At 40.6% G+C, this 114,283-nt stretch overlaps 6 protein-coding genes, 1 long non-coding RNA gene and 1 pseudogene across 11 annotated transcripts; 5 read left to right on the top strand and 3 right to left on the bottom strand.

The window, feature by feature from the left end:
* The first annotated feature begins 19,283 nt into the window (after window positions 1-19,283).
* On the top strand, window positions 19,284-24,662 carry LOC147851148 (E3 ubiquitin-protein ligase SIS3-like). 4 transcript variants are annotated; one of them, XM_087335711.1, is made up of 10 exons: window positions 19,284-19,452; window positions 19,535-19,573; window positions 20,277-20,338; window positions 20,443-20,516; window positions 21,269-21,413; window positions 21,513-21,602; window positions 21,969-22,031; window positions 22,116-22,241; window positions 23,291-23,404; window positions 24,142-24,662. In XM_087335711.1, the coding sequence occupies exons 3-10, from the start codon at window positions 20,321-20,323 to the stop codon at window positions 24,331-24,333; spliced, it is 822 nt and encodes a 273-aa protein (XP_087191837.1). In that variant the 5' UTR covers window positions 19,284-19,452; window positions 19,535-19,573; window positions 20,277-20,320; the 3' UTR covers window positions 24,334-24,662. The 4 variants fall into 4 exon arrangements, with proteins under 4 accessions (XP_087191837.1, XP_087191836.1, XP_087191840.1 ...); XM_087335710.1 differs by having other exon boundaries at window positions 20,272-20,338; XM_087335714.1 differs by lacking the exon at window positions 19,535-19,573.
* An 11,840-nt stretch (window positions 24,663-36,502) lies between these two features.
* On the top strand, window positions 36,503-40,106 carry LOC147851147 (aldehyde dehydrogenase family 3 member H1-like). Its single transcript, XM_087335895.1, has 10 exons — window positions 36,503-36,708; window positions 36,875-36,943; window positions 37,211-37,307; window positions 37,691-37,897; window positions 38,071-38,186; window positions 38,369-38,473; window positions 38,634-38,806; window positions 38,920-39,010; window positions 39,186-39,335; window positions 39,543-40,106. Exons 1-10 carry the CDS (start codon window positions 36,529-36,531, stop codon window positions 39,780-39,782), a joined length of 1,428 nt encoding a protein of 475 aa, XP_087192021.1. The 5' UTR covers window positions 36,503-36,528; the 3' UTR covers window positions 39,783-40,106.
* Window positions 40,107-56,601: 16,495 nt separating this feature from the next.
* Window positions 56,602-62,538, top strand: ENA (DnaJ/Hsp40 cysteine-rich domain superfamily protein). The gene is made up of 4 exons (XM_087335705.1): window positions 56,602-56,850; window positions 57,919-58,015; window positions 61,263-61,317; window positions 62,118-62,538. Exons 1-4 carry the CDS (start codon window positions 56,704-56,706, stop codon window positions 62,248-62,250), a joined length of 432 nt encoding a protein of 143 aa, XP_087191831.1. The 5' UTR covers window positions 56,602-56,703; the 3' UTR covers window positions 62,251-62,538.
* Window positions 62,539-62,869: 331 nt separating this feature from the next.
* FIB4 (Plastid-lipid associated protein PAP / fibrillin family protein) lies at window positions 62,870-65,400 on the bottom strand. The gene is made up of 4 exons (XM_087335704.1): window positions 64,966-65,400; window positions 64,594-64,854; window positions 63,352-63,478; window positions 62,870-63,267 (listed from the first exon to the last, which is right to left on the bottom strand). The coding sequence occupies exons 1-4, from the start codon at window positions 65,341-65,343 to the stop codon at window positions 63,044-63,046; spliced, it is 990 nt and encodes a 329-aa protein (XP_087191830.1). The 5' UTR covers window positions 65,344-65,400; the 3' UTR covers window positions 62,870-63,043.
* A 1,256-nt stretch (window positions 65,401-66,656) lies between these two features.
* Window positions 66,657-74,917, top strand: LOC147851143 (uncharacterized). Of its 2 annotated transcripts, none has more exons than XM_087335847.1 (7): window positions 66,657-66,737; window positions 66,844-67,012; window positions 72,134-72,314; window positions 73,297-73,367; window positions 73,499-73,822; window positions 74,467-74,617; window positions 74,739-74,917. In XM_087335847.1, the coding sequence occupies exons 1-7, from the start codon at window positions 66,667-66,669 to the stop codon at window positions 74,876-74,878; spliced, it is 1,107 nt and encodes a 368-aa protein (XP_087191973.1). In that variant the 5' UTR covers window positions 66,657-66,666; the 3' UTR covers window positions 74,879-74,917. The 2 variants fall into 2 exon arrangements, with proteins under 2 accessions (XP_087191973.1, XP_087191972.1); XM_087335846.1 differs by having other exon boundaries at window positions 72,134-72,317.
* Window positions 69,130-72,055, top strand: LOC147851144 (uncharacterized). Its single transcript, XR_015531620.1, has 2 exons — window positions 69,130-71,534; window positions 71,627-72,055. It is a non-coding gene; the product is annotated as an uncharacterized LOC147851144 (long non-coding RNA).
* A 1,918-nt stretch (window positions 74,918-76,835) lies between the features above and the next one.
* Window positions 76,836-77,851, bottom strand: LOC147851142 (aspartyl protease family protein 2 pseudogene; annotated as a pseudogene).
* A 26,667-nt stretch (window positions 77,852-104,518) lies between these two features.
* On the bottom strand, window positions 104,519-106,112 carry LOC147851141 (aspartyl protease family protein 2-like). Its single transcript, XM_087335564.1, has 3 exons — window positions 105,669-106,112; window positions 105,421-105,562; window positions 104,519-105,045 (listed from the first exon to the last, which is right to left on the bottom strand). Exons 1-3 carry the CDS (start codon window positions 106,110-106,112, stop codon window positions 104,519-104,521), a joined length of 1,113 nt encoding a protein of 370 aa, XP_087191690.1.
* Between the last annotated feature and the right edge of the window lie 8,171 nt (window positions 106,113-114,283).

Here is a 114,283-nt window from a genome sequence, read left to right as displayed (position 1 = left end):
CATGGATACGATGCCACCATGAGCTCGTTCTTACGAGAGGCATTCGTAATGACGTGACCATGTGATGGCCCACGTGAGCCTACTACGAAACGAGGGCTCATTTGGCTTGACCATTAGGTTGCACTTTGGCGTATGCCATTGTAATTACGAGACTTGAGGTTAGGTAACGTACCAACATAGTTTTGGTAAATGAGGGCGAAATAAGGACCCTTGACATATATGTTCTTTTAAAAAAAACATATATGATCAATTGCCTCGCATATCTCTTATACGCATCAAAATTAAGCATTCGAGAAGAGCAACTTACTTGGTTGGCTCAAGTGTTTAATGTATTTGTTCTCGAGGTCTCGAGTTCAAATATGACCAAGACCATACAACATCCTTGATACATATGACTATAACACATGTTTAGACTTAAGGTCTAAGTGCACCTCAGGGTCCTCGTAATAGGACTTAAAGAGCCGAAACCACATATGTGGGCACCAAAACATAGTTTATTGTTAACATTTTTTTCGTGTATAAACTATTCATGACGCGAACATACATGGTTGAGCCTCGGGGAGCCACCATGAAAAAATCGATATAGAGATCAGGGAAAGACATTTATTTGTCACCCCCATGGTTTTTAAAACACCTTTGTGTTACCATAGTAACCTGATCTTGAACCTCATCTCATACGTCTAGAGGGGTATTGACGTGAGATCATGATATCGATTAATGTTTGCCCATGATATGTTTACATCACGACATGATGTTATGACTATCTCTCTGACCTTATCCTATTTCTTTTCTAGAAATAATCTTTAATGGCTCAAATTAACGACCCGATGTCATCCGCTCAAGCGGAAGGAACTCAAGGGAATCCTCCTGGACAAATGTCCACTGAGATGTATTTGGCACAAATAACCCAATACCTTAGTTTCACCGCTCAATAGATGACCGAACTTCGGTAGTCTCAAAGTGCTCTCGAGGCACGTGTCATTAGTCTACAACGTGAGACTAATAGACCTGATGAGCGACAAGGTGAACCATCATTTGTCGTTAAGCCATTTACGGGAGACAAAAAGGAAAGAACTGAAGAAGCAATCTGCACATGGCTGGGACGATGGGAGTCTCATTTTGAGCTCTATCCCACGCCAGATAGTACGAAGATTGCATATGTCGGCCGAGAACTCGGGGGTAAGGCCGCCGCCTAGTGGCGTGGGCTCCGTACTATGGGGAAATTGCCCGATACTTGGACAAATTTTGTCACGGTTTTTAAGGGCCAATTTCTGCAACCTCCCTCTCGAACCGAGGCAGCACAAGCTTTAATGAACCTCTCTAGCAGGAAATTTTCCTCGCTAGAAGACTATGTTCACCATGCTAGAACCCAAATCCAAAAATCGGGTCTAGAAGGGGACAATTGGTTGATAGCTTGTTTTGTCAATGACATCCCCAATTCGGACTATCACTGGATAGTGCACGATAAGGATCCAAAATCCTTCGAAGAGGCTGTTGAAATAGTTCTTCGCTATCAACGCACTTCGAAGAAGGACCATAACAAACCCAACGAAGCGCCCGAGACTAAGCAGTCGCAATTTGTTGGGAAACGCAAGACACCCAACGAATTCCTGGATCGCGATTGTAAGCAACAACATCCTTTTTGTGTATTCTGCAAAAAGAAGGGTCATACAAAAGATCAATGTAGAAAGCTCCAACGGAAAGAGCACGACAACAAAGCTAAAGCTGTAGACCATAAAGGTCAGATTCCTAATGTCCTTCAGGTCTATACACATCATTTAAGTAATTGTCAATGTTCTTTCCCTCACTATGTATTGGGTCCCAATGATTTACTACGTGCAAACGGGTATATCAATGGATCTCCCGTACAATTTTTATTTGATTCGGGAAGCTCACACAATTTTGTGAATGATCATTTGGTTCAGATATGGGGAATCCAAACCACCGTAAGTGATCACACCTACATGGTGCACTTGGCTGATGGAAGAGTACAATACATCAACGGGGCGATTCATTCATTAGGAATTTCTATTGATACTTATATAGAGGAAGTAGACTTCCATGTAATGAATCTTTGTACCACCGATGTAATACTGGGTTATCCCTGGTTTAATAATAAAAACTCTTCTTTATTTATTGATTGGGTTCGTCATTCCATTTATTTTGTACTGAACGATTGTACGCATTTTATTCAATGTGTAAAAAAACAATCCCTCTCGATTGTTTCCTCGTGTCCATCAATATCCGAGTTGTCTTGTTCTACATTATTTTATTGTGTACTTGATCCGGACATTCACATTTACAATATCGATAATGTCCCGGTTCAATTAACATATTTTGAACAACAACAACTTGATGAAATCTTAAATGATTTTCATGATGTTTTTCCAAGTGAACTACCTGATGGGTTACCTCCTAAACGTAATATAGACCATCGTATAGATATTGTACCTCGTGTTGCACCAATAAGTATACCTCCGTATCGTTTAAGTCGATCCGAAGAAGATGAGGTATCTAAGCAACTCAAGGACTATTTACGAATGGGTTATATACGTTATAGTAAATCTCCATGGGGTGCACCAGTTCTCTTGGTTAAAAAGAAAGAGGGCACATGGCGTATGTGTATTAATTACCGACGCTTGAATAAAGTGACGATCAAGAATTCGTACCCATTGCCCCGGGCTGATGATCTAATTGATCGCTGTCGTGAAGAATTTCGGCCAGAGGCGGAAACTGGGAAACATTGGCTACATTGGCTACATTGGCGGGGTGCAGCGTGTGTACGCACCTATGTACATTTAGGGTGAATAACGAGGGCGCCTTTATGGCGCCGAAGAGTAGTCAAGTCGGGACAGACGATCCCATGTAAGTCGGAATTTTTCCCACATTGTAACGCATCCCTCTCCTTGTTTTATAAAAGGAAGGGAATGCCCTTTGTGAAAAGGGTTGCCCATTTTGCATTAGAGGGTATACCGTTAGGTTTAGAGTTAGTTTCTTCTTCTTCCTCTCCCCCTTCGTGTTCGCTTAGGGTTTGCTTCAGCTCATCTCCTACGCAAGACCCCGCTCGGCGTGACGAGCCCGTGAGCTCCCCGACCGGAGGCTTGGCAGCTGACGACTACTGTAACCTACCTCGGTTCGGCTCGAAGCCGGGAATGTATTCTTCTGTTTATATATATACATTAGCGTCTGTCTGTGTATATTCGCGTCTCTGTTGGTGTCGGATGCTTCCCCTTTCCTGCGTTTCCTGTACATGAGGGCGTGAGTCGGGTCGGCATGTGTGTGTGTGTGCGTGAGTCGGTGTTAAGCGCGCGCTTCCTCCCTCCTTCTCTCGCTCTCCCTCTCTCCCTTTAGTCGGTTTCGGTGTTCTTCTAGGATCCCCGGAAACGGTGAAGCACGACTTCCTACGCTCCGTCACTCCCTAGTCCAAGACCCCCGTGGTCCCGCCTTTCTCCACGCACGCGCGTAATAACGCAACATATTTGGTGAACCCGACGTGAAAGGCGGCAAGGGAGGATGGAGTCGGAAGACGGCGACCTTGCGGAGATGGTCGCCGAAGTGGTGATGAGGCGAGAAGCAGCGCAACAAGCGGTTGAGCGAGTGGTCGAAAGAGTCGGCCGTTTCAACGGGGACAAAGTCCCATCTTACTTGGAAGCCTACAACGCGGAAATGGAGGAGCGTGGCATAGACGAGGTGTTGAGGCTGGAGTTATTCTGTCGGGTCGTGGCTGTCCGGATGCATGCGAAAATAAAGGAGCTCCGCGAGGCTCATAGTTCGTGGGAGGCCTTCAAAGAGGCGCTCCTGAAGGTATACGGAGGACGGCGGAAGAGCCGGGGACGACACGACTTCGACCAGTGGGTAGCATCGGCAAAGACCCACCGGGGCGCGGTCAAGACGTTTCGAGAGTTCGAGCGGTGGCTTGCTCGGCTCCCGGAGCGAGAACAAGGTTTGGTGGGGGCGGACAAGGTCCTATTGTTCGTCAGGTCGATCGACCGAGCGGAACGGGAGGCCATCGGGATTGAGCTCGAAGACGATGATGGAACGAATGGGCTTACGGAGGACTGGTCGAAGGTCGGAAGGGTGTGCCAACGGCTAGACAACGAGCGAGCCGAGAAGGCTAAGAGGAAGGTATGCGACGGCATGCCATCACAACGGGAAGAGGCCGAACGGCAAAGAAAGTCGGCAAGGGTCGGCGTTGGGGCCAGGATTGCGGAGGCGTACGCAGCTCTCGAGGCGATGCTCGAGGAAGAGGAAAGACGGAGGCCGCAAGCCGAGACTAAGGAGACGGGCTTGCCCCACGCGACGACGGAAGATCGGTACAACGGTACCACGGGAGAGGGTGCGGAACAAAACGCCCTCTCGACTTGTGGAGATAGAACGGCCAAGGACGAGGCCGAGATACATATTGCGGAACCGGAACGTTGGGACCAGCGGTTTCGGGCGTGTCAGCCCGAGATCCCGGTCATTGGGGAAGCAAGCCCAGACGGGGCTTGCGCGATCGGTAAGAAGACGACCGCTGACCACGAAGAGTCGGTGGCTACAGACAAGGGCGTAAAATGGACGGGCGATTCTTTGTGTCTTCCCACACTTGCTCCCGAGACAATGGCGGTCGGGCCCGAGTGCCCACGTGAGTCCCAAGCGGAGGAAGGTGGCGGAAGGCCAAGAATCATCGGCGAGATGATACGGGGAAGGAGCGGACGAAAGCCCACAGACCCGATTCCGGAGAACTCGGCATTCGGGCCCGTATGCCCATGTAAGACCGAGGAGATGGATGGCGGTACCGAGGAGTCCTGGCACGATGTGAGCGAAGACGGATGGGAAACGACCTGCGAGGAGGCCGAGGACAGAAGCGGCACGAGAAGATCGGCATTCCGATTCGTATGGAGCAGAATCCGGTCGTGGATCGTTCGATCGGGGCCGGATTCGGCATGAAGGTGCCGATACGGGAGAGGGTGCGGGACGAGCCGCCCTCTTTTACATGGGGAGAAAGACCGACCGGGCGAAGGTCGAGAGTTGGAAGGAGAATGAAAACCGGTCCTATGGAGTTCCTTTCACCGATCTGGCTGCTGACCCGAGTGTCGGCGTGAGTCCTATAAGAGAGATCGGTGGCGACAGGAGAACGGGACTCGGCAATCCGGAGAATGCCAAACGGACCCGAGCGAGAACCGGGCGGAGCGGACTCCCGGATGACCATTCCGGGAGGGAGGAAGAGAGTAGGCCTACGAAGAGGCCGAGGACACGGTACGTCGGTACCACGGGAGAGGGTGCGGAGTAAACCGCCCTCTCGGCATGCGGAAAAGGACGACCCGGGACAGGGTCAGGAAGACAAATCGGCGGTCTACGGAGGATCCTTCACACCGGTTCTAGAGACTTCGGCAGTCAACAACGCGGTCGACGTAAGACCAAGATACTAACGGTGGCGGCGAGGTGACGAAGGCAAGGGCTACGGATGGGCGGTCTACGGAGGATCCTTCACATCGGTTCTAGAGACTTCGGCAGTCGGCAACACGGTCGACGTAAGACCAAGATACTGACGGTGGCGGCGAGGTGACGAAGGCAAAGGGAGTCCGGTCCTATGGGACCCTCACACCGATCCGGAGACCCTGGCAGTTCGGCCAACGTGGCAACGTGAGACCTAGGGAGAAGGACGGTGGCGGCAGGGAACGGAACCCGACGACACGAGGTTTCCGAAGGAGCCGGTAGCGGCAAACACGGGGAGGTGTGTCAGGCCGAAAAGGCACACCTTGGACAGAACAAGAGTCTCGCAAGTGGCCATCGTGGGCCGGATCGAAGCGTGACTACGGGACAATGATCGAAGCGGTGCCGAACAAAGGAAGCGGAAGACGGCACAAGAGAGGTGCCGAGAACGAGGTGACAAGTGCCTAGTGGACTGCACAGGGTCGGAGTCAAGGGATGGCAAGAGAGGCCGGAGGAGGATCCTCCACACTCGCTTCGTAGATACCGGTAGCTCCGTCGAAGTAGCGAAGACTGACACGGCAAGCCCGGGGTGACAAGCTGGTGGGGGAGAGGGGACGACGACAAGCGGAAGACTCAGGACCTATTGCAGCAGCACGAAGACGGGAAGGGCCAAGCGGGCTACTACGGGGTGCTCCTCGGATGCAAAGGACACCGGTATGCGGGTGAGCGGTGATGCACGATCTGGTCGAAAAGGGGGCCGACAAGGCGTGCAATGAACCGGAGTGCGACATAGGCAGTGCCAAACAATGGACGAGGGTATGTGGCACACGGAGGTGCCAGAGCGGAAAGGCGAGCGCGGAGATAGGTTGCGCGGTTCAGAGGTAGCGCGGAGAAGGCCGAAAAGGGATCCTCCACACTATTCCGGAGAGCACGGCAGTTCGGCCAACGTGAGACCTAGGGAGAAGGAAGGTGGCGGCGAAAGGACGAAGGCAACGCGAAACAACATGGGACGACCATCGGGACATCACGATTGGACAACGGAGGCCAAGCGGGCCACTACGGGCATGCCTCAAGCGGAGGACATCGGGCATACGGCGGGAAGCGGGGCGTTCATACGGCCGAACAAGGGCCAACGGAAGTACGCGTACTACGGAGATCGCGGCAGAGGACCCATCGACGGGTCGAACAAACCTACGGGGAGGTAAGCGTGAAGGAAGAATCGAAGCCGACGGATCAAACCGGCAGCGAGCCGGGATGGGGATCACGGAAGACCGGTTTCTCGCCGGCCGAAATCTCTCACCCTTCAACCAGATTTGGCACGTACCGGTGGACATGCAGTTAGGTGGGGGCGGATGTCGTGAAGAATTTCGGCCAGAGACGGAAACTGAGAAACATTGGCTACATTGGCGGGGTGCAGCGTGTGTACGCACCCATGTAGATTTAGGGTGAATAACGAGGGCGCCTTTATGGCGCCGAAGAGTAGTCAAGTCAGGACAGACGATCCCATGTAAGTCGAGATTTATCCCACATTGTAACGCATCCCTCTCCTTGTTCTATAAAAGGAAGGGAACGCCCTTTGTGAAAAGGGTTGCCCATTTTGCATTAGAGGGTATACCGTTAGGTTTAGAGTTAGTTTCTTCTTCTTCCTCTCCCCCTTCGTGTTCGCTTAGGGTTTGCTTCAGCTCATCTCCTGCGCAAGACCCCGCTCGGGGCGACGAGCCCGTGAGCTCCCCGACCGGCGGCTTGGCAGCTGACGACTACTGTAACCTACCTCGGTCTGGCTCGAAGCCCGGAATGTATTCTTCTGTTTATATATATACATTAGCGTCTGTCTGTGTATATTCGCGTCTCTGTTGGTGTCGGATGCTTCCCCTTTCCTGCGTTTCCTGTACATGAGGGCGTGAGTCGGGTCGGCATGTGTGTGCGTGTGCGTGTGCGTGAGTCGGTGTTAAGCGCGCGCTCCCTCCCTCCTTCTCTCGCTCTCCCTCTCTCCCTTCGGTCGCTTCCGGTGTTCTTCTGGGATCCCCGGAAACGGTGAAGCACGACTTCCTATGCTCCGTCACTCCCTAGTCCAAGACCCCCGTGGTCCCGCCTTTCTCCACGCACGCGTGTTGTCGTGAAGAATGTGCTTCACGATATAAAAATGAGCTTAAATTTTGTATTTAATAATATTTGAGAGACTTGAACCCACATCCTTAAATACGATGTACAATGTACATACCACTAAGCTAGGCTATTTATTTGTAAAAGTGTGTAATAAATGTGCTTCATGATATAAGAATGAAGCTATATATTGTATTAAGTAAAATTGAGGGACTTGAACCCTCAACCTGGTATACCAACACCAAGCATACACCACTAAGCTAGGTTAGTTATTTTAGAATGCATTTTCATCATTATAATTATCTCATATCTATTTTCATACATAGCCATCATTCATCACATGCAATGCATGTGCGCCAAATGGCGATCATGCATTACATGTAACTCATGCATTGCATGCATGCCATGCTCCCATACATTACCATATGCATGGCAACACTTATATAAAGAGGGGAAAGGGAAAACAAGGAGGGGAATCAAGAGAAAGTTAGAGAAATAAGATAATCAAAAAAACAAACAAGTTAGCTTGTTGGTGAAGAGGCTCGTGTTTCCAAGTTGGAGTCAAGAGTTCGAATCAAGGGTCGGTAGAGAAAGGGTTCATCTTGCTACCAAACATTGTAAAGTTGGTAAAATCTTGTATTCGTAATACACATCTTGTTCATATCATATACTTTTTTGTCTTAAATCATACTTTGTCTCTATCTTGCGTCTTGAATCATACATTGCCTCTATCTTTTATCTATACTAGTCTCTCTCTCACACATATTACTTTAAACTATTATTCTTCATATCCTTTATCTTCCTAACATTTGAGCGCAAGCCTTATAAAAGTTCCTTCAACTCCCCTTAACCTTAGTCCCTGCGACTTCGCCGCACAAACCACAACTACCCCGACACATTTGGTGAACCCGACGTGAAGGCGGTGACAAGGAGAAATGGAGGAGCAAATGAGGCTTATGTGTACGATGATGGAACGAGTGATACGGGAACAAGGGATGATGGCAAGCATCGACAAAGCCGTCGACAATATTCTCGCACGAGTAGGAATCTTCGAAGGTATAAATTTAACAAGGTTTCTGAAGATTTATAATGAAGAAATGCTTAAACGCGGTGTCGACGAAGCTACAAAAATTAATAGCTTTAGTCCAGTCGCTGCGATTGGGCTACAAGAGAGGATCCAAGAGCTCCAAAGGGAGAATCAGACATGGACAAAATTCGAAAGGGCATTACTCAATGAATACAACCTCAACGATATGTCAAGGATGACAAGGCGAGCTTTCATGGATTGGGTAGAGTCTAATAAACATTTAAGTGTTTTGGAAGTATTAAAAGAGTTTTCTGAAAGATTTGAGCAACTAAATGTTAGAGATAGAAATATAATAGTGCTAGATAAAGTAATATTGTTTCTACAAGCTACTAATATTAAAGACAGGAAGGACTTGGGAATGCTTTTAGAAGATCAGAATAGTCCAAGTGGACTTACCGAAGATTGGGAGGAGGTGAAAAGGGCGTGCGCCCATTTCTGCAAAAGAAAGTTATGGTTTATGGAGTTGCCCGACAGAAATGATGAAGAAACGGGGAACGAGTCGGGAGAAAAGAAAGTAGAAGAATCACTCTTACACGAATTAGTGAAAGGCATGAAAGACTTGTCGATCAAAGTGACGAAGCTAGAATCGGGACAAAGCTCGACTTCATCAAGGCAGGGAGGTGGAATGGTCCGAAGGTGTATGTGGTGTGATAGTATCGACCACCAGAAGAAAGATTGTTAAGAGCATAGGGATGCTCTTAATCATAATAAAATCTACTATCAAGATGGCAAGATTCACTCAACTGAGACTCGACAACCACTTCAACTCAACTTCGGGCGAGGAGGAATGAAAAGGCTAATGGAAGATGCTGAGAGAGAAACGACTCAAGCGATACAATCCGTGGCAACCTTAGGATTGCACATAGAAGACTCATATGGTGGATCTGGCTTTTGGCAAGATGTGATGGATTATGCAAGAAAAGGGAAGGTTCAAGTGGATGAATTAAAAAGAGCGGGCGATGAAATACGAAACTTCACTGGATGGAATGATCCAGTAGACGCGCTATCAGCATTCGCCCAAGTGAATGCACGAGATGTGCTAGTGGAAGAGAAGCGGAAGAGAGCTGAGGAAGCTGATCCGACAAAGAGACATGAGACACGAGAACAGAAGAGAAGGGAGATGGAAAAGGGTGCTACTGAGCCGAAGGAAGCTGATAAAGTAAAAGGAAAGATAGGCCCATCTTTCAAGCTTGCCTCAGACATAGAAAAAATGACGGATATAAAAAAGGTACTAGAAACAAGAATATTAAATAGTAAGGTAGAATTTACTTTAAGAGAAGTGTTGGGTATAGCAAAGAAAGAATTTCATGAAGTTATCATAGATATTATTAGAAGGAAGAGACAGGTGACGGAGGAAATTACGGGAGGGTGTGCAACAACACTCCAAGATTTGTATGCTGGCACCATCAATGCTGCAAGTGTAAAAAACCAGAATGATGTTGGCGTCCATGAAGGGGATAGGAGTCACTATACAAGGGACCATTGGGCTCGAGCAACAACGGAGGCACCTGCAAAAATTGGGGAGCAGCAAATTCCATGTATTGCTTTGATCGATCATGGATCAGAGATTAACATGATGTCCTCGGAATTTTACGCTCGAGAACGATGGCCGATCGACAAGAATCATGGGTGGAAAATAAGAGCTGCCACAGAAACTACGGAGGATCTATTCGGAGCATGTCCTAGTGTGAAGGTAACAATTGGTGATGTCTCGGTGAATCAAAATTTCTTTGTGCAGGATCGATCAACCTACCCCGTCATCCTTGGCCAGCCCTACATCACCGCAGTGAGGATGGAAACAAAGGTTATTGATGATGGTTCGGCTTTCGCGAGAATCAAGAGTCAAGATGGAAGAAAGACTGTCCAATTCTTAACCGTGAGGCCCAACCATGAAAGAAACAAAGAATGCTTGAGGGAACATCCAATTCAAGAGATGGATGAAGAGTTTTCCCAGGATTTTTAGATAGGGCTTTTACAGGTAGGGGCTGTGATAGCCCGAGCATAAAAGAAAACCCCATAAATAATAATGTAAATAAAGATATTCCTTGTACAATCTCATCTAATGGTGCTACTTTTATACTAAAAGTAAATAATAATAAAATACAAAATGCTTTTGAGTACTTTAAGTGTTCTGGATTAATAGATGATGATGAAGAAATTCAGGATATGTTTGAAGAATTAAGTTTTGAAGATACAATAACTCATTTGGAAGCAATGGAAGAGGACAACGAAATCCAAGTTCCTGTCCATTCAATCAAGATGTATGAGGTCATTGAAGAAGTTGCTCGAAAGGATCATGAAGCACATGTACTAACAAAGTACAAGACAGTGGAGAAGAAGGTTCGTCCTATTGCTGCTCCACTTCCAGGGGATAGTGAAAAGGCAATCAAAGAAGCAGCCACAGAGCCAATGATCAGAGACCCACGAAAGGTAGGACATGTGTTTACTCCGGAAACAATACAAGGGATGAAAATAGGAGGGGGTGACTTCCTATTACCTGCTGAAGAAAAGCAGTTCAGGGAGATGTTAAAAAGGCATGGAAAGGCGTTCGCATTCCAACCGGAGGAAATAGGGTGTGTGGATCCAGAAATTGTGGAGCCCATGGTTATATTCACTATCCCTCATATTCCATGGAACTTTAAGCCAATACCCATGCCTAGGGCTAGAATCCCTCAACTATTAGAACTTTTGAAAGAAAAGATAAGGATGGGTATCTTGGAACCATCGAACGCTCCTTACTCGAGTCGATGGTTCACTGTGTTAAAGAAAGATGGGCGACTCCGATTTATCCAAGATATGCAACCCGTGAATAAGGTAACAATCCGAAACTCGGGAGTAGGGCCAATTGTGGATGAGTTTGCTGAGATGTTTGCAGGAAGACCTATATATTCAATGGGAGACCTTTATTCCGGGTATGATCAATTTCAACTTGCTATCAAAAGTCGAGATATAACTTCAATCAAGACACCTATAGGGTTAGTACGGATGTGCACCTTGCCGCAAGGAGCGACCAACTCAGTGGCGCATATGATGAATGGAATGAACAAGGTACTTCGTGATTTTATTCCTCATATTACAATGCCTTTTCTAGATGATGTTCCAATTAAGGGATGCAAGGAGGAAGAGAAGAACGAGGAATTGGACGAAAGTGGTTGCCGTCAATTCGTTGCTGATCATATCAAGGATTGTGAGAAGGTGCTATCAAGGATGGAAGAAGTGCATTTGACCTTATCATGGGCGAAGTCAATATTTGGGGCAAAAGAGATATTAATAGTTGGTCATATGTGTGGCCCGTATGGGAGAAAGCCATCCCCAACCAAGGTCAATGCAATTCAAAATATGCAAGAGGAATGTACATCCATCTCAGAAGTACGAAGGTTTCTGGGGGTATGTGTTTTTTACTGTAAATGGATTCCGCATTATGCCCATTTATCTGAACCTTTATATAGACTCCTAAGAAAAGGAGAGACATTTGAATGGAGTGAAGAGCATTCAGAGGCAATGAAGAAATTGAAGTACTACTTGGCACAAGCTCCACCATTAAAGCAACCAGACTACACCCGGCCCATATATCTCACAGTAGACTCTAGTCCCATTGGAATTGGATGGGTGATAAGCCAACAAGATAGGGAAGAAAGGTATCCAGTCTGATTCGGGGCAAAGGTTCTTAGTGGTCGACAAAGAAAATATGCACAGGTGAAAAGAGAGCTATGGGGGATAGTAACAGCTGTAAAGACAGACAGAGATTACTTAATTGGTGCTGAAGTAATAATAGAAACTGATTGTTTGCCTATTCTGGGTATCATAGCTAATTGTGATATTCCAGATCAAGCCATGTTAAGATGGTGTATCTATATTAGATCAATCAACCCTGAAGTTCGACATATCTCTGGGAATAGAAATGCAGTAGCAGATATGTTATCAAGAGCAAGGTATGAGGAAGAGGAGATTCCAGACTCGGACAATGAGGACAAAGAACAAACAGTCCTTACCACAAGCATTACTTGGGAAGGAGGAATGCAGTTTCTAGAAGAAGAGTATGAAGAAGAATTCAAGGAAATAGGGAAATACCTACAAACCCCTGACAAGTACAAAGGTCGATCTGGAAAAGAGTTCGCACAGTTTCGCAAGAAAGCCCATAAGTTCTTCCTGCATGAAGGATATCTATGGCGACATCCGAAAACCAAGACTGGAAATCCACAAAGAGTAATAGGTTCTAAAGGGCAAAGAAAGGAGATAATCAGAGAGCTGCATGACAAAGAATGGGTTGGTCATCGAGGAGAGTGGGCCACTTTCAGTAAGATTAAAGAACGATTTTGGTGGCCTCGATACTATGAGCAAATAAAAAAGTATGTGGAAACTTGTCCCACTTGTCAATATTATTCAAATGTAAAATTTTGTGATGAATTACACCCAACATACTCACCAGGGGTGCATTACAAGTGGATGATAGATTTGGTAACAATGCCACTTGGAGTAGGACAAAAGAGATACTTGGTTCTTGCTAGAGAAGATCTAACAAATCAAGTGGAAGGTCGTTCATTGAGAACAAAAGGGACATTAGGAGTATGTCAATTCATCTTGGAGGACATTGTTTGTAGATATGGATGTATCGGGAAGATAGTGGCAGATAGGGGAGAACTCAATTCTGCGGAAGCTCAAGATTTTTTCGACAAAATAGGAATTCGGCTTTCTTTGACAACGGTGTACAATCCAAAAGCTAATGGAAAGGTAGAAAGGGGACATGGGCCAATAGTCAAAGCTTTGGCAAAGGCATGTAGAGGACGGGTTAGTGATTGGCCAAAAACCTTACCCTATGCACTATGGGCTGATAGGACAACTCACAACACTGTTACTGGATATATGCCTGCAGAATTAATCACAGGACAGAAGCAAATAATGCCAATTGAAGAAAAGATAACTACATGGGTTGTGTTGCCTTGGGAATCGGAAATGAGTAGGGAAGATTTACTTGCGGTTCGAATACGACAACTTCAATCAAGGATAGAAGACATAGAAAAAGCAGCTACTAGATTGAAAGAGGCAAGAATCAAGAATAAGGACAGATTTGACAAGATGAAAAGAATACGACCAAGAAAGGTGCAAGAGGGAGATTGGGTATTAGTATATGATAATAGCCTAGATAATCAATACAGTACTATTCGGAAGTTTGCAAAAAGATGGTTTGGACCTTATGAAGTTAGGAAAATAACAGATAAAGCCACATATTTCCTCAATGAATTAGATGGGACAGAAATTCGTATCCCAATTGCAGGAAGAAGGATTAAAATATTTAAAAGGAGGGAGTCATTAGAGCCTGAATTTTATGAAGAAGTAGAAGAACTAAAAGAATCGGGAGAAGTGTTGGATGAACTCTGCACAACCAATGTGCAAGTTCAGAGGGGGTGGGTGTCGTGAAGAATGTGCTTCACGATATAAAAATGAGCTTAAATGTTGTATTTACTAATATTTGAGAGACTTGAACCCACATCCTTATATACGATGTACAATGTACATACCACTAGGCTAGGCTATTTATTTGTAAAAGTGTGTAATAAATGTGCTTCATGATATAAGAGTGAAGCTATATATTGTATTAAGTAAAATTGAGGGACTTGAACCCTCAACCTTGTATACCAAGCACCAAGCATACACCACTAAGCTAGGTTAGTTATTTTGAATGCATTTTCATCATTATAATTATCTCATATCTATTTTCATACATAGCCATCATTCATCACATGCAATGCATGTGTGCCAAATGGCGATCATGCATTACATGTAACTCATGCATTGCATGCATGCCATGCTCCCATACATTACCATATGCATGGCAACACTTATATAAAGAGGGGAAAGGGAAAACAAGGAGGGGAATCAAGAGAAAGTGAGAAAATAATACAATCAAGTAAAGAAGACTAGCTCATTGGGTGGAGAACCTCTCGTTTCGAAGTTGAGGTCGTGGGTTCAAATCAAGGGTCGATAGAGAATGTGTTCAGTTTGCGATCAAGGATTGTAAAGTTGGTATAAAATTGTCTTTTTAATATACATTGAATGTTTATATCAAATACTCTTGCTTCTTGATTCATACTTTGTCTCAATCTTCCTTATGAAATCATATTTTGTCTCTATCTTGCTTCTTGAATCATATATTGTCTCTATCTTCTATCTATTCTCATCTCTCTCTCTCACACACACATTACTCGTAACTCTTCTTCTTACTATCCTTAACCATTCTATCATCACCATACAAGCCTTATTAAAAGTTAAGTTCCTTCAACTCCCCTTAACCTTAGTCCCCGCGACTTCGCCGCAAGAACCACAACTACCCCGACAACGCCCATAGGGCCTATCTCCCTCTATGTACAACATCTTGCTGTCGGCATGTGTGCTCGTCGACGTACCCGCGTGGTTCTCCTCTATGAGGAGCATCGACTATAGGTCGAAAAATGACGGCGTATTCTCCCTTGTACACATAGCAGTTCGGAATGCTCCGAACTTTGACGCCAAACCTCCGAGACAGATTTGCACCATATCGGCTTCTTCGATATTCACATCGATGGAGGCCAGAGAGTTGCAAATGTCCTTGATTTTGGAGGTGTAGTCTACCACCGACAAGTCGCGTTGTCGTAGGTTGCTCAGCTCCTGTCGGAGTTGAAGCTTCCTGGTTGTAGTGCTTGCGGCGAAAATCTTCTTCAGATTTGCCCAAGCATCTTTTGGCGTTTTTGCATCCCGAATGTAGCTTAGTAGTTGTTCGCCCACACAAGACGCGAAGCAGTACAATACTCTGCTCTGCGACTGTTCCCACACCGGGAAATCTCTGTGTGTCGATTTGGGTGCTGTGTCATTTGCTCCGTCAACATAGCTCCAGTAACTGTGCCCAAGTAGGTATTGGTGCATCTTGTAGGACCAAGATGCGTAGTTGTTTCTGTCGAGCTTCTCCGTCACAAGCGAGCTATCCATACCTCTATCCATCGGTTTTTACTTGTTCTTCTTGGTTGGTTTTCTTTTCAAGCTATGTTGGATGTAGATGTTCTCAACCCTCACGCTCTGATACCACGTAAAAGAATACGTTGTGCAGAAGCAATAGAAAACCGAAGACAGAAACACAGGTTTAATGAAGAGCTTAGAATATACACAGTAAGCGGGAGAGACAGAGAGTGAGAGAGCACACAGAAACTCTATTAAAAAATAATACTCAATCTGTACATCGTATGTGTTCAGTGAACACTTTTATACAAGTTCATACAGACTGATAGAAGTACAGTGTACTTCAATGCTCACACAAGTGTCTAACACTAACTATGAGACATTAACTTCCTAGTAGTCTAGGTTGCTACTAGGCTTTCGGTTACTGATGGATCTGGCTAACCGGTTCCCCAGCTCACCGGCTCACTTGCTCATCGGCTCAGGCTTATTTAGTTGATCCGGATCTGGTTGAGCTTGCCGCTCAACACCAATGATAGCGTAGTGTTGCGAATTTTCGACTCGGACTGAGTCAGAATGTCGGGCCGAATATTGCCGAAATTGGGATCTATGAGGGGTCACATATTATTAAGTGCCCGAATCTAGGAGCTAACTGCTTGACTCTTTCGTCGTAAGTAGAACTTCTGATTCGATTGAGTGTTTGATGAACAAAATGTTCGGGTCGTTTGTCAATATTTCAGCTAATGAGCCGACGTAGTTGACCTCCTCTTGTCGGCCACCCTTTTGATAAACTCTCTGAGCCTGTTCGTTTCTAGCTTTGAGGGCACGATAGTCGGCCTTGATATGTCTTGGTTTCTTGCAATAATTGTAGGTTTGATTGTCTGAGACTTGCTCCGACTTCACTGATTTGTCGGTGGGCAGGAAGAACTTCTTCCTTGACTGTTCGGTCGGTCGATCGAACTTTGTACTACATAGGCCTCACTGGCTAAATTGTTTGCAAATGATTTCCTTTGAGATGCTTCAGTCAGGATTGCCCTTGTGACTTCGGAGTATTTTACTACTGTAGTTGACGCATTGCACATAGTTGTGAGCTTAGACTTTCGTACTCGTTCATGTATGCATGGACCGAGTTAGATTCTTTCATCCGAAGGTTGTAGAGGTGCCGTATCAAATATATCTTTGTGGTGGTGACCTTCTTTTTGTAAGTGTTTGAGAGTGTCTTATGTAGTTGAAAGGCGGTCAAATATGATTGCACTGAGAAGTACACTGACTCCAACAAGTGCATCTGAATTGTGGCATGGATGATTCTGTCCAGCTTTTGTCACTCATTTAGCTTGTATCCTTTTGGAGCATCTTCAGTCTCGATTCGGTCAATCTAGCCCTTGATTATTAGATAGTTCTGCATCTGCTCCTTCCAAAAGTTGAAGTTCGATCCTTCAAACTTCCTTAGACTCATCACTGATGAGCCGGATGTTGATGCCATCTGTGTCAGCTTACTAGACTTTGTCTAGAGTCAACTACGAACAGTGGTAGGGTGTTGCCGATTGGCTTACCCAATATCGTTCTAGTCAGATTTGAACACGAGTCAAATCGACTTCAACTATTGGAGTAGTTGGGTGCTAAACTTTATCGGAGTGGCTATGGTGAATAGAGGGACATAGCCGACTGGTCTTCCCGAATGTCGCCTAGTGGGATTGAGCACAATTAACTGTTGATTCGATTCCAATTGCATTTCAAGAGGTCGATCATAGATTATGTGCCTTTGTGCCGTTTTCTAGGCCGATCTTGCTTTGGGTGACTAAAACAGCAAGAGGGATAGATTTGACTAGTCTTCCTGAATGTTGTGTAACTGAATGAAGCACGGAAGGCGGTTGCTCCTAAGGCTGGATCTGCTTTGAGTGCTTGTGACAAACAAGTAGATAGTGTCTAACCTAGTAAAGCACGATCAAGGCCGATTTGATAGAGATTCCACTTTGAGTGGTTGCAATCACACATGCAAGGTAGAATTGATTGGTTTACCTTAAGAGTGATCTAGCTCAGTAGAGTGCAAATCTTCAATTGTCTTTGTGTTCTCCAGATGAGATCTTGAACTAAGGTTCTTCAAGAAGACAGGGGCAAGAATGCTATTGAAAATAGATGATGGTTGGCAGCAGGTTGAACAACCTCCAACTCTGATACTGGATGTTGGAGTCTGAGACTGTTAGTGTGGAAACATGAACAACACCTTGCTAAGAAGGTCACCAAGTTAGCATGGTAGACCAAGTTCAAAGCGATAGAGTGAGAGTGAGAGAGATACAGAATGGCACACAATATGTTGTTGTATTATTCGAAAAATCATAGTTACAACAAGATGGAATCAACAACCACCTAATGAGCTAGGTTACAAAGTCACTTATATACCAATTGAGCTAGGGCAATTGCCCTTTGATATATTTACAGAATTGACCTAAACCTAGTTTGTCCAAGAGATAGTGTGAATACGACACCAGTATTCAACACTCACGTCATTTTGCATCCAACCGGGGTGCACCCGTGGCCTCCATTCGCTTCCCTCCTAGCAATTTCAAGCACGTTTTAACTCTCTTTTCAAAGTTCTTTTCATCTTTCACTGAAAGGGAAAACCCCGTTTATGCATCAAAGATTACAATTTACAATATGGTTGTATAATTTTACAATTTACAAGTATCAAGGTCCCTGCATAATTAAACTAGTTCATTCCTCGAGAACTAAGCTTAGTTTATAGGGTTGCCTCTAGCTCAACAACTATAATAACACCTAAAAGAATAATTATTCCTGAATCCAAAATTGAGGTTTATAAAGTGATGTTTTCAGAGTCAATTGTGTGAATTATATGCAATATGGAAATTCACATGGTCACCCAACCAAAAGGCGGAAAAGAACTCAAAATTTACATGGTGCGAACCCCCAAATGTCCAAAGCTCTTGTGGTTCATGAGGGTGTTACTACAAGGCACACTTTCCTTGCTTGTTTGTCCAAAGCTCTTGTGGTTCATTAGAGTGTTCCTACAAGGCACACTTTCCTTGCTTTTTTTGTCCAAAGCTCTTGTGGTTCATTAGAGTGTTCCTACAAGGCACACTTTCCTTGCTTTTTTTGTCCAAAGCTCTTGTGGTTCATTAGAGTGTTCATACAAGGCACACTTTCCTTGCTTTTTTTGTTCAACCTCAATATGCCATAGCAGTGGAGAAGGAGGTGTCTAGACCTTTTTTCTTGTGACCAATGACTTTGTGCAACATAAACATACAAATCTATTCTATGTGTGTTCATTTTTCTTGTGACCAATGACTTTATGCCACAGTAACACACACACACTCACACACACACGGACGTGCACTCATCTATTCAAGGCACTTTCGTTTCAAAGCAAGTCTTAGGGAATCATAAAGCTAATGATTTGAATTCAACATTGATAAACAGTCGTGCGTGCGACATTGAAGGAATGCATTCCCATTTGTGGGGTGGGGTGGGTTTGGGATTCGCCATTGATCACTGATTCCGCAACACAACAAAATTTACACCGCCATCTCGTGCATGTAGTAGAATGTCGATGGACAAATCGATAAGAGTATTGTGAGGTATATTTTGAAACTAAAACCCAACACGATCTCCTCTAGGCTCTAATGATTCGTCCACACTCAGGTCCGCAATGTTTGTCCCACCTTGTAGTGTGAAAGCAAACCTAACAGAGCTATATGTATATATATATATATATATATATGCGTATATATCTGTACTCTGTCCTGAAGAGATTGTGGAAGCTTTAATTGTTCTGCAGTTTGATTCGAATTTTCCATAGCACCTGAGAACCTGAGCCATACCCTAAAATTAGAAACCCTGAAAACAGGTTTGGCGTATGGATTTGTTTTCACACTGGAGAGGATGACTGGGCTCAACATTCAATGGTGGGCTATTTTCTATAATTAGTTCTCTTAGTTTCTTTGCAATTTTTGACCTTTATCTGTTTATTCATGTATTATTATTCAGGTATGATGCCCTGTTTCTGCTGATGCTTGCTATCAGTGCGTATCCTTTATGTTTACATATTCTAATGCTTCAAATTAATTGCTAAAGTTAAATTACATGTTAAGTGTCGAGTAATTTAAAGATTTAACTTCTACCTTATGGTTTAAATAAGAGGTTTGCCTAGAAACGTAACTTACATTTGTGCAAATATACATCTAAGATAGTTTATAAGCTTATTGCCGTAATAAATCTACACATAATCTCTTTGTAGTTTATGTGATACTTTGTAAAGAGATGTAATGTACTCATGGTTTATTCCACCTAAATCTCAATTCTCTGTAGTTTTTATGACATCATTTGAAAGAAGTATGACATGGGCACATGTTGTTCGTACTTAAATAACAATACTTTGTAATGTAATGTGATCATGAAAAATGCATTGTAGCTTAATGGGCTTATGGAAAATGATTTGTAGTGTAATGTCTCATGAATATGCTTTGTAGTTGAACATGATCATAGAAATTCCTTGGAAATATAATAACATAACTTTTGGAAGTGGTAAAATGAAGTAAAAAAATACTTAAAATTTTCCTAGATGAAGAACTCATTGATTCTATGTAGAAGTGGAATTTCATCAATTCTATATGATTCACATAAATCCCTTATTTGGAATTTTGTTCGTCATTCAGAATGTGATCACATTGCAATGCATAGTGTCATACTTATTGGAAAAAGTTCTTAATTCTCTCTTGGTGTAGAGTAGCTATTTCTATAAAATGGGACAAGTATCAGAATTGCTCGTACCCCATGCAAATCTGGATTTTGGTGAGTGTATATCTGGTCAGCATTTCTACTGTTTCGTAAACAACAATTTTGTTTTATTTAAATATTGTCATTCATCAAATGTATTTTTATAATATGTTGTGCAGGTGGATTATGCTACAATTTTCATTTTCCACATTCTCACAGTTGCCAATCATGGCCTTTCTGAGAGTCCATCATTGTAAGTGGAAATATCCCATCCCTCATTATTGTGGAATATAGAGGAATAGAAAACAAAGAACCCAGAAAGAAACTTTTCGCTGCAAAGTTACGAGCCATTTATAAAAGAAATTATAGTTTTTGTTTTTCTATCATAAAGGTCATTTGCATAAAAGCAAATAGAGTAATAAAATTGGTTTATCCTATTTTGCTTATGGAGTGATCTGTTAAGTTTTTGCTTTTTCAGTCTTGTCTTCACTTACAATATGAAAAATGAGGTGCTTTTCTCAAAGTGGCGTATTTGATTATTGAAAATCTGTGGATATGCTCTCTGCTAATGTTTTCAAAATGAAACACTTTGATGGAGTACTTTATGAAACTGGCATGTATGAAAAGCAAAGAAAGCCTCATTCCGTAGTTTCAGACAGATGATATGATACCAAATGAGACATACAAAGAGAAAAAGATGGAAGTCGTTAGCTACATATTCTGTGAAAGTGACAGTTGATTTGATATGGGTACAATGGGTGGGCCTTCAAATAAGGGCATGAAAAGATTGTAGAGAAAATATTTCCTATGCCTATATTGCTGAATATTTATCTTGCTTTCTTTCTCACCTGAGAGTTATATTGTAATATTTTAAGGTACATGAATTATTCTTTCATTTCATGTTCCATATGGAAGCTATGCCATGAAGGAGTTGCAACCTTGTCACAACATTATTCACAGTATTAATGAAATATGTGCTATTTTTCGATTGGCGATTTTCTTCAGGCATAATCACAATGATAATTTACAAATGGTATTGAGGTTGAAAGGCAGGGTTATAGTCTTGGTTTGTTTGGCATTTTTTCTCTATCCTTTCCTTTGGGCTTGGACAATCGTTGGATGTCTATGGCTCTCCAGCACAAGAAACTGTGTAAGCAATGCTTTTGAAGAGTCAATATTCAGTCAAGCATGTGAATCTTTTTCTGTTTCAGAAGTTCTGGTTTCAAAATAAGTTCCTTTTTAATGGTAGATACCTGGAGGACCAAGATTGGGTTTGGTTATTTGGCTGTCCTTCAGCTATTTTGGGCTGCTATGGATCCTCTATTTACTCATCAGAAAAGTGAGTTCCTCAAACATGTGTATATTTTCTACTGTTTCTATGGTTCATTTAAAAAGGTTTCTAAATGGTAATCCATCACATTAGCATGCAAGAGGCAGGATGTTGCACTGTGCTTTTGCATTTATACATCTTATTTTAAAGGGTGTTGATAATGTTTCTGTTGAAATGAATGATTAATTCTTTAGGTGGAAAAGTTTAGATGAAAGTAGGAATATCATTTTGCCTATTGGTTAATATTTAATGCTTTGGATAAAAAATTTGAAATAGAAAAAAAATCTTCACATGTCTATTGGTTAGTATTGAATGTTTTTGACAGAAACTTTGAAGTGAAATAATAATATCCTTATGCCTACTGATTTATGCTAGTGGTTGGTAAGGCGACACACACTACTACAATCTTCTCCGGGTATGGTTGTGTCTGAGCTCCAGGTAGCAACCAAAAAATGTATAAAGAGGAATGCTTACCAGCAATATTCAGACCAAGTCTTCATTAATTATGGTATGTTTTGGTAGGTCTTAATGGATTTGATACGAGTGCCCGATCATCAGGCTTTCCAAGTAATGGATACTGAGCAAGAAATGAGAATGGGCCTTGAGGCAGCTACTTATCATCCCGGCTTGTTCTTAACCCAACCTCAGGTCTTACAAAAAACTATTTGCTCTACATGGTGACTGATTTCATTGCTTTTGCAAAATTTACCCAAATACCCCTTCACAACATTCCTGAAACACCCCTTGTAGAGTATTAATATGCTTGAAAACAACTGTGGCCTGCTTATACCAGCAAGTAATATGCATGTTGAAAGACAAATGAAGGTTATGTTACACAGTTGGCATATTCTTAAGTTATGACTGGAAAAGCTTTTAGATATGGCATGTACTTTCTGTGGACATGGTGGTCTAGAAGTCAATGTGACTAAGACCAAAGTCATGGTAGTAAGCACTGTCAAATGTGAAATTCAGGACAGCAGTCATTAGTGCAGTAGTTCACAGTTTCAAATACCCTCAGATATGGCATACCTATACAACTCACGTGGAATGCGTGTCTGTCTAACTAGGAGAATGGAAACCTGCTTAACCCGACATGAAGAATTTGAGAACTCACCACGACCCAAAGATGGTAGAATAGATCTTAGTAATTGATGCATGCATGCTGCCAACTCTGGTCTATGGAATTGATGTTTGTGGAAGCAGTATTTCAACAAGCTCTTGGAATGAAATAGAGAAAATGCAGAAGAAATTTATATGCCGACATCCAGCAGCTAAAAGCACAATCCATTACTCCATAATGCTTCTGGAAAGTGGAAGAAGGCTAATAGAGTTGTACGTCCTCATATTGCAAGTAAGAAGAATGCCTGAAATTTCCTCCCCAAGACTGCATATTGGATTCTTCTCACAGAAAAACCACAAAGCAAATTTCTTTCATCTGGCTGAGTTCAAGACATCTGGAAATATTTTGCAAGATGGTATGTTAAAAGAAATCTAGGTGTTCAAGTAGAGGAAAAGAAAAGGACAGGAGAATATGAGCTCATGGTTCAATCAGCAACATTGAGAGCCATCCACATGAAATCGACTTGTGTAACCACATCATAAACTAAAGAAATTATTTCCTGCTACTTTGCATGGATTTTTTTTCTTGCATGCACAATCATAGTTTTTCTAAAGATTATTCTGATAACTTTGTGTAGAGAGATGCAATACAAGGTCTTATTCAACAACTTCCAAAATTCCACTTAAAGACAGTACCAACCGAATGTAGTGAATGCCCTATTTGTTTGGAAGAATTCCATGCTGGAAACGAGGTATAGATCATTCTTGGTTCTTCCCATGTAATTTTTATTTTACTTTTTACCTTTTATTTCACAAATTTCTTATTAAGGGGCTTTATTGCCAATTGAGGTAGGGCTGGGAGTTTATGTATAGCTCATAGGAAGAAACACTGAAGCACTACCGTAAAGAAAGAAAGAAAGAATAGAACTCTAAAATACACTTATTTGTTGCGCATTACCAGTGCTCCTCTGGTAATGTGCAACAAATCTATCACTACGAGGTGCTCCTCTGGTAGTTTTGAAAATGAAGGGTTATGGAAGGGTATTCTGGTGTTTTCCCCAATAAACAAATTTGATTGTTTTGTAATTTATATGCACTGTTTCTTGTGGAAACCTGTTGGCTTCAATTCTGATTTGGCAATCAAGGAAACAGAAACAGATTCTTCATATATTAGGGAAATTTATTTAATAAAATTCCCAAGAGGAGCCCCTGTTTTCCAGCGAAGTTTACTGGTACTTTGTTTTTTAATGCAACTGTGTTTCTTGTTTACACACGCAAACATTGGCTTCTGAAAGATAGAAAAATAAACAGTTATCTTGATATAACATGTAGACTTCCATGACTTAGTTGTTGTTCAGTGGTGAGGAATCAGGATGATGGTCGAACTCACCATTTGTGGCTTACAAGCTGTGTTAAACTATTGTACCAGTCCTAAGATTTTTCTAGTACTTTTTATATGTGCATATATATGTATTGTGTTTCTCTTCAGGTACGAGGGTTACCATGTGCGCATAATTTTCACGTTGGATGTATTGATGAGTGGTTGAGGCTCAACATCAAATGTCCTCGATGCCGATGCTCCGTTTTTCCTAATTTGGACCTCTCTGCTCTCGGAGGTGGTAATACCCGGCGTCTTCATGGAGTTTCAAGTATGTACTTTGGTGGTGATGTGCCTTCCTAAGCATTGGCATCAAGCTTCTTGAGTGAATCCACAAAAGATATCCCATCATGTATAAAAATTTACTCTTTTTCTGGAGGTGTTTGAAACCATGAAAATGTATTGAAATAGGGATGAAATTAAGTGGAACGCAATTGTTCCAAAAATGTTTGGACAATATCATGAGATCACAAGTGTATCTCACGAGATCACAATGACTCTTTTGTAACGAGGTCTTGATCAAAAGAGGGAGTCCATATTAAACAACCGTGCCAGATTACTTTAATTCTTATTGTTATGAAATAATGAATAATTTCTATTTCCAAAATATTATGAAATTTCTTTAACTATGGTCACATAAACTATTATATTGCCAATAGATATATAGTGCGCCCAACCATCTTACTCAATACTATATCCCTCTCTTAGAAGTCTGCACATATACCCAAGGACCAAGGACAATGATATTAGTGTAAATGGATACATCATACAACATATTAACAATATTTAAGGGGGCCATTAGTTTAACCCACATTAAGTGTGATCAAGCTTATCAAAATAGTACTCTCATAGGTGATGACTTGTAGTGTGAAACTATATATCATTTCTCTCTTTGTCCTTAAGGGTGTTATAATAGTGTCTTGTGTTACACAATCTTGGATATGATGTAATAGCACATCTGATAAGCATAGGTTTTATCATGATGTGAAGTGAAAGTTAGTCAATGACCAAATAATGGATTTCTCTTCCTTTAACAATTGGTCATGTTGCAAATATTTTCTTAGAAGGGCATCCTTCCAACTTTATTTATGAAGATGGTGTGTGAGCAAAGATCTCCAATTTACATACTATTCATATACCCTCTTGCATGCCTCTCCTAAATGTCTCTCTCTAATTCATCATTTCTCTTTCTCACTTGCCCTTACATAGATTCTCCATGTGCTAACTCAGATGTTGATTGTGGTAATTGTCCAATTAGAACTCTTTACTAATCATAATGGTTCATGTGCCCTCCGCACATCATGTGCATAGTTCTCAAGTCATGCAGTTTTAGCCAATCATTGACTTTTCCCTATTTGAGATTTCATACATTGATTCTCATGCATCCTTATCCTTTATCTTGCAAGAACGTTTATGATGATAAGAACGAGGAGAAGGGAATTCGAGTTCATCCCTCCTAAATTCTCGTATTCTAGCGCTCAATATTTTGGTTTAAAAGTCAATTTATGGTCATCTAAGCAAACAAAAGGAACCCATGGCAATCATTTTTTTGAATCAATGTTATAGCAAGTTGCAACATTGGCATTGGCTTGCAAAAAGTGGTTAAGAGTTTTTAACTTTACTTTAAGTCTCTATAACTTGTTTTCTTCCTTTTGTATTTCCAAAACCTTCCGATGCATTCTTCATATTACACCCAAAATGAAGAACAAATTTAAAACTCGTCTTGAAGTGCATTTTCGTTTTACTAAATGAGAAAAGTTTAGACAAAAAGAAGAATGTACAAAGTTGTGTCAAAAATCAATCCAATTAGAAAATTAGAGAATTGAGGTAGTGCACGAGATACAGTCATCCACAAACAATAAAAACGATCGTGGGAACAAAGTGATCCACAAATAATCAATGGAATCACATGATGGTGTATGCTCATTTGAGATAGCCAAGAAAGAGGTGACTTTTGCAATCATATTTTAATAGGACCTAAGTTTTTCAAAAGTGGGTAAAGCATGTCCATATTCTCATGAAGGGCAAATGTTTGAAACCTTTGCCTTTGATTATTTGACTCTTCATGATATTTAGGTTATTGTTGTCAACTTTTAGTCTTCCTCCTCCGATGGTTCCGTATCACGAACGTTATGCTAGTCAAATTTTTCTCGAGTTCTTTTTGTGTGTGTTGGTAAATATTGATGACGAAATGAAGAATGAGTAATGGTTAGAGAGAGAGAGAGAGAGTGTGTGTGTGTGTGTGTGTGCGTGCGCGTGTATGATCAAATTGAAATAAAGAGAATTTGTTTCATGTGTGCATTAAGGGAGAGAACCATTGGTAGTAATTAAATTTATTTCAAAAACCTTATCTAAGGAAAAAACAAATAGAGGGAGTGAGTGTGAGAGAGCTAATATCTCATTGTGAAAATGTTAATACTTCGTTAAATTGCTAATGCAAATGTTTGTACTTAGTCAAGTCAAAACTTCATATGGTACAATTTTTCTTACACACAACCTGGTACACATAGAGATACTCTTTGGATTCTATGGAAACAACGATGTAGGCGAGTCTTCTCCAACCAAACCGCACATCCAACAAGGTTACTGCAAGAGATATGGAGTGAAATTGTAACCACTTTGAAGAGCCAATATGATGGCCTTAAGGGCCGGCTCTGAGGGAGTTGAAAGACAACGAATAGCCTTCATCCAACAGTGGTCGTCCTCTCCCTTTCTTGAGTCAGTGGGCATCCACATAAGATGGAACTATCGCATCCCTTCAGGGATTTGCACATAATCGTCTCATTTGTAAAATTTTATAACTAATGGAAGGAGTTTTTTTTTTTGGAAAAAAAAGAAAAAGAAAAAGAAGAATGATATATATATATATATATTTCGAAATGTTCAAGGTTATCATGTGCACTTGCTTCTTATTATAATCAGCCACAACATGAGGGTGGCTCCTAAATACATGTTAACATCTCAATAATGTCATCTAAGAGAGAGACACAATCATCTACTATATAGAGATAGTTTTTATTATTCCCATTGGAAGTAAAATATGACATATGGAATCAAAAGGGAAGAGTTTTCATGTAGTAGTTTTGAAGTTGAGGTACTCTCGATGCTCAAGAGCTAATGAGAGAGAGAGAGTTGTGATGCATGATACAAAACAACATGACAATACAAAAAAACCTTGCTATCAAAACTACTTCAAAGTAGCGATGTGGCAAGGGCAACCTTCTAAGGCGTTGCAATACAAAACAACACAAATGTAACTCATATGGGGACAAAGTTCCCATACAACATAACTGTGAAAACTGCTAAATCAATTTTCCTCTTATCCTACATATTTGTCATGTTGTTTTAATATAAACATACATTTACGAAAAAAGAAAAAAAGAAAAAGATGTGATGCATGATAATTCCGGTTTACCAACATCAATTATTATGATATTTATGAATTGTGGGTTCTTTAGACCACTTCCCTATTTGTTTGGAGGTTTGCAATCATTCAAATGACATTAATAAGTCCTTACTTGACAAGTTCCATGACACTTTAACTTGTCTTTTGCTTTAGTATTACTTCAATTTCTCATGAAGCAAAATTTGGGGAGCTTTTCACAAATAGATAGCAAGGGAGTACAATCATGGGATACAACTTTGTGAGACATTAGATCATTCATAGTATGTATGGGATAACTAATGCCCGATGATGATGGGGTCTTCTTCAATAGTTCTTAGAAGTTCTTTTTATGTGTAACAATTCATACACCAATGTTGGATGAGGAGGTTTTGGATATCCAAAATCAATTGCAAGTAATTATTTCTCAATTGCAATGTCAAAGTTATCGTTGTGTTAAGATGTGACAACTTAAGGATGAGTTTATTAATAAGCAATGTCAATCTCATTTGTTTTTTAAAGTTCTCCGTAGTTATGTTAAGATGTGACAACTTAAGGATGAGTTTATTGATAATCAATGCCAATCTCTTTTTTTTTTCTAAAGTTCTCTATTGTTAGAGTCTAACTAATTAATTGAGAAAAACAAAAGGAATTATAAACCAAAGAAAGGAAAGACGGTTGACAAACCATCTAACAACCCCCTAGCAATGACATGAGATGGACCCAAACCTCCTCGATGTCCCATAACATCAAGGGTTGATGTGATTTGTACCTTAGGTCCTGCAAAGATCGCACATGCTTAGCTAACAAGAGCCATAGCCACATCGTCATAGTCTCAAGTTTCAACAGAAGTCAAGCCTCCGTAAAAAAGAAGGTAGCTAGCCTTCTTATATAGGCAGAAACCCTAGGCATATAGTGTGTTCACACGTGACTACGTAATGTGAATTGGTCAAGTTATAACACATTTAATAGTTATCCTACACCATAGAATTGAATATTCCATCTATCCTGCTTACACTCAATCTAATGCAAGGGCATGAATTTATAGTGTTCTTGACGACAATAACTACAATATATGTTGATTATTTTAAGAAGTTGCTTGGCTTGCAATTATTTATGACAAATGAGGTGATTAAAGCACGTAGCGAATATTGTGATGTTGTTTGATTTATTGTGTACAACCCCCTTAATCATGAGTTTGATGCAAATTTCATAGAGGAGGGTTGCACAATTTTAAGGAAACTTCCTAATGCTAGGAGCCCTGGTTGGGATGGCTTGACTAACAAGTGATATAAAGGCAAAGATTCCACGATGTTTCCTCAAGATTCCTATACACCTATATTAGCTTTGCCATGCTATCACATATGTTAGTGAAGTGCCACAATTTAACAAAGTTCAACATGTCAAACAGAAAGTCATCATATAGACACACAAACCACAACCTGTCAATTGGGCGACAACGCTCTACACCAAACAAATTCCATCAGTGGTGTGATCCCCCACAACCACATTAGAACTTTATATGGGTTTTAACGTTGTCGTGAATATTCACGCTTGCAGGTCGGATTGGGCGGGACCATGGGGTCATGCACTAGGGAGTCAGAGGGTGATTCGACGGCTTTCGACCGCGTTAGCATTCAATTCATTGACAATGTTAGGGTTTGATGTGATTAGCACTCGATTTGCGAACCATATGCGAGATTAAGACAAAATCGTAAGGAAAGAATATACACGATTTATGATACAAAAATTAGGGCTTTTAACAACAATCGGCTTAGCACCACAATTCAGTGGTTTTTACAAGAATCCGCTCAGACTAAGTGATTAAGCACAAATGGCAATGACTACAAGAATTGGCTAGCGATTAAGCACAAACGATTATGACTACAAGAAAAACCCAAACCCACAAGAAGAGGAAACCCTAATCGAATAGGAAGAGGAAGACCTTAAACCAAAACCCTAATGGTGCCCTCCAACATAGGATGAGGGACCACAAGCCCTTGAAAGGAAGAAGACTGAGAAGAGAAATAAACCCTAATGTTCTACCTCAAAACAACAAAATGTTGACTCCAAAATAAGCCCTCTTCTCCCCCTTTTATGGAGGAAAATGAGAGACCTATATTCGACATTTCATGAATTTAATATTACCTTGGCCCAAAAGAAAAGGGAATAAAAAGTTATTATTTTTAATGCATTGGCAGAGACTTGAACTTTGGACCTCTTTGAACCCACTTAATGGCCACTTTTTCTCACCATGGACACGCTACATCACGATAACATCATACATGTGCATTAAGTTCTAGATTAATTTGCCAACTCTGCCTTATGACCATTGCCAAGCATGCATTGTCAACATACCATTGTTAATATTGCCAAGCATGCAAAGAGAGCAACAAGGAAACACATTGTTAATATTTACATCCCTAAGAGCAATTCATTCATTCGTTACATGCAGGCCATTGTAATCAACCTCCATACCTGTCACACACATGGTACAAAAGGAGGGATGATATAATTGAGAGAGAGTTTTAGGAAGTTGAGGTGCCGATCTTCGTGTTGAGAGAATGGGTGAACTCATTGATCTCGGGTTGAAATTCCTATGGCCCCAACAACAAACCTCCTATCGTGTTTGGTTTTCGTATTGGGTCTCCCATGTTTGGCCAGTTTGGATTACCATATCTTGACTTCTTTGTTTATAGCTCTTAGCTCCACAATGACCTCCAAGAGATCCCATTCTAAAGCTACTTGTTCTATGCCTAAGTTGTCTTCCCATTGGACATATTTGATTTGCGTGGGTATAAAAGCAAGGAGATGTCTTAGATTATAAGTTTAAATCTTGAATCTTGGTGTCTAGGATCTAGAGCTTCAAGGTTTGAAGCTTTGTGTTTTGAAGCTTCGAGATTTCAAGCCTCGTGGTTTGAAGCTTTGAGATTTTGAAGCTTCAAGGTTTGAAGCCTCAAGATTTGGAGCTTTGAGCTTTTGAAGTATTGAGCTTTTAAACTCAAATCGAGCTTTGTAGCTTCATATGACATCAACAACTTAAAAAGGCAATTTATTAATGTTATAATATGACGTTGTAATTTTAAGGAATCTTTCATTCCTTAAATCTTTGTACTTAAGGAGTTAACTTGAAATGACAGACAACTTAATATATTGATAATGATAAAAACAAGAGCCAAATTTTGAGTCAAATTTCTAAATATAAGGTAAAATAGCAAAAATGGCACACAATAGTTAACTTCGAAAATTAAATGAAAATAAATCACACAATAAATAATCAGAACCTAACTAGTAAAATTAATCACACACAAATTCCCAATGTTTAACCAATTATTAGCAAACTAATCATCAACTGATAATAACGAGTGATCATTTTACCTCACAATCACTCGTGGCTTCCCTTATCTTGAACTTCCTCGGGATCTCACGAAAGAGTCATTGAAGAGCTCAAGCATCGAACTTGACTCCTCGGTAGCGGCACTAAAATAGACGTGTCAATGCTAAGTGATTTGCACCGACGACACGCCTATGTGTTATGCGAAGGGTTCTCTCGCTTCATTAGAATTTCGAATCGTTGCCAAAAGGTCTAGAGGTGTGTCTACCCTAGAGGCAGCAAACCATGAGAGGACAATTTTCAATCATCCTTGAGCCACTAGTATCGTGCACCCTTACTTGGTGAACTCCCATCAACCTCATCTTAATAGGAGGTTAACTAAGATTTGATATAAGTTTTAACATTAACTAGATTAAGACAAGCATGCAACACACATAACATCCTGTTATAAAATACACCTCGATCATTAAGTAATCACCACTTAACACATACTTGGGGAAAGAGTGATTAGTGTGGAGCTTAGAAGCTCATGTACTAATAATTGGTTAATATGAAAAGAGAGTAAGAGGGGATGAGAAAGCTCTAGCTCAAGTTACAAAAGGGAGCTCAAGCTTTCATATTTAACAAGTTTTTTCACGTTGTCATTTGATGCCAAGACATGGGTGTTTCCATAGTTTATAAGAGATGAGAGATGAAGAATGTTTCTCTCTTTTTGAGATATTGGAGATTGCGTTATAATTGGGATATGCACAATGTGTGTGTGTGTGTGTGTGTGTGTGTGTGTGTGTGTGTGGGAGAGAGAGAGAGAGAGCGAGCTCCGTTGGTAAGGTTTCCCAATGGAGACTAGGTGGTCATGGGTTCAACCCCTACATTCCAGAGTGGCATCTAGTGAATTAAGAGATATATATGAAGTATATAATAGAGAGAAGTGAGAAAATTGGGTTTCGAACTCAAGACGTAGTGCTTGTAGTGTTAACAACTTACCACTAGGGTAAGCTAATTACGAAGAGAGAGAGAGAGAGAGAGAGGCTCGCTCGCTAGCTACACACCCAATTTTGGTGAAGATACATGAGTTGGCAACATGTGGAGAAATAGTTGGACTAGATCTACCATCATGGAAACAATTGCTAGCGCAAGCATTGGCCAATGATTCGTTTTTATTTCTGAAAGCGAAACTTGATAATATAGCAAAACCCATGGAGGTATGGAATGTGTTCACATTGGCGTCAAGATTACATATAAATATGTGGAAGTCATGCTCATTAGATGTACTATGAGTAATTTGGTTGATCTTGGATGGTGTGGCCAAATATTGGATCAAGGGAATGTGTGTCAGCACTTAGGTTGCCCTATTGGTGTTGACATCTCATTGTCTCAAAGTTTGAACTGGATATCGAGGACCATTTTAGACAAATTTATGTATTGGGAGTCTCAAGCATGGTCGTTTAGTACTCGTCTCAAAGTGGTACAAGCTATTATGATTCCAATAATTTCTTATTTTTTGCCATTGTTACCCTGGACAAAGAAATCACTTGATCAATTAGCTCATTCACTTAAATATACATTGTGGAAGAAAGAATCAAAACTTGGTATGAGTTGGGTATCATGGAACAATATTTGTATCCCAAAACGGTTAGAAAATTCAATCTGTTGAAAGGTATGTGCATAGGTACCCAACCTTGGGTAGAAATAAGTTATTTTGTGGAAAAGGTTGGTATATAACATGGGAAAACCAAAATTACAGCATCGTGGTGGCGTGTTATTAATATTACCCGGGCATTTAAATGCTCAAAATCTATCATGGTTCAACAATTAATGCTTTCTTGGCAATGATGTTTGAAATTGTTTAATTGGAAGCCCCATGAGTGTAGTAATGATATTAATTCCTTGGTAGTAGAGGTGTTGGCAACTTCAAGGATATTACATTGGGATGGAAAAGAAAGTCTAAATACACAATTCAATCGAATGGCAAGGTTGGGTTTGGTAACTATGGAAGATGGCATCTTAGAGTCACGTAGGAAAATGATGGCCTTTCGGACAATTAGAAATAAGTTTCATATACCACATGGATATGGGTATATTTGGCAATCAATATAATTTAGCATTGCCTAGATTAGTTTTCCTGATTCTAGAGATGGTGGTCGAGGACCCGTGGAAAGATTGGTCATTTGGTATTGGACAATCGATTTTTTGTGGTGCACACTAGTAATATATACCATAAGTTGGTTGAAGATAGAGCTTGGTTAGCAAATAAGGTTTTGGATACATGTTACATTATTCGACATGTAAAGTGGTGGCATAGAGTCTTCAATGCAAGATGGCAGTCTCATCTTCCATTCCTTGCAAAGATGTTTCTTTGTCGTGTGGTAGTTGATGGGTTGCCTTTGGCGATGGCCTTAACGTGAAGACATATTTCGAATGTGACATGTTTTTTTTTCACGGTGGATGATGAAGATGTCAAACATAGGTTCATTACATGTTCTTTTGCTAAAGCCATTTGGGTGGTTATATCACAAATTTGGGCATCGATAACATGAAATGTTTTATCACCTTTTAAGTGGGTTTTTATTGTTGACGATAAAGACATGTCCACACCATCATATAAGGTCGTGTTTGATTACCTTAGGTATTGGGGGATGTGGTTTAATTGGATCATGAAAAATGAGTTCTTGTTTGATTGAATTCATGGGGTAAAACAACTCCTCTGCAGGATAAGGAAGTTGATTTGGCAATTTTCACAACTATGTTGTATGGGGACGTTGTCCCAAGAGGAGATAGAGGTATGTCATCTAGTTTTGCAACAGTTGAGAGGGTTTCCCTTGCACTATGACTATCTATGAAGTAATGAAAATAGCAAGGGTTGTATTATCATTTTGTTTTAATAATAAACATTGATTTACGAATAGAGAGAGAGAGAGATTTAAAATATGTATCATGCAATAAAGAGGTATGAAATACAAGCCTCGAACCAAAGGCATGTGATTAACCGGTTAACAACTAACCATTAAAATAAGTTAATTATGATAAATCAAAATTAAATTGAATTTAATGAGCATTGACCAAAATTTAGTAAAGTGATTTGTTGAAGTGTCTCTCAATTGTTGGAAGGTTTTAAAACTCTATATGCAATTCCTCTACATGCAAAGGACTTTAAAGTCAAGTTTTCGTTTCAAAAAAAGGTATAGCACATGTAAAAGTGTATATTGATGTTTCCAAAAGACAAAACATGGCATTACAACCCAAAATATTGTCTTGAATTCTTATAAAAAATAGAATATCTAGAGAAACAACTAAAAGATAGAGAATCTAGAGAGAGATTTGCGACCTAAGAGAGAAAATGTAAAAGAATTAAAATAATAATAATTAAAAGATAGTGAATCTAGAGAGAGAGATACGTAGACATATAATGTCTTTAAAAACTTCACCTTTGAATATAATGTAGTGTGACAACTTACAACTAAGGGAAGGAAATATAATTGTGTGTGTTTTCACCAAGAGAGGTAGATGATTAGAGAGCCAATACGTACATTACAAAGTGGAAGGCATACTTATGTGGCAACTCTAGATTTTCACAAAAATAAAGACAATGAGAAAACACGCTTGTTCCTCTTGTGGGAATTTCATTGTTGGAATGGTGGGAGGATCTATCACATGAAAAGCAACAATTATGTAAGGTGACAAGTCATCATATTCATCATGTGGATATGTCTATAGATAAGTAGCTCGGTAGTGTGAGTTAATTAATAATGGTAGGATTCTAAGACAAAATCCAATGTTCTTTATGAGTTAATATTGGTGGTGTTGATCCATTCCGAGGGGATTGGAAGTCAATCGCAAGTTAAGTCACGATGAGAGAGACAAAGATGAGATGAGAAAGGTATTCATATGGAGAATCATGATTAGTGGGCTCCCATTAGGTTTGACCTTAAAGAAATGAGGATTAGGATTAGGTACGTGCTTCTTTTGCACCGTTTTTATTGGAGGACAGTACTATGGCCAAATTAGGCCCCTACCGCCACAGTATACATAGGCTCATTAAATGTCCTATTGCATGTATAATTTGGAAGTACTTATTGAACATTTGGCAAGCCATTGTTATTTGAGGCCTCAACAATGGGTTTTTTCTTAATATGTTCAAAATGGTCTAAATGACAAGCTGGAGATATTGTTCAAATTTTTACGATATTGGGGACTACAACACAATTGGAATATATGTAATGCTTTCATGTTTGATAGTAGACATGGGGTGAAAGCCTATGAAGAAGTTGAAAGGCATTCTTATTTGGAATTTTTGGATGTTAGAGTATGTGGGGATACTTTCTCAAGTGCATATTCAAGTTTTATATTAGCTTTACAAGACATCCCTCTCTCTACATAGGTAGAAGACTACAAAGTTGTAACAAGTGGATTTTACATACAATTAATATAATTGTGTGCTTCTACCAATTTACCAAATAATGATAAAGAAGAGATGAGAGAGATAAGACTTTTTGCTTTTTGTTAGATCCATATAGAGCCCAATATTAACCCAAGGGGCCTAAGTACACAAAATTTATCGATGCGTTTATCCTACCTAGCGAGAGATAGATATATATCTTTTTCATGTCCACCACGAGAGACCGATAATGATCTATGAGACAAGGCCTAGTCCTTGGTGAGGAGTGAACTTGAGTTCTCTCAAAATTATGACTTTGATGCTATACTAGAGAAACTACCAAGGAGAGAGAGAGAGAGAGAGAGATTCTCTTGCCTATTAGTGATTCAACATGCCCTACTACCCCAGTTGCAATGACACCACTCAATTGTGATAACCATTGTAGTGTTTTCGAAACACAATTATTAATATAATTGTGGTGTAAGTAATACGTAAAGTGGCAGCAATGACGATACATGAACCTTCAAGAGGGACCCATGGAAAGGAAAAGGGATGGGGGGGGGGGGGGGGCATGGCATGGAGGAAAGCAATGAGACGTCTCGAAAGGAGAGAGCGAGAGAAACGAAGTGGGGTTGTTTTTTGTTCTTGAAATGGATAGAAAGAAACGACAAGTCTACCCATTTGATATGTATTATACATGTATGTATACATATGTATAGGAGAAACGAAGAGGCGAGGAAGTTGGGTTTTCGAACCCGAGACTATTTGCCCTTAGTCTTAACAAGTTTATGATTAGGGTAAAAAATTAAATTTGGAAGGGAAATAGAGTTTTAAGAAGAGCTTTACCCAATTATTTGTCAAGAGACCCGAGTTCGAATCCGAGAAAAGGAGGCTCCGCTCTAAATAAGACCCACGTGTCATTTCGCTGGTTCCTTCTGTCTTTTCTACACTTTTATTCTCAGTCGCTGTCGGAACAGAGGAGGGCTAGAGAGAGAGAGAGTACGTAATATACTCGAACATTCTTTTTCATACGCATTCAAACGAATGCGTATGTTATCAAAAACATTCTTACGTTTAAAAATAATAATACTTTTTACCTTTTAACATTCTTACCTCGAAAAAAAAATAACGAATACAAAAGTTACCTTATAAATTATAATAAATAATGAATACAAACGTATGGTATTTACCATACTTGGAGGGAGTATGATAAATAACATACGCGTATGGTTCATACTATGATCGGAACAGAGGAGGGTTAGAGAGAGAGAGAGAGAGAGAGAGAGAGAGTAACAGAAGGAGCAGGAGCAGGTTTCTTTTTCTTCTTCTTTTCTATTTTTTGTTTTGTCAAGAGCAGGAGGAGTGCGGTTCTGCAAAATCCCTTGATTTGGTGACGAAGAAGAATCCATGGAGGCCTTGAATTCGGAGCTTCGGAACGCATTCAAACAGGGCATCACACGCCCCATTGAATGGAGGCTCTCTCAATTGGAAGCCCTGATTTCTCTCCTTAATGAACGCAAAGGAGAAATCGAGCAAGCCCTTCTGATCGATCTTGGAAAATCCTCCTTTGAATCCTTCTGCACCGAAGTAAATTTCATCTATGTGATTTTAGGGTTTTCCTCCCTCCCCCCCCCCCCCTCCCTCCTTATTTGTTTTTAGGTTTTCTTATTCTATTCTCTTCGTGCATAATTATATATTGTGTTGCCTTTAATTAGTTCCTCAATTTTATTCATTCTTCTTGGATTGTTTGTAGATCGCGATGATTTTGAACGCATGTGATTTGATAAAGAAAAATCTCAAGAAATGGATGAAGCCTGAGAAGGTAAGAGTCTTAATCAATCCGGGAGACTAATTTCCTTCGCAGACGAATTTTAAAATATGTGGTCATGTTTTGTGAATGGCGCGCAGTTCGCGACCACCACTAATTTGTAAAGAAAAAAGGAAGAAAATTCAATGATAAAACCAGTGACAAGATATGAAATTAGCATAGATGATTTTGCACATGGTAATAATCCACATGTTATATGTAAGCATTCAGACACAGTACTGCTAAGTCCTTAAAATCGTGTAAGAATGATGGGTTTTGCAGGTGACAATGCCTCTCATATTACAACCTTCACATGGTGCGATCGTTGCAGAGCCTCTCGGTGTTGTACTCATCTTTTCAACCTGGAACTATCCAATAGGTAAGAAATTGGTTTCTTTTAATCTATCTTCCTACTGGAGACAGAGGCGCAGTTTACACGATCTTTGGACAAAATTCATACCGTAGATGTATTCTGAGAATAACCAACCCTATAGAGCTTGTTGCATGATTTTTTTTCTCATAGCTGTATTCCGAGAATAACCCGGCCTAGAGAGCTTTTTGCATGATTTCTCTTGTCAAGGTGCATCTAAGAGATATACCTTTTGTGAAGATTCTCGGCATTATTGCTAGTTTTTGAACGTTTAATCCTCAGTCAATGCTTGTTTAGTTAATCTCATATGCACATTCATCATCCATGATTAGTTATGTTATTATATGGAGTGTACTTATTGCTCCTGGCACATATCGGGGTTACGCGAGAAGCACTCGCATTGAATCCCCTTTTAGGTGCCATCGCGGCTGGTAATGCAGCGGTGTTGAAATGTTCGGAAAATGCACCTTCAGTTTCGGCAGTACTCGCCAAAATAGTTCCACTATATTTGGATAGCCGTGCAATCCGAGTTGTGGAGGGCGGCGTTCCAGAAACCACGGAATTGTTGGACCAACAATGGGACAAAATTTTCTTCACAGGTGTTATTCCATGTCTTGGCGTTTGATTTTTTAAAAAAAGGATCTAAAGATATGTGAATATAGATCTAAAATCCTTTATTATGGCTTTGGATTTTGACAACTTGAATCAGATCTTTTAAACAGATCTGTAATTCTTTCGAAAGTCTTTACTGAAAGAAAGGTGCTCCTTGTAGGTAGTGCCCATGTTGGCAAAATAGTGCTGGCAGCTGCGGTTAAGCATCTTACACCCGTTACGTTGGAACTCGGAGGAAAATCGCCCACTATTTTCGATTCCGGAATCGATCTCAAGGTGATTGGTCATAAATGTTTAATTAATTGTACACACATGATAGGATTACTTGTATATATTGTATGAAGATGGAACTGGTATATTTTTCATTTCTCCTTTGAATTATGCAATCATTCATCTAAGAAAGATTTGACTCGATTATTGTTGAAAAAGTATCGGAATGCTGTGAAACTAATTGATAGACAGCAGCGAGGAGATTTGTTGGCGGGAAGTGGGGAATCAACGCTGGCCAAACGTGTGTCGCTCCCGATTATGTTCTTGTCAAAGAAGAAAATGCCCAGACTCTGGTGAGCTATTTGATTCATCTATGGATTCCAATGCTAGGGGTGCACTAGCAAATATCCAAAAGCTGATATTGTATCATACATACATATATTTATCTATTTATATATATATATATATATATGTACATATTTATATATATTAAATTCGTTAAATTCATTGCAGGTAGAAGAACTCGTTGCAACATTGAAAGAGTTTTTCGGCAACGATCTGGAGAAATGCCCTGATCTTATGAGAGTTGTGAATCGGCGACATTTTTCTCGTCTTACATCTTATTTGACGGATAAACATACAGCGAAAAGCATTGTTCATGGTGGAAAATATAATGATGAGACATTGTACGGTAACTCTTTTTTTTGCGGGGGATAACTTTTCCGATTCCGATCTATGAATTATATAGACATCATGAAATGCCCTAGTAATCCATTCCTTTGTTTAAATTCTTAACTAGGTTTATTGAGCCGACAATTTTATTGGATCCTCCATTGAATTCAACAATTATGAACGAGGAGATCTTTGGACCAATTCTTCCTATTATTACGGTCTCTTCCTCACTCTCTCTTTCTCACCTTGTGATGGAATGATGTGCTTTATTGATTCTTTCTCGAATTGTGTCTCTACTGAATTCTCCAATTGCTTTTATTTTTGAACCTAGACTCAATCTCAAATTGTGTCTGTATTAATTGACCCCTCCAATTGTTTTATTTTTTAACCTAGATTCAATCAATGAACGATGCGATTGATTTCGTGAACTCAAGGGGCAAACCATTATCGTTGTACCTTTTCACAAATGACAAGGAATTGAAGAAGAGAGTTGTCAATGAAACATCGGCAGGAAGTGTTGTTATAAATGATGCGGTCATACATGTGAGCCATTACACACCCATCCACATAAAACAAAGAAAAGAAAAAGATAATGACTAAAAGAATTTAAAAAAAAACAAACAAACAATATATCAAATCATTTTTGTTGATAAGACATAATTCCGAAATCAATCCAATGAATGTGGATTGGAATGTTATATACACATATATTAGGGCATATTATGGATCAGACATTGATACATTGTGTAGGTGGGCCTCGATACAATACCCTTTGGAGGGGTAGGAGAAAGTGGAATGGGATCATATCATGGGAAGTATAGTTTTGACACTTTTAGCCACATGAAGCCAGTGGTATACCGAACTTTGTGGGGAGATGCTATGGTCCGATACCCCCCTTACAATACACCGAAAGCGCAAAATATCATCCGGCACATTACACGTTTCGACTATATTGGATTGTTGTTGGTTTTATTGGGATTCAAAAGATAGGCACGACGAATCTTATGACTGCACTATGTTCCTTGGATCCAAAAACATCCTTTCAAAACCTTCATACTCTTTTCTTTGTATAGCCGTTGTCACTTGTAAACATTTCTTCATTTCTTAGCTCTTTGGCTATGAGAGAGAGAAACAATACCTTGCAAGATGTTTTCTCTACGGAAGTTGCATGATATTTGGGAGTCTTGTCATTCATTGTCTATGAATTATTGCTATCTATCGTATGAACTTCTAAGTGTTATTCCATTACTTTTGCAATCAAGAGATTATATGATGGAGAAAAATAATTTCATGTCAAATGCTTTCTTTTTTAAAGTTGCATGATATTTATAATTTGCCATCATTTATGAATGCTTTCCTTTCTCTTATGATTTCTTAATCATTGCTATCTCTAAAGTCAAGAGGCCATGGCCCATGACTGAATAACCTTGCATACTTTGGACATAATGTCTTATTTTGTAATTGAATCTTCAGGACACAAATTTCCCCAAAATAAAATTGAAAATAGTTATTTGTGTTTCTTGTACAATTGTGGTAAAATGTTTTTTCTCCACTTACTATACTCTACCATTTGAAATTCACGATATTATCAATTTAAAAGTAATGTTTTCATAGTAAGAATTTGTTGATAGTAAAAACAAAAAACAGTATTGTAGTTTTCAAAATGTTAAGAACATATTCCATATTTTCATGTATCTGACACAACCTTGGGCTCCTCAAAAGGATTAATAGTTTCAACTTTCCACAAACATGTGCCAAAAGAATGTTATCAAATTACATCAATTGAGTCTCATTATAGTTGTGGGGCTTTATTACAATGGTTCGACATTCCAACGAGGTTATTATACCTCAGTATGTTTCCGTATTTCTTCAATCACATGATATAATTACATTATTACTATATCTTGGTATTTTTTTTGTTGTGGTCTCTAGAGCATTCCTTTTCCTAAAAGGTGTTTTTGTTTTTTCTTTGGTAATGATGGGATATTTGCCATCTTTGGCCACAATCAAGTGTGGGAACAAACGTCAAGAATTGAATTGCAAACCAATGAGTCTTGAATTCTCATAACTTCATAAGTTTACATTCTGTAATTTTAGGAAAACTAGCATATACCATATATATTTAATTTCTATTTCTATCTTGTAGGTTTTATGTGGGATGTTTATGTTGCAACCTTTGAGATTGGATTTTTGTTATATGTTAACCTCAATATGCCCCCTTCGTACTTTGGGAAGTTGCATATATCATGTATAGCTCTAGTATATTATTACGTGTCGATCACCTTTTCATATCTTCTATTGTGAAGTGGTCTTGCAAAATTTTGTATCTTGTCATGACATTGAAATAAAATGTTTCTTGTTTTTAAATATATGATTGTGATCTCTATCATCTATTTTCAATCCACAATGTTATACCTTATACCTTTTGTGTTGACCAGTTTTAAGTATTTGGAATGTGCTATTGGTTGAAATGCACCTTTCTTGCTTATCTTTTGAATTAAATGCTTCTATTCAACATATAATCTTGTCCTAAATTTGTTTTTTGTTTTTAGCAAAATCAATCATGCTCGGACAAAAAACAACTTACAGAAAAAAAAGGAAGCTCTGACAAGAAATAAAACCTGATATGTTCATGGTTAACATATCCCATAAAGAGATAGGTAACTACTTCATTATCATGCACATATAATGGCAATTATTTGATTATTTTTAGTGGATTGAGTTTGTTATTTGCAATGGGAAAAAATTTGTGCCTTTGTATACATGTAACCCAATGAAAGTTTGGGAATATAAAGCTTACGGGAATGTAAAACTTACTAGGGAGGAGAAATTGGTGGTTTAAGAGAAAAGTAAAAAAATAGAGCGAAGTGACTTTGATCATGCATAGTATGAACCATACGTACCATAATTTCAATCATTCGAGTATGGTAAACACCCTCGAAGAATGGTAAATACCATACCTTTGGATTAGCTATTTATTATGAGGTAAATAAACCTAAAAAAAACAAAAAAAAACTTTAAAAAAGGAGAAAAAAACAAAAAAAAAAACACAAAAATGTTTGAATAACATTCGCATTCGTTTTCCAACGTAGGAAAACGAATGTTATACTAGACGAACACAAATTTTACGTACTACGCAAGTTTGATGTTGAAGAATAGGGGGAAACAATGATTGTAGTTGTCATTAGCTCAATCTCCATCAATGTTTGTGTCGTACTCCCTTATGGTTTGTGTTGTGACTCATTATTCGCATTCATCAAGTTAATTAATTTCCCACTATAGTTACCATGGTATGTGTCATTGACAGTAGTGGTTTCATATAGAAATATATTTCATGAAAATTGATACAACTATCATAAATCAAATCACTCAAGATTACCAAGAATGAAATGAAAATTGTTGGTTGATCATCATGATTCACCACTAATGTTGATAATAAGTTACACATGCATCGAATAATATATCATGATGCTAGCTTTCCATTGGCAAACATATTAAATGTTCACATGTATAACCAAGATATTTCTAAACATTGATTACGCTAATATTGTTGTGTGTTTTTGACAAACTAATGGTTGTTAGTTATTGGGTTTGTGATGAGATCTTTAAAAAAACATTGATCCAACATTAGTGATGATAAACAATGTAGTCGCAACATAAGAGAGAGAACCTCGAAGGATCAGTTTAACCAATTAGGGGTTTTGGATCCAACCAATCATTTACTTCAATCATTCACCTAATGAAGGGGTAAGGTTTTCCATTCACTTCCTTTACACAATGATTGGGGATTTTGGATCCATCAATCGTTTACCTCAATCACCCACCTAATAAATTTTGATAATGAGCTAGGATTTAGGAACACAATATTCAATTTATGGGGAGAGAGAGAGATGTGGTTGATAATGAATCTCAAAGGTTGTCGAATTTTGAAGATGCCAAGAGATGGTTATGTATTCCCCCAAATTATGGATTTATTTGGGAGAAATTACAAGATATACCATTGTTGCAAGGATCTTTGCCATTTGAAAATAAATTTTGCACCTTGGGTAGATTGGCAGTTACAAGATGGTACACGCTTGTTACATGTCACTCCAAATATATTGTATCATCATGCGATGGCATCATTATCTTGGCTATCTCCTAAAGCAACGAAGTTGTGGAATGTATATAAGTCAGATGCAAGGTGGTGGAAAATATTACACCGTGGTTGGCATTCCCATCTATCATTTCGTGCAAAGGAATTCATATGGAGAGTCATGATTGGTGGGCTCCCATTAGGTTCGGCCTTAAAGAGACGAGGACTAGGGTCTAGCACTTGTTTCTTTTGCACCGTTCCATTGGAAGATAGTACACATAGGTTCATTAAATGTCCTATAGCATGTACCATTTGGAAGTACTTATTGGACATTTGGCAAGTTTTATCCTGTTGTTGTTTGAGACCTCAACAATGGGTTTTTTCTCAATATGTTCAAAATGGATCAAATGATGAGATGGAGATATTGTTCCAATTTTTACATTATTGGGGTCTACAACACAATTGGAATATGCGTAATGATTTCATGTTTGATAATAGACATGGGGTGAAAGCCTCTATAAAGAAGCTTAAAGGTATTCTCATGTGCAATTTTTGGATGTTAGAGCATGTGGGGATCATTTCCTAAAATGCATAGTCAGGTTTTTTAATAGCATTACAGAACGCCCCTCTCCCTACATAGGCATATGATAGGTAGATGAGTCTATGAAGTGTTGTAACTAAATGGATTTTACATAAAATTAATATAATTGTGTGCTTTTACCGAGAGAGAGAGAGAGAGAGAGAGAGAGAGAGAGAGAGAGAGTCACAAATGGTGAATATGATGATATGTGACCTTGCAGAGTTTTCTCTCTTCATGCTGGAGATTTTGTGACTTCTCTAGCATTGTCAATTGAACCATAGCATCCAATACCTCGAGAACTCAAAATTAATTTGGAAAGGAGGCATTGGTTCATTGTTCTCCAGATGTGCAGTTGGGCTAGGTGTGCAAAAACCCAACTGAAGGAAGATAGGCTTAGTACTCTAGTTAGAGACATCCACACTAAATTGATACACCTCCAAACCATCCTAGCCATCGGGCATGAAAGAAACCAATGCCTACTATATTCCAATTCTACCGAACAAAAGAAACACGTTCCTCTAGCAATGTTTCTTTTTGTTAATATGTCCCCCAATGGTAAAGCTCCAACCATAACTCTCCACATGAATACCTTAGGTTTCCAACCGAGAACACCAACCTACCTTGATCATGTGATGAAACCACCAAGTAACGGGCTTACAAAAACCCCATATCTTTATAACCCTTTCTTCCATCCACTTCTGTTTGTCAATCAACTTGTGATAAGCATCGTTTGTTGAGATCGTTTGTCCAATCAAGCTCTTGAGATCCTCCATCTAAATTAGGAATTGGCTCATATGTAGATAGTAATTCTTGCAACTTATCCCAAATAAAGGTATAACATTTTGGAATACGAAATGTTGATCTTGTCGTTCGAAAGGCCATTAATCTTCTTTGTGACACCAACAATGCATCCTTGATTGTTACCACTCTTAGGTACCTCTAAGGCATGGTTGTGAAAATGTAAAAAAGAAGAGAAAACAAAACACAAAAACAATTAGCATTAGGGTCTCTCTCTCTCTCTCTCTCTCTCTCTCTCTCTCTCTAGGCGTGCCGAGATAGCATGTATCTACCATGAGAGCTTAGATAATTCTATCAAAGTATGCAAATATGATGACTATAAGAGATACATATGTATAGAGGTTAATTTGGGGAAAGAGAAGTTGTATATAGTTGCATGTTACATTCCTCACAAAGACTCAAACTACTATAGTAGGTTTGGGTTAGATTGTGAGGATCCTTTTACATAATTATGCTATGATATACTTTCATTTGAGAAGCTTGGTAAAGTTGTAATTATATAATAGGAGACTTCAATGCAAGAGTTGGACATTTCCAAAACGTGGAAACATTTGAAGAAAATGTAGTAGAACATTGTCTATTGCGTGACTCAAAGGATTGTGTCATGTTTGATTATGGAAAACTTTTGATACATATTTTAAATTGCAAAAACTTGATTATCCTAAATGGTATAAAGGCATTCCCATCGACAAATGTGCTCACATGTTTACCATCCTCGGGTGGAGGAAGTGTGGTTGATTACGCATTAATGTTGGCATGTGATCTATCATTGGTGAATGTGTTTAAAGTTGGTTCTCTATCTCTAGACTCAGACCACAAGCCATTGTACCTAGAGTTTGCAATTCCACATTTCACTAATAGATGCCATGGAGTGAAGGATGAAAAAAGATGTATCATCCGACCTTGCTACGAAAAAGCTAAGATGTATGCAAATGAAGTGGAGAACCATTTGTTAAATTTTTCTCTAAGCAACGATGTTAAAGAAAATTGGCAACATTTGAAGGATATCATCCTTAAGGCTGGGTATTAATACTTTAAGGGGCATGTGGGTGGGCATAAGACGTTTAGTTTTCCATTTAATTCTTGGTTCGACGATGAATGTAAGATATATCTCAAATGGTTTAAGTCCATAGAGGGGGAAAATGAAAATATTGTTGCATGGCACCTATATAAGAAAGTCGTGAGGAGAAAGAAAAGAAGATATTTCCAAATGCAAGAGATGAAAAAGAAAAACTTGTTTAACCTCAAACCGAAATTAGCATGGGGACAACTCATGGGTAAGAAAGAATATGTGAAAGGTCACTTTACAAATGAAGAGATGTTAGACTATGTACAAAGGCTATATATGCATGAAGGTGTGGCTCCAAGTGGCTCCAATGGCTTGTACAATAATGGTGAGCTCAACTATTGCTAAATTATATAGCATGATTATGGAGCAAAAGATAAGCACATGGGCTAAAAGTACAAGCAAAAGAGCACTTGGGCAAGTAGGATTTAGACCAAAACACTCCACTATGGATCATTTGGTTACATTGAGAGTAATCATGGAAGAGAGTCGACTACAAGGAAAAACACTTTATTGTAACTGTTTTGTTGATTTTAAGAAAGCTTTTGATACCGTACCACGAAGTGAGCTCTGGAATAGAATGGTAGAGATTGACATGCCATTAGAGTACCGAGTTGTTGTTGCATGCCTATATGAACAAGCAAAATACCAACTAAAAATGGATAGTGGATTCTCAAAGCACTTTTTAAGTAACATGGGGGTCAAGCAAGGATACCCACTATCACCCACACTTTTTGGTTTATGTATTGATAAATTAGAAGAAGTGGTAAATCAGGTTGCAAGACAAGAAAGATTGAATGATCCCAAATTGATGCAACATGTTATCTTATTGCTTCTATATGCTGATGATGTGGTACTCTTCTCATATGATGTTGATAGTATGCAAAATTTACTTGGGGTTTTAGAAGAATTTTGCCATAGTAGTGGACTAACAGTGAATGTGGAGAAAACAAAAATGATGGTAGTGCAAAGTTCAAACCATCCAACCTCATCATTACCCTATGCTCACATATAGAGGTAAACATATACAATTTGTTCAAAGCTTTAAATATCTTGGTATTGATGTACCTGCCACAAATAAATGGAGTGCATGCTTTGATTCTAGGCTCCAAGCCAGTTGGAAATCGTATTGCCTTTTGGAGAACCAATGCAACCAAAGTGATACTTGTGGATGGGAAGTAAAACTAATGTTGTTCAATGCCATGGTAACTCAAGTGTTGCTTTATGGAGTAGAAGTATGGGGTGGCACCATCTCTCTTAATGCATGGAATGAGATTGAGAAAACTCAAAATATGTTTTTAAGGAGGCAATTAGGAGTTAAATGCACTACCTCTTACCAGGTTATGCTCTTGGAAACAGGTGTTCGACCCATAGAATTATTGGCACTCCAAAAAGTATATAAATACATTACAAAAGTCAAGAATATGTCGAATCATCGATTACCACATCTTGCTTGGAATGTTGGATGTAAGCTACAAAAGAATCATAAAAGTAAGATTCTCTCATTTGGTTGGGTTGTTGACTAAGGAAATGGTTTAGATGATGGGGTTTGGATGATCTTTTAGAGCTTTTGGGCAATTTTATGCAGTATGTAATGATTGAGGAAAGGTTGGTGGAATCATTAAGGATGAAGTGGGAAGATGCTAAGAGGACAAAGCTAGAATACTACATTGCAAATGTCAACCCTCAATGTTGGTCTCAATATAAATCAAGAATGCCTATTGATCGTATCCAACCTTATCCCATTACCAATATGAGTAGTAATGCTCATAGATCCCTTACACTACTTCGCACTCAATCTCACTAGGTATTGAAGTTGCATCATGGTATCAAAATGTAACTAATTTGAAGACATGCAAAGTATGCAACGAAGGCATGGTAGAGGATGAATGTCACTTGCTCTTCACATGCTCGACATATAGTGCAATTCGTTCAAGATATGTTGACATACTAAGAGGGAGTGATAACTTGAGTGCCATACTTAAGACACCACCGAGAAGGTTGAGCTCATATGTGTATGCTTTATTCACACATAGAGACTTTGTGCTTCAATGTATGAATACCCCTTCTTAGGAAGGAGACACATATCAAGAACACATGTATACTCTGGTCCCATAGGTCAAAATTGGCCTCTTTATGGACAATACAAATTCTAATTCTAATTCTAATTCTTTTCGTGAAAACACACAATTATATTAATAAATGTGTGTAAAAAACATTACTTACAATGGGTGTGACAATGGAATATGGTTACCCACTAACTACACTACATGGGTAGTGGCGCATGTTGAATTGCCGATAGGCAAGACGAACACTCCACTAAGGAAAGAATTTCCACTTGCCCCAATAAAGAAAATTGCCACATTAGTACTCCCTTCAACTTTCGTAGATATGCTTTCACTCCATTTCTACCATCGAATACAAAAGCATTGCACATGTTCCAATTATGGTGCAATCCCCAATATCTCATAAGTAGAAAAATGATCTCCATCTACCTATGTAATTGTGCAAACACCCACTGTCTAGGTGTCAAATAACATCGTGATAAAACTTGTCAAATTTGAGAAATGTAACTCCAAATCTGACAAGCAATCAAACATTGTATAAATCGATGAGTACTATCTTCCGTTTGAACAATGCAAAAGAAGCATTTACCCGTTGCTAGTCCACGACACTTTAGAGCTAATCCCAAAGGCAATCCTCCAATCAAAACTCTCCAAAGGAAGACCTTTGCTACAAGTGGCAATTTAGAATGCCAACTACGTTGTAAGATCTGCCACCACCCATGATTAGATTTGTGTATTTTCCATTCTTCTTTAGCCTTAGATAATAACCATCCAAGAGACTCAACAAAGAAATGATACAAAAGGTTAGTAGTCACTTGTAACAACAACCTTTGACCCCGTAAACACCAATCAATCCACGATTGTTCTCTTGTTTGTAGAGGTTAGGGACCTTGCGTCAATGCAATATTTTGTAGTTGTTGCCAATAAACCCATAATTTGGCGAGATGCGTAATAATTGTCGCGCTTCAACAAACTCCAAAATTCTTTGAGATGGAGCATCAACTATATCTCCCACTTCTTTGACCCCCAAACGAAACAAATGATTAAATTGAGAGCGCAATCTCTCCTTTCCTGGCCAACATAATAACCAAGAAGACACAAGTAACTCTTTTTGCAAAGAATTACAATGCTCTCTACTAGATTATGGTTTCCATACACATAACAACCATCTCTCTCTCTCTCTCTCTCTCTCTCTCTCTCTCTCTCTCTCTCTGTATATTACAACCATGTCTTAGAGGTTCCTAGTGTTGATGATAAGCTTGGCCACTCTGTTAAAGCTATCTCTTGGGCTTGTTCATGTGCCATGTTGATTCAATTACTTTCTTGCCACACCTATGAATCCACAATCTTCAAGATCGAAGAGGTATCAAAAATTTATGTAGAGAGACTAATTTAAGGTTTAATTAAGGCTTTTTTATGTGATTAATTGTTGAATGGAAGTGATTAATTGTTAAATACTAGGTATAATGTGAGTAACTAGATACAAGATATGTGTATAGCATGTTGGTGTAGAATCTTGTATCGTGGTCTAGGTTCCTATTGGATTATTGGCCAATTCAATGATGTTTCTTTTGTACTAGAGCTTTTGGATGCATTCATGCATGTTGATTCAATTACTTTCTTGCCCCTCCTATGAATCCATAATCTTCAAGATCGATCAAAAATTTATGTAGAGAGACTGATTTAATGTTCAATTAAGGGTTTTTTAAGTGATTAATTGTTGAATACAAGTGATTAATTGTTAAATACTATGTATAATGTGAGTAACTAGATACAAGCTATGTGTATAGCATGTTGGTGTAGAATTTTGTATCGTGGTCTAGGTTCCTATAAGATTATTGGCCAATTCAATGATGTTTCTTTTTTACTAGAGATGCATTCATTCATTCATTGTTATAAATGGCCTCAAATTAGATAAACAACTTAAAACTTAATATCAAGATGGAGCTCATTCTTTCTTTGTCAAAAATTTGTATCAATCCATGGTAGATGATGTTTCTCCTTCATGGATTTTGTATAAATTCTTAAATAAATTTATGTCTATTTCTTTGAATAGTTAATGCAAATGATTGATGGTCAACCATCAATATAAATTGGAAACAAGGAAAGAGTTACATTATATAGAGATGAAAGAAGGTAAGTTGCTAAATTATGTCATATAACATAAATGAAACAATTTAGGTTGGGAACTTTAATCATGTATGCCTTGTCTACCCAAAGAACATTAGTGAGAAATATTGAGAATCGATTAGATAGGTATATAGAGTTACCATTACAAAGATGGATATATGAAAACAAAACTTCTATTACATATAAGAGTAGCTCACAACGGTAGTTTACCCATGCGCTCACACCTTAGAGCTTAGATAGGATATGGACCAGCTCACTACAAAATTAGTGGGGACTGATGATCAATCTAACCATTGTGTAAGAAAGTGGATTATATTCTATGTTTGGTTTGAGTATAACATTAAATGTGCAAGTCAGTTGATAGTAGTGGAGATATTCCTTTTTTGTCAACTGACTTGTCATTTAATATGATCCAATTCCCTAGATATAGGCAAGTGCTAGATAGTACTTATCTTGAAGTCAATGGCACATACTTCAAGACTAAGTACATTGTAATTGCCCACAAAATATTCTAGTTGACTTGATTAGCCAATCCTATTACCTATTTCGCTCTTTCCTAAATACATTGTGTCCTACACATCTACGGTTTACTAGATTAACACCTTATCAACCCATATGGTCGAGTTGCACACTAGCCACTCCTCATTTGGAGCACTATCACAAAATGTGCACTCTAAGAGCACATATGGGGATAGATTTACAACTTCAGGCTGATCATTGATTATATCTAACAACTTGGCTCTTGTATAAGATATCGCAATCAACTGTTCCACTAACATATCATACCACTTGCTTAACACAATCCATATGAGTGTTAGGGGGTTATGCATGAATTGGCTAAAGAGACCGGTCAAGTAGTTGAGGTCTATCCAGGTGATCTTCAAGTAGATACGACTCTCTATTATCATTCTACCTAAAATTTACTATAAGCTTATTTTGTCGAATTGATTGATAAAGTTTTTCATTGGCCACCTTTAGGGCCTTCTTTACTCCTAGTGTCCTCATTATATGCACACCACACCCTTGTTGACCAACTAGAGTGATTGTTGCCAATTCGAATAGTGAAGGTTTATGATATTGAGGGTTGTTTCTAGAGCACCTTCAATATAACTCTAATAACCAATGACCATGCCCGACTAGTATTGATGCATCATGTACTCCCAAGATACGTAATTGTGCTTTCCCAACTTCAATCGCATAGCTCTATGAAGGATCTCCAACCCTCACGTTATGATACCATGTAAAGAATGCTAACTCTTGTAGAGTCAAGGTTTGTCGAAGTGTTGTGCATGTGTGAGCATTGTATATAGGATGAGAGCTTATGCACATAAGAGAAAACTATATACATCAATTGAAAAGCATAAACATAACACAATGGGCCAAGTGGGCTTTATATTAAGTATGGTTGGTGGAGTATAGTTAGAGACATCACTTGAGTACGATTCTATAATATAAGAATATATAATATTCTTTGATACATTTGCACTTTACAACTAACTAGATGTCACAATCTAGTTCTTCATGTAACTAGATCATTCACGCGAATTATAGTAAAGTGTGTTTGCACACACCTTTTCATACATCGTGCCTTTCTCTATAAGCAAGTGTCCACATGAGTTGATCTTGATTCTCGACAATTAATTTATACTCATCCTTTGTGATATTTGGCATTTATGAATGGACTAATTTGTATTCCACTTGTTAATCTTATTATATATGTTGATAAATCCTATAATAGGTTCAACCCTATGATAATATGATTTATTTTATTTTATTTAACAAAACTACACCACAATTTCCATTGCCAATAAGCATATACAAAGCATATAATGATACAATCTAGTGGAGGGTAAGATAACATAGAAAAGGTATATCCCCCACTGTGTCATAATTGAAACCAAACTCCACTATGATAATATGATTTTAGACATGGATGATGAGATTTGCAATCTGGATGTTATTAATACTATAGATTATCTTTTCTTTATTGTGTACTTATGTTTGTTTAAATGTGTCATACTGAGTGACATTACAATATGTTTTTTCTCCTTTTATATTTGTAGAATGTGTTGGTATTTCAAGCATGCTTGGAGATGTCTAGTGTTCTATTATGAAAGTGAGAGAAATTAGACATCAAATGTTATAAGAGGTTGTGGGAGAACCCTTACCATGTCATATAGAGAGAAGTTATCAATGTGATGTAAACATGTGATTGAGTATAAAATTATAAATATAGACATATATTACTGGTTTTTGTACAAATATATTAGCTCTCACTCTATATATACTTAAATTTATAAACTCATGACCATACCATGAAGGTGACCAATGTTGCAAGTTTAATTAATGATAACGTTGTAGTGCCAACAATGAAGGGCACTAGTTTATAGTTATAGGTACCTACGTACATTAAGTAGTCAGTTTGAAAGGATATGTACGTAATCTCATATTCTTGAACTCGGTCGAAGAGTAATTCCCACTGCCCAGATTTATATATAAGCCACATTGTATAGTCTTTCTGTAATAATATCTCCTAACTAATGGGAAAGTGGCCTCTTTTTGGAAAAAAAAATGATGATGTAGTATTGTACACCTCATGCCCATCACCTCGATCAATAAAGTTCTTTAATAGTACATGACAAACACTAGTTATGGCATTGTTGATTAGATTAAGGCATGTGCCTACTCATTGTTTTTCTCTCATAGTTTGTAAGTCCTCGCCAATTTCTTTTGCTTTGGCAATATGTATAAACACTAATTTTTTGTTTTGATATTAAGTACACATTTTTAGTTATGAGGTATCTGAATTTTGGTCTTATAAAAACAAATTGTGCATTTCCCAAGGGTATGTTGTCTATGGATTTCACAAAGTGGGTCAAGGTATGTGGTTTAAATGGATTTCTGGAGCAAATAACACTTTCATCCTTTTGCATTGAGGGTTGGATGGATCATACATTTATTCATTATGTACTTTTTGTAACATCGCTAAAAAAAACTATCTAAATGCTAATTTAGCTTGATCTTACATTGTTGAATGGTCAACCTACCAATAGGTGAATGACTAGACCAACATTGATCTAAAAGGCTATCTTCTTTCCTCTGCTAAAGAATCAAGATAATGCATGTATGGGTCCTGCCATCACCTGGGATGGGTGATGAATGATGTATTCATGGACAGTCATTGTATTGGAGTTTGAGTTTGAAATCATTGTATGTGAAGCAAAAGATCACTTAGTGAGAAATCATTTTGTTTCATGATGAGTAGTGATTAGGATGAGGCATTGATATCAAGGCATTAGATGTCACTATATTCATGGTACATTTAAATCCAGTGGCCAATATCGAACATTATTCAAGCACTAACCAAAGGGTGTTGTTACCTTCGAAAAACTATAAAAAATTATTACTACTAGATCATGTATACAATGTTGTTAACCTTTTATTGTGATACTAGGACACATATATAAGTGGGGCAAAGACCATATCTTACTACGATACATACTAGATCAAGATGCTATCTCATGCTTTAATGGTGGGTTTGCCATGAAATTTGTCACGAAAGATCCTCATATTTTAAAACAGGTTTAGTGAACAAATAGCATTTCGCCATATTACATGGCAATGTGTAATAAACAATGGATGCATATCGATCAACAAACATTGATATGTGTGTGTGTGTGTGTGTGTGTGTGTGTGTGTGTATACACACACATTTAAAAAGAACTAAAATTAAAAGTTTCAATTGAAAATGTTATGTGCATAATTTATTAAAAAGATAAGAAACAATTCATTTTTAAAAATAACTTTTTTCCTTTTTTGGCACTTCACTTCGCAATGTTGATGCAATGCCCATTTTGCGTTGCTATTGTGTTGCATAGCAACATATTTTCACATCGCTATATATTGCTAACACAAGAGTGAGAAATAACAAACAAGGAACTGAAGTTTTCATTTATATATCTCTTTATGTGCAATTACATGGCTATGCTAAATATTGTTTTTATGTACGATGTTTAAGATTGTCAAAACATTTTGTTGAATGTCACATATGTAAAACATGATGTTTAGTGTCGCATTCTAAAACATGATGTTAATTATCACATGTTTGTAATGCTAAATGATGCTTAACACAACATTTCGCAAGACACAAAAGTGACGTTGGGCATAACATTTTGCTTATGATGTCATGGACATGGTAGTTCCACTAAATGAAGAATGTAAACAAGAGGATAATGATAAGGGTGAAGACAATGTAGTCCGCACTTCTAACTTGTAATGAGATAGATTAATCAATGTTTGATCTAGATGATATTAAGGACACAGAATCCTTACTCAAATTATGAAGTTGGAACGATAAGAGTTAAATAAGGACAATGAAGAGATCAACATCTTCATGAACATCTTTGAAAGAAATACCCTATGTATGATCACTAAGGAGGCTACTAAACAAGTTTAGTAAGGTAATTTGCATGTGTATTTTCAATTCCATACTTTCTATTATAATATTTGGATATGAAATATATTAACGTTTGATGGGTGGGAAGGGAGGTCTCAATTGGGTGAAAGAAAGAACATATTGCTTCTAGGGGTTCGATTCCCCTAAGACTCATTTATATATTGATAATGAAATGGTATATTATTAATAAACTAACTAACTCTACGGAAAAAAACTTATAATAAGAGACAAAGAGAGCATGGATTGTACCTCACATGATCTTGCTTGTGTTGTAAGAGAGCTAAGTTGTCTTTTAGACTGTCTTCATTTGTCACTTGATCCCAAACTCTCTTTGTAGATGACAAACTTTGTGTGTCTCATCATGATCCCCATTTAATTGAATGAGGACGTAGTAATTGTAGCATAATATTGTAGCCATTGCAAAGTGGAGTCTGTCGAGTAATTCTGTGACGAGGCTTTGTTGCTTCATTTATACATGATGTTTTCTTGTAGCCATTGCAAAGTGGCTTGTAACATATGAGTTATATACTATCCTATGTACATTTTCTTAACTAATGGAAGTAGACTTTTTTTTGGAAATAAATAAAATAACTAAATAAATTTGTAGCATAATATTGTAACATTAATAACATATTGATAAGTTTTGAAAGTGTAACTTACAATGGATCTCCATTGAGGAAGAGATGACTCCATGATGTTGTTTAACATTTTTTTGACCATCACTCCACCTCCCAGACAAATCATGTTAAGTTCTCATTAATATCAAATTGGATTTTGAGATAATGTGTTCATGTAGAAGTTGACAATGTGTCATTTTGAGGTTGACCTTGGTCCTTGTCCATTGATCCACATGGAAGGTTTGAGCTTGTGCCAAAAGTCAATCAACTATGGACTTTTGGGACGTCTCAACCTACCCTCATCTCATGGAGTCAATCTGTGTCACCAACTTGAGCCCTTTTTCATTAAACATGTAAATAAAGAACTAGCATGACATTAAGAACCCATGTAAGTAGCATTCACACGTGTATGAATGTATTCTTGCATGTATGTATGTGTTTGTGTATGTAAATGTGAATGATTGTATGAATGTGTGTATGAGTGTGCATAAATGAGTGGATGTATGAATGCATGAATAAATGATTGAATGAATGTGTGTATATGTACTATGAATGTATATGTTCACATGAATAAATGTACGTATATGCATATGAATAAATGTTTGTATAAATTTGTGTGTATATGAAGCAATGTACATATAAATGTGTATGTAAGTATGAACCTATGTATGTATATGAATGGATGGATGTGTCTGTAGTGTATATGAATGAATGAATCTATTTATCTGTATGAATGATTGAATGTGTGTGTGGTGTATGAATCAATGAATGTGTAAACCCTAAACCCTACTACCTATGTGTAGGTCAAATTGATGTGGAAAGGGGACAAGGAGAGCTCATGCAATGGTCACGCTTGATAGGTTGATCAATGGTGGGTTGTAGTAGTGATTTCTGTTGTAGGAATCGCCCAACACAAACAAAGTTGTTTGAAGGTTTTCAACAATCGAGTTTCAATTCAAGATCCTAGACATACGAGAGGTGCTCTGCCTACCTACATAATGCGTTAATTTCCATCCTCATTAACCTATCAAAGAGTGGTGCTATTCGGAATTCCATGACACATGTTCTGCAATCCATTGAATAATCATTGAAGTGGTAGCTTGGAATAACTCGTGGCGAGTGAACCAATGGTTTGTAACTTTGTTGTTTTGGCCAAGCACCCCATACCCCATACCAAGGGAATGGGTGGCTTTATTCTACTTTCGAGTTTGTGATTGGTGTCATAAACCGCGCACCCATTGCCAAATTGTCTACTGGTTGACTTGATTCCTGTGCACCAAGTTCCAAATCAGCCTACTTTCGCAATCGTTCCACGAATGCATTGAGTAGTTCGTCACCTGACTTTGGTTGATTATGTGACCCTCCCCTCCCCCCCAAAACCAACATCCCCTTAGACACCCTTTTTCCTTCACATATGGGAAATGCATTGCCCAAAGTCATTCCGAATCCAATGATTGAGAAGATTTAACTTCTAGCTTGATCCTATTACGACATGATAGTCCGAGTCCAATGTTTGCGAAGATTTATCTTCTAGCTTGATCCTATTACGACATGATAGTCCGAGTCCAATGTTTGCGAAGATTTATCTTCTAGCTTGATCCTATTACGACATGATAGTCCGAGTCCAATGTTTGCGAAGATTTATCTTCTAGCTTGATCCTATTACGACATGATAGTCCGAGTCCGATGTTTGAGAAGATTTGTCTTCTAGCTCGATCCGATTACAACATGATAATCTGAATACGATATTTGAGAAGATTTATCTGCTACCGTGGGATCGGGCCTTCCTTTCACTCGAGAAAAAGAGCCTTTCTCCCATAGGAGAAACATGAGTAAATCAGGAGTGTAAAGTAACCCACACACTCCAGTGAAGCAAGACTCAATTATGTGGAAAATAGCAAGAGCCCAAGTGATAAGGAAATACCAGGAAAATAGCAAGAGCCACAAATTTGATCAGCAAAAGTCTAGAAGAGTTATTTCTCAGCCCACATAAGGAGCAAAATATCATAAGAACTTTAGTAAGAAAAAGAATTTACAGTCTTTCCAAAGGGATGGATAGAGAGAAATTATATTTTTCTCGAACATAAACAACACAATTCTCTGCAGAAAAACCCATCAAGTAAATGGCAGCGATTCTCAGCAAATTGTTAGTAATTGGAGGCTTCCAAAGCAACAAACCTAATGAGGATTTCTCATCAAGCGATTCTTACATCAATCTGATGCTTAGCCCTTGGAGGGACTTAAGAAGCTCGTGGATAGTGCAATCAGAGGTCAATATAAAGAGCCCTTTTTTTAAATTATTTATTTTTTCACTTAAGATTTTCTTTTCCATTTTTAATTGCTTTACTTCTGTTAAATCATGTGTACAATATTTGTTTAGTAGAAGGATTTTTTCATGCCCATTTCTGTGTATGTTTGAGCTGTTCCAATGCTAATGTCCGTCTATTTTTGCTCTTTTTTATACCTATTTCTATATATATTTAGGTATTCTTTATGACTATTTTTGTATATATTTAGGTTTTCTTTATGCTATTATGTGTCTGTTTTCGGATGTTTCCGTATGCCATTGTCCATGTGTTCGTTGTTTTCTTTTTCCCATTTCTGTGCGTATTCAGGTTTCTTCTTATGCCATTTTCTGTTTCTTCTTCTTATTTCTCGCACCCATTCCTGCATATATATTTCGTATGTCAATATATGTGTATATTTGGGTGCTTTCAATGTATATTTGAATTTTGTTATATCCCATTATCATATTTCCATGTTCAATATCTATGTAAATTGGGCCACTTTTATCTTTTAAAAATGATAACTTTAGCGTTTATTTTCTATTTCTTTTAGCCATATCTGTTCATTCATGGTATTCTTTTATGCCAATATCGATCTTAATTTAGTTTTATGGGGGCCTTTTTTAATGTCAGTATCTGTATATATTTGGGTTTTTTATATTCCATTATCTGTATATTCTTGGTATGTCCTATACAAGTATCTGTGTGTATTTGGGTTTCAAGTTTCTTCTATGGTATTTTGTATGAATTCATGGTATTCTTTATGTCCATATCTATGTGTTCTTGTCATTATGCCTTTATGTATGAATTCATGGTATTCGTTATGTCCATATTTATGTATTCTCGTCTTTTTCCAATGTCCATGTCAATGTATTATTATCCCTAATGTGTCCATTTAGATGTATCTGACGTCTTTTACATCCACATGAAGTATTCTTGGGATTTTCTTTTCTTTTTATAACCGTAACTTTGTTTGCTAGTTTAATATTGATGTATTGTTGGGCTATGTTGCTGAACTTGGTCTCTATTATTTTTTGTTTCATCTTCTCACAGTCAAATGTTCATCGAGAGAGGAGAAAAGTACCAGATTTACCATGTACAATTTGCAAAGGGAGTGGTCGGATTAAATGCAGATGTTGTAAGGGCAGAGGTCTCTCTCTATTTCTCTATCTATATATCTATATCTATTGTGTTTATATATACCGCAATGGGTTTACTCTAATGGTAAGCTATTAGGCTTTCAACACATCATCTTTATTACAACAGATATCACTTCTCTGAAACTACATGCCACATCAGTGTAGCGAACTAATAAGCTCGCAGTGATGTCCTGACAATCTCTAAACAGTTGACTTGGCCATTTCAACTATGGCCTGGTTGGCACCTCTCTTTTGTTCTGAGTGCCATTGGAGTGAGGCAAGAAGGATGTCCAACAATCACCCATGCTATTTGATATTATCCATAGACGAGGTTTCAATTACATCAAAGGATTGGGTGGAGCTAGATTAGTGGAAGTATTGCTCTATGCTGATGACATTAATTGGCTAGAAAGTTTAAGAACTACTTCATCTTTAGAGGAGCGCTTATGAAATATGTTCAACAGTATGTCTACTTGTGGCCCACAGTTGAAGGGCCACAATTCTCTCAGCAGGAGACACAGAAGCTTAGTTGACACATGCAATTTCAAGAGCCAGAAACTAAGGTATGCATTTTGACACTGTTGTTGCACTCAATTTGAATATGGATCAGAAAATTGTAGTTCAGGACGCTATTAAGCATGTAAACAACTATTCTTAGAAGAAAACAATCCAAGCAAAAAATATTATGATTAATAGGAGCACACAAAACTGATCACCATGCTGTTATCATGTGTGATACAAAGACTATCACCCATGGCAGTTGAAGCTCTATTCCAAGCAAAAACCACCAGATAAAGATTGTGGAACCTTCTATAGTGTGATAGGGCAGCTCAGGACCTCTTCTTATCAGTTAGAGATTGAGACAGCCAGCTATACATACAAGTCTATCAAAGACTAGATCTGCCATTGTGTGTCATTGTATTGCGTTTATGAAATAAGGGAGAGGTATCAAGAGATGTAGTGAAAAGTTGTTGGAAACCACCACAAAGCTCATCAACAAGGGACCAATGCAACTTTCTTTCGCTTTACCCTTCTTCATGCTACAAATGCATCAAGGGTGACACAAATAGAGTTTCAGCCTTGAAATGGGTTACAGAGGATCAGGCAATAGCAAATTATCATACATTTAGGCCACATCTATCTACATGATGGCCCTATCACCGTTGTTATCAACAAATAAAGGCCATCATCACATGGATGGCATCAAAGGTGCTTCCCTTTCCATTGCTTCATAGGCCAATTTGGCCACCGAAATAAGTTAATATATCGTTCTTTCTTTGCAACTATAGATACTCGCAGCCTTCTCTCACTTCTTCGAAGCGATTGGGAGCAGCTGTACATATTCAATATTGGTATGCCCAAATGAGTTCTTGGTTAGGCTTGCATAGTATGTGTATAGACAAACTACCCCATTTGACTACAGTTTGTACTGACCCACCTTAAGGCTTAACTGGTTGAAAGTGAATCAGATGATAAGAGCAATCAATCGAGGTTGAACACTAAGATGACATGCTTAACCCACCAATTCTCGATGGTATGAGGATGACACATTACTATACTCATTTTCTTCAGATATTCCATGATGCTTTCATCATCCTCATTAGATACATGGATACACAACTTACGCATGGCCTACATACAGCCATCAAGCAAATACACACATCTTCACATCAGTTCAGAATAGACTGGTAGATGGGAGAAAGTGAGCTGATAGCAAGCTATGTCGGTCATAGGCACAGTAATGTATTGTATACTCTGATATTCAAGGCCAATACCACTGTCTATTCTAGGAAGGGTTTGAATCATTGCATCATGTCATGCAATTCGACCTTAACTTGCCTCCCCTACATACCACATGCCCAACAACTCATGTAAGCCCAAATAGGCTACATGAGATACCTAAAGGGATTACCATAGAGAGTGCTGAAGAACATGGAGCTAGGAGACACCTCATACCAACTTGGAGAAGAATGAGACACTCTCCCCATAATCAAGTACTAGCCATCATTGGGAAGCATTGGAGACTTGAGTCAAGACTACTAAAGGAGAATAATTCAGTTGAGATGAGGCATCTCATGGAGCTATAGGATAGCTCAACATGACCACTTAGGCCTTTTTATCTCAATTTAGTGTTTGTTAATTTTCATTTCTCAAACAATTGCACAATCTATACAGTATTGTTTTTGTCTCATAACCTGCATTGGCCTCTTTAGATACGTTAATAGACTATTTTTCCTTGTTATCTGAAGACTTTGTATCATAGCTCACTACATTCTGTAATTCTCTTACGTCATTTTGGCCTTTCAAAGACATTAATGAAACATATATGTAATTTAACCTATGTTATATTGCTATAGCTATCTAGAAACTTAGTATGATGTCTCACTAAGATGTAATTCTTTATTCTCATAGCTCATTTTGTTAATTTTGTTCTTTTGAAGACAGGAATATCACATATAGGTCATTTTGGCCTATGTCACATTCAACTTATATTGCCTTCCCTGCTATCTACAAACTTTGTATCATATCTTACTAAATTGCAATATCTTTGGTCTCATAGCTCATTTTGCTCTTTCGAATGCATTAACATAATGTATAGGGAGTTTTAGTGTAAGTATATTAGAATACACTGGTTGCTTTCCACGCTATATATAGACCTTGTATCCTATCGCACTAAGGTGTAATTCGTTTTCAGTCATTAAACTGAAATTAAGGAGGAAAAGGTCAAGTTTAATCCTCAAAAAATTGGAGTGCAGTATGCCCTTGCGTGTATTAGAATTACACTGCTTCACTTACATTGGTATATTAAAAATGCATTAACGAGATTGTGGATATTATTTATTAGTGGCATAACTAAATTGTTATTCTGGATATTATATATTATTGGCACAACTCTCTTATTTGCACCTAATACAATGGTTTTCTGACAACTGTATGTTGAGAATAGGTTATGGAGAAACAAATGACTGGCATAGCTATTCTATATGGACCTAATACAATGATTCATATACATTGGTATACTAAGAATAGGCAATGGAGATATGGATGATCAGAATAACTATATTTTTATACAATGAATCTCTTACTTTGGTAATAACTATATGTTGTAATATAGCATAGGATTAGCCTAACTACCTTGTTTGATCTATGTATACCTTATTCTGATATAACTTATAACATATATTGGTTTTGAACTATAAGCACGAAGATGAATAAAAAAGAGCCACACTTAACAAAAGCACTGATGCTTGCTTTCAGGGCGGACAAATTTCATGGAGTTTGCTATGCTGCCAAAAGGAGAGTGGCCTGTTTGGTAAGGAAATATTATATTTGAAAGTATCAAATTTTAAATATAAACACAACGTTTTCTAGAAAAGAAGGGTGGCCAAATAATGTAAAAAGTTATACATTGTCCGAATCGTGATGCTATTATATATCCTAGCTTTCTTTTATTTGCATATGGAATCACTCTTTTTCAATCTCTATTGTTGAAAGCTTAAGGGGTGTAGTATCTGTGTCTGGATAAGTATTGTAAACAAGTTGGGGTTATTTGGGTTGAATGCCATGAGTAAGGTAGGGGTAATTGAAAAAATATCATGAACAAGGTAGAAGTATATTGGTGTTCCCCTTGTGTTCATTTTGCCTTTAGTATGGTAAAGCTTGTTGCGGTTACTTCTGGTGTGTGGGTTTGATCATTTTGGTTTATATATATACAAAGAATGCATACCTTTGTCAATTTATGTGTTGCTGTTCTTTTAACTGAAATAAATGAGCATTTAACCACATCATTTTGGGTTATATTATATATACAAATGCATACCTTTGTCAATTTATGTGTTGGTGTTCTTTTAACTGAAAATAAATGAGCATTTAACCACATCATTTTGGGTTATATTATATATTCAAATGCATACCTTTGTCAATTTATGTGTTGGTGTTCTTTTAACTGAAAATAAATGAGCATTTAACCACATCATTTTGGGTTATATTATATATACAAATGCATACCTTTGTCAATTTATGTGTTGGTGTTCTTTTAACTGAAAATAAATGAGCATTTAACCACATATTAATTAAAAATAAATTAAAACATACATTTGGGTTTTGGAATAGGTGTGGAGATTGCAAAGGCAGTGGGTTGGATTTTTGTGATCGTTGCCTTGGAACAGGAGAGAGAAGGGGTACACTCGGTTTCCATATAAACCAAGAAGAGAGGATCAATGGTACACAATCTGAAATGCAATAGTCGTGGACTTGTGCGAAAAACCCCCAAAACAATTATTGTTGTTTCTTGGCCTACCAAACATATATCAATACCTCTTCTAAAGATGTTTGCGAAAGGTTTTGTTGCATTTGAAAACTTCCCGACTCAAGAGGATTTGATAGACTCTACACTGATCCCAAGTTGTGCCATCTTGTGTAAAATCAATGCTACTGGTCCAAACCAAAAGCTGTGTAGACAAAGGCCAACTGTCTCTCATATGTTATTTTGACCTTTTCTAGACATTAATGTTACATGTATTCATTTCATTTCCTCCCCTCACAGGTATAGCACCGGATTTATCTAAACATCATTGTCTTCAATGCATTACCATCAACCAGCATCAGACAGGTTTTTTTGTTTCATCTATTCCTTTCATTTCATCCCCTCCCCTCCACTCTCAGGCATGTCACTGTTGTTATCTAAACGCCATCATTTTCCTCAGTGCATTACCATCAACCAACATTGGACAGGTTTTATTGATTGCGTTTTTGTGATTGAACCTTTTATTGGTAAGGATGATTTGGGAAAAAACAATTGAAAAGTATGTCATGCTCTTTCTTGATTTAAAACTATTATCCTCCACCAAAACGATCTTCTGTGCTTATAAGAACTAGAACTGTTATGTTAGAAAATAGTTTGCCATGATATGATAAATAAATATGTAGCTTGTCAGCATTTTATACATGTACATTTGGATTTCTCCTCATATGTACATCATCTATACTTCATAAAGAATATTTGTTGTGTACATTTTTGGTGGATGTTGCAATAACATTTATACCAATACAAAAACTCTGAGCTCTCCACGATCCCCTCGTGTAATCCGCATGTTTTCATCTAAGAGAGTTATTTGGAAAGTTCCGCGTCGCAAAGTCGGGAATGGTCTTAAAAAATCAGGTGGTAATTGTGGGAGTTCAATAGGGGGCACTTCGCTAATCAAGTTCGCTCCTTCAAATTTCAATGACGTCTTTTCAAAAATGATTTGAATACTGTTATCACCTATGTGCATAAATAAGTATAATTTTAGTCAAAACATGTGATAAAAAACTTTGTACATAGTTGAAATGTTACTTTGATGCTTACCCTCTACTTTGTACGAATGTGCTAATGTTGCAACCACTTGAAGAGGTGGTAGAGGCCATGGGCTTGCTACATTCAAGTAAACGATGTTATCAAGCTCCTTTGCAAGCACATCGATTCTTTGGTAGACCTATCAAAACATGTCAATCTCATGAATTTGTAAAGCTAGGTCTATCTCTATTACACAAATGTAAAATTGAAAGGCATTAGTATATTTTATAAGGGAGGGAGTTTCTAATTTACAAATAATATAGTTCACCTTCCAAAAAATAGGATTTTGATTGAAGGCAAGTTGTATAAAGAGAAAGGTCTCATCAATTTAATCAACAGAACTATAATTTGTGTATAAATTCATGACCTTGCCAACTTACCTTGTTAAAGGGTTAAATTCAAGTATTACTATTGTGATCAAATTTATAGATAGGAATAGGCAACCTTTTGGTTTGAGCCGAATCAAATCATGAAACCATGACTTAAGAGCTTAACCAATTCGCTTGGGTTCAGTTCTAGTTTAGAAATTCGTAAGTTTCAATGTTAGAATGGATTATAATAAAATGTAATTATGTTAGAAGTCATGCTAGATGGGACTAAGATTGAATGTCTACAAGAATCTAGCGTTGTACAAGAATGGATTAGGACTTAGAGGCCCGTTACGACAAAACCGGTGCTAGAGTGCACTGTCCCTGAATTCCTCTCATTTGGAATCGGTGTTGGAGTGGACTATGTTTAAACCCATCTAAGTCACAATCGGTGCTAGAGAGCATAGTGATTGAACTCCTCTTGAATCACTCCTCTAAATCAGAATAGGTGCTAGAGTGAATTGTCCTTGAATTCCTCTCATTTGGGAATCAAGGTTAGTGTGCACTTTGTTTAAACCCATGCAAGTCACAATCACTGATAGAGTGATTGAACTCATCTAAATCAGAATAGGTGCTTAAGTGCCCATTATGACTCAACTACTCTTAAGTCAGAAATCCATCTCCAGGTGGATTATGATGGAACTCCTGTAAGTATGTACTAGTCAACACTCGGCAAATGTGCTTCGGGTCACAATCCGTGCGCCAATATCGTCCAACTAAATCAAACATGCACATGGATCCATTACAACTTGTAAAACTTGGAAGTGAGAAATCGATGGAACTCTCTAGTATTCTGTAAGTCAAGAATCCATGCTAGAATGCCCTTCCCCACTGGAATGTCCATCTCAACATGACATTTGGAGGCATTGGAAGAGCTAGCTAGTACCTGTCCAAGCTTGAAAAGAGGGGGCACCACAGCTGCCGGCGGCCCAGGGCGCCTCCCACCGAGGCTACCAGTTGATGCGAATCCGCTACTGTACACGAGCCGCCACCGGCCCTGGAGCCGATCCTCCAAATTTGTGTCGAAACCACCTTCCGATTTGTCTTCAGCAAATGCTGCCTCTAGTTCTGCCGCTGCATTCTCGACCGCCTCAGTTTCCAAGCTGCTTGCGGCTGCCAAGCCTCGATCGAGCCCTGCAACCAATGCCTAGACATAAAATTAAGCATATCAAAAACGTTATCTAGTCATAAAATCTTCAATTTCATTATTAGTTTAATGGGGTTTCTCTATGTTTATCAGTTTTTTTTTTCTTTTTACCAAGAGCTTGAGCTTGAGGGAAGACAGTTTTGACTTGTGATTGCTCGGAGAAGGAGCAACAACATTATCTGATGAAGACTCACTACTATAACCTAATGGTGATGATTCGATGGGAGGAATGATGGTAGAGTCATCCACATTATCTGCAGTATACTCTGCACCCAGAGAGGCAGACACCGGCGGCCGCTGAAATGTATGGAGGCGGTATTGGCAGCCAATCCTGTGAGGAATCTTGCTAGGTTTGATGATATGGCCATCATGAAGTGGCATGACTGAAGATCTAATCATCACAAGGGATGTTGTTAGCCTCTCAGAATTAACGCCAAATGTAATATGTGATGGGATTACATGTAGAGCTCCACCATTGATATTGGCCATGGATCCTCTCTGTCTCTCTGTCTCTGTCTGTCTGTCTGTCACTGTTGCCTGTGTGTATTATGGTCTAAATCTCTCTCTCTCTCTCTCTCTCTCTAGGTTGTGGCTCCTCCTAAGTCCATACCTCATTGTGTGGACACAAGTCAATGGGCCCGGTTTGGGCTCAAACTGAACCGAACCGTTAAGCCATAGTTGAAAGGTTTATAAGTTCCAAAATAATTAAATGGTTTGTTTGGTTTTAATTATTATAAACGGTTCGGTTTGGTTCTGAAACTGGTGTTTATCGGTTTATCGGTTTATAGGTTTAAGTAGTTTGGTTTAAAGGCTTATAGGTTTTTGGGTTAACTTTTTTTATCCTTTTAAATGTTTTCCATAAAAAATATCCTCCATTTGTATTAAAAATTAAAATTATAGTGGACAGAGACAATATACCAAATAGTCCACTATTTTTACATGATCCTGCTTGCTACTTTTAATTATATGGTTTTGCATTTTCACCATCAAAATTTGGTAACAAATTTAGTGTTCAAAATTCTGCTTGAATACATGATATTTGGTAACAGATTCAATATTCAAGTTGTTGCTTGAGTATATGGTCTTGCATTTTTAACCTTCGCAATTTGGTAGTAAGTAGGATTCAATATTCAAGTTGTTGCTTGAGTATATGGTCTTGCAATTTGGTAGAAAAATTCAATGTCAAATTGCTGTGTAAGTATATGGTCTTGCATCTTTCACTGTAGCAATGTGGTAAGGATTCAGTATTCAAATCACACACATTGCATTGCATCAAATTTCTTTTCTGGGGCAATGTTTCTCTCATTTTCATACCCTTCCCTGTCAAGTGCTTTAGTTTTCAGACATTGTGAGCCCATCGTAATTGTAGTTAATTCACTTAACTTAAATGTTTATTTAATTTAGTGTATTTTTACTTATTTAATTTTTTAATTAGTTTGACTTAAATATGTTTAGGTTTAAATTTTTTATTAAATGACTCAGTTTGGTTTCAACTTTTCCCTAAACGGTTTTGGTTTAAATAGTCTGGTTTACTTTTTCTTAAATGGTTTGATTTAATGGCTTGAAAGTTCATAAACGGTTTGGTTCAGTTGTGTTTTATATAAATGGTTTGGTTCAGTTAGGTTTGGTTTCAAGGCAAAGAAACCGAACCGGACCCATTGCTAAGATTCACACAAGTGTGGAGCATATTTTTTTGTTCTTATATAAGTTTTAACACCACTTATTCTTTTATAAGGGGTATTTGGGGAAATGCGTAAAATACGCGAGGGGTATTTTGGTAATTTTTGGTACCCCAGAGAGCAGACAGTAGCGATGGCAGACGAAGAAGATGCAGAGCCCACTCTCAAAAAGCTTCTGCAGAATCAACTCTCCACTTCTACGAGGTAAAACAGAAAATCAAAGGAAAAAAATCACAACAGCCTGTATGTTTCTTCTTTTCTTATGAATATGGTGGGATTCTTCATCTCTCGCTCTCTCTCCGTTTATCAGGTTTGAACAGGTAGATTTCCAGGAAGCAACTGAGAGATTGCAACCTGTAGGCTATGGATCCTCTGGATTGCTTAGTTTATCTCAGTTTTTACAAAAGCAATCTGATCAGAAACAGCTAAAGGAAACAATGCATCTTCATGGAATGTTGCGTTATAGCCAAGGAGCTGAGGTAGATTGAATTCGTCTCTTTCTTGATACATGCGCGATCTTTTAAACGTAGTTATCTTATTCTCTTATGATTCTTGCTTGATGCATATCTATAGGTTTGATTGATCATTAACATAGTGTTATTATTCTCTTTGTATGTATCATGGTGCTTTCCACCAAAGGAAATTTGGAAATTGAAGTAGATTAATCCTTCTTGAAAGACAAATCCATGAATTTTCTTGATGATTTGATATTGTTATATTATCTTTACATCATGTTGCATTATAGTAAGGCATTGCAGAAACGGATATAGAATGAAATATGGATATTTTTTGAAACATTTTCTTGAATTTTCCTGATGATTAACGTTAACATAAACTTATATTCTCTTAGTATAATTTCTACAAAAGGAATAATCTTAAATAGAGAATTCTTTTGGAAACTGGAGTAGAGTGAATATGATTCATTCTTCAGCATTACGAAGATTAACTTACCATTTGTTCTTTTTACATCATATTGCTTTATAGAAACGATATTTTTCAGAAACTGAAGTAGAGTGAGTACAATCCATTCTTGTGAAATAATATCTATAGACTTGTTTGATCATTAACATGGTTAAATGGTTTTCCTTGCATAATATTTCATGGCAAAGAAATTTTGGAAACAGAAGTAGAGTGACTAGGGCTGCTTGTAACTTTTCCATGTATACATGCTTGATCCTCAAACCAAGAAATTTCGTCTTTAAGGTTTTTATCTAGCTTAAAAAAGTTCAGGAACTTCTTTAAAAAGGTTTCCATGTAGCATGTTAAAACAATTTATTTGAAAGAGAGATGATGTGATGGCATGGTTAGATCCAAAACACCCTATCTTCCATCTGAGAGATTTGGGAAGAAATTGAAAATGAAAAGTGCGAGTTGACACATTGCAATCAGAACTACACCAGTCAGATCAGCTGTCCTCCTCCAACCGTTCTTTTAAGGATTTGATTGATCTGTTCTATTTGCCCATCACGTTGAGGATAAAATGCCGATGATGGTTTGGTTGAGATCTTGAGGAGCTGAAACAGTCATTTCCAAGAATGGGAGATGGCATGTGGCAGATGATTTGAAATTGTCATCCGGACATCTGCATAGTTGAACCATATTCACCAGTATAAGCGTTATTATTTCTGTCCCTGAGATGACTAGAGTAGTATTTTTGTTCCGATGATTAGCGCAGAATCATACCCCCTTAACTGAGGGGAGGTCCATGATGAAGTCTGCCGAAATTGTGGCCCAAGGTTGCATGGGATTTGGCAAAGGCTGTAGATGACCATAAGGTTGATGACGGGGGGCTTTGGAGTGGACATGTGTATCATGCGTCCTGATCCTTAACTAGCTTCCACTATTGGGGCCATCATTAATTTCATGATACTAGCTCGAGGATCTTCGTGATACCAACGTGCCTTGCCACACGTTGTCATGAGATTCTGACAAGATTTTGATCCAACTAGGGCTGTCTGAATGTAGATTGGGTTGTTCCGAAGAAGGAGCCCATCCTTGAATGTGAATGAGCCCATATCATTGCATGACATTTCTTTAGTAGGAACTGCCAGATTTCCTTGCATTTCCTTGGCCAACAATCTGATCTTATTGTTGTGGTGGTGTCTTGCAAACTTGTTGCTTTGGAGAGTGTAGGGTGCAAAAAGCTTGACTTGGTCTGGCTTTAGAAAGCACGGAGCTTGAGAAAGGGCATCTTCTTTCCCATGTTGGGTGTTCGTTTGGTATGTATTTAAAAATAATAGTCAGTGAGGAAGTTAGCCCAGAGAGCTCATCGACGATTCAAGCTACAGGTGGTGGTGAAGTAGACAAGGTTTTTTGTGATCAATGATTACCTAAATCTGGCGATGGGTCCTAGCCAAATGGCAATGTAATTCTTCAAACACAGAGATGATAGCACTCAACTCCTTATCATATATTAAAATAGCTGATTTCTGGAGGTGTGAATTTCCGAGAATAATATGGGGCAAGGTGTAGGAGACCTTGGTTTTCCAGTTGGGACAGGATAGCATTGATGGCAAGGTTAAATGCATTGACTTTGACAATGAAGGGTCAGGTTAGGGTGGACAAAGATAGCAGCCATTGTGGTGCCATGTTTGGGGTTTAAAGGAAAGGTTGATTTTTGCATGCAAGGGCTTTGAGTGGTTGCATGAGTGTTGAAAAGTTCTGGATAAATCAACGGTAGAAGTTAGCAAAAACGAGGAAGGATTAAACATCCTTAAAGCAAGTTACAGCCAACCTAGGTACGATCAAAGTCACACTTGTCGAATTCAGCATAAAGCTCATGTTTGTGGTGCTTGGAGAGAACGAAACTCTCCTCTGTGGTGCGATCAAACTCACACTTCTTGAATTTAGCATAGATCCCATGTTTGTGGAGCGTGGAGAGAACCAAGTGAACATGTTGGGTGTGCTCAGGTAGATCCTTTGAAAAGATCAAAATGTCTTCTAGGTACACCATGACAAAATGATCCATATACTCTCAGAAGACATTGTTCATAATATGCTGAAAAAAGGCAGAGGGATTAATAAGTCCAAAGGCCATTATGGTATATTTCAAATGTCCATAGCGTGTTCAAAACAGCATTTTCCACTCATTGCTGGGCCTGATATAATCTATCTCTGAGAAGATTCTCTATGTTGTAGGCAGTTATGAATGTCACTGGTCAAAGGTAAGGGATACCAGGTCCTGATGGTCCAGCCCCCATTAATCAGCACAAAGCTACTAAGAACCATCTTTCTTCTTGAAGAGTAAAATGGGTGTCCAAGCAGGAGACTTGGAGCCACAATGAAGCCTTACTTTGAAACAGCAGGTGAAGCCTTTTCCCAGATTCTCATTGATGTAAATGCAAAGGGCCTCAAGGTTAGGCTCAGTGAATTGTAGGTCAGGCTGAACAGAGGTGAAGTGCCTTCTCAGAGATCAATGGGACAGTCATAAGGCCGATGTTCTGGTAGATGATCAACATTCTTCTTTCCGAATCTTTTTGAAGGTGTTGGTGAAATCGCAATATTTCAAGGGGAGTGAGGTTGGCATGGTGGTGTCTTTAGAGTGGTGGGGCATGAGTCGACGCCGTAGAATTGTGAAGGTTGGAGGTGCCTCAGGTCAGTCAATTAGTAGGAGCTGGAATGATAGATGTGTTGGGTGGGAGAGGTTTCGATTAGGTAGGAAAGAAGAGAGAAGCGGCCCAAGTAGGGCCTGCCAAAACTGGCGCATCGGTCCAAAACGTGCTTGAAGAAAACAGAAATGGAATCAGAGAGAGTTTCCTGTGTAGTGACAGGAGGGGGTCTCGAAATGAAACTGGAGACTCGAAGTGGACTCATAAAGATAGGTGTGGGTTGGAGGTGATTTAGGTCAGTCAATTAGCAGGAACTGGAATGATAGACAACGCTGTGTTGGAGAGGTTTCAATGAGGTAGGAAAGAAGAGAGAAGCCGCCCAGGTAGGGCCTGCTAAAACTGGCGCATTAGCCCAATACGGGCTTGGAAAAAACAGAAGTGGAGGCAAAGAGAGTTTTCTGTGTAGTGACAGGAGGGGACTTAAAAGGAAATTGGAGACTCAAAGTGGACTTGTAAAGATAGGTGTCTAGGGTTGGCAATGCTCTTGACAAACTGATGGAGCGAGCCCACCAATCCACACTTGGATTATGGGATTAGAGCCATGGTAAACAAAGGATGATGGAATGTCAAGTGGATGAAATGAGAGGTTGAGGATGATTTCCTCTTAGTAAGAGCCGACAAGGAGAATAACAGGGATTGTCTCATGTGTGATGGTGCTCAAGAAGAGTGAACGAATGTCAATTACCTCAATTGGGATGGGGACAGTATTTTTACAACTGGAATGCTTTATTGGTTAGCGGAGATGATGTTGATGAACACAATATCCCCCGGGTCAATTAGACCCACAGTTTGGGGGTCTCTAGAGCCGTTATCCACATGTACACGGATGGTGAAGCATGTGGATGCTGATTGGAGTAGGACTGGATGCTGAACTGGAACCTCCAGAATGATTTTGATGCATGATTGCCAGATCCAGGACTCCTACTGCAGCCACATACTGTCATTTCTTGACTGATCACTGACATTCACCAGAGCCACCTGCTGATGGTCTCCTATACCCCCTTCATGGGCAATAAATAGACCATGTGTGCCATTAAAGAGACAAAGATTTTTCGCTTGACAGTATTGCCTCTCTATTCTGGAAGGGTTTGAAATGCATCTGATCCACCTCCATCAGGTCATCAGGTATTCAAGTGGGATGGAGGGGGTTGAAGATGCCACCCAAAGTTACTATGACCAGGTAACATGCCATTCATGGTGGAATTCAAACAGTCAGTTATCACATCGAACCAATGCGGTGATTGCCTCGTGGCTGGCCGGTTCATTGAGGTTAAGCAATAGATCTTTTGCATCTCACTGGAGGTCATGATGGAATTGGTTGACACGAGCTTGTTTGTCCCAGTTGACGTCACATGCAAGTTGTCAGACTCTGATGCCTGTATCGAAGCTGCCTGTAAGCTTTGTTGTAAATTATGAAGTTTGGTGATTTAGTTGTGATGCTAGTCAAACTCACTGAACGTAGCTCAAACTCCATGACGAAAGCAGGGATCTTTTCAAGGACAGGAAAAGATGTCTCCACAAATAGAGTTAACTATTTTTGCACCGGACTCATTTGAAATCATCAGAATATTGCCAAAGTTGAAGCCAAATGATGAGATAAATGTGGTTGATGAAGCTGTGAATTGGCCTGCATGCCATCAAACTTCTCCAGTAAACTTATGTGTTGTTCCAATGTGTGACATGCAGTGGGCTTGTAACTTGGTGCCAGAGGTGTGGTGAACCACATCTCATCCAGAGATTCATGATGTGGGGTGTTTTTGAGTTGGAGTTGTAGCGGAGCCCTGATTTGGCTAATAGCGGTGGCAGGTTCTAAACGTGTAATTGTATGTGCAAATGTATGTGTCATCAGTGTGCTATAGAGGAACTCTAAACTTCCACATTTGGCAACCATTTATCGATTGGATGAATCATAATGATGGTATGAGGTGATGAGGATGTCAAATCTAAAGTTTTTTTCGTATTACTCAAAAATAAGTTTACTTATATTACTAGGTTACGAAAAGAAAGAGATATGGAGCTGATCCCTTGTTCATTTCAAATGCTGAAGCAAACGAGGCTATATCAGAAGATCATGATGCAAATGAAACAAGATTGGGGCTGAATCCTAAAAATACTGAAGGCTATGTTCTTAGAAGCAGAAATAAGCAACCAATTGGTCATACATCGAAAGGAGGTTGTAAGCCTTCTGTAATACCTTGTTCCTTGGCTATCCATATTTTCTTTCCTTTGTCTTTTTCTGTCTGTAACTGTATGAAAAATGCCTCTTCTTTTCTTTTTATCTTGAAGAAAAAATTGATTCATTATATGGGGTAACATTTGAGCTTCTTTGCTTTCAGCAAATCATAGCATGACATCACAGAAATATAGAACTTAACAGACCAATTGATTATCAACTGATAGAGATAGTTTGTAAATATCCCGCATGTAAGTCAGTTTACTCACACAAAATATGTCTGATTAATAATTGTATATTTAAAACATTATGATACAAAAGAGTGCCAGTGCCAAACTACAAAGGACAGAATATAAATGGAAACACTCCAAAAGGCCCAGTTTTTCCCAAATAAATCATGGGCATTTCAAAGTTGCCAAGTGACCCAAACTATCCTCCCCGTAAAAACTTTGGGAGGGGCGCCCTAATAAACATTCACTCAGCAGGTGTTCCAGGTTTCATATTGAGGGAGCAGTGAAAACCCCTTTTGAGTGCAGTCGTCCAGTCCTCCATTCATTTCAATTCTACAAACCATTTGATTTTGCAGCCATGGGATACAATTCCATTGACAATCTTTAAGAGAGATGTGTTGTGCTGTAAATTATATGAATGAGGAGAAGAGTCATCACATCCTTGTTTAGGAAAACACTGATCTAGCTCCAAACCTGTTCCCTTGGTGTGGTTTTACATCAGATTCTAGTAACCTTGAATATTTTTTTACATACAGAATCTTTTTCTGGTTTTCTCTATGTAAATGAATAGCTAATGTTCTCCATCAATTGTGCATCTATATATGTATATAGTGTGGACTACATTATAATGACCAGACTTGTTTCAGGTTGTCCTCAGAATTTTCAGATGCTAACTATGTGTTACTTCAAATTTTCCTTTGTTTTGCCAACGTTATGCTACCAAGACATGATACATGGTGTATGTTTTTTAGGCCCTGCTTCTCGCAAGGCACTGACCGGGTTGACATGTGAAATTAATGGTCTTATTGGCTTGACACCAGAGGTATATATAAGATTATAGAAAAAAATGTTTATTCTTCCTTGCATACTTTGAATTTATAAGATAATTAGATATCAATGATGGCATCAGCTTTTATTTTTTACATACAAACTATTCAATATGTATGATTACAGGATCGTGCTAGAGCAAGTATGGAGAAACACGACGCAAGACCTGCACAAGAGGTGTTCTCAGAGCGGGCACCACAGGTTCTTGACTTGCATTCTTACCTATTGAATCAAAGACCTAAGGCAGTTTCTCCTACTCATACCATGATAGATGTTACTGGATGTGAGTCCAGATCCTCTGTTTCTGACGTACAAGTACAAACCGTGTGCCCAAACCCATTAGAGGAGATCCCAGAAGAAGAAATCCTTCGACATCGATTATCGGCAGATGAGATCCGACATCTTCCTTCCGGCAAATTTTCAAAGTACATGCCGGGAAATCCTTCACAGGTACTTATTTATGTTCTGTATCACGTTTATGCTAAACGGCCTTATGTCTTGAAGTCTTATAGTTGAATTAACTGCTAGCAAATATGATGTACAAGAATAGAATTTTCATGTGAAGCATGAAATGTGGGCATTGTGAATTGATATAGGATCGGAACATTGAAGAGGTGAACAACTAGCAGTATCTGATGCATAGAAGTACTGTATAACATAACTGTTAGCAGATAGGTTGTAAGGATATCGAATTGAACTTACTGTTTATGAAATACGATGTTTAAGCATAGTGTGGACATAGTGAACCCATAGGCGAAAGGTGTGAATAATTTGTTGAAAAAGCAGAGCGTCACTATTAAACTATTATAAATAGTGTTTGCAAGAGAACAATATCCAAGTGATATCTAATACATAGAAGTATTAGTTTGTATAAAACGCTGCAATCTCTATCTTACTCATTAGAGAGGGTTCATTGAGTTGGAGAAGTGTGGAAGTAGTAGTTGGAGTGAGAGGATAAGAAAGAGATTAATTAAAATAGGTTAGAATGAAATGAATTACTTCTGGGAGGGAAAGTGGTTTTTGGAAGAAAGTCTTTTTACTCTGCTCTTCTCACTCAATTGTCGACTTTGATTATCAACATGGTGTATTGGTAGGTTATTTACATCAAGAACCTTTCAAAAGATGTTACGGAGGAAGATCTTGTTGCATTGTTTGCGAGGTACCAGAAATTGCAAAAACAGCCACTTCTTTTTCGGCTTATGAAACGGGGTCGCATGAAAGGACAAGCATTTATTACCTTCTCTGGTGGGGATTGTGTCAATGTCTTGTCTCATTATTGATTCTGGATTTGAATATTACATTTGTGCCATAGAAGAAAGTTGTCTTTTTTCGCCACTTTTTAATATGATATCTTGCAAATCTACAGATACGGAAACGTCATCAAAAGCTCTTCAGTTGTTAAATGGCTACATGCTCAAAGGAAAACCAATGGTAATTGAATTTGGGCATCATAGTTCATCTAGTAGTCTAAGGCTTTCGGAGTCAGAGGTGATTGATAAAATATGAGGGAAGAAAATTTGTAAGGTTCAATTGAACTTGAGACATTATATCCACATCTGAAATGTAAATATCATTTATTCACAAGTGAATCAATCTTTTGTGTACTAGTATGATTTCTAGACTTCCTTGTTCATGTTAAAAGATAATTGTAGGACATTCGTTAGTTTTGATCCAAAGTAAAGAAAAACTAAACTAGCTAATTCAATATCCAAACAATACTTTGGGCCCAATTATCATGAACATTATGCTAACTGTCGGCTATGCTAAAAACAGAGTAAAATGGGATGAACTATTGTCTATTTAACTTGCTTTATTGCTTTGAACCTAGGACATAGTATGCACACATGTAGATCTCCTATGCACACCTTTTAGTGGGTACAAAGAAAAATACTGACTAACATGAGTTCGAGGATAATGAAAGGATAGGCTGAACGCTTGTGTTTGGAAGGATAGTTTGAACACATAAGATTAGAAGATAAAGATGGCTACAAGGAACCCACAAAGAGAGAAAAAACTTAGTGTGAGTTGCAATGCCTTAGGTTTTAGGTCATAAAGAACAAAACTATGAACATGGTTGAAGTATTATGATGTGGCAATAGGTAACTTCTAGGTACATATCAAAGTAATAGTATGTGGCAATAGGTAACTTCGAGATATAGATAAAAAAATTGAGTAAGGTCAAAGTACTCCATCCCTCTTTATTGAGCTATGGAAACTTAGCACTTCCAATGTTAGTTATAAAGCATTAATCAAAATGTGAAAGCCAATCAAAGTTGTAGTAACTTAATTATGTCGAAACTATTGAGGGCCAGACATGCTTATTAACTTAAGACATCCATGGTAAAACCCTAAGAGAATCTATAAGACTAAGAATGATTCAATAAAGAAAATATTAATAAGCCTATATCAACACATATTCATGTACAAAAGTTGAGAAAAAATATTTTATGTTACATACCCAATGTTCTGGTAGGCTATGCATGAAACAACACTAGTTTGTGTAAAGCATAAAGCATATTGCCAACAATGTAATAACTAGATGCTCATTTACAAATGTGAGCAAATGAAATGGATGCCCATTTCTCTTATGTTCAATATGCAAAAAAAGGCTTCTCTCCTTCTAAGTGATGTAACTATCACAATTTCTATAATGACTGTTGCAATAGGACTCCAAATCACAAATATACACACGGAAAGGTATTTCATGTATTGAAAAATGTGTGCATGCAACTATTGTTGAATAAGGGGGAAAATAACTAGTTTAATCAATGCAAGGCTTTAAAAAAGTTACTTACAACACTCACACTGACTTATGGGATGACAAAATGTACAAGTGAATTTAGGATGTAAAAACCATCATTTGAATCTTCAAGGAAGCCAATCCTCAACATGAAAACAAAGCATGATTTGAGACATGCAAACAAAGTCCATGTATGTAGTTGTAAGTGTCACTTATAGAAAAGGCGCATTGTTTACAACAAAACACAGAGCAACAATCTCAAAGCCATAGAGACTCATGTTATAATGTTGTTTGTTCATAAGAAACACATCCATGATATTTCAAATAAGAAACCTCTTCATCCATCAAGTGTTGTGCTATATGTTCAAAGGCGAGTTTCTAGTTTCTATGGGCATTGATTTGGTACAATCGAAGACACACATAATGATAAAACCAATGAAATGAACAATCAAACTAAAGTTGGCATTGTGATTACAATTGCGAGAACCTCATAGAAGAGATTCAAGCAAATATTTATTTTAAAAAAACCCAATGAAAATAATTAATAAACGATATTTTGTAGTGTTTTAAAATGGGGGGGGGGGGGGGGGGGTTCACATGGACAACCATGGGGTGTGTGTGTAATAAGGGGTTTTGTGTGTGTGTGTGTGTGTTGCAATAAGGGGTTGTTCACATGGAGCCAACCAACCAATACAAGAAAGAAATGTATGGGGCGGAAACACCTCAACAACCTTGAGGTCGGAAACCGATGCGAGAATTATCGAGGTCATACAACACCTCAAAGTTCTGGTGCAACATGTTACCCACGATCTGAAGGCCTCCGGAATTGGTCGGAATCATCGCCAAGCAAAAGGTCCCTTGGCTGTCCACGGGAATGAAGTAATTGGGCACCGGCACCCCGATGTCCACCCCTTGCAAATGCAATGTGAGGGGCGGCACGGAGGCCCCCGAGGCCGACGTGTAGCAAGCCGGGAAGACAGGGTGCCCCGTGTACGGGCTCAACCGGATGGCCGAATCGAATGCTTGCTTGATGACCGAGAACGCGTCCTTTGGGATGTATGTGTATGTAGTCCCGGAGTCTAAGATCATGCCTCCAGCTCCTTGTTGGTTTATGTCGAAGATCCCAGCCGGGAGGCTCAGCCGTTGGTTGGCCACGCTGAAGCCCACCACGTTGATGTAGTAGAGGGATGCGACAATGTACGGGTTGGCGATCATCGGGGTGAAGCTCATCCCGGCCGAGGACGATTGGCCTGCCGGACCTCCGATGACCAATCGGGTGGAGGCGGTGGACGGCTGCGCTAGGAGGCAGTAGGAGAATTTCCGGCCCCCAATGCTCAGTCCGAGCTGGGAAGGTAAGGATAGGGAGCTTTGGCCCATGCCCACGAGGCCGGCCGCGCCTCCGTAGTCTCCTTGGTTGGAGTACCCGCACCCGAAGGCTATGTCCACCGCAGATGCGGCACCGCCATTGGAGGAGGCATCGGAGAATGTGAGGCGATCGGTCCCAAGTGTGCCTTGGGTAGTGGCCTGGCTGGCATAGCTGTATGTGTACATGCATTCGGCCGAGGCGGTTGCTCCGCATTTCCCCGAGAGGCTCTGGCAGTAGGTGGTGGAGCAGGGGAGAGTACGGTAGCTGGAGGAGGCGGAGGGCGTGAACAAGGCGGCCTTCTGGGCCACACAGGAGGTGCAAGGCGCACACTGCGTCCACACGAGCTGGCTCCCGGTGTCCATTATCATGGGCAGCTTCAATGAAGGGGTGCCCAGGGATATCTATATGTCCAGCAGAAAAAAACCATAATTTGAGTTCTTTCTTTCTTTCTTTCTTTCTAACAGCAGAAAACCTATGGAAAAGAAGCATGTACATATATATATGTATATGTATGTATGTATACCTCCATTAGGAAGAGACCGAGGCCTGCGTTTACCACGAAGCTCGCCCCGCCCGCGAACACCGACTTGTTCCCGGCCTCCCGCACCACGATCGCGTTGTTGATCTTCGTGTTGAGGTCCCCGATCCTCATGGCATCGTGCTTGGCCAATGCGGCCAGCCGCTCGGGGCCCGTGGCATCGGGCAACACGATGTCCGGGCGCGGCCGGATCTCGGCCTCGATCGGACTAATGCCGGCCGGAGTAGTGCTGAAGCGAGGAATAGATGGCGTGCCTATGGGCCCGGGCGAGGGGTCGTGGCAATCCTCGGCCGTACTACGGGACTGCATTTCCGATGGGCCGTGACGCCGGTGAAGGGCCATGTTATTGTATCGGCCCGCCATTATGCCGTCCATAGCCATAGCCATATGGGATGACGAGAAGATCATGGTTACAATGCAGTATGTGGCGACAAGTGCAACAGCTCCACAGCGGCCGAGGGCGAAGCCGGCCATTTTTGGGATTTTATCTAACTTTCTCCTTCTGCTGCTGCTGCTCCTTGAATAATCGAATGAAGAAAGTGGGGCCTCTCATTTCTTATATAAATATATATACATACACAAACACGCAAACTTATTTCATTTTTCACTTATTTGTCTACTTCCCACTAAATGAGGCGGATTAATATGTGTTAATATTCTAAGTTCTAACTATGTATTTTATTATTATTAGGTTCCAATTGATATACCACGTCACGTGTCAGCCATCGGATGGGCGAACACTCCACAGATCTAATCTCAACCCCACGATCATTTTAATTTCTCTCCATTACGCTTTTAACGTATGTGTGTGTATAGAGGCCATATTATGTTGGGCCAATCCACTCAAGTGGAGCCCACAACATGGAATCGGTTGAGTGCCGAAGGGTCGATTTAGAGTCGGTTGAGCATACAGTCGATTGGGAGTCGGCTTAGGGCCAAACGAAAAAGGAAAAAAATTATAAAGTTTATAATTATATATATATATATATATATATATATGTATGTATGTATGTACATGCCCTTTTCTTTGTATGTTGTTTTTTCTTGGTGTGTGTCTTTTGTGTGTGTGTGTGTGTGTGTGTGTGAACACAGGTATATAGACGTTGGACTACAAGGAGAAAAACAGAAAAAGAGAAGGAGAAAACCGCACGTAACCTAATTTCTGAGCACATAGAGCAAAAACAAAAAACAGATAGAAAAATAGAAAAACCAAGAGCAAAAACAGAAAATGAAAGACGAAGAGGAAGAGGAAGAATGTTCTACCAAAGCGAAGACAGAGACTTGTGAGGGGTTGTTCGTGCTATCAGAGAATCACGGTTGAACAACACCTATCCTGTCTACTTGCATCAGGTTTCTTGGTTTCGTGCTTTTCTTGTTTCCATCTTTGATAGTTTTTCTATCCACCTAGTAGGGTGAGGAATTGTAATCTAGGTAATTTCTTGTTGGTTTATCCACCCAATCGGGTGAGGATTGTAGCCAAAGGTGTTGCCTTGATGCTAATATATTTCCTCTAGTTAAAAACCTAGAGAGACTACACTCAGTTGTGCTTATTGTTGTTGTATCCACCCGATCAAGTGAAGATTGTAGCCAAGGTAGTTGCCTTGAGGCTAGTACATTTTCTCTAGTCAAAACCTAGAGAGTTCGTACTCAGTTGTGCTCACTATTGTGTTGCCAAGGTTGTTGCCTTGAGGTTTGTACGTTCCTCTAGTCCAAACATAGAGAAATTGTACTCTGTTTGTAATCTTTGTTATTTTATCCACTCAGTTGTGCTCACTATTGTGTTGCCAAGGCTGTTGCCTTGAGGTTTGTACGTTCCTCTAGTCCAAACGTAGAGAAATTGTACTCAGTTTGTAATCTTTGGTGAAGGTTGTAACCAAGGCCATCGCCTAGAGGTAGATACATTCCTCTAGTGAAAACCTAGAGAGGTTGTATTCCGTTGTACTCAGATCATAGTAAAGTTGTTTGGAACCTATAATTCCTGTGGTTTTTCTCTATTTTGGGTTTTCCACGTTAAAATTTTGGTGTACTTTCATTTTCGTATTGTGGTTTCATCTATTGTTAATTGTGCTTGAAGTTTAAATCATCGCGATTCAATCCCATATTCCTAACATATTGTCACTTTGGCCTCCTTCACTAGATATGTCCGATCAGGTAATATATATGCCAAAATGAATGAGCATATATCAAGTAAGTGTGTTGCTCGAGGTCGTTGGATGCTTCCACAACGGGGCCGTCATCTCTATCTCTATATCTGGACCAATAGATGAATCTTTACCAAAGAAATCGAACACCAACTGAACTATTGTGTATAGATGCGAAACAAATGAACGAAACGAATATATTTGAACTATATATGGCCGGTTAGTATGGTGTGAAGCGAATGAACATATATACTGTGGTGTGTAGCATTGGGTTTGATGCAAAACAACTGAACATATATGGTATGTATTGTTGGGTTATGGATGTGAAACGAATGAAGATCTCTCTCTTCCTCTATCTCCCGTGAGCAGGAGAATGCTTCTGACTTGAAGGTGGTGGAAGCATACTAGATGATTATATCGTAGGGACAAGGGAAACTACCCAAACCATCACCATCCCACCCAACCCAATTGGTGCCGACCACACTCATCTTTCCATAACCCTTGACAACAACACACCATCACAAGCACTCCTCTCTCATCTACGAACCTCACCCCTACGCAAAATCATCAACTTTGTCAAAGATCTAGCAAAAACAAAAAGTCTTCATGTCCAACAAGGACTGCCATCTAGATCCAATGACATCGCGGAATGCCGTCACCTTTGAACTCACTATCAGCCATCAATACTTTTTCTTAACTAGATGCAATCTAGACATCAATTTCCTTCTTGAGATATTGGGACTTATGGAATGAATTGCCATGAGGCTTTATGAGGGTTATTAGGGGCAATCACAAGCACTGTTTTGAAGAGTTACTAATCCACTCTACCTTATCCTCCTCGAACTATACATCAGCAAGGTAGGGGACTACATCACACATAGAGGTAGTTAGGTAATCGATATATTTGGTACATATATCCATTTTCTTCTTGAAGACATAATCTTGGTGTTTTAATCTCATGACTATTTACAACATCATTCTCTCATGCATATATGGTTTTTTATGCGAATAAGGGCTCAGAAAAAACCTTGGAAAGACTAAAGTCGTGCTCTTCAACACATCCTTGTAATCTCATAGACAAGATATCTTCATATTATTAGGAGGGCAAGTAGAAGTAGAGCCTTCCTAATATGTTTATCTAGAAGTAACATTTACAAGCATGAATGGGGGCATGAAGGCATGCATAATACGAAGTAGGAATAAGCAACAAATCAGCTCAAGCCTAAACCGAACTGTTAAACCGTTTTTAAACAGTTAGGAAATTCGGTTCGGTTCAGTTTAGGGTTGAGCTTCCTTAACCGGTTTGAGATCAGTTTGGGATGGCTCAACCTAAACCGTACCAATTTGGCCCAAACCGGTCAGGGCTTAATTAGCTTGGCTAAACATATTTGTTGGCTTAACTGGTTTGGCCAAACCGATTAGCCTTAACCGGTTTAGGAACTGGTTCGGTACAAGTCTGGAAACTCCCAAACCGAACCCTTGTCGATTCCTGTAAATTATAATCAAGGGACTGTGTGTGTGTGTGTGTGTGTGTGTATGTGCATGAGAGAGAGAGAGAGAGAGAGAAAGAAAGAGAGAGAGAGCCCTAAACAAGAAACTGGTCCTCCCTCAATGCTGGTCCCGTAATGACTCCCCAGTTGACAGAGCGTCCCTCGAATGTATCGATGACAATGCCGGCTTTCTATTTTGGAATCTCGTATGCGTTGGTGTGTACGTAGCCTACTTCCAGCAAGAACTTCGCCACTTCCTGAAAAAATGGATTCGGGATATCCCATGTTCTGTAGGCCTTCATTGAGGTTGAATATTCTCTGAAATATTGTTCGAGCGCCTCTGCAGGAGGAATTTTGAAGTGTCGTTCACCAGTCCCGGATAAACCCAGCTTCTTTCTGATATTGGAGTTTGTTATTGTGTCGACATTAAGTTTCTTGGCAACTTTGTGGGCATCGGGGTGTGGTAGAGCTTCTGCTACCCGGATATAGCCTTCAAAGCCCTTCTCCTGTAGCCATCGCCGTAGAGCCGTGGAGATAGAGATTGGCATGTTGTCTCGGTAAGATGCGTGGGGAGAACGACTAGGGGACAAGGATCGCAAGTTGATCCATCTTTGGTGCCTCAATTAAGGTGGGGAGAACGACTAGGGGGTAAGGATTGCAAGCTAATCCGTCTTTGGTGCCTCAGGTAAGGTGGGGAGCGAGGGGATCGAGGAGTGTGAGGAGAGCAGAATGCATGAGGTCGTTTTCTGTGATGTGCAGAAAATTGTTTGTTCTCTTCTTTTTGTGAGTTAGAATCCTGGGTCTGTGAATAATTGTGCAAACGCATGTTCTCCTTTTCTTGAAAAGTGTGTATGCATGTAGTCCCTTTAATAGTCTCGACTATCCTCTTTTCTTTTTTTTTACCAGTGGGTCGCATTTACTGGTCGTTGCATAAACAAATGTTCGTATTAGATTTCTCGACGCGAAACGGATTTGGCGGTGTGGGTCCCAAATACGGTGTCGTGAAGATTCCGGGCTACGGTGAGAAATCGTGAGATATTGAAGGAATCAGCGGGGTGCAGCATATGCACGCACCCTCGTACAAAATTAGCATAGGAGTTAGGGGCGCCTTTATGGCGCCGAATGGTAATAAAGTCAGGACAGAGTATCCCATGTAAATCGGGATTTATCCACATAGAAACGCGACCTCACCTTGTTCTATAAAAGGGAGGGCGCACCCTTTGTAAAGGGGTTCCTGGTTTTGGAGGTTCCACAAGGTTCCCACCCGTTGGGTTCCGTTCTTGTTGTAATATAATAGTAGTTTCTTTCGTTGTGTTCAGTTTCGGTTCTTTCTGTCTCTTTTAGGGGTGTTCTTGTTTCTATTCTTTGCTAGGGTTAGGGTGTGAGTTCGTCTATGGATGTGGGTGAGTGAGTGCGGCTAGGCGGTAGACAGTGCGCGGGCTATCTCTGGTTCTTGTAGGTCTCTTTGTGGGTTTGTGCCAGGACGCACTTTGGTGTGTGTGGGTGTGCGGTGGTGTTGGTTCCTATTGCTTGCGGCGAGCCTGTGTGCTAGGCAGTTCTTTGGTAGACTCCCCTCCTTGTTGTGCAAGACCCCACTCATACCGGTCGGCTCGTGAGCTTCTAGTAGGCAGCTTGGCGACAGGAGGCGGTCATTCTGAGAAGAGGCGTGCCCTACATGAGGACCCTGTCGTGTGAACAAGCCTGGGTGCCCCGACCGGTCCTGGGATGTAGGCTCCCTCTTCCTCTCTATGCTAAAACGACACTGTAGCAGGCGGCATGTGTGTGTGTGCGTGTACGAGCCCCAGGGTAGCTTAGGGTTTGGTCTCAGGTGCGTGCGTGGTTGCTGGTGTAGAGGAGCCGGATGTAACCGAGTGTATATGTGTGCGTGCGTATGCACGGGCGCAGTTAACTGGGCCGTGACCGTGCCTCCTTTGTTTTGGGGCCCTTGTACATATAGATAAGAGGGTGGTAAGGATGGGTGCATGCCTTCTCACTTCGCAAGCAGTCACCGATCACATCCGGAGAGAAACCGGAACCGGTTGGCAAGGTCTGACCCAGACACCATCCGGATCCGAACCAGCCAGCAACACTGTCGTGTTGTTCCGTTCACGCGGGAGAACCAAGGCGGGACCCCAGAGGCCCTGAACCGAGGAGCAAGATTGTGGCGAGGAAGAGAGATACGAACACGTCAGCCGACTAGGCTTGTTCCCTACTGAAGCACCCACCCACGAGACGAATTCCAGACGAATGCACCAACCAACTAAGGTTCACGCTTGCGGAAAGGGAAAATTGCAGAGACGCGGAGACACAAAAATGACTTTAACGAATAAAGAAGATTATAAAGAACCCAAGATTACAACTGGTAGCCGGTATCTAACCCAAGAGGAAACAAAAAAGATTGTGGTGACCGCCACGGAGATCTGCAGATGACAACTGAAGACAGATGGAGGAGAGAGAGCTCAGTTCCCGAACCGACAACACTTCGTCCTCCCCCCAAAAACGCGATATATATTTGGTCTTCTCCCCTCCCCTTATATAGGCAACCAAGGAGAGACCGTTACAGAGATTCACACTGAATTCCTAGGTAGCTAATGTACACAACCTAGTATATATTCACATCAGTCGAATAAATCCTAAACATGTACAAGTTAATAAATCATGTGCACACGGGTAAGGGCCAATTCACGCGTATCCCTTGGATTTCTTCTATGGCCGGTTTTCTCCACGACATCCACCCCCACCAAATTGCGTGTCCACCGGCACGCGCTAGGACAGCCACCGGAGAAAACCGCTTGTGTTCACTCCTTGCTCTCCGAATCCTCGCATCCTCCAATCCGATCGTTACTGTCATCCACGCCCTCCAGAACCGGCTCGTCATCGTACCGCTTCTTGAACGCCTTGACCCGCTTACCGGCTACCAGCACCGCCAGCCGCGCCCGTCGAGCTCCGCAAGATGATACGTGCCATTATCGTTCGCACTTATCACCGTGTAGGGCCTGAACCATCTCTTCGAAAACTTACGCACCGCCTTGTGCTGATTATCGACGCTACTATCATACACCAGCACCCAATCACCTTCCTCGATCTTCTTCGGTCGCAACCGGTGCATCCGGTCGAACCAGCCTTTGTTCATTTCCCTTGCCGTACGCAACGTCTCCCTTGCCCAATCCATGTCCTTCGGCCTCCGCTCGAGCTGTCGTATTCGTGCCGCCAACAACTCCTCCCAACTCATCTCGTTTTTCCAATTTATCGCCGCCCACGACAAGATTGTATGCTCCACCGACTGCTGCTGCTACTTGAATAATCGAATGAAGAATGAAGAAACTTGGGGCCTCTCATTTCTTATATATATACATACACAAACACGCAGACTTTTTGTTTAATATGTGTTAATATTATAATTATGTATTTCTTTTTATTAGGTTCCAATTGATATCCCACGTGTCAACCATCGGACCGGGGAACACTCCTCCACGGATCTAATCTCAACCGCACGATCGGTTATTTTCTCTCCATTACGCTTTTAACGTGTTTTTTGGAGTAGGATACAATGTGCGTGATTGTGTGTGTAAGGTGGGTGTATGTGTGTGTTTAGACGCCATATTGTGTTGGGCCTATCCACTCAAGTGGAGCCCAAAACATGGAATCGGCTGAGAGCCCAAGGGCCGATTGAGAGTCGGCTGAGCATACAGCCGATTGGGAGTCGGTTGAGCGCTGAATTGGCTTAGGGCCAAAAGAAAAAGCTATAAAGTTTATAATTATATATATCATGTATATATGCCGTTTTCTTTGTATGTTGTTTTTCCTTGGTGTGTGTCTTTTGTGTGTCACGTGTGTGTGTGTGTGTGTGTGTGTGTGTGAACACTGGTATCAAGACGTTGGACTAGAAGGAGAAATGTATGTATATATGCCCTTTTCTTTGTATGTTGTTTTTCCTTGGCGTGTGTCTTTTGTGTGTGTGTGTGTGTGTGTGTGAACACAAGTATATAGACGTTGGACTACAAGGAGAAATGTATGTATGTATGTATATATGCCCTTTTCTTTGTATATATGCCCTTTTGAGTACTTTTTCTGTGATATTACTAAACACATTGATACCAGTATCATACACTCTCAAATATACTATGAAAAAGGTTAAAAATCTACCATTTTCGTGACTTAAAAATAAATTTAAAAACTGAAATTTCAAAAAGCTACATTCTCAATTTATATCACAAACTTTACGGCCAATGTTTTTTTCTTTTATAAGAAATGATATTCATGGGAATTGAAAGAAATCAAAACAATAAGTGGGCATTTAATCATCTTCAATGTATACTTACCTGTAAAAGCATTTTCACTTCTAGTCTTGTACCAATACACTTTTATAGACTTGATCGTGTTTTCTATTTCATGCATTGGCACTTCTACAATTTTACCAATCTAAAATTGGTGGCCTTGTGAGTTGTCATCAACAGGTGTTGCAATCAACATCCCCACCATGAGCTCTTGCAAATTGCCTTCGCATCTAGCTTCAGCTGCTTTGGTCATGCTTAGTCCCACATAAATGTCTCTTTGTTGTGGATGGACCAAATTGTCAAATTTAATCGCGTTAGTTGGTTGCTCCGCAGTTTTATTTACACGATCCTGTTGTAGCGACCATGTGAATGGCATTTCCAAAGTCCAATTATCACCAGATACACAATTTTTCACTAATTCCTTCCTCATCACTAAAGAATACATCCCACCATGACGTGTCTTGTTATGCAGCATATTTCTTTGCAGCCACAATATGCTTCCTTTTTTCTGTTAAGGCTTGGATCCATAAGTGTTTTTGTTCTTCTACCAAGTCATTATGCAATTGTCCTTTCTTCTCAATTGGCATTTGTTTAGCTCCATAGAAAGTTATTATACTCGGCATACAAAGTAAGAATTGGCAACCGCCTTCAAGTTCCCATTTTGGAGAAGATGAATATTGCTTGGCATACATAAGCGTAGAACCACTTATTTCATTTTTCTTTATCATAAAAATGTGATTGAAGCTTATATTGTTTAACTGGGCGAGTACTTTAACATTCCCAACACCCCCATCTAATATATATATATATCTTAAAGTCATATACCTCCTTCAAGTGTAACACTTTTGGGGGTGGTGTGTATGCATCACAAATGAAATCAAATAGTGTAGGTAACGTAAAAGCATCATGCCGAGACAAATGTCTGGAGAATGTGCTAAAACATCTAATCTATATGATCATGTGTGTGGCCAACCAAAAGAAAATTGACTTTCACTTTTCTAAACAATCCTTGCTTGACCAACGTACTTAGATAGCCAAACACAGTTGAATTTTTGTTCTCTCTACCAGTATTGTCCAATTGAATGTAGAGAACACGGGGGAACGGCTCGCCCCAAGACATCAAAACTTCTGAACATGTGTTATTATCAAAGAGGTGACTCCTGCTTGTAGTGGGACTACTTCATAATTTAACTGAAAGTAAATTTTCATCCAACCAATAGCATGTCTTCCAATGGCACCTTTCATACTTGGAACCTCTTTACAATTGACAGTCTGATCCCCACTAAGAAGACGTTGTTGTACTCTATGTAGCTGCATTTTACTAACACATAGCTCAATTTTGAATGCAACTCTACATATTGTTTTTGCACAGGGAAGATATAATACTCGAATGATACTTTGATCCCCGAAGAGTTGTCAGACACCAATTACATATGTAAGACGAGGTAAGTGTCTTGCTGATCACCAGTCATCTAAAAATAGTAACGCCTTAATACTCGCAATGTTGCTTTCCCAATCATTGACAGACAACCACGAGCACAAAATATTTTGTTGACATCAAATCCAAGTTGCATATCTGATGTCACTAAGTTAAATCTGGCCAAACTAATTCTACGTGGGATTCTTCTTGAATAGGGCTTCTCGATTTCTTTTCTTGAATAGAAATAGGGGCAACCACATTAGAGTCAATTACGTTGTTGTTAGGTTGACCGCCCATGAACTTCGATGTTTCGTTGGCATTACCTTCATTGTCTATATCTTTATTGACATTATATTCTTCGATGGAGAACTCTTCACATGAGTCGTTATTCCCATGAGGTATAGGAGAAGATGAGCTCAAACAATAAAATCCATCGAGATAATTTCCCATTTGTTGTTCGGAATATCTAAGGGATGTAAAAGACTAGTAGCTTTAAATCGTTCCAACATATTAATCTGACATTGTAAGCATTGAGTCACGTATTTATGCACACCAGAGCGCATGTTAGGCTAGGAAAAATTACTCGAGATTAGAACGAATGTGCGTTTTATTCGAGGAGGTGATCTAAGAGATCAGATTTTATTTCCGTGAAACTAAGCATGTTAACTTCTTTAATGCGACTAAGTGCATCCGTGTAAAGAATTGAGAGTGATTCTGCGCAGAGGAAGGACTGTGTGTGTGTGTGCATGTGCACGTGAGAGAAGAGAGAGAGAGGGAGAGAGAGAGGGAGAGAGCTCTTAAAACAAGAAATTGTATATTACATCCAACAATAACTAGGTTAGAAGAGGTTGGTTTAAATACCAACTCATCTAGGGCAAGTGCCCAAGTTTCTACTAATTACAAAACTATCCTAGTCCGATGTCCACTAACTAGTGTGAACACTCTCTATGGGAAGTTGAGTTTGATTCTCAACATGCCCGTTCGATGTGTTTAGTCCATGCGTGGAATACTGTGTTTCGAGCGACGTAGATGTTGCTCATGTTATTGCAAAAGAGGTGAATTGGATCTGTGATGCGAACACCTAGGTTCTTCAAACTGCGTTTTAGCAAGACAACTTTTCATGTTGCGACTACTGCGCCCATGTATTCGGCCTCTGAGCACGATAGGGTGACTGTCAGTTGCTTCTTGCTGCTCCAGGAGATCGCTCCGCTGCCGAGGGAGAAGAGGAATCTGGAAATGGATCGTCCAACGGCCTTATAACCGGCACAATTTGTGTCTGTGTACCCTTCCAGTCGAATAAGCGTATTCGACTTATACATGATGTCGTAATCCATCGTCGTACTAACATAACTAAATATCCTATTAGCACAATCGAGATGATCATTTCGTGGGTTCTGCATAAATTGCCTAAGTAGGCCAACTGAATAGTTGAGGTCGGGTCGTGTAATGGTTAGATAAATCAAGCATCCGATCAGTTGTCGATACTGAGTTGGATCGCACTCGGTTGTGCTCGTATCGACATCGAGCTTGAGATTTCGGTCAAGAAGGGTAGACACGGGTTTGCACTCGGTCATTTCAAACATGTAGAGTAAGGTGACAACGTAGTACCGTTGAGAGATCAATGTCCCGACTGGTGTTCGAATTAGTTCGATGCCAAGGAAGTAATGGAGCTAGTGCAAGTCTTTCATTTCAAATCGGACTGATAGGAGTGATTTGACCTTGATGATCTCAGTGAGATCCTTTCCCCCGATTACTAGATCATCCACGTATAGGATAATGACAATCGGGTTGTGCGGCTCGTTTCGGATGTACATGGGTTGTCTAATTTCGCCATTCAAAAGCCCATTTGGTAAAGATACTAAGTGATCTTCGAATACCAAGCATAGGGTGCTTGCTTGAGGCCGTGGATCGGCTTTTTGAGTCGGCACACGACTTTCAGATGAGTACACGATTCGAAACCGGGTGGTTGTATCATATACACCTCCTCTTCCAATTCGCCTTGAAGAAAGGCGTTCTTGACATCCATTTGGTGGAGATGCCACCCCTTCGTGGTTGCGAGTGCAATTACGGTCTGCACAGTTGTCATCTTTGCCATCGGGGCAAAGTTCTCCTCGTAATCAACTCCGTGCGATTGTGCGTATCCTTTTGCGACGAGTCATTCTTTGAAGTGATTTACAGAGCCATCAGCATTGTATTTGACCTTATAGATCCATCTGCAACCAATTGCTTTCCAGTGAGGTGAATGGGGAACAAGATCCCAGGTCTCGTTTTTGCACAAGGCCTGCATTTGTTCATTCATCTCGTCGACCCATCGCGGTTCCTTCAGGGCTTCGGAAAGTGTTTCCGGTTCTCGGACAGTCACTATCTGAATCATCACAAAGGCGCAATGATACGCCATGTACTGATTGTAGCCGAATCGGCTTAGAGGGTTCTTTTCATGGGTGGACTGGCATAGCTTCTCGTTCGAGGAAACTAATGCTTTCTTTGCTCCATTTGTCTGGGTGGTCACGATGTCCAAGCCTTCGAACTCCCTATCAAGGGATAGAGTTGACTCATTGTCGATTGGATCTTCGTAGTTGGACATCTTGGCCTTCTTTTTGTCGAGTTTCAGACTCAGCCAAGATGTACTTTGGTCGCTCGAGGGCTCCCATGGTCCACTAAGCCTTGTCGTAATCGAACTTTCTTTGAACATGTATCCGAGTCGAAATTTGTCTTCTATCTCTTGTGCGGCCAATTCCGGGTCGACTGGAGTACTTCCCATCTGGTGGGAAGAGTGCTTCCCATCTGGGTGTTCATTGTCGAACTTCTTCTACTCTTGATGTGAGCTGTGCTGGAATCGTTGCTACAACAATCAGTTGGTTCTCTATGAGCTTGACCACAACACGCATGAAGACAAAGGGCTTGGATCAAGCTACCACGCGCTCTAATACCATGTAAAGAATCAAGAGTTATTCTCCACAAAGGAAGGACTATGTGTGTGTGCATGTGCATGTGCATGTGACACGAGAGAGAGAGAGAGAATGAGAGAGAGAGATAGAGCTCTTAAAACAAGAAAATGTATATTCAATCCAACAGTAACTAAGTTACAAGAGGTTGGTTTAAATACCAACTGATCTGGGGCAAGTTTAAATACCAACAAGAGTTTCTACTAATTACAAAACTATCCTAGTACGATGTCCACTGACTAGTGTGAACACTCTCTCTATGGGAAGTTGAGTTCGATTCTCAACAATCCGCAATGGTGCTCATAGAACCCTTGCAATAACGTATGGAAAAAATCAAAATCTTGCATAAGGTCAACCCAACAGCCTTTATGACCAACAAGATCTGGGTGGTCACAAAAATACTTCAAGGATTGATGGTCCGTTATAACCACAAATTCATTTCCATAGAGATAATGCCCCCATGTTTTTAGTGCATGCATTACCGCGAACAACTCTTTCTCTTGAACCGAATACCAAGATTGAGTAGCATCAAGCTTTTTACTTTCAAAATCAATAGGGTGACTGCCTTGATAAAGGATGACACCAATAGCATAATCACTAGCATCGGTTTCGATTGAGAAAGGCTTGGAAGGGTCCGGTAAAAGAAGAGTTTGAGCCTGACACACATGCTCTATGAGTGTCTTAAATGATTTGTCGAGTTGTTCATTCCATAAAATTGGTTTGATAGACTTACGTGGATGACCTTTTAAAATGTCAGTTAATGGCGTAGTCAATTTAGAATAATTACGAATTGATTTTCGTAAAAATCCAAAAAATCCTAAGAATGATCGAAGTTCACAAATATTACGAGGAATGGGCCAAAGTTTAACCTTTTCAATACAAGAAGTTTCAATTTCAACGCCATTTTACATAATTAAATGACCTCGGTACACAATAGATTTTTGGAAAAAAACACATTTTGCACGTTTTGCATAGAAAGAGTTGTCACGCAACTTTCGCATTTAACAAATTGAACATGTTGAAGATGATCTTGCAAGGTACAGGTATATATCAAAATATCATCCAAGAAGACAACAACAAAATCACCGAGTTGATCTCGGAAAACGCCATTCATCGCTTGTTGGAATATGGCTGGAGCATTAGTCAACCCGAAAGGTACAACTAAAAACTCATAATGGCCATAATGCGTACGAAAAGCGGTTTTAGGAATATCATTCTTGGCAATGTGAATCTGATGATAACTTGTTCGTAAGTCAATTCCCAAGATGTGGGTAAGTTCTTTGCAATCCTTAGCTCGTGCCACCAAGTAGTAGCTCGGCCACCTAACTTACGACCGACATAACCTATTTTTACAGCATCGAGCTTGGGGTGGAGCTCAAAGTGAGACTCCCAATGACCAAGCCAAGTGCTAATGGCCTCCTCGGTTCTTTCGTTCTTATATCCCTTGGTCGTCAACGCAAACTCTTATCTTGATACACGCGTATGATAGAACAATTAGCACAGAACGGTAATCAACACTTAAAGATAAAACAAGAAGCTCTATTAATTATCCGTCAAAGTTTTACATTGTAACCGAGCCTTTATATAGGTCACCGGTGCTGAGTACAAAACGGTGCCAACCAGCACCTGTTCGGAACCAGTCCGGATCCGGATTGGCATACCTATTCCAGTCCGTCCGTTCACGTCTCATAAACTACTTAATTATAATAGATTCTGAATATACAATCCCTTTCACATTCTGGTCTTTAACTCCTTTGCCGGGCGGGTAACAGAACTGCGTTCAAAATGTGTTCCATGAAGCAAGTTGTGGGTATACAATATAAATAAGGAGGTTCAGAAAATACACAGCAAAATGAATGCTTGAAATTTTGATCGGAAGAACTTTACCAAGAAAGCATCTCACGTCTTTACTCCTCTAGACATATGAGATGTGATTCAAGATCCGATAACTATGGTAACACTATGGTGTTTTCAAAACCATGGGGGAAAACATAGCTAAGATGTCTTTCTCGGATCTCTATCTTGAGTAATCATGGCGGCTCCCCGAGGCTCAACCATGGTTCTAACATCAATGTAGTTTCCTAGTTAGCCTTATATTAGAATGCCAACCCAACATGTATTGATATGGTCGAGAAAGTGTATTATATGAAAAAAGAAGTGCACTAGCAAGTAATATTCTAGTCTTGCGAGTAACAAGCAAATGTTATGATAAAAACGATAAAATAACTCTCTACCCTAAGAGTAAAGGAGTGGCGACAACAAGGGTAAAAGAAAAAACAATCACAAATAAATCGATGGTGTGAGATATGCACATATACATCCCACTATGATGGTTGTAATTTGCTCAATTGTGACATAAGCCACAAGTTGATACAAATGGTGGTGGTATTGTGTGCAAAGATGTAGGTACTCAAATTTATGACTAAAACATCAATAGGGAAACTCATGTGGTTTCACTTGAGTTGTAAGGCTCAATAATATGAGTTAAACCTAGATGACACGTTGGAAAAAAATGTTCAAAAAGCGGCATGATGCCTAGTCCAGACGAAAAAATAATCTACACAGAAGCGTTACATGATAGGTAAACGCAATACTTTAAACATGAAAAAGAAGGGAAAAAAGAGAGTTAATTATGGGTGGGTAAATGACAATTACGAGAAAATCATACAATTTGAGAAGTGAAACGACAATTTTTGTAATTAGAAATTAATTAGAATAATAATCCATTAGGTGTATGAAACATTATGCATGCCTTAAGGTAAGAAACCCTAGGGTATTCGACATACACCTCCTCAAGACAACCACATTATTCCTCAAGAATCAGACAAGTGGTGGCTCAATAAAGGGAAGGGTGCCATATTCAACATCATATGCAAAAGGGCCATGAGGTGAGCGTGTGCGATTAGGCAAACACGCTCGACCCGATGCACAAGAATAATTATTATCGTAAGAAATGGCTCAAGAGAAGGGAGAGTTTGAGATACATCGCAATATGCAAAAGGGTCATGAGTTGAGCGTGTGCAATTATTGCAAACACACTCGACCCGATGCATAAGTAGATTAACATCGTATCATGGTATAAAGAAGAAAGAAAATAAAAGAAAACGTAATACCATTTCCATATGACCAAGAAGAAAGCATCATAGAAAAGAAAAGAGAGATCAAGAAAGAAGAATGGTGGGTTAAGAATGTTGTTTTGATCCTGTGAAGAGCATGATGAGCCTTGTTAGATTCCCATTGTTAGGAATAGTACTAAAGTAGAGAGAGAATTAGTACTAAAGAAGAGAAGTAAAATTAGTACTAAGAGGACGGGACTGCGTAAGATTCCCGAGAGAGAAAGAGAGAAGAGGAGAGAGAGATAGCGAGGATGAGAGAGAGATGATGATAGCAGCTAATATATTATGTGAAGGATAAGTACAAAGTGGCTATGAGGCTTAAGACTGGTGTTGAACCAATTTGGTTCAAAACAATGCCTTGTACCTCCTTTTATAGTGCTCTCAGGAGTAGTCCTGAAGCTTCTAGAATGTTCCAGAGAAATCTAGAATATACATTAATTTCTTATAATAAAACATAAATGAAAATAATATTCTACAAATTACAATAGATGGTGTGATGGTTAAGAGCTCGACCCATATACCATAAGGTCATGGGTTCGAGTCTTGCCATATCATGACACTATCCCCCTCTTAAGACGACGAGTGGAATGAGTCGATGCTGATTGAGGACCGGGTTTGTTGGGATACTGTCGGTGAAAATCAGCAAGAAGATCCTGAGCATTGGTGACATGCTCGACGGGCTCCCAAGTACGTTCGCTCGGACTATAGCCGAGCCAATCGACCAAATAATAAAGTTTGTTGCGAACAAATTTGGAGTCGAGGATGGCAGCAACTTCATACTCCGGGCCGGCGTCTAACTCAAGCGGGGGCGGCGGTAGTGTAACACGATCGGGAATAGTTTTTGCTTTATAAGGTTCAAGAAGAGAACTATGGAAGACCGGATGTATCCGAAGATGCGGAGGAAGATCAAGGCGGAACATGACATCATTAACCTTACCGGCAATACGGAAAGGACCGAGACGTCGATAATCCAGCTTGTCGCACGGTCGGGTAGTCTTGATGTGACAACGTAAAAGCCATACTTGATCTCCAATGGCAAAAGAGGAGGGAAGCCGATGATGATCCGCGTAAGTCTTTTGAGTCTGTTGAGCATGACGAAGATGAGTAGAGAGATCCATCTGGATCTTGTGTATTCTCTCCAAATGATCCTCGGCACGAGGATTGGTAGGTAGCTCCGGGGTGTCGATCACTAACCAACGAGGATGAGAACCGGTATAAGCGTAGAATGGGGAGACTCGAGTCGAGGAGTGAACAACATTATTATACGCAAACTCCGTAAAGTGGAGAATCTCGGCCCAATCGTCCTGTTGATAACTCAGGAAACACCCGAGATATTGATTTGGTTTGATCGTTCCGCCTGCCCATCGGTCTAAGGATGATAGCCAGAGGAGAGGTTGCAAGAGACCTTGAGCATCTTGAAGAGATGCTGCCAAAATTTGGAGACGAACTACGGTCAAAGGTCATCATGGGCTCAAGGTCTCCTCCTGTGGGTCCCATGATTGTCTCCAACAACTTGTAGGACGACCATCAATGACTACTACAGATGCGGGGCAAGGAAGTTTTCTTAAGGATATCTGAGAAGCTTGGGCAAAATTTCGATCCATGAAATAGGAATTGGCTCCGGAATCTAAAAGTGTTAGGACTTGTACTGGGGGAGTACTTTTAGTACTAACCATGACTTGGGCTAGGAACACATTGCTAACTTGCTTGAAGGGAATGGAACCACTAATGGGTTGTACAGATCTAGGGTTGTCCAACCAAACAGCTCCTATTTTGGCTAGACTCAATCGTTTAACTCTTCATCTAATTGACTAAGGATTTCAAATTTGTTTGAGATACTTGGGCTATTAGTACTATTAATACTATCAGACACTCCTAAGGGAAGAATTGACAGTCGGGTTTAGTATAGGTTACAATTTGATTTACCTATCTTCTTGGCCTATGGGGACAATTGATTGCGATATGCCCTGGTCCACCGGAATAAAGACATAATCGATTTGCACGTCGTCGTTGCTTTTCTTCTTCCGATAACGGGCCACGTCGATGCATGGTATCGATCTCCATCGATGTCTGATAGCCGCGACTGAGGCGTAAGTGGGCTCTGGCCTAGAGCATGGTATTTGTAATTGATGTTCGGAACGTCGTTCGAAAAGGCGGTTGTCACATCGGACCGCTCGATTGATTGCCTCCGTAAGAGATTTTAGTTATTTGGGGAAGGTTAAAAGTAAATCTTTTACATCGTTTCATAGGCCGTAGCGAAACTGCTCCATTACTGCCAGATCATCCCAGGGGATATCTGAGGCGAGTAGACAGAAATTTGCCGCATAGGCAGAGGCTGGACGATTGCCTTGACGCAATCGTTGGATCTTGTTGATCATCGTCCTGATGCTGCTGGTGTCTCCAAAGCAGGCTTTAAACTCACTAATAAAATCTTCAAAGTTATTAAGCAAGGGCGATTGTTTTTCTAAAAGCAGAGCGAACCATGCTAAGGCTGAGCCGCTAAGCAACGTGCCTATAAGGCTTACTCGGGATGCATCAGTGGGGTATCGGGAAGGATGCATTTGGATGACTAATCGTACCTGATTAAGGAATCCCCTGAATTGCGATTGTGTTCCATCAAATTTCACAAGAAGTCCAATCTTCGACTCTTTATGAAATCCTTGGGGACTTGATCCTTGTTGTTGCAATGCTGCTTCGAGTTGTTGTACCGGTAATGCTAACTCCCCATGTTGTTGCTGCGTTTGTTGTTTTTCTAGAGCCATTTCTTGCAGATCCCCTATCAGCCGTTGGTTTTCTTGTTCCAAGGCAACAAAATTTTCTTTTAGGCACTGTAGCTCGGAGAAAACAAATTGATATTCTTGGGCGCTAACAATAGCCATAGTATAGGGAAAAGGGTAGGAAGATGAGGGAGAACGACAAATAGGTTTGAGGAGGAAATTTTGGTTCAAACTGTCAGGAATAGTACTAAACCAGAGAGAGAATTAGTACTAAAGAAGAGAAGTACTATTAGTACTAAGAGGACGGGACTACGTAAGATTCCCGAGAGAGAAAGAGAGAAGAGGAGAGAGAGATGATGATAACAGCTAATATATTATGTGAAGGATAAGTACAAAGTGGCTACGAGGCTTAAGACTGGCGTTGAACCAATTTGGTTCAAAACAATGCCTTGTGCCTCCTTTTATAGTGCTCTCAGGAGTAGTCCTAAAGCTTCTAGAATGTTCCAGAGAAATCTAGAATATACATTAATTTCTTATAATAAAGTATAAATGAAAATAATATCTTACAAATTACAATAGATGGTGTGATGGTTAAGAGCTTGACCCATATACCATAAGGTCATAGGGTTGAGTCTTGCCATATCATGACACCCATCGCTCACACGCAAAAAGCATCACAACAACAACAAAATAAAGTTCGCAAATACTATGATACCTCATGACACCCATCGCTCACACGCAAAAAACATCACAACAACAACAAAATAAAGTTAGCAAATACTATGATACCTCATGACACCCATCGCTCACACGCAAAAAACATCACAACAACAAAATAAAGTTAGCAAATACTATGATACCTCATGACACCCATCGCTCACACGCAAAAAACATCACAACAACAACAAAATAAAGTTAGCAAATACTATGATACCACTGTTAAGAGTTTATTACTAATCAATAGACTAAACTAAAGTAAAAGAAAGAAAATAGATGAACTCGTTCTACCCGACCACCCCCGAGTTATTATCTAGACATAGCCAACCTACCGCCGACGGCCCATACCGTCAGATATAAGAATGATTAATACCTTGGAAGAGATAAACACAATCATCGAGACGAAAGCCTATCCTGCACCACCGGTGTCTAAGATAGCAGCCTTTCACGTCAGGTTCACCAAATATGTCGCGTTGTTACGCGCGTGCGTGGAGAAAGGCGGGACCACGAGGGTCTTGGACTAGGGAGTGGCAGAGTGTAGGAAGTCGTACTTCACCGTTTCCGGGGCATCCCAGAAGCACACCAGAAGCAACCGAAGGGAGAGAGAGAAAGAGAGGGAGCGCGCGCTTGACACCGACTCATGCACACACACACACAGGCCGACCCGACTCACGCCCTTATGTACAGGAAACGCAGGAAAGGGGAAGCACTCGACACCAACAGAGACACGAATATACACAGAAAGACGCAAATGTAAGTATTACAAGGGAAAGAATACAACCTCGGCTTCGGGCCAGACCAAGATAGGGTAGGTCACAACAGCAGTCTGCAGCCAAGCCGCCGTTCGGGGAGCTCTCGGGCTCGTCACGCGGAGCGGGGTCTTGCACAGGAGACCGAGCGAGCAGCAACAGCCCTCAACAGTCCACCCACACCGCGAAGAAGAGGAAGAAGAAGTAGAAGAACTAACCCTAAATCTAACGGTATACCCTCTAACACAAAAATGGGCAACCCCTCTACAAGGGACCATCCCTTCCTTTTATAGAACGAGGAGAGGGATGCGTTACATTGTGGGATAAATCTCGATTTACATGGGATTCTTCGTCCCAACTTAACTCCTATTATTCACACAATTACACGAGGGTGAGTGCACATGGTGCACCCCGCCGATGTAGCCAATATTTCCCGGTTTCCGCCTCTGGACGAAATTCTTCACGACATCCGCCCCCACCTAACCGCACGTCCACCAGTACGTGCCAAATCCGGTGAAGGGTGAGAGATTTCGGCCGGTGAGAAACCGGTCTTCCGTAATCCGCATCCCAGCTCGCTGCCGGTTTGATCCGTCGGCTTCGGTACTTCCTTCGCGCTTACCTCCCCGTAGGCTCGTTCGACCCGTCGATGGGTCCTCTGCCGCAATCTCCGTAGTACGCGTACTTCCGTTGGCCCTTGTTCGGCCGTATGAACGCCCCGCTCCCCGCCGTATGCCCGATGTCCTCCGCTTGAGGAACGCTCGTAGTGGCCCGCTTGGCCTCCGTTGACCATTCGTGTTGTCCTGATTGCCGTCCCATGTTGTTTCGCGTTGCCTTCATCCTCTCGCCGCCACCTTCCTTCTCCATGGTCTTACATCGCCGAGTCAGCTCAAACCGCCATGGTCTCCGGAACGGTGTGGAGGATCCTTTTTTGGCCTTCTACGCGCTACCTCTGAACCACGTAACCCATCTCCACGCTCGCATTTCCGCTCTGGCACCTCTGTGTGCCACATACCCTCGTCCATTGTTTGGCACTACCTGTGTCGTACTCCGGTTCATTGCACACCTTGTCGGCCCCTTTCCAGGCCAGATCGTGCATCGCCGTTCACCCGCATACTGGTGTCCTCCGCATCCGAGGAACACCCCGTAGTAGCCCGCTTGGCCCTTCCCGTCTTCATGCTACTGCAACAAGTCCTAAGTCTTCCGCTTGCCGTCGTCCCCTCGGCCCCACCAGCTTGTCACCCCGAGCTTGCCATGTCAGTCTTCGCTACTTCGACGGAGCTACCGAGATTTACAAAGCGAGTGTGGAGGATCCTCCTCCGGCCTCTCTTGCCATCCCCTGACTCCAACCCTGTGCAGTCCACTAGGCACTTGTCACCTCGTTCTCGGCACCTCCCTTGTGCTGTCTTCCGCTTCCTTTGTTCGGCACCGCCCGTGCCGAACACTGTCCCGTAGTCACGCTTTGATCCGGCCTGCGATGGCCACTTGTGAGACTCTTATTCCGTCCTAGGTGTGCCTTTCCGGCCCGACACACCTCCCCGTGTTTGCCCCTACCGGCTACTTCCGAAACCGTAACCAGCCGGTGAGGGTTTCGCACTTCGTCCTCCCCGTCTTACCGACTCCCGATCCGCTACCCCGTGTCGTTGGGTCTCGTTCCCTGCCGCCACCGTCCTTCTCCCTAGGTCTCTTGTTGCCATGTTGGCCAAACTACCGGGGTCTCCGGATCAGTTTGAGGGTCCCATAGGACCGGTCTTCGTTTCTTCGCTAGCTGAGATCCGAGTGTCTTTTGTTTGAGTCCCTCCTGGACTCTCCTCGTGTCTTCCACGTAGTCGGGTCTCGTTTCCCGCCGCCACCGTCCTTCTCTCTCGGTCTCATGTTGCCACGTTGGCCGAACTGCCGAAGTCTCTGGTTAGGTGTGAGGATCCCGTAGGACCGGACTTCCTTACGCCCACTCACCTCGCCGGAAGGTTTGAGAGGGTCCGTAGCCACCTTGCCGGCCTCATACCTCCTTGCTGTTCGCCACCTCCTGTCGTCCGATCACGTTCTCCTGCCGCCACCGATCACCCCTATAGGACTCTCGCCGGCACTCAGGCCGACCGCCGGATCGGTGTAAGGATCTCTCCGTAGGACCTCCCCTTCTGGCTTCGGTTGCCCGCCTTGCCGCCGCCACCGTCCCTTACTCTAGGTCTCACGCCTCCTCTTGTCGTTGGCTGCCGGAGTCTCTAGAACCGGTGTGTGTAAGGTCGCAGCTGCACCGCTCTGCCTTTGCCATCCTCTTCTGATGGTCACGTTCACCTGCCGCCACCGATCTCTCCTATAGGACTCACGCCGGCGCTCGGGCCGACCGTCGAATCGGTGTGAGCATCTCCGTAGACCGCCCATTCGTAGCCCTTTGCCTTCGTCCCCTCGCCGCCACCATTCGTCACTTTAGGCCTCGCGCCGGCTCTCGGGCCGACCGCCGGTTTCTGTAGAATCGGTGTGAAGGATCCTCCTCGGGCTTGCCATATCTCTGACCCTTATCCCGGGTCTTCCTTCTTTCGTAAGTCGAGAGGGTGGCTCGCTCCACACCCTCTCTTGTGGTACCGACGTACCATGTTCCCGACCTCTTCATAGGTCTGCTCTCTCCCTCCCTCCCGGAATGGTTTTTCGGAAGTCCGTTCTGCCCGGTTCTTGTCCGGGTCTGTTCGTCATTCTCTGGATTGTTGGGTCCCATTCTCCTGTCACCACCGTCGTCTCCTATAGGACTCATGCTAGCACTCGGGCCGACAGCCGGATCGGTGTAAGGATCTCCGTAGGACCGGCCTTCATTCTCCTCTTCAACCCTTGTACTTCTCCCGAACTCGTCGTTGCTCTCCTTCTCACGTACCTGCCTCCATCTCCCATCTCTCTAGGTCTCACGTCGGCGCTCGTTACTGGCTGCCTGAGTCTCCGGATAAGACGTGGTGGTTCCGTCCCGTAACGATTTGCGGACGCTCGTTCGGGGTACTGCTCCCAAGTACGTTCGGTGAGAAGCATCTGGTCTGTGATCAACCAAGCCCCGCCTGGGCTTGGTTCTGCAATATCCGTAGTTTCGGTTCTGATGCCGACCTCTCCGGACTCGTTCCGAACCCTTGACCACTTCCCTTCCAATTCTCGACCTTCGCCCGGTCGGTCTTTCTCCCCATGTAAAAGAGGGTGGCTCGTCCCGCACCCTCTTCCGTATCGGCACTTTCATGCCGAATCTGGCCCCGATCGAAGGATCCACGACCGGATTCTGCTCCATCCGAATCGGAATGCCGATCTTCTCGTGCCGCTTCCATCCTCGGCCTCCTCGCAGGCCGTGTCCCATCCCTCTTCGTTGGCCTCGTGCCAGGACTCCTCATCGGCGCCTTCCTTCTCTCCGATCTCATGTCGGCACACGGGCATGACCGCCGGAATCTCCGGAATCCGCGTGGAGGGCTCTTCTCCGCTCTCGACCCTGTCCTCGGTCGGCAATTCTCCGAAAGTCGAGAGGGCGTTTTGTTCCGCACCCTCTCCCGTGGTACCGTCGTACCGATCTTCTGCCATCTCGTAGGGCAAGACCGTCTCCCCGGTCTCAGCTTGAGGCCTCGATCCTTCCTCTTCCTCAAGCATCGCCTCGAGAGTTGCGTACGCCTCTGCAATCCTGGCCTCAACGCCGACCCTTGCCAACTCCCTTTGTCGTTCGGCCTCTTCCCGCTATGATGGCACACCGTCGCGCCCCTTCCTCTTAGCCTTCTCGGCTCGCTCATCATCTAGCCGTTGGCACACCCTTCTGACCTTCAACCAGTCCTCCGTAAGCCCATTCGCTCCATCATCGTCTTCGAGCTCAATCCCGATGGCTTCCCGTTCCGCTCGGTCGATCGACCTGACGAACAATAGGACTTTGTCCGCCCCCACCAAACCTTGTTCCCGCTCTAGGAGCCGAGCAAGTCGTCGCTCGAACTCTCAGAACGCCTTGGTCGCGCTCAAGTGGGTCTTTGCCAATCCTACCCACTGGTCGAAGTCATGTCGTCCCCGGCTCTTCCGCCGTCCTCCGTATGCCTTCAGGAGCGCGTCTTCGAAGGCCTCCCACGAACTATGAGCCTCACAGAGCTCCTTCACTTCCGCATGCATCCGGACAGCTACGACCTGACAGAAGAACTCCAGCCTCAACGCCTCGTCTACGCCACGCTCCTCCATATCCGCGTTGTAGGCTCCCAAGTAAGATGGGACTCCATCACCGCAAGGTCGTCGTCTTCCGACTCCATCCTCCCTTGCCGTCTTTCACGTCGGGTTCACCAAATATGTCGCGTTGTTACGTGCGTGCGTGGAGAAAGGCGGGACCACGGGGGTCTTGGACTAGGGAGTGACGGAGCGTAGGAAGTCATACTTCACCGTTTCCGGGGCATCCCAGAAGCACACCGAAAGCAACCGAAGGGAGAGAGAGAAAGAGAGGGAGCGCGCGCTTGACACTGACTCATGCACACACACACACACAGGCCAACCCGACTCACGCCCTTATGTACAGGAAACGCAGGAAAGGGGAGCACCCGACACCAACAGAGACACGAATATACACAAAAAGACCCAAATGTAAGTATTACAAGGGAAAGAATACAATCCCGGCTTCGGGCCAGACCAAGATAGGGTAGGTTACAACAGCAGTCTGCAGCCAAGCCGTCATTCGGGGAGCTCTCGGGCTCGTCACACAGAGCGGGGTCTTGCACAGGAGACCAAGCAACAACAGCCCTCAACAGTCCACCCACACCGCGAAGAAGAGGAAGAAGAAGTAGAAGAACTAACCCTAAATCTAACGGTATACCCTCTAACACAAAAATGGGCAACCCCTCTACAAGGGACCATACCTTCCTTTTATAGAACAAGGAGAGGGATGCGTTACATTGTGCGATAAATCCCGATTTACATGGGATTCTTCGTCCCAACGTAACTCCTATTATTCACACAATTACACGAGGGTGAGTGCACATGGTGCACCCCGCCGATGTAGCCAATATTTCCCGATTTCCGCCTCTGGACGAAATTCTTCACGACAACGAGCCACTCCTGTAGAGCTCTTGGGCTCTTGTTCGACCGCTACCTTCATCGCGAAGGCATAATGATGGGCCATATACTCATTGTAGCCAAGCCGAGTGACGTCGTTCTTCTCTCTATATGAGCGTCAAAGTTTTTCGCTTGCAGATGTCATCGTTATCTTTACTCCGGGTATACGCATTATAGATAGACCAAACTCATTGTCTAGTGAGGGAGCCGACACATCCGAATCACTATCGTCGGGATGGTCGACTTTGTGTTCGGGCATCGTACCTTGGCCTTTGTTCGATTTTAGACTTGGCGGAGACGTGCTTAGGTCACGTGAAGGCTCATGTGGGCGACCTAGCTCTATAGAGCTTGCATTGTCATTTGGTAAAGGACTTGGCTGAATATCGTCATTTGAGTTGACGTCCACCTCTTCCTCGGTCGGGTCAGGTGGAGCCGAATCAAGCTCATACCATGATGCCAATAGAAGTTCGGCATGTGCTTCTCATGCATCATGGCGTGTGCTACCTCGAGTATTTGCCGATTCTTCATTTCGGCGACTCCATTTTGTTGGGGTGTGTGTTTGCATGATAATTCTATTCGAATCCCTTCTCCTTGGAGGTAGTAAATGAATTCGTTGGAGAAGTACTCCTTGCCTCCATCCGAGCATAAAGCATCCTTCGTTGTTGAAACGAACTTGCATGCCTTGCTCCACGATCTGGCTGACCGAGACCAAATCCTTCACGATATAAAAATGTCCTTAAATATTATATTCAATAATATTTTAGAGACTTAACTTGAACCCATAACCTCACACACCAAGTGCGAGTTGCACACCACTAGATTAAGTTATTTGTTTTAAGGTAAATAGTAAAGGATATAAAAATAGACTTAAATATTGTCACATTGAGTGACATTTGAGAGACTCAAACCCACAACCTTACATGCCAATACTACAAAGTATATACCACTAGACTCAAACCCACAACCTTACATGCCAATACTACAAAGTATATACCACTAGACTAGGTTATTTGTTTTAGAATTATATTTTCATGATCATACTTGTCCCATGCCTATTTTCATTTTCATACATGAAAGCTCAAATGATCGAGATGTCTATCATGCATCACATGCATGTCTTGTACCCTCGCATGCATGTGGGGTCACCTATAAAAAGAGGGGAATTAAGTAAGGGAGGGATCAAGAGAAAGTTAGAAAATAATATAAATTATCAAATAAACAAGATGGCCCATTTGTGAAGTTTATTGTCTCTCAACACTTGAGTTGAGGTTGTGAAAACGATCATTTGAATCTTCGAGGAAGCCAATCATCAACATGCAAACAAAGCATGATTTGAGACATGCAAACAAAGTGACCCATGTATGTAGTTGTAAGTGTCACTTATAAAGAAGGTGCATTGTTTTATTGTCGCAACAACAAAACACAAAGCAACAATCTCAAAGCCATAGAGACTCATGTCATAATGTTCTCTATTCATAAGGAACACATCGGACATCATAAATTTTCAGATAAGAAACCTCTTCATCCATCAAGTGTTGTGTTAGTATGTTCAAAGGCGAGTTTCTATGGGCATTATTGATTTGGTATGTAATGTTTGCCATTACAATCACATAATGATAAAACCAATGAAATGAACAATCAAACTATCATGGTTGGCATTGTGATTACAATTGCTAGAACCTCATAGAAGAGATTCAAGCGAATATTTATTTTTAAAAAACCCAATGAAAATAATTAATAGGCGATATTTGGTAGTGTTTTAAATAACCATGGGGTGTGTGTGTGTGTGTGTGTGTGTGTAATAAGGGGTTGTGTGTGTTGAATGAAATAAGGGGTTGTTCACATGGAGCCAACCAACCAATACAAGAAAGAAATGTATGGGGCGGAAACACCTCAACAACCTTGAGGTCGGAAACCAATGCGAGAATTATCGAGGTCATACAACACCTCAAAATTCTGGTGCAACATGTTACCCACGATCTGAATGTCTCCGTTATTGATTGGAATCATGGCCAAGCAAAAGGTCCCTTGGCTGTACCCGGGAATGAAGTAATTCGGGACCGGCACCCTGATGTCCACCCCTTGCAAATGCAATGTGAGGGGCGGCACGGAGGCTCCCGAGGCCGACGCGTAGCAAGCCGGGAAGACAGGGTGCTCCGTGTACTGGCTCAACCGGATGGCCGAATCGAATGCTTGCTTGATGACCGAGAACGCGTCCTTCGCGATGAGTGTGTATGTAGTCCCGGAGTCTAAGATCGTGCCTCCGCGTCCTCGTTGGTCTATGTCGAAGATCCCGGCCGGGAGGCTCAGCCGATGGTTGGCCACGCTGAAGCCGACCACCTTGATGTAGTAGAAGGACGTGGGAATGTACGGGTTGGCGATCATCGGGGTGAAGCTCATCCTGGCCGAGGACGATTGGCCTGCCGGACCTCCGATGACCAATCAGGTGGAGGTGGTGGACGGCTGCGGGAGGAGGCAGTAGGAGAATTTCTGGGCCCCGATGCTCGGGCCTAGCTGGGAAGGTAAGGATAGGGGGCTTCGGCCCATGCCCACGAGGCCGGCTGCACCTCCGTAGTCTCCTTGGTTGGAGTACCCGCACCCGAAGGCTATGTCCACCGCGGATGCGGCACCGCCATTGGAGGAGGCATCGGAGAATGAGAGGCGATCGGTCCCAAGTGTGCCTTGGGTAGTGGCCTGGCTGGCATAGCTGTATGTGTACATGCATTCGGCCGAAGCGGTCGCTGCGCATTTCCCCGAGAGGCTCTGGCAGTAGGTGGTGGAGCAGGGGAGAGTACGGTAGCTGGAGGAGGCGGAGGGCGTGAACAAGGCGGCGTTCTGGGCCAAACAGGAGGTGCAAGGCGCACACTGCGTCCACACGAGGTCGCTCCCGGTGTCCATTATCATGGGCAGCTTCAATGAAGGGGTGCCCAGGGATATCTATATGTCCAGCAGAAAAAAACCATAATTTGAGTTCTTTCTTTCTTTCTTTCTTTCTTTCTTTCTAACAGCAGAAAACCTATGGAAAAGAAGATATATTATATACCTCCATTAGGAAGAGACCGATGCCCGCGTTTACTTCGAAGCTTGCCCCGCCCGCGAATGCCAACTTGTTCCCGGCCTCCCGCACCACGATCGCGTTGTTGATCTTCGTGTTGAGGTCCGCGATCCTCATGGCATCGTGCTTGGCCAATGCGGCCAGCCGCTCGGGGCCCGTGGCATTGGGCAGCACGATGTCCGGGCGCAGCCGAATCTCGGCCTCGATCGGACTAATGCCGGCCGGGGCAGGCGTAGTAGTGCTGAAGCGAGGAATAGATGGCGTGCCGATGGGCCCGGGCGAGGGGCCGTGACGCCGGTTAAGGGCCATATTATTGTATCGGCCCGCCATTATCCCATCCATAGCCATAGCCATTGCCATATGGAATGATGAGAAGATCATGGTTACAATGCAGTATGTAGCGAGAAGTGCAACAGCTCCACAGCCGGCCATTTTTGGGATTTTATCTAACTTTCTCCTTCTTCTGCTGCTGCTGTTTGAATAATCGAATGAAGAATGAAGAAACTTGGGGCCTCTCATTTCTTATATATATACATACACAAACACGCACGCAGACTTTATGTTTAATATGTGTTAATATTATAATTATGTATTTCTTTTTATTAGGTTCCAATTGATATCCCACGTGTCAACCATCGGACCGGGGAACACACCTCCACAGATCTAATCTCAACCGCACGATCGGTTATTTTCTCTCCATTACGCTTTTAACGTGTTTTTTGGAGTAGGATACAATGTGCGTGATTGTGTGTGTATGGTGGGTGTATGTGTGTGTTTAGACGACATATTGTGTTGGGCCGATCCACTCAAGTGGAGCCCACAACATGGAATCGGCTGAGAGCCCCAAAGGTCGATTGAGAGTCGGTTGAGCATACAGCCGATTGGGAGTCGGTTGAGCGCCGAATTAGCTTAGGGCCAAAAGCAAAAGCAGAAAAGCTATAAAGTTTATAATTATATATATCATGTATATATGCCCTTTTCTTTGTATGTTGTTTCTCCTTGGCATGTGTCTTTTGTGTGTCACGTGTGTGTGTGTGTGTGAACACTGGTATAAAGACGTTGGACTAGAAGGAGAAATGTATGTATGTATGCCCTTTTCTTTGTATGTTGTTTTTCCTTGGCATGTGTCTTTTGTGTGTATGTGTGTGAACACAGGTATAAAGACGTTGGACTACAAGGAGAAATGTATGTATGTATGTATGCCCTTTTCTTTGTATATATGCCCTTTTGAGTATTTTTCCTGTGATATTACTAAACACATTCATACCACTATCATACATTCTCAAATATACTATGAAAAAGGTTAAAAATCCACCATTTTCGTGATTTAAAATTAAATTTAAAAAGTGAAATTTCAAAAAGTTACATTCTCAATTTATATCACAAACTTTACGGCCAATGTTTTTCTCTTTTATAAGAAATGATATTCATAGGAATCGAAAGAAATCAAAACAATCATTGGGCATTCAATCATCGCCAATGTATACTTACCCGTAAAAGCATTTTCACTTCTAGTCTTGTACCAATACACTTTTATAGACTTGATCGTGTTTTCTATTTCATGCATTGGCACTTCTACAATTTTACCAATCTAAAATTGGTGGCCTTGTGAGTTGTCATCAGCAGGTGTTGCAATCAACATCCTCAGCCCGAGCTCTTGCAAATTGTCTTGCCATCTAGCTTCAGTTGTTTTCGTCATCCTTGGTCCCACATAAATGTCTCTTTGTTGTGGATGGACCAAACTATCAAATTTAATCGTGTTAGTTGGTTGCTCCGGAGTTTTATTTACACGATCCTATTGTAGCGACCATGTGCATGACATTTCCAAAGTCCAATTATCACCAGATACACAATTTTTTAATAATTCCTTCCTCATCACTAAAGAATACATCCCACCATGACATGTCTTGTTGTGCGGCATATTTCTTTGCAGCCACAATATGCTTCCTTTTCTCTGTTAAGGCTTGGATCCATAAGTGTTTTTGTTCTTCTACCAAGTCACTATGCAATTGTCCTTTCTTCTCAATTGGCATTTGTTTAGCTCCATAGACAGTTATTGTACTCGGCATACAAAGTAAGAATTGGCAACCGCCTTCAGGTTCCCATTTTGGAGAAGATGAATATTGCTTGGCATACAAAAGCGTAGAACCACTTATTTCATTTTTCTTTATCATAAAAATGTGATTGAAGCTTATATTGTTTAACTGGGTGAGCACTTTAACATTCTCAACACCCCCATCTGATATATATATATATATATATATATCTTAAAGTCATATACCTCCTTCAAGTGTAACACTTTTGGGCGTCGTGTGTATGCATCACAAATGAAATCAAATAGTGTAGGTAATGTGAAAGCATCATGCCGAGACAACTGTCTGGAGAATGTGCTAAACATCTTACCTATATGATCATGTGTGTGGCCAACCAAAAGAAAATTGACTTTCACTTTTCTAAACAATCCTTGGTTGATCAACATACTTAGATAGCCAAACACAGTTGAATTTTTGTTCTCTCTACCAGTATTGTCCAATTGAATGTAGAGAACACGGGGGAACGGCTCACCCCAAGACACCAAAACTCGGTGAATCACTGTAACTATTAGGTTAGGCTCATTGTGAACATTGGGGTATGTAAAATGAAGACGTGAGGTCCAACTAACCTATTCTAAGCCAAGCATCCCACCAAGTGCATTTGAACAAGGCACTCATCATTGATGTCTTTGGGGAGCCTCCGCATATGCGGTAAGCACGTCTTCTTCTGGTCCATGCCATCGATCATGAAGCACATGTATTGTTCGAGCCTCTTCAAACACTTCTCTCTATGATGCATCGCCTTCTTTCGTTCTAACGATTGTCCCTCACGATGATCATGTAGTAACTTCTTACTCATATCCTTTTCCATTGTTGTATTCGCACCTTTAGCCAAACTTTTAAGATTCGCACAAATCGAGCAATACCCCATGCGTACTTTACGCACAATAATAACATTTGAAAACAATGTTCTCCACAATCTTGTCAGTTGGTTGTACATGTTACATATTTATCACTTGATAATAGGCTAAGCATTTTTTATCAGTAGACATCATAAACTTCCGAACGTGTGTAATTATTCAGAGAGGTGACTCCTGCCTGTAGTGGGACTACTTCACAATTTAACTGAAAGTAAATTTTCATCCAACCAATAGCATGTCTTCCAATTGCATCTTTCATACTTGGAACCTCTTTACAATTGACAGTCAAATCCGCACTAAGAAGACGTTGTTGTACTCTATGTAGCCGCATGTTACTAACACATAGCTCAATTTTGAATGCAACTCTACATATTTTTGTTGCGCAAGGAAGATATAATACTCGAATGATACTTTGATCCCCGAAGAGTTGTCAGACACCAATTACATATGTAAGACGAGGTAAGTGTCTTGCTCATCACCAATCATCTAAAAATAGTAACGCCTTAATACTCGCAATGTTGCTTTCCCAATCATTGACATATAGCCACGAGCCCAAAATGTTTTGTTGACATCAAATCCAAGTTGCATATCTGATGTCACCAAGTTAAATCTGGCCAAACTAATTGTACGTGGGATTCTTCTAATATCCATAGGGCTTCCCGATTTCTTTTCTTGAATAGAAATAGGGGCAACCACATTAGAGTCAATTACGTTGTTGTTAGGTTGACCGCCCATGATCTTCGATGTTTCGTTGGCATTACCTTCATTGTCTGTATCTTTATTGACATTGTATTCTTCGATGGAGAACTCTTCACATGAGTTGTTATTCACATGAGGTATAGGAGAAGATGAGCTCAAACAATAAAATCCATCGAGATACTTTCGCATTTGTTGTTGACATCAAATCCAAGTTGCTTATCTGATGTCACCAAGTTAAATCTGGCCAAACGAATTCTACATGGGATTCTTCTAATATGCATAGGGCTTCCCAATTTCAGTTTGCACCACTCCTCGAGAAGAAATCACCGTTGTTGGAGGATTTTGAGGCATTTGTTAAGGAGTTTCAAGCTAACTTCGGAGACACCGACAACACTAGAATGACAATAAACAAGATTTGAAGGCTTCGACAAGGAGATCATCCTGCGTTGGCTTACGCAGCCGATTTCCGTCTCTTGGCATGTGATATCCCTTGGGATGAGGCAGCTCTAATGGATCAATTCCTTCAAGGTTTGCTTAATGATGTCAAAGATCTTCTTCTTACTTTCCATGAAGATCCGAAGTCTCTTACAAAGGCAATTAGTCGAGCTGTGTGATGTGATAATCACCTATTTGAGCGACGTTCCGAGCGCCAACAAATGTTACGCCGCCAACCGGAACAAACGTACGCTTCTATAGTCGCAACGCCTCCACAAGTTTCTAGACCCATCATGAGGGATGACCCAACTCCAATGGAAATAGAGTCAACACAACGTCGAGGGCTCTTATCGGATGCTGAGAAGCAACGACGTCGAGCACACCGCTTATGTCTATATTGTGGGGTCCGGGACATATAGCCGTGAATTGTCCACATAAACCTAGATGTCAAGTATACCAAGTAAGTGCACAAGACAACCCTACTTCAAGGTCCATTATTACTTCTAATAACATAAGTAAGCCTAATAGTCCATGCCATGAGAATAGATTCGATGTCTTGAGCCAGTTAGAGGATGTGTTAAACGAGTAAGTCTGGCCAAAATAGGAGCCATTTGGTTAGACCATCCTAAATATGTAGAGTTAGTTCCTAGTCGTGGTTCCATTTCATCAAATCAATTTAGTTGAGTTTTCTCTGCACAAGTTGAGTTGAGCACATATACATGTCATCAAGTCCTAGCCTCTACCCTCCTAGATTCTGGAGCCAACTCTTATTTCATGGATCGTGAGTTTGCATTGACACAAAACATCCTCTTGAATAAGTTCCCGAACCCAGTAGCCGTAGAAGTCATTGATGGCCGTCCCATAGCATCAGGTCATATAGTCGAAGAGTTCGAGCCAATTCGTGTAGTTCTTGGTGATTTGGCAAGCATAATCTCTTTCAACATTATTCGTAGTCCAGAACACCCATTAGTTCTAGGTCTCCCTTGGTTTGAACTACATAACCCGAAGATTGATTGGATGAAAACAATTGAGGAGTCCCAAGGAAAAAGAACTACACTCGCATCCCTCAACACTCCGATGTTTGATGATGGATCCCATAAGTTATCAACCATCTCTCTCCATCAATTATGTGAGGAAGGGGGGAACAAGGACATGTTCGTATTTGTGATCGTAGCGACTCCATCAAACCCATCACCCGTCTTACCAGAGTCGGACGTCCAATTACCAAAAAATACAAAGAGTTCTGAAACGTCTATGATAAGGTGAAGGCAAATACATTGCCAAAGCATAGGCCATGCCCTATTGACTTACAACCAAGGAAAGAACCGCCATGGGGGCCAATTTATAATCTCTCACCTATAGAGCTAAAGACTTTGCCGGAATATATCGATGAGAACCTGGCAAACGGATTCATCTGGCACTCTAGATCCCTTGTTGGTGCACCTATCTTCTTTGTTAAGAAGAAAAATGGGTCTCTTCGGTTGGTCGTGGATTATCGAGGGCTAAACAAAGTGACTATCTGGAATAGATATGCTCTACCATTGATCTCGAACCATTTGGAACATCTCAGTGGGGCAAAATATTTCACAAAATTGGACCTTCGTGTTGCATATAATCTAGTTCGGTTCGTACATGGGATGAATGGAATATACTTTTCGCACTCGCTATGGACATTTCGAGTATACTGTGATGCCATTCGGTCTCACAAATGCACTTGCAGTTTTCCAGCATATGGCGAATGATATTTTTTGAGATTTTCTTGATATCGTGACTATAGTTTACCTGGACGACATTTTGATCTACTTGAAGACTGAAGAGGAGCATGATAAACATGTTCGTCAGGTATTACGTCGACTACGAGAATATTGTCAGGAATAGTACTGAGACAGAGAGGAAATTAGTACTAATAGATGAATATTACTACTAAGAGGAAAAGAGGGTGTATAACACTCGAGAGGAGGAGAGAGAGAGAGAGAGAGAGAGAGAGAGAATGATGATGACAGCGATATATTATGTGAAAAGATATACAAGGATGGCTAGGAGGCTTAAGACTGGCGTTGAACCGATTTGGTTCGAAATAATGCCTTGTGCCTCCTTTTATAGTGTTCTCAAGAGTACTCCTGAAGTTTCTAGAATGTTCCAGAGAAATCTGGAATATACATCAATTTTCTATAGTAAAATTTAAATGAAAATAATATTTTTTGTATTACAACATATAGTCTAATGGTCAAGAGTTCGACCCACGTAACATAAGGTCATGGGTTTGAGTCTTGTCATATCATGACATTATCCCCCTTTTAAAACGATGAGTGTCATGATTCGTTTTGGATTGAGGACCTGGTTTGTCTGGATATTGACGATGGAAGTCTTCAAGAAGAGCACGAACATTGGTCACATTCTCTATTGGTTCCCAAGTACGCTCGTTGGGACTATATCCTAGCCAATCGACTAAATAGTAGAGCTTGTTGCGAACAATCTTGGAATCGAGGATGGTGGCAACCTCGTACTCAAGTCCATCTTCAAGTTCGATCGGGGGTGGAGGTTGTTTAATACGACCTAGGATGGTGTTGTCTTGATAGGGTTTGAGGAGAGAATTATGAAACATCGAATGTATCCGAAGTTGTGGAGGTAGATCGAGACGAAAAGCGACATCATTAATTTTTCTGTTAATACGGAAAGGACCTAATTGCTGATAATCCAACTTCTCGCATGGGCGAGTAGTCTTGATGTGTCGTCGTAGTAGTCATACCCGATCTCATATGTTAAAACTGGATGGAATCCGATGACGATCCACGTAAACCTTGTGTGTTGGTTGAGCTTGTTGTAGATGAGTAGATAAATCCGCTTGTATCTTGCGTAACCGCTCCAAACGATCCTCTATGCAAGGATTTGTGGGTAACTCTGGGGTTTCAAATACACACCACCGGGGGTGACAGCCCGTATAAGCATAAAATGGTGTAACCTTTGTTGATGAGTTGACAGAGTTATTATACACAAATTCGGCGAAGTGGAGAATATCCGCCCAGTCATCTTGATGATAGCTTAGAAAGCACCGAAGATATTGCTCCAGCGTTTTATTTGTTTGTTCTGCTTGGTCGTTTGTTTGCGGGTGGTAGCCAGAGGAGAGGATACAAGTGACCTTGAGCATTTTAAAGAGGTGCTTTCAGAATTTCGAGACAAACTGGGGTCCACAGTCGTTGATGATACTATCGAGAAGGCCATGATGCCAACATACTTCACACATGAAAGTTTCGGTGGTTTCTTCGCTGGAGATTTCCTTAGTACATGGCAAGAAATGGGTCATCTTCGTATATCGATCTACTACTGTTAAGATCTCATTGAATCCCTTAGAGATCGGAAGATTTGTGATGAAATCTAGAGCAATGGATTGCCACGGCTTGCTTGGAATTGGTAATGGTTCTAATAAACCATATGGATGATGCCTTGGCATTTTTGCTCTGCAACATATATCACAAGTCCGAACAAAATCTTCGATAAATTGTCGCATATGGGGCCACCAGAATGATCGTTGTACTAAATCTAATGTTTTAGTACTACCAAAATTCCCAATTGTATATGTGTCATGACAATTTTGGACTACTCGAAGGCAACAAGAACCATTAGGAACATATGTCAGATTCCTCTACGCAAAGAAGACAAGCATAAAACAACATTTCGAACACAACACGGATTGTATCAGTTTAAGCGCATGCCATTTGGACTATCAGATGTTGGCAGCACATTTCAGAGGATGGCAAACAATATTTTCCAAGACTTGATTTTTCAAGGTGTTGTTTTGGTCTATCTAGATGACATATTGATTCACACACATAGCTGGCCAAAACACATTCAAATATTACGTGAAGTCCTCCTCCGCATTCAAAAATACAACCTGCAATTGCAATTCAGGAAATGTAAGTGGGGTGCAACAACACTACGATTTTTAGGGTTCATGATATCAGAACAAGGAATACAACTAGATCCAACAAAGACACGAGTTGTCACGGAATATCCGAAGCCATCCAACATCCAGTCCCTACAGAGTTTTCTAGGATTAGTGAATTTTTCACTCAGGTTTGTTCCCTGTCTAGCAACAATTACAACTCCATTACGAAACCTATTAAAGAAGGATCAGACATACCAGTGGACTGAGGAGTGCGAGAAAAGTTTCAGACAATCAAACAATTAATTACCTCAGCAGCAACATTAGCATTCCCTGATTTCAACAAGATTTTCCGTCTACAGACAAATGCTTCCAATTTTGGAATTGGGGCAGTCCTTTTGCAACAAGATGACAATGATAGATGGCACCCGATTGCTTACATCAGTCATGCACTAACAAAATCAGAGCAAAATTATTCAACAACTGAAAAGGAGTTTTTGGCTGTAGTATGATCGTTTCAAAAATTCCATCCATACCTACATGGCACAACGGTGCAGGTGGAGATAGATCATCAGCCATTGATATCCCTAATTCAGAAGACACAACCACCAGGAAGACTCCTTTGTTGGGCTC

Source organism: Azolla caroliniana, unplaced genomic scaffold, assembly GCF_043228905.1.
Source record: "Azolla caroliniana isolate FFs.n. ecotype wild unplaced genomic scaffold, voAzoCaro1.0.p SCAF_20, whole genome shotgun sequence".
Taxonomy (NCBI): Eukaryota; Viridiplantae; Streptophyta; class Polypodiopsida; order Salviniales; family Salviniaceae; genus Azolla; species Azolla caroliniana.
This window is presented reverse-complemented; position numbering and strand designations above follow the sequence as displayed.

Bases quoted from the DNA above. Each gene is read 5' to 3' on its own strand.
- LOC147851148 (XM_087335710.1), top strand. From the start codon at position 19,430: ATGACTGGGCTCAACATTCAATG. The intron at 20,339-20,442 runs GTGAGTGTATAT...TATGTTGTGCAG, and splicing joins CCATGCAAATCTGGATTTTG to GTGGATTATGCTACAATTTT. The intron at 22,242-23,290 runs GTCTTACAAAAA...AACTTTGTGTAG, and splicing joins TGTTCTTAACCCAACCTCAG to AGAGATGCAATACAAGGTCT.
- LOC147851147 (XM_087335895.1), top strand. From the start codon at position 36,529: ATGGAGGCCTTGAATTCGGAGCTTCGGAACGCATTCAAACAGGGCATC. The intron at 37,898-38,070 runs GTGTTATTCCAT...TGCTCCTTGTAG, and splicing joins GGACAAAATTTTCTTCACAG to GTAGTGCCCATGTTGGCAAA. The intron at 38,807-38,919 runs GTACGGTAACTC...ATTCTTAACTAG, and splicing joins AAATATAATGATGAGACATT to GTTTATTGAGCCGACAATTT.
- ENA (XM_087335705.1), top strand. From the start codon at position 56,704: ATGGCAGCGATTCTCAGCAAATTGTTAGTAATTGGAGGCTTCCAAAGC. The intron at 56,851-57,918 runs GTCAATATAAAG...ATCTTCTCACAG, and splicing joins CGTGGATAGTGCAATCAGAG to TCAAATGTTCATCGAGAGAG. The intron at 58,016-61,262 runs GTCTCTCTCTAT...GCTTGCTTTCAG, and splicing joins CAGATGTTGTAAGGGCAGAG to GGCGGACAAATTTCATGGAG.
- FIB4 (XM_087335704.1), bottom strand. From the start codon at position 65,343: ATGGCCAATATCAATGGTGGAGCTCTACATGTAATCCCATCACATATT. The intron at 64,855-64,965 runs GTAAAAAGAAAA...TTTTATGTCTAG, and splicing joins CCCTCAAGCTCAAGCTCTTG to GCATTGGTTGCAGGGCTCGA. The intron at 63,479-64,593 runs GTACTAGCTAGC...ATGTTTTGATAG, and splicing joins CTCTTTTCAAGCTTGGACAG to GTCTACCAAAGAATCGATGT.
- LOC147851143 (XM_087335846.1), top strand. From the start codon at position 66,667: ATGGCAGACGAAGAAGATGCAGAGCCCACTCTCAAAAAGCTTCTGCAG. The intron at 72,318-73,296 runs GTAAGCCTTCTG...TATGTTTTTTAG, and splicing joins TCATACATCGAAAGGAGGTT to GCCCTGCTTCTCGCAAGGCA. The intron at 74,618-74,738 runs GTGGGGATTGTG...GCAAATCTACAG, and splicing joins AGCATTTATTACCTTCTCTG to ATACGGAAACGTCATCAAAA.
- LOC147851141 (XM_087335564.1), bottom strand. From the start codon at position 106,112: ATGGCCGGCTGTGGAGCTGTTGCACTTCTCGCTACATACTGCATTGTA. The intron at 105,563-105,668 runs GTATATAATATA...CTGGACATATAG, and splicing joins TCGGTCTCTTCCTAATGGAG to ATATCCCTGGGCACCCCTTC. The intron at 105,046-105,420 runs GTACTCTCCCCT...GAGGTCCGGCAG, and splicing joins CTCCGCCTCCTCCAGCTACC to GCCAATCGTCCTCGGCCAGG.